The 136,122-nt window shown below is 36.8% G+C and overlaps 1 protein-coding gene and 1 pseudogene across 1 annotated transcript; one reads left to right on the forward strand and one right to left on the reverse strand.

Annotated features, from left to right (window-relative positions):
- Positions 1–2,061: 2,061 nt before the first annotated feature.
- Positions 2,062–3,267, reverse strand: LOC145688598 (small subunit ribosomal RNA; annotated as a pseudogene).
- Positions 3,268–12,755: 9,488 nt separating this feature from the next.
- On the forward strand, positions 12,756–102,088 carry LOC145688549 (uncharacterized). Its single transcript, XM_081762945.1, has 4 exons — positions 12,756–12,967; positions 74,271–74,417; positions 78,421–78,694; positions 101,962–102,088. Exons 1-3 carry the CDS (start codon positions 12,908–12,910, stop codon positions 78,613–78,615), a joined length of 402 nt encoding a protein of 133 aa, XP_081619071.1. The 5' UTR covers positions 12,756–12,907; the 3' UTR covers positions 78,616–78,694; positions 101,962–102,088.
- The last annotated feature ends 34,034 nt before the right edge of the window (positions 102,089–136,122 follow it).

A 136,122-nucleotide genomic window follows, 5' to 3' on the forward strand; every position in this document is an offset into this window, starting at 1 on the left:
GTTCAAATAAATGAAATGATAGTTTCTAGTGACCACCATGCAGAGGTTTGTACGTATTCTTCCGAGAATAATCGCTTTTCCGACATATCATTTTGCAGTATATCATAAATCTGTATTCAATTATTGTGAACCATTGTACAAAAAACAAAAGATTTTGATTGAATTATAATAGGAAAATTCTGTGCTTAAGCCTTCTGAAAGTTAAACTGCGAGGGCACGGTTGCTCAGTGGTAGAGCACTTACCTCTGGTGCGTGGGGTCCCTGATACGATTTCCGATCCAGTAAGTTTGTGGTGGATAACATCGTGTTCATGGAGTTGTAGGGTACTCTCGCTTTCTCTCACATTCCCATCCCATTAATTCTTCTAACATCAGTCACTTGCCTTAACCATTGTCTCCCTTAGCCTAAATGGCATAAACGTGGGACGTTATACAGAAAGTTACGCTGCGCTAAGGAATACGATGTCGTATATAATTTGCAGAAGAACTATGGAATATTCTTTACACATTATGTTTACACTACTTTGTTTACAAGCATACCCACCTTTACTAACGCGCCTGGTCCCTATAGACACCTTGAGTTTCCACTACTTTGGAACTGCTCTGACTTTGTTAAATACTTCCTTGTTTTTTGTGGCCATCCAGCAAAGATTTGATTTTTTTACACTACTCGTTTACTCCTCAACTCACTACGGATCCAATCGTTCATGGACCCACCAGGTTCTCCGTTTCCCATCAGACACATTTCTTGTTTTTAATGGACATCTAACCGGGGTTGTTTGGTGTTTGTTCCACTATAGCTTTTATGGCATATTTCTATGTACTGTACTTTTACTCATAACGTTTGGGTCCAAATAAGGGAATCGGCACCCATGCCTCCATAAATGCAACTCATTTCTTAAAAACAATTTATACAATATTTGTAGTTAATTTTGTGGAGAATGAAATACAAAATAAGTTGTGTATGGTCCCCTGAAATTGGTCAGTACGTATAAATATTGGATGATCTGAAAAATTTTGCTACCATTTAACAGAACTTAGCCTATGTATTTTCAATTCAAATTTTACAACTATTAATATCTACGTTTTATTGTCTTTTCCAACTTATATTTAGGAGAAAGAAAGAAATATATGTTTATGATGATCAAGAAACAATTATTTGTAACATACATTACAAATTCATGAAACAGAAAAAATATTGTTTCCTTATTAGATAGTTTGCTTTAATTCAGCATGTCACAGAATATAACTTGTGTCACAGATTAGTACTTTAATATTTCTCCAACGCAGAGGGAAAAAAGGGAATTTTGAAACAGCGTTACCATCTTGTACAACACAAAATTCTCAGCTTTTACAGAGTACCGAATATCTTGGTAAGTACTTGACTTATCGATCTCAAATAAACGTGACAATGCTCCTTATGACATACTGATTTCCTCTACGCATTTAAAACCATACTGTACTAGGGACCTTTTCCAAGTTATTGCACTATTTCCAAACTCAATTTTTCTCTCTTCTGTTGTGGCAACACTGTTTAATTGATCCTTCTGAACTTGAAGTCATTTTAAAGAGTTCTTCCCAGTATTTCATTTAATGTGCACAAATAGTTACTACTTCATCCCTTGTGTGTATTAAAGGCGTTTAAATTTGGCATATATTTTACAATATTTCTCAAAAAGTATGCAACACTGATCTGCGAATGTCATCTCTTTCTTCTTTGTTTTCATTGCTGATTCGAATTATGGTATTAAATTTAGGTCATTCCATTTAAAAAATCATAACTTTATATTGGGTTGGCAACACTGTTCACCTAGTGATGTTACCCAATACATGGATAGATGTCCCCCTTCCTGTAGTTGCTTTGTACAAAGTTTCGCTTCTCTATCTCTCTTAGTTCCTCTGTTATAAAGGTGGGACATTATAAATGGTGCACCCGGTATATATATATATATATATATATATATATATATATATATATATATATATATATATATATATATATATATATATATGTAATGTTTTATATTTGTTTAATAAAGGTAAATGGGGTTAGGGGTTCGAAGAATGATCTATAAATAACTACCCTTAAGGGGAATGCTATTTGCTTTGAGATTCATCTTTGAACCATACTTCCCCCCGAACCCAAAAGCTTTGGTTTCCCGGAAACCGCCCGCCGAGTCATTGGATCAACTTCAGCGGATTGCTGGCTGGCATCGTTTATGGTTAGAACTAGGGCGGTATCTGATCGCCTTCGAACCTCTAACTTTCGTTCTTGATTAATGAAAACATTCTTGGCAAATGCTTTCGCATCGGTTAGTCTTGCGACCATCCAAGAATTTCACCTCTAACGTCGCAATACTAATGCCCCCGTCTGTCCCTATTAATCATTACCTCGAGTTCCGAAAACCAACAAAATAGAACCGAGGTCCTATTCCATTATTCCATGCACCGAACATTCAGGCGATACGGCCTGCTTTGAGCACTCTAATTTGTTCAAAGTAAACGTGCCGGCCAATCAAGACACTCAATGAAGAGCACCGAGAAAGGAAAAACCGGCAGGACGTCCGGAACGATCAGTTAAACGCCGGGCGGCGAACCGATCGTCCGAGACCCAGATCCAACTACGAGCTTCTTAACCGCAACTACTTTAATATACGCTATCGGAGCTGGAATTACCGCGACGGCTGGCACCAGACTTGCCCTCCAATAGATTCTCATTAAAGGATTTAAAGTGTATTCATTCCGATTACGGGGCCTCGGATGAGTCCCGTATCGTTATTTTTCGTCACTACCTCCCCGTGCCGGGAGTGGGTAATTTGCGCGCCTGCTGCCTTCCTTAGATGTGGTAGCCGTTTCTCAGGCTCCCTCTCCAGAATCGAACCCTGATTCCCCGTTACCCGTAACAACCATGGTAGGCGCAGAACCTACCATCGACAGTTGATAAGGCAGACATTTGAAAGATGCGTCGCCGGTACAGAGACCGTGCGATCAGCCCAAAGTTATTCAGAGTCACCTAGGTTTCGGACGGACGAACCGACCGATTGGTTTTAATCTAATAAAAGCATCCCTTCCATTGCTGGGCGGGATTCTAGTTGCATGTATTAGCTCTAGCATTACCACAGTTATCCAAGTAGGATAGGTACGATCTAAGGAACCATAACTGATTTAATGAGGCATTCGCGGTTTCACCTTGTTTTGGCTTGAACTGAGACTTGCATGGCTTAATCTTTGAGACAAGCATATGACTACTGGCAGGATCAACCAGGGAATTGACCGACTAAAAAGCCGGAAAGTGTTGGACACAACCAACACAGCGTTCTAACAAAGGATAGGAAAGCTACACCCGACCAAGCATTTTAGACTTCTGTTCCGCTGGAATAAGCCTACTCTTGCGGTGACTAGCTCCCGTTAATACTGGCCGTGTGACAGCCGCCAAGAGCATATTAGACTCCCAATCCAATGGAACAAGCCTACTTGTGTCCTTGGGTTACAACAGCTTCCTTCCACACGTTGCCGGTACATCCGACAGAGCAATTTTAAAGACTCCTTCTCCACAGAATTTAGCCTACTTTCGTGGGGCCTGGCTCCCGTTAGAAATGGCCGTAAGGTTGCCCACAAAAGCACATTTAGACTCCTGCTCCAGTGAAATATAAGTCTACTAGTGTCCTTGGATGACAGTGGCTTCCGTTCGACAAGTGGTTACACGCTCAAAGTGGCGATGAATCTATACCGTCCTTAACTTAAGGAAAATCGGTACTTAAAAGCCACATGGAGAATAAAAAGTCACTTACGAAAAACAATGCTCCGCATAAGCCTTTGTAAGCTAGAAAGAACATGCTATCTGGCCTCATTCTCAAGAAGGAGAAGTAAGCTCCCGTCAACTGGCCCAAACTCTTAAGCGAGGACAGCCCGTTCTAAGTTAATGGGCATCCCTCCTTAAGAGTACAAAACGGCTCTCTTCTTAACCACACTGGCTCTTGCTCCTTCAAGTGAAATTTGGCTCCCTTCACTCTGGCATTATCTTTACACTTAAATCAGACTCCTCCGATTTAACAGGTGAACCTAATCCGGGAACTAGGGAAACTGGGGAAAAAAAGACTCAGAGGCCCAATTACCTTTTTCGCCAGCCAGCCTTGCGCCGGCCCAGACTACAGAACTGCATGGACACGAGAAACTCTCTGGACTCTTCTTTGTGGCTCCTCCCGGAATTAAGGAAACTCCGAAATGCAACACTCAGAGGCCCAATTTTCTTGTTCGCCAGCCAGCCTTGCGCCGGCCCAGGCTAGGGAATCACATTGACACGAGAAAGATCTCGTCAGCGGTTTGTAGCGTGCAGAAACTGCTCCCGTTTGAACTGACAATCCCGACAGAGCAATATTAAAGACGTCTGGTCCATTGAAATAAAGCCTACTTTTGCGAGCCCTGCTCCCGTTAGGACTGGCCGTATGGCTGTGCACAAAAGCATATTAGACTCCTGCCTCAATGGAATTAGTCTACTCATGTCCTTAAAGGGAGGACAGTTCTTCAAGCATAGCATGCTACCTTCCGCAACTTACAGGCGCGGAAATGCTGTGGAAACGAGGAGACAAGTCCTCTGAAAGTTTCATAGCCGGTCACCCGACACAGCAAATTTTAAAGACTCCTTCTCCACCGGAATAAGCCTACTCTTGTGGGGCCTGGCTCTCGTTAGAACTGGCCGTAATGTTGCCCACAAAAGCACATTTAGACTCCTGCTCCAGTGAAATAAGTCTACTCGTGTCCCACGGATGACTGGTTTCCGTTCACCCGACACTGCAAATATTAAAAGACTTCTCATCCACCAGAATAAGACTACTCTCGTGGGGCCTCGCACACGTTAGAACTGGCCGTATGGCTACCCACTAAAGCACATTTAGACTCCTGCACCAGTGGAATAAGTCTTACTCGTGTCCTCTGTGTGTGACAGTAGCTTCCGTTCAAGTATTCTTCGCATTCAGCAACCGCAAAAAGCGGCATCGGCCAAAAGTCAATTGTCCGAAGGCGTGATCGACAGGCTAGGCCTCGGGTTAAGAAGGATTGTCTCCTTCCCGTAAACGACAGGTACTTCCGTATGAGAGCCTACCTCACACATTCCCCATCGCCACGTGCCCTCTTAGAAACAGCCGTCCGACCAAGGTTTCTGACATTCTTTGTCAAAAATACGAGGAAGTTTTCCGACAACATTAGGCGTGCTGGCAAACCTGCACTGCATGCCCTTTCATAGGTCCGCCCATGGACGCACATTTTTATGAAGCATTCCTCCCAGGCAGCAACAAGGTTTGCAACCTCCTCTACTCCTCAGCCGGCTAGGACGCCCGTGAATAGCATCCCAGGGTTCTAGCCTGCGGCCGATAAAATTCCATCCGCCGATATTAGTCCGCCTTCAAAATTAACCAACATCAACAGCGATAGTGCGTTTAGACTCCCATAAAGGAACCAACCAGCCTGTCGCTTCCCTTCCCAATTTAGCCATTTCCGCCTCCTGCGAAGACTAGCTTTCTGTCTGTGGTCAGAAGTCAAGATTTCTCAACAGACTAGGCCGCGGAGAGAAAAAGGTAAGCCTCATTTAGAAAGCAATACCATTAGCGGTCTCTCCAACCTCTGTGAACAATTTAAAGGAAATGTTTATATAGAAGGCTTGTTCACTACCCTACCTCCTATAGTGTAGAGATTCCTCTCGATACTACACCTGTCTTGAAATTGCCGGCGTTGCGCAGCCTCTTTTTGACCATGACGGCGAATGCAGCCACGGTTGCCGTATACATCCCACGCAAGGGTGGGAAAACGTGATTTGACATCCAGTATATATATAAACCGTTACAGAGTATGGCACACAAAACTTAACTTTTACACTCAACTAACTTCTGTGAACAATTTGAAAGTACAAGCCAGCCTACCCTAACCTAAGTATATAACAGGATTGCTGACTAGCATACCTTCTATAGTGATGAGATTCCTCTCGATCGGACACCAGTCACGAAAATCACGGAATCTTTAAAATGACGGCAAACGAAGCCACAGTTGCCGCCATATTCAAAGGTTAAAGGTTATGCTGGGTAAAAACTTTTATGCGAAATCGGCTGCTTTTCGCGATTGGGATTCAAAATTAATGTAAAGAACAATCCAAAAACATGAATTAGGTCAAACTCGTGTTATTACAACGTCCTTAAACAATTTCAAGCGAGGACTTAACAAAGTGTAAACGGGGCTTCTTCCTTACCCAAACCCCTATAATGTAGCGATTCCTCTCGATTGCACACCAGTCACGAAAAATCACAGAATGTCAAAAATGACGGCAAACGAAGCCACGGATGCCGTCATATTCTAAGGTTATGCTGGGTGAAAAGTCGCCAACAACAATGTTCACAGTTCCCATCAGATTGCCCACTGTTCCCGAAATGTGGTTCATAGATACCGTCAAAATGCTCAGATAAGCCCTCAGAGCGTTCACAGTTGCACACACAATGCTTAATAGTTGCACTCAAATAGCTCACAGTTGCCGTCAGAATCCTCACAGTAGACGTCAAATTGCTCACACTTGCCGTCAGAATGCCCATAGTTGCCGACTTTTCATTCATAGTTGCCGACTTTTCATTCATAGTTTCCGACTTTTCATTCATAGTTTCCGACTTTTCATTCATAGTTGCCGACTTTTCATTCATAATCGCCGACATAAAAGTTTATAGTTACCGGCAATTATCTCACAGTTGCCGTCAGAATCGTCACAAAAGGCGATACAATGCTCACATTTGCCGTCAAAGTGCTCATAGTTGCCGACTTTTCGTTCATAATTGCGGACATAGAGCTCATACTTGAAAACATAATTGCTCATAGTTGCCGACCTTTTGTTCATAATTGCCGACCCAAGGCTCACAGTTGTCGTCACAACGCTCATAGTTGCCAACTTTTCGTTCATAATTGCGAATATAAGGCTCAAAATTGAAAACATAATTTTTCATGTTTATCTTCAAAATTCTCCCTGTTGGCTTCACAATGATCACACGTACTTTCAAAGTGATCACAATCGCTTTCATGATGCTCATAGTTGCCGACCGTATGTTCATAATTGCTGACCAAGGCCTCACAGTTGCCGTCAAAACGCTCATAGTTGCCGACTTATCGTTTATAATTGCGGACAAAGGGCTCATAGTTGCCTACATACTGGTTCGTGTTCATCTTCAAAATACTCACAGTTGCCTTCAGAATGTTCACACGTACTTTCAAAATGCTCACACTCGCTTCCACGATGCTCATAGTTGCCGACTTTTCATCGTTATCAGACTTAAGTCTAACAAGCAGATTGTCGATGAGGAGTTGCAGAAATCGGGTAGAAGTATTATCAATTTCCACGACAGAGTGCGAACGAGGATTTCCCCTTATGAATTTACAGATGACTGATATTAGAAATAGACTAAGTGCTCAAACATCGTCTAACTTTTTGTTCATCAATGTTAATGGCCCACCACTAGACAAGCTCAAAGTAGACGAGCTAGTTATTTCTTGGCTGAAGGATGGATATCATTCCGCTGCGGATGATTTACCACGAAAAAGTTACCAACAGGAAATAAACCCCATTTCAGATTTATTTTAAGGTGGAAAATTACGAGTTATGAAAATGTATACTTGTATTACTAATGGCTTATAAGTGTTATTCAATTTGTGCCTAATTTTTATTAAGTCTCTTCTTTGCTTCTTTGCACGGTAAATATTCATAATAATTGCAATTATGCATATTTGTAACTTAAATTTAACGTGGTGTTTTAGTGATTACACAAATTACAATTATGAGCATACTTTATGGAGATGCTCTTGCATGGGGTACTCAAGCACCTTTATACACTATGAAAAACTGATTTTTCAAGTCTTTTGTGAGAAAAATACTGTGAACTGGGAAACCATAACCTTTTCCATATTGTACAGAGGTATTTTCCTGCGAATAGAAGTTTCTTTTGGAATGCGTTCAGAAATTAACACTTGCAAGAATACTCTCTTAGTACAAGTATATTTTAGGCACACACTATTTCCCCCCACCTCGGACTTTTTCAATGTCCTCACTGACAAACACTTTACCATATTATGTCGTAAAGGTCAGATCTACCGTTATTGTAACAGAGTGGTGCTTGAGCGATTGACTAGAAATTCAAACTCCGATTAGTAACAATTTCACAGTCTTGTTTTATTACAAGTGTAAACTCTTTAGTCAGTACAGAAGAGGCCGTGGATCGTGTTCAGAGTTGATGACGATGGATTTTGGTGAGTCAGAGTAGGTTACAGTGGATAAGATTGGTTCATGGTGGGTGGTGGGTCAGAGTGGGTCACGGTAGGTGATGGGTCAGTGGTTCATGGGTCACGGTGGGTGCTGGGTCAATGGGTTGCGGGTCAAGTTTTCATTGACCCACGCCAACTCTGCCCAGAACACACAAGACAAGAAATGTCACGTAGCTAAAAAAGTACACCGTGAAGCATTCATCTCTGATGCGTGTGGTAGTTGGTTCGATCTCGGTTAGTGCCATGTGAGCTTTGTGGTGAAAAAACGAGTGTGTCTGTTCTCTAGGAGTTGCCTCGTATCCTACCACTTTCTTCATTCTACTAATTTTCCCATCATTATCCATTCAACGTGAGCCAGAGTTGCCTAAACTTAAAAATAAATTCAAAAAAGCTCACAAGGCAAGGACAAATAGTTTACAAGATAATATTTCTCTGCTGTTAGTTGTCTGATTCTCCTCGACCTTGACTTCTTCTTCTTTTTTTTTTTTGTTACATTCTGAAACATTGAAATTGTTTTCACTAGTTTCAATACACGAATATACAGTAAATTGCTCATAGGTACATCGAAGACGAAGACACTTGATTTCATATATTCCAGAAAGATATACCTAGGTATATACTTTGATTTCATATATTCCAGCCTTTAGGTTTTGCAGTGTTAACCTAGACCGATCCAAAGACTACTTTCCAATTTAGCATGTTTAGATTTGTTGCAATTATTAAACAAAAAAAAAAAGCTTGGAACAAAATAATTTTATTGAGTAATAAAAGTAGGATCAGTATTAACAGAGGAAAATCACATTCACGAAGAAATTAAATGTCGACTAAAAGCAGGGAATTCGTGTTACTATTCGGTTCAAAATCTCTTGTCGTGAATTCTGTCCAGGAATCTGAAGCTTAAAATATACAAAACGATAATCATGCCTGTTGTTCTGTATGGTTGCGAAACATCGTCGCTTAGTCTGAGGGAAGAACATAGACTGAAAGTATTTGAGAACAAGATCCTTAGACGAATATTCGGACCCAAGAAGAACGGGAATGGGGAATGGCGGTAACTTCATAACGAGGAACTACATAATTTATACGGTTTATTCAACATTGTTACGGTCGTCAAGTCTAGGAGGCTTAGGTGGGCAGGTCATGTAGCTTGAATGGAAGAAAGTAGAAACACTTTCAAAGTTTTGACTGGAAGACAAAACGACCATTAGGAAGACCTATGTGCAGATGGGATGACAATATTAAGATTGATCTCGCAGAGATAGGAATACAAAGTAGAAACTGGATGCAATTAGCTAAGGATAGAAGTCAGTGGAGAGCTTTTGTGAACGCGGCATTGAACGTCCAGGTTCCATAGGCCATAGAGTTAGTTAGTTTTTAATAAAAGTATTTAATTCAAATTTTATAGGTTACTGCACAATAAGCTCTATTTAAAATGCCATAGTACTGGAAGCTGAATGTCACATCGGAGGAAAGAATGCTTGGGGGACATTCTACACCCCCATTTTACAAATCTGTTCCCATACCCGCGGGGTCTGTGCCCCTATATGGTGTTCGCCCCGTTTGTGTAACATACTCATGGCGGTACACCCAGATTAGCTAGTGGTGTAAAGAAATATTTTTGGGTGGCCATTTTCGATTAATGATGGCGACTTTTTTTAAACATTTTCTTATATCGTCGTGATCTATTCATGATCGTACAACGTTCACCTTCATACCAAGCCGAGCGGTCTCCGGCGATATACCATAGGCTCGAAGACCCCGGGTTGAGTCCCGGAAGAGTAATGTGTATGGATTTTAACAGCACTTGTCTTTTCGTATCAGTGTCAGGGTGCGAAATCGTGCGGGACAAGAGAATTTCAGTCTGAAAAATTTGGGGAAAATATGGTTTGGTATCCTATTTCTTTTTTGTTAATTATGTTCTTCAGTATTCGAATTTTGCCCGTTCTCATGATATTTTCTGCTTTCAACGGAGTTCCATGAGTATTATACCAAATGTCCTTTACACTTATCAAGTTCGAAAGGTTATATGTGCCTGTAGGAAACCGTTTCTAAAGATAATTCAAGTTCTAATTAATATTATTCACTAGGAAAGGGAAGTATTCTCCTCCTCTCAACATGGAAGCAGAGGGTAATTTCGCACTCTGGTCAGATGCAGCATTTCCGCGGAACAAAATAAAGACCCCCTGTAAAACCTCTTCACCTTTAGTGTTATCGCTAGTATCATAAATTTACTGAATGCAAACAACAATTTGAAGGGTTCGTCGACAATATTTTGGCTTTCTTTGTCCTTCGCCCGGCTTCCAAACGAAGAGCTGAATTTTACAACACGACTGCTGTATATTGTAGATGCCTCTAGGCTAGCGATTGGTAAAATGGTAAAAGTATGTGTGTATGTGTGTGTGTGTGCACGCGCGCGCGCGAGAGAGAGAGAGAGGAGAAAAATTTTAGTTACAATATGACGTGCTTCAATTGCCGTTTTCGGTGCATTTAGCAAAACAGAATAAAGACCACTGTGAAGAGTGTACCCAGTTTTCAAATTGAATGGATGGTGGTGGTAGTTCGGTTTCTTGTTTTGTTTTAATCATTCCAGCCAGAAATAAAAAAAAAATAGAGAATTCCTCAGTTTACAGCAAGGGGAATTTGGGACAAGACATTAAGGATGAAATTTTTGGAAGATCATGTATCACGATTGTTTCATTCAATAGACAGAGGACACTTTTCTATGAAGGCCTTTCAAAATCTTTTCTCACAAAAGGGATTTTCCTTTTGCAATCTATATGACCACTGGCAACTTCAATCTTGACCTTTCCCGCCAGCGTTTGCATTTTCGAGACAAGTAGTCTCTCCCGTCTCGTGTTTCGTCAAAAAGGGTTCCGTCACGTCTCGTGGCAACACTAAGTGGCCACGCGTAGCGTAGTCGCTAACGCTATCGCCTTCGGTGCGAGAGTTGCCGAGTTCAATTCCCGGTCGGGGCACTCGGTCGAAAATTTGTAAAGCGCTATTTCAGGCCAGCCACCCTGAAAGATTTTCCTGAGTTTTGGTCATTCACACGAGGCAAATGCCGGGGTGGTACTTAACTTATTGGTTCCAGGCCGCTTTCTTCCTTCCTTCACTTTCCCCGGATTGTGTGCTCGCCGAGGGAGGTCATCCGTCAAACGTGAAGGGCTAAATTGCCTTAGATGCGGGAAGCCCAGAAATCTAAATCCTAACCTAACCATTGCCAAAAATCCAGAATTTTTATTGATTTTCCGGGTAAAAATCGAATTTCCGGGAAAATGTCATACCAATTATTGATCTACTTGTCAATACGAATATAATGGTTTCCATCTCTTGTCTGTCGACAACTGGTCCCCATTGCCCAAAATCCCGAAATTTTAATTATTTCTCGGGTAAAAATTGATTTTTCGGGAAAGTGACATACCAATTTTTGATCGACTTATCAATATGAATCGAATGATACCCATCCCGTCCGTGTCAACAACTGATCCCCATTGCCCCAAATTCCGAGTTTTTATTAATTTCCCGGGAAAAAGTTAAATTTTTGTGAAAATGGCATACTACTTATACACTACTTATTCTACTTGTTAATACAAATCGAATGATTCCCATGTCTTCCTTTACAACAACTGGTATCCATTGCTCAAAATTCCGAAATTTTATTAATTTCCCGTGTAAAAATTGAATTTTCGGGAAAATGGCATTGTTGATCTACTGTGAATACGTATCGAATGATACCATAGCTATGATGATAACCATCTCGTCCCTGTCGACAACTGAAGGGTAAGGGGAAAAACAAGGAATGTCACAAAACTGCATTTTGGAGAAAACGGCGTTTTAATATTAAAAACCGCGTAAAAAGAATAGGGTTAGTTAAAGTTTTTGCCCCTTTTTACATGGATACTTTTTACATCTACGCATACATGGCATATACAGTCAAATAGTAGCTGGAGTCAGCAACAGATAGAAAAAAGCAGCCGAGAAAGCACATACATGGACATTCCTTATTTTTACCCCTTATTGCACTACGTAGAAAATTTATGGTATTTTATGTAGAAGTGGTAATAGAATACAGAAGAAAAGCAGATCATGGCGTTCTCATGTATACTATTACCATAAATTTTGTACGTAGTGCAATAGTAATAAGTATCCATGTGCACAAGACATACGATATGCGTTAAATTCCCACACCCACACATAGTCATAGATAAAGTAGATCCTTTCTACTTTCTACCAGATCCTTCCAACTGGTCTCCATTGCCCAAGTTGTCCCGTTACAGTGACTAATAACGTAATTAAATAGGTGCAGAAATTGGTTACAAAACTGTAAAACGAATTTTAAATATTGCACATTTCGTTATGTTATTTACTATTGATAGATCTAAAATCATTATACTAGAAGTGGCAACGCTGAAATTACGAATCAAGCCAAGACGAAGTCACGTGCTTCTATTTTGCGCCTTCTCTCGCTGTCTTATGCTGCCATCTGTATTAGATAGATCGACATTACAGCTGATAGTGGTGTGGTAGTGTGAATTTTGCAAACGAAGGAGAAGAAAATTTGTGACCGATGAAATTTATTATATAATATTTAGCTTCTTGTTTTGTGTGTGGGAACTGATAATATGTGCTTAGATTGCGTCTTACGTGTGGTGTTGGATTCAGCGTGTTGTTGGCCAAGTTTGGTAAGTACGTTTCTTTTCAGTTTTCATTCTTAGGGTTTCACTTGCTTACAACGAACACCGGACATGAGAGTTCAATTCAAAACTGTAATATTAACCCTGTAACCGTAGTATAACTCCCGAAACGTTAATTGTCATACACAGTCTGTGAGACATACATTGATTTTTATTTACAAACCATACTTTTTTCTTTTTTTTTTTACAATTTAAGCGAGAAAAAAGAACACAAAATCTTTACGTTATTCTTTACGTATACGGTAATAATATACATGAGAACGCCGTGATCTGCGTTTCTTCTGTGTTCTGTTACCACTTCTACATGAAATACCTCCCTAGTACATATCTTATTTAAATATTGGATATAGTATACGTAAAGCCGCGTCAGTTCCCGAAGGAGCTGGACGCTCATACTTTTAGGGATTATTCATTGAGTATCTACGAACTTACCAAGGGGGTAACAAAGCGACTTTGATTTACTTATCGACTGATACGAAAATAAAAAAGAACGTACCTGTACTTTATATCTGCATGTGTAGTGCCCTTGTACTTTATCTATGACTATGTGTGTGTGAAGGGGGGGGGGAATTTAACGCATATCGTATGTCTTGTGCACATGGATACTTCTTACTATTGCACTACGTAGAAAATTTATGGTAATAGTATACATGAGAACGCCATGATCTGCTTTTCTTCTGTGTTCTATTACCACTTCTACATAAAATACTATAAATTTTCTACGTAGTGCAATAGTAAGAAGTATCCATGTGCACAAGACATGCGATATGCGTTAAATTCCCCCTCCCCCTTCACACACACACATAGTCATAGGTGTAGTGCAAGGGCACTACACATGCAGATATAAAGTACAGGTACGTTCTTTTTTCGGGAACTGACGCGGCTTTACGTATACTATAACCATTATAACTTGCAGGTATTTGACGAAAGTATACACAAAAAAAAAATTCATATATGTTTTAACACCTATAAAAACAGATGTTCATTATAACGTAAAAGTACACATCCGGTCATTTTGACCGTGTATGCATTTTTAACCTTTAACTTACCGCGTGACACGATTGTGCCAAAAGAATATATTCGTTGGTTACCGTGTGTCACATTGTGACACGCGCGGTGGGATCTTGTGTTTCATGGTACATTGCGTTATAACTCCTATTTGAGCTTTTTCGTCCGTTTTTTTTTTTTTTTTTCAAGTCCAGAGGCATTGTAGAAGACGTTACGTATGGTTTCACATCTTCCTGCGTCGAGACATAGGTGGTGATGACCAGTGGCGAAGGGTGATAGTTTCAACAGGATAGGCCCAATGTTATAATAATAATAATAGTGTTTATTTCTGTGCCATGAACAGCCTAACGGTAAAAATACAGCACTTTATCAGACAAGATAAACAAATATTACATACAATGTAAGCTGCATATTAAAACAATAAAGCATAATGATAAAGTAAAATAATATTGGATTAATAGTTCCTTGTCAAATTAACACCGAATATTTTTTAGTCTCATAATAGTAGTCATAAATACGAAAAATAATAATTGTGAAGCTCTAAAATTCATGCTTTTATACTGATAAATAATAAATTTAACTAAATTAAAAGAATAATTCTTTTAATTATTATTAATAATTTAATAATTGTTAATAATTTAATTCTTTTAATTATTAGTCGATCATCTTAAAATTACAAATTTCGGATTCAAAGGAACTAATGTTGATCTGTTTCTTGTATTATACTTGGTAGCCTTATACCTATATTGTGCAAGCAATATTCACTATGATAGCTATTGTCTAGTAGTTGCTCAATAAAATCTCTTTCAATAAGTTTCCTCTTGTCGCTCAATGCCTGCAATCCCCAAAATTGACACCAGTATTCATAACCACGTGTGTAGTAATCTCGATTCATTTTGTGGCAGAGTAACCTAATAAAACATTTTTGTACTGACTCAATTTTGTTTGCCAATGTTATACCTATTAGACCCATAGGAAAACGACCAATAGGAAGACTTAGACGCAGATGGGAGGACAATATTAAGATGGATCTCGCAGAGATAGGAATACAAAGTAGAAACTGGATGCAATTAGCTAAGGATAGAAGTCAGTGGAGAGCTTTTGTGAACGCGGCACTGAACCTCCGGGTTCCATAGGCCATAGAGTTTGTTAGTTAGTTTTTTAATGTTATACCTATACTATTCCGAATAATAATAATAAACCAAACCAAACTCTATTACTTTAATAATAATAATAATAATAATAATAATCGTAAAAGATAACTGTCAGTTCATTCCGCAGCTGATTACCGTCGAAAGTGGGACACAGTTTAAGAAGATTCTCTAGTTTCTTTCGAAGAAAATAACTATTGTAATCCTGAAACTGTTCACAGTCAAGTAGTTCCGAAGATTCCAGAGAGAATAAATCACATCCACCCGAGCTTCAAGGGTGCCTTCCATTTCAACTCAGGCAAGAAAAAAAAATGTACAATCACCATTTCAGATATTGAAACTTTTTTATAGCAACTAGACATGTTTTTAAGAGACCCATATTTTTTTTTTGTTTTGTCGAAAAAAAAATTCTCGCCAAGTAATGGGCCATCAAAGACGGGGAGTACAATTTATGAATTGTAAAAGACATGGAAAATGGTCAACTTCGGAGCCCCACCATTCAGCTATGGAGACAGAGTTATAATTCTTGTTGTCGTATTTAAATAGGGATATAAATAAACTATATTTTATTATAGTTTGGTTTGCGTATGCGTATCTTTTTGTACATAAATTAACAAATGAACGTTAATTTATCTGAAAAATCGAAGTTTGCGAATTTTTTTCGAGCACCGTCTCCTTTAGCCTAACCGGCATAATCGTGGGGCGTAAAACTCAGATTTCATTTCATTTTTTTTTTTCGAGCACTTCCGGTTCGAATTTTAAAATTGTTTTCACGGTTGGTAAGACCTAGTTACCCGCTTTCCGAAAAAAAAAATTGCATCGCTTCTGTGTGCAACCGTTTTGTCGCAAAAAATTCGAGAAATTGTAAAATTTTCAAAAATCGACATTTTTGGGCGCCATTTTCTCGAAAACACAATCTGTTAAAATTCTGAAATTTTGTCAGATGGTTTAACTTTACATGGATAATAAAGACACCAAATACCATTCTCGACCAATGCTTCACGAATTAACTACAGCCTTTTGAAGTTAGCTAAGTTTTGTTAACTTTGATATCACAGTTAGCAACACTGGAAACAATAAAAATGCAATGATTTGATGATGTTTGTGGTTCACATTAATTAAATGAAGAATAAAAGGTTTTCCTGGCTGGTTTTTTTTTTTATTATTTTTATCAAAAAAGCGCTCTGAAATAGTAAAATGGCCTCCCCATTTCTCCTCCGTTTTTTCAAAAACGAAGTAATCTGAGATGGAAATTACGATTACGAAACACACAAATTTTAAGTTCCCTTACTTAAAATGGTCTTCGGAAGCAAAATTTCACTGATTTTTTTTTCACATGGACCAATCATTTGCTTGCTTGGTGTCTTCTTAGCTAATAGCAGTAGTACACTCACAACTCGTCCAGAGGTGGATCCAAGGAGTCGATCGCCCTCCCAGATGAAACTTTCTTATCTTATATATAAATAAATCCGATTCCAGAGTTTGGAGCTCTTAAAAGTAGTTCTAAGTAGCAGTATTACACCCCCCAGAAGTCCGTCCTGGATCCGCCCCTGCGTAGCACATTGTCGATAATCACAAAACACTTATTTTCACTTCTCTTATGCTCTTCTGAAAACCTGTACCCTGCTAAAACTCCATGTGAAAGCATAAACAGCACTTCAACTGTACGTAATTCATGATTTGTTCATAATTCTGCTACGCACCACTGGTTATCATAAGTATTATGCAAGGGCGCCGATCCTGGGGGGGACCGGACCCCCAAAGCAGAAAAGCAGATGTGGGCCTCCTATTGTATTTATAGAATATACAATATTTGGCATAATTTGAATGCAATTTGTCTTAAAATCCTCATACATATACCTTCTGCAACCTGACCCCCCCCCCAATCTACAGAGAAATTGGCGCCTTTGCGCATATGTATGTAACAAAAGTTTGGTAATAGTTAAGGAGCCGTACTTCCCTTTAGGGAAGGACGAGAAACGCCATACTTTCAGGAATTATTCATTGACTATCTAGGATGTTAAAAGTAGGTAATAGACTGAGTTCTTGCCCTTGTACTTAGGGTGTTTAGGTAGTGCAACAGTAAGATGTATCCTCGTGCACGGGAGATGAGAAGTAGCTGTTCTTAACTATTACCAAAGTTTCTTTTTGCAGACTCTTAAACCTACACTTTGAATTGCAGAAGCTCGATTTTGGGGGACGCATGAGGTTAGTTCATGGTGACCCGTTACTGCAATAAAAAATTCACCATTTCCGAACGCCAAAGGTGACTTCGTTGAATACCAGTTACCGGTCGCATACTTTCCCATTCTTACTTTTTCTTTCTTTCTTTTTTTTTCCGGAAGTTGTCCAATTCAGTTCCAGGCAACAAAACTAGAGTAATATCCGGATTTAGTACTTGCACTATACTCACGAATTCTTCTGCGGTTTTATACTGTGTATCTGTTTTTGCCTAAAGTTATGCGCGTTGACACATTCTTTACAACCCCCCCCCCCCAAATACTGTCGCAGAGACCCTAGCATGGCCGGTTTCACTGCAGAACCACTGTTTTATCGGACCTGTGTGCATCTCGAACATCTGAAAGCATTTTTAAAGTGGATGCAGCACCATCATAAATCACACACGGTTTGGGAAATTGTAGACACTTATTTCCACGTATTCGAACCTTCTTCTATAAAATATATTTTCGCTTTTCTTCGAGTATTTTTAGAATCTTGTATATGGCTACGAATACATGAGCCGAATCGTGTGTTTTTCGTCGCTTATTACAACAAACTGTCAGTTGTTCCATATTCCGGTGATAACTGTGAATTTTACTTTGCAGAATAACAGTCCAGTTTCAACGAAGTCCACATGAAGTAAAATAGAATTTGTATCTTGAAATTTTATACGATGCTTTTCGGTAGCAATTAATTCTCTTTGGAGTTTCTTGATGAAGTCATGAATTACAATTCTTACAGTTAAACCAGCAACGTACGATACGAACACGGAAAGTGGCAGTTGTTTTTTTTTTTTTTTTTTTTTTTTTAACGAGATCATTGTTTTCCCATATGGCGTACGTAACACTTACATTTTCAGCAGGATCAAAGACCCCACACTTATTCCTTTCATTGCAGGACATTCACCACATTCTTGAATAAGACAGCTGTCATTTTCAGCGGATCATACTACTAAAGGAAATAGGTCACTCATGACAGCTTCAATACAGGTTGCACCTTTGATTTGTTGCAACGCAGTAGCAGATAACTTAAAATTTGCACAATACCCACACATACACTTCCCTCGCAGGTTGCGGACTGACCCACTTTAGTCGAATACTATAAAAGTCCGAGTGACCCATTCTTATACTGAGATTGTTCTGTTAAAAGTCCGTAAATTTCTTTGATGGAAGGCGTAATAAAATGTTTCAATTTTTTTTTTTTTTTTAACTTTTTGTCCGTTTTCGATCACTGTAATGACATCGCACTTAATTGAGAATTTGTCTGGATCATTCCAAGTCATTACTGAGATAATAGTTCAGGCTTTTTATAGATCAGAATTTATTGGATGGCCATTTTAAGTAAACTTAAAATTTGTGTGTTTCGTATCCTAATTTCCATTTCAGATTACTTCGGTTTAAGAAAACGGACGAGTAAGAGGGAGGCTCATTTTACTATTCCAGAGAGCTTTTTTGATCAAAATAATTTAAAAAAATCAGGAAAACCTTTTATTCTTCATTTAATGAATGTGAACCACAAACATCATCAAATCATTGCACTTTTATTGTTTCCAGTGTTGCTAACTGTGACATCAAAGTTAACGAAACTTCGCTAACTTCAAAAGGCTGTAGTTAATTCGTGAAGCATTGGTCGAGATGGTATTTGGTGTGTCTATTATTCATGTAAAGCTAAACCATCTGAAAAAATTCAGAATTTTAAAAGATTGTGTTTCGAGAAATGGCGCCCAAAAATGACGATTTTTGAGAATTTTACAATTTCTCGAATTTTTGCGACAAAACGGTTGCACACAGAATATTTTTTCGGAAAGCGGGTAACTAGGTCTTACCAACCGTGAAAAACAGAATTTTAAAATTCGAACCGGAAGTGCTTGAAAAGTTTCGCAAACTTCGACTTTTCAGATAAATTAACGTTCATTTGTTATCTATGTATGATCTGTCAGGAAAGTAAATGTACACCTATTTTCGAGTCTGGCATTCCTGCGCTCCATCCGTGGAGAGTATGAGAATTAAATCAATCTGTTTACTGAGGGGCAAAAAGAAAAGCTTAATCTGAATAAGACATTGCAGAGGGGCACAAGCTGTGAATACGAATAGTGCATTGTGTAAATAAAGGACGACACCGAAAGAGAAAGCCAGAAACAGCTGTTAAACTTACAAAAAAGAGTAAAAATTGTCAAAGTGGGAACATAAAACACAAATACAACAAATACAACGACAACTAAACGATCACAATGCCATGATCTTGGTGTAGTGGTTTAAGGTGCTGGCTTACAAATGCAAAGGTCGCCAGTTCGAATCTTAAGCGAGGACATTTTAAAATTTTTTGTTAATAATACATACAACTCATGAGAGATGGTAAAAAAGGTCGTATTTAGTTTTTCGTAGCAATTATTATTGGTAATGTTTAGTACTGATAATACTTTTTGTCTTTGCGTATTGCTTTTGTTCTTGTCTTCATTTCGAAAGAGAAGAATATCCGAACAAATGCCACCAAAATTCCTCATATTTTGAATGTAAACGCCATTTGCAATTAGTGAAGAATAAAAATTGAACGTTCCGAAGTAGCTGCAAAAAGTAAAAGGAAAAACATGGAAGTCGACCATACTCATGGTTACTAAAAATACAATTTCTACATGCCTTACACCTCCCGACCACGTTTCTACGTTAGCAAGTAAGAGGTTTGTGTTTAGGTTCGGTTGGTCAATACGTTTTGCAAAGGGGCCCGGTTTAGCTCTGACGCACCACAGGTGCGAGAAGGGAGAAAAACACTTTTTCTCTCTCCCTCTGTGTGTCTACTTATCTATCTATTTGTATATATATAACGCTATTTGTGAATGCCATAACCACCCTAATTTTCAGCGGATTGAGACGAAACTTGGCACAAACATTAATTGTTGAAATATCTTTGAGTTCGTTAACCAGATTAATCAGATGAAAATGTTCAAAATGGTGGCCCTTCAAACTCTTAAAAAGTTCCAAGGGAACCAAATTTAGCCCATAAATAGGTATTCAGAAAGTTTGAATAAATTTTCCTCTTTTACTGAAATATTTGTGTGCAGAAACTTATTGAAATATTGGACCCGATTAATCGCCTAAAGAAGGTTCACGCCCTTTCGCTACGGTCAGGTTTTTTTTTTCCAGGAGAGGGTTATTTTCCTATCGGAACAAGATGATTGTTAGTGATGATATGAAATTACACATTGAAAGTGAAGTAACTTGTGAAACGTGTTATTTGAAAGAATAATATAATAAATGTGCATTCCTCTAACACAGAGAACTGTAAATTATGTATTTCGATTTCGGGAGCCTGAATGGCGAGGAGTGTTATTTGATTTGCTTTTTAGTAACACATTGCATTACAAATAAAGGTAGGCAACATTAGTGGTAAGTAAAATAATAATAATAATAATAATAGGTGTTGTTTGTGCCAAGGTAATATCTTAATCAATTCTTCTTCAAACGTAATGATTGTAACGCCATATCTCCCTTACAAACAAAATATTAGCAATTTATATCGAGAGAACGGGAAACTGTAGAGCGATGGGACCAACGTTGGACAGTATGCACTCATAGTACTCAGAAAAGTAAGCGATTTCAATGCAAAAGGAACGGAGAGTCATTGTCATGGGTACTCATGGGGCCATGACAGAGCGCTCTTTAGGCAAAGTGTCAATAACTTATATCGAAAGGTGATACTGGGATGGGACCAACTTTGGACACCGTGGACCCATAAAGCGCATCGAAAAAAATAGGGGGGGGGGGCGCCAGCCAGCCTTACTTATTTCGACATAATAATATAAAATTATGTTGTCGAAATACACACACGAGTTAGCTACTAATATTTCATATTATTATTATTATCGACAGCGTCTTTTCATTACGTGTGCGTGTTTGACATGAAGCCAAAGGGAAGATCCATCATTCGTAGAAAGAATAATAGTCAGTTACTTTAACTGTGAACGACAGCGAAAAATACGAAAAGAGTGGACTACCTGTAGCGTAAAGAAGCAATATTTTCTCTCAAATGGATAAAAAATCAAGCCGAGATTGATTCGAACTCGCATGGACGGCGCGAAAAGTTAGTGCTTTGTCCACTATTTTTAACTGACTCACTGAACGTGTTTCAGTAACTTACTTATTGCTAATTTTACTTGCTTCACTCGTTTAACTTGCTTTTTCTAATAACTTATAACGACAGGGACACGAACACAGAAACATCGAGAACAGTTAAAAATCATAGATGCTCTCCCGCCGGGAATCGAACCCGGAACTCCATACACCAAAGGCGCACGTGCTAGCGACTAGAACAGCGGGAAGGGCACCACTCTTTCCCTGTGTCGTTAGGGATTTCGACCACTGTCTTGCCAGGTATCACTTCTGTGGGTTGTATACTATGATCACATGTTTCTTCTCTGCTGGAAGAGTAAAACCTACATTATATGTAATACATGAGGTATTTAGACCTACATGCTCTTCATATAATGTAATAAAAGGGTCATGCTGGGAATAAGAAAAAGAACATGCCTTGCACAAAACGGAAACTATTGGCATCAGAAATATTTATCTACGAGGCAAGCGCAGTAGTATATTTCAGAAGAGTTACTGTTTTGTTCAGTAAACGAAGAAAGGGGTACAAAAATGCAAATATGTCGCGGCAACGAGATCGACCAGATTTGACAGGGGCGGAAGCAGATGTATAGTAATAAAACTACTTCGCTCAGTTGATACGAGCCGAGCCGGTTGATATCACTACCCGAGTTGGTCTTCTGCTTGGGCTCAAGAATTCGACCGTGCAGGTCTCAGCCTTAATTTTAAGAACTACAGTATAATTTTAAGTACTACAAGAAAAATACATTTGACTCGACTCCTGCTCATCCCTATTCGTATTTGTATTTTGTTTCCACTTCAACAATTTCTACTCTTTTTTTTTCTTCGTTTACCTATTGTTTCTGGATTTCTCTGTCGGTGTCGTCCTTTATTAACACCATGCATTATTCTTATTCCCAGCTTGTGACCCGCTTCAATGTCTTATTCAGTTTGGGCTTTTCTCCTTACATTGACTTGACATGTGATTGATTTAATTCTCACTTTCCGCGCACGACCGATGAAAATGTTTTATTATTATTATTATTATTATTATTATTATTATTATACTATTGAACTTGCACGGCGAAATTACTGTATAATACGATATCATTTCAGTAATTTTATTCCATTGTATGTTATTTAATTTATTAATGGGCACTAAATTGTCTCCAGATCAACGAATAAATTAACTACGGCATGCACTTTGGTGGAAATATCATTACATGAACATGCTTGGAACGAACCAATAATCTTATTGCAATGATATTTCCACCAAAGTGCATACCGTAGTTAATTTATTCGTTGATCTGGAGACAATTTAGTGCCCATTAATAAATTAAATAACATACAATGGAGTAAAATTACAGAAATGATATCGTATTATACAGTAATTTCGCCGTGCAAGTTCACTAGTATAATAATAATAATAATAATAATAATAATAATAATAATAATAATAATAATAAACATTTTCATCGGTCGTGCGCGGAAAGTGAGAATTAAATCAATCACATGTGAAGTCAATGCAAGAAGAAAAGCCTAAACTGAATAAGACATTGAAGCGGGTCACAAGCTGGGAATAAGAATAGTGCACGGTGTAAATAAAGGACGACCCCGAAAGAGAAATCCAGAAACAGCAGGTAAAATGAGAAAAAAGAGTAGACATTGTTGAAGTGGAAATATAAAATACAAACACGAATAGGGATGAGCACAAGTCGAGCCAAAATTCAATTCAACTCGAGTACAATTTGAGTCGAGTCAAAGGTAATTTTCTTGAATTGAGTTCCGAGCCAAGTCGCTGTTTTCGAGGTCTAGTTTCGAGTTGAGTTGAGTTTGATAATGGCTCTCTCGCTCGTTCAGCTCGTTTTAACTCGTTTTGAAATATTGGCCTGATCAGACTGGAAAGCAAAAGCCATGAGAAATGTAAGCAGTAATGTGGAATACTTTTAGTGTTGCTCACGACAGAGGTGCGTCTCATCTCGTAATTTTAGTGCATCTCGTGGGGCAATTTTAGTGTATCTCGTCTCGTCTAGATAACGAGAAGACAAGAGTTTATTATTATTATTACGAGACAGCCTCAAATGTCGTAATCACCAATATAAGTATATACTGTAGTTCTTAAAATCAAGGCTGAGATCTGCACGGTCGAATTCTTGAGCCCAAGCAGAAGACCAACTCGGGTAGTGATATCAACCGGCTCGGCTCGTATCAACTGAGCGAACAGCTCGAGTCGGCTCGGTTGGGATGAGCCGATGACCCGAGCCGGCTTAGTTGGAACAAGCCATCGACTCAGCTCAATTGAGCCGATGGCTCGAGCTTTCTCGGTTGGGATGGGTCACCTACTCGGCTCATGTGAACCGGTTCGAGCCAGCTAAGTTGAAACTAGTTCATCAGCACGTTTCGACTCAGCTCAACTAAGCCGATGGCTCAAATCGGCTCGGTGTGGTGAGCTGTTGGCTCGGCTCCTCGATTCGGTTCGATATTGAATGAGCTGTAAGCCGAGCCGCTCGAGCCGTTGAGAAACCCAAACCCGGTCCCAGCTGTTTTGAATATGTTTGGATGAAGCCTATAACTTTCAACAATTTTTTGCTCGAGCCCGAATACTTGCCCCTTCGGAACTCAAACCCAGAACGTGAACGATGTCCTTCCCTCCTGAAGACTTCCAGACGACCGAGATCGACAGTCAATTAGCTTTTACTATTCAGATACAAACCGTATATCTTTTAAAGATTATACATGGAGTTGATATAATAATAATAATAATAATAATAATAATAATAATAATAGTTTTAAACTTGCCCTGAAATTTGGCAAAACTTACTTAAAAGTAGAGATTTCGGGGAAAGGGTTCCGTACCTTCAAGACACACCTCTGCAACTACCAACATTTTAAACTAGAACCTTTTATTGAAGTTTCATGTAGAAAGTATGTTTTGAGGAAAATAACTGTAATAAATATAACTGAATATCACGCGACAGTAAGGCATATAATAAACTAATTTTTAGAATATGCAGAGGTAAATATAAAAGCTTTGCTACAAAAATACCTACACAGAGCATAATTCAATGAGCTCTGAAATACAATGTAACGAAATAGCCTATGAGATTCAGTCTACAGAGCAATTGTTACTTAAAGAATGGACATACACTATTTCGAGAATCGAGACAAGACGGGAAATGTTTACGATACTTTTCGTCTCGTCTCGATTCTCATCTCCAAAGAGAGACGAAAATTTTGATTTAGCCCTGACCCGTCTCGAATGTAAAATGTTAATTCTCATGTTATTTTATTTGTTTTAGAAACGAGAGAAACTCCTCTTCTCGTGAGCAACATTAAACCAAACCGAAATATTCTTTCCAAATGTCACGTTTCTCCTTGTAATGGTATGACCTGAGCGATAATTTAGCTTCTAGCTTTCAATCTTCTACGAGATAATAATAATTATTATTATTACTATTATTATTCCTGAAGATTTGATAGTTCAAGTATTGAAACATCCGAGTATTCAAATATCTGAATATAATAAAACGTATGTTATCGCTGATCAATCGCCATCAAAAATTCTAAAGTAAGAAAAAATTGCAACGTGCATTCGCAGAAGCACCTTGACCACTGAACCGCGATCGCTTCGCGGTAAACGATCCGTCTTTAGTCTGGTTACGTTAGGTTTCTTTGTCTCCGCTTGCAAACTTGTATGTTATATTTTTCGATTCAAAATGTCTTTCGTATTTCTTTTATGAAGTCGGCAAAGTTTATATTAATAACTTGAGTTTTTCTTAAACCACTGGTTCACAAGTTCGTTCTTTCTCCACACGAAACTACAAATATGACAGATTGAATTCTCATACTCCCCATTTCTTTCAAAGCAGTCGCCATTACCTGGTCAAAGACTTATTGCCGCCACGATTCATATTAACCAAAATAAATTCATTTTTCGGAAGAAGAACTTTCACTTTCCGGATTTCGCAAAATTATGGAATTCAGTTATACTCCGGAATTCAGAAGAATTTCGGAACTCGGAAAGAATCCGGAATTTAGAAAATTCCGGAATTGAGAAAAACTCCGACTTTCGAAAAAATCCGGATTTTCCGAATTCCGGAATGTTAACGAAATCAGAAATTTCTAAGTTCCGGATTTTTCCGAATTCCGAAATTATTACAAAATTGGAATTTTCCGAATTCCGAAATTTGTCCGGCTTTACTTTCGGGAGTCCGAAAACTAATAATTCCGGAACGGGCTATCCCTAGTTTATACACAACCTTTCAGAACACTAAGCTAGTAGCTGTCTACAAACAAACAAGTAATGCAAAATATGTTGTATACTGCAATACGTCATGTATTAAAATCCGACACCATGACCCTTTTATTACATTATATGAAGAGCATGTAGGTCTAAATACCTCATGTATTACATATAATGTAGGTTTTACTCTTCCAGCAAAGAAGAAACTTGTGATCATAGTATACAACCCACAGAAGTGATAGCTGGCAATACAGTGGTCGTAATCCCTAACGACACAGGAAGTGAGCGTTGCCATCGCCGTTGGTCTAGAGGCTAGCACGTGAGCCTTGGGTGTATGGAGTCTCGGGTTCGATTCTCGGCGGGAGAGCATCTCTCATTTTTAACTGTTCTCGATGTTTCTGTGTTCGTGTCCCTGTCGTTATAAGTTATTAGAAAAAGCAAGTTAAACGAGTGAAGCAAGTAAAATTAGCAATAAGTAAGTTACTGAAACGCGTTCGGTGAGTCAGTTAAAAAAATTAGTGGACAAAGCACTAACTTTTCGCGCCGTCCATGCGAGTTCGAATCAATCTCGGCTTGATATTTTATCCATTTGAGAGAAAGTATTGTTTTTTTTCGCTACAGGATGGATTTTCTCTTTGGTTTCATGTCAAACATGCTCACGTAATGAAAAGACGCTGTAGATGATAATAATAATAATAATAATAATAATAATAATAATAATAACAATAATAATAATAATATGAAATATTAGTAGCTAACTCGTGTGTGTATTTCGACAATATAATTTTATATTATGTGGAAATAAGTAAGGCTGGCTGGCGCCCGCCTCCCTAATTTTTTTCGATGCGCCTTATGGGTCCACGGTGTCCAACGTTGGTCCCATCCCAGTATCACCTCCTGTTTTCTCGATATAAGCTATCGACATTTTGCCTAAAGAGGGTCTGCCGTGGCCCCATGAGTACCCATGACAATGACTCTTCGTTCATTTTGCATTGAAATCGCTTACTTTTCTGAGTACTATGAGTGCATACTGTCCAACGTTGGTCCCATCGCTCTACAGTTTCCCGTTCTCTCGATATAAATTGCTAATATTTTGTTTGTAAGGGAGATATGGCGTTACAATCATTACGTTTGAAGAAGAACTGAGGAAGATATTGCCTTCCCACAAACAACACCTATTATTATTATTATTATTATTATTATTATTATTATTATTATTATTATTATTATTATTATTATTATTGTTTTACTTACCACTAATGTTGCCTACCTTTATTTGCAATGCAATGTGTTACTAAAAAGCAAATCAAATAACACTCCTCGCCATTCAGGCTCCCGAAATCGAAATACATGAGTTCTCTGTGTTAGAGGAATGCACATTTATTATATTATTCTTTCAAATAACACGTTACACAAGTTACTTCACTTTCAATGTGTAATTTCATATCATCACTAACAATCATCTTGTTCCAATAGGAAAAGAACCCCCTCCTGCAAAAAAAAAAAAAAACCCTGACCGTAGCGAAAGGGCGTGAACCTTCTTTAGGCGATTAATCGGGTCCAATATTTCAATAAGTTTCTGCACACAAATATTTCAGTAATAGAGGAAAATTTATTCAAACTTTCTGAATACCTATTTATGGGCTAAATTTGGTTCCCTTGGAACTTTTTGAGAGTTTGAAGGGCCACCATTTTGAACATTTTCATCTGATTATTCTGGTTAACGAACTCAAGATATTTCAACAATTAATGTTTGTGCCAAGTTTCGTTTCAATCCGCTGACAATTAGGGTGGTTATGGCATTCGCAAATAGCGTTATATATATATACAAATAGATAGATAAGTAGACACACAGAGGGAGAGAGAAAAAGTGTTTTTCTCCCTTTTCGCTCCTGTGGTGCGTCAGAGCTAAACCGGGCCCCTTTGCAAAACGTATTGACGAGCCTAACCTAAACACAAACCTCTTACTTGCTAACGTAGAAACGTGGTCGGGAGGTGTAAGGCATGTAGAAATTGTATTTTTAGTAACCATGAGTATGGTCGACTTCCATGTTTTTCCTTTTACTTTTTGCAGCTACTTCGGAACGTTCAATTTTTATTCTTCACTAATTGCAAATGGCGTTTACATTCAAAATATGAGGAATTTTGGTGGCATTTGTTCGGATATTCTTCTCTTTCGAAATGAAGACAAGAACAAAAGCAATACGCAAAGACAAAAAGTATTATCAGTACTAAACATTACCAATAATAATTGCTACGAAAAACTAAATACGACCTCTTTTACCATCTCTCATGAGTTGTATGTATAATTAACAAAAATTTTTAAAAATGTCCTTGCCGAGGATTCGAACTTGCGTCCTTTGCATTTGTAAGCCAGCACCTTAACCACTACACCAAGATCATGGCATGGTTACCGTTTAGTTGTCGTTGTATTTGTTGTATTTGTGTTTTATGTTCCCACTTTGACAATTTTTACTTTTTTTTGTAAGTTTAACAGCTGTATCTGGCTTTCTCTTTCGGTGTCGTCCTTTATTTACACAATGCACTATTCGTATTCACAGCTTGTGCCCCTCTGCAATGTCTTATTCAGATTAAGCTTTTCTTTTTGCCCCTCAGTAAACATTTGATTGATTTAATTCTCATACTCTTCACGGATGGAGCGCAGGAATGCCAGACTCGAAAAATAGGTGTACATTTACTTTCCTGACAGATCATACAACAAGATACGCATACGCAAACCAAACTATAATAAAATATAGTTTATTTATATCCCTATTTACATACCACAACAAGAATTATAACTCTGTCTCCATAGCTGAATGGTCGGGCTCCGAAGTTGACCATTTACCATGTCTTTTACAATTCATAAATTGTACTCCCCGTCTTTGATGGCTCATTACTTGGCGGGAATTTTTTTTCGATAAAACAAAAAAAAATATGGGTCTCTTAAAAACATGTCTAGTTGCTATAAAAAAAAGTTTAAACAATATCTGAGATGGTGATGGCCTGAATTGAGATGCAAGGCACCCAAGTATATCCAGTATTTCGTAGGAAAGTAGATTTTAAGCTTTGCTTTTCCTTATCACCGAACTGCAACGAACTAATATTTTAACAAATCATGTACAGTTTCTTGTGAACGCACTCAATGTTTGCATCACTCCTTTGTAGCTACGCGTGACATACTGGAAGTATATTTTCTTTTGCTATCTATGAAACAGATTATCGATAGACATAAAGGGCCTTATGCAGAGCCGTTTTGACGCGTGATTAGTATCATATTAAAGAGTTCGACTAACATATTTTTTGCAGTAGTCAGGCCTTTAGTATGACGCTAATCAAACGTCAAAACAACTCTGCATAAGGCGGAAAACAAATATTTTACTAGAGAAACACAAGACAAATTCACATGAATTTAACATAATTGTAGACCATCGACAGCACCTATTCGATCCGAATCTCAATTTTCGTAATGAAATTCACGTATGTGACTCATAGCTGATCTTAATTCTCCGTAATGCAATTTAATTGTTTCAGTTGGGTGTGATCGAGTGGGGAAGATGGGCTATCCCGTTACCTGAGATTCACAAGAAACATATGCCATTTCGTATACTTGTACTGAAACATACTCTGCTTGTAAAATTTCGTCTTTAATTATGTTGTTCAAAACACATGACAACAAATTCAATCAAATCATTTTGTATGCCACTTACAATATCTCAGAAACACACACTCTAGTCAATTCTAATAAATACGAGTTTGGTATAGAATGGGTATGCGTCAACGTAACGGAACAAACGAGAATTAGTTTGTGATAATACGCGTAGCACCTTTACAATCGGTTGTAACAGCTTTTGCGTTGCGTTAGAGTCCGCAAACTTAACCAAAGTTGGTACGGAATGGGGCCCACATTCTCTTGCTCTTTATTTGTTTGACATATCGAATCGAAATCGAAGGTCTCGAGAGAAATGCTTTATGCACAAACGAATGTCTATAAGCGCTGAGGCCGGTCTCTTTCGCAGCTTAATACCAACACGTTCTGTCGCGGGATTTTCTGACTAGCTTGTCAGTCGTTCTACTGTCGCTTGAACAATGCCATCTGTCCAGGTGACATTGGCTTGAGACACTGGTCGCTGAGCCTCCCAGCAGTGGTGCTAACCATAATTTCTTTATCGAACAAAATTATCCCCAAATTTCTCAAGTTTGAAAATTATTATACATTCTATGTAAGGAAAATGTGTTAATTATAAATCACAATTTCTGAAAGTAAATGGCTAGGCTGGGCCTCAGAGCCTCTTACCACCTTTCGCCACTGGTGATGACGTCATAACTTTAAACAATATATTTTCTTTTGTTAGACCTATGTTCGTTATTTTTTGGCGGGCTCATTTTTGCACGTAGATTGAAATTTTGCACAATCATTCAGTCCACCGAGTAGTATTTAGCAGATTTTTTTCAGATTTCTACGTCCAGGGGGGCAAAAGGTAAAAAAAAAAAAGAATATTTTTTTATACCAAAAAATCCCTTTTAACTACTTTTACGCTTCAGATACATGATGCAAACACGTAAATGGTACAGTCCGCGGCATAAAATTTGTTACAAAAATTTTAAGTCCAAATTAATAACAAACTCTTGCCCAGTTTTCTTATGCATTCCCGCAATACATGTATCAATCGATTAGTTGCTTCTAGTATTTATTCCAACTCCTCCCCGTCCTCCACCTCTCCTTGTCTAACGCAGTGTGTGTGACGTAGTACACTCTTTCCATTCAGCTGAAAAAGAAACAGGAATCAAGTGTACAACGTTATAGCTTTAAAACAGTCTTTTCCATTCGTTTGTTTTGAAATATTTTTAAGAGCCTAAATTAAAGGAAAGTCACACAATCTTCCCAGAGCTTCATAAATATCTATAGTTTCATTCTTTTCTTTCTTTAAAGAGCGCAAGCTAGTAAGATGCTCCCTAAGAAATCTATGGAAATTGCCAAGAGCTCTAAAATATCTACGGACAGAAACGAGTTTTATTCAATGATTCATTGAATTTCTATTCAGTAAGTGCAAGCAAATGTTTGAGGGGCGTCATTTGGGCAGGACACGAGGGTGTAATTCCCTCTCTCTTGAGCTTCATAAATACGTATTTTTTGATCAAATGTATAGTAATACGCTAATAAAAAGTGAAAATCTTATCAAGTTTTATTTTTTTTTAATTGTCCTACTTTATTTTATAATTATTTTCCATTTCTTAATTACAACATAGTTTCTATTTATATTGTATTCTGTGTTACACGTTTATTATTTATATTTTATGTCTTACCTTTGAAGAGGAGCTTTTGAGAATTCAGAGCAGCAGGGACATACACAGGATGCAGGCCTTTGCAATCAAGAGCTTTTGCCCCCACGAAATCACTACTTTTTTTTGTAAATTATATCTAATTTGAGAGATGATAGCAGGGGCGGATTCAGGGGAGTGCGTTCGGGTGATCACATCCCCCAGATCATATCCGAAGTATTTTTCATCTTTGTATTATAAACTTAAATTAAAACCGAAAGTTGATAGGCCTTACTTTCTTAAGAAAGTTAATTCTGCAGAAGAGCTACTTCTCCTTTTCTAAATTTGTGTTTTTCTTTTCATTTCTTTCTTTCTTTTTTTTTTTTTTTTTGCAATCCGCTCTTACCTTGATTTGACTTCGAACGACCGCCCCTCCCAAACAATCATCCTGGATCCGCCCATAGACATTTTAGTAAAGTATGCCCTCAATCGCTGAAATAAATGCCTGTCACGCTTTCGATCGCTGAAATAAATTTCTGACTACGGCCCTGCAAAACAATGACGATTTTAGGGAGTGATCAGTCAGTAATGCCTCCCTGGAGCAACGACACTTCCCCAGAAGTCATATCCCGATAATTCAGAATGTGATTTGTGCATTATCACTTTTCACTCTGTGTCTTGAAATGCACCAAAAAGGAACTGTTCTGAAGTATTTACTGGTTCTCCCTATGACCTCATTTCAATATGGCCAACCTTGGACATATACACATCTGAAATATCACCTTTTATGTCAGTGATCCCGAAAACTATCCATTCGACACAAATATAGTATATTTTCGATTCTTTATTCCTGTCACCCTCCCATTGTCAACTCGAAGCCAACCAAGGCTTTTTTGGATTTACGCAGCATCCACAGTGTCACTTTTCATCTTTGCATATGAATTCGACACTAATTTCGTTCGTATTTGACTTCTTTTACATGTCACCATCACCTCTTGGTAGGGATTTTTTCAATATCTCGCCCCCGCAACTATGGAGAAATTTCAACCAACTAAGTATAATTATAAATTATCATCTGAAACACAACAGTACGGGTGATCTTTTTCGCAGAGGAATTCGTTAACTACTGTTTCAATATCAATGTATTGTTTTTTTTCTGTCCATGCTGAAGATTGCCAAAGGGCTAAACTTCATCTGCACTATTGTGCAATGAATATAGGTTTTAGTGGTTTAATTTACTGAATACTCGCTTAGATACTGCTCGCGTCACAGAAAAAGTGACATACAGTTATAAAAGAAAAATGAAATGAAATATCTAAGTTTTACGTCCCACGATTATGCCGACTATGCTAATGGAGAGAGTAATGGTGAGAAATAAATGAAATTGTTTAATGAAAAAAGTGGGAGGAAACGGGATAAACCCGAGGACACTCATGCACACGGTGTTTGTCCATAATAAAGTTCATTCGGCGTGAGCTGGGATCGAACCAAGGACCCCATGCACCATAGGTAAAAATATAAAAGAATAGGCGTCTAAACAAATACGGAACACTACTATCAATGAAAGTTATATAAGATTAGATTTTTAGTTATTTCATTCTAAGTTAAAATTTCAATCAATCTTGTTCTTCAGTACTGTTCGAAAACTTAAATTAGTTGCTGCAAGGACGTGATAAATCTTTTCAGTAGACTCCGCAGTCTATAGCTCCTTCACAACTTCCTTTTCGTCTAAGGCTAAGTAGTTACATTTTAGACATTGAGAAAAACGTGTGGAATTAATTAAAACCCTTCAAAGTGGAGTTACGAATCCTCAATGGACCCCATTTTGCTGTTGGTCTCGCTCAACGCACGCCCGTCACTGTTCAGGGTGCACGATGGAGTTTCTCCCTTTTAGGAATACTTTCTAAGACAGTACTAGGTTTTTTTTTTTTTTTTTTTTTTTTTTACAGCTGTTTCAATTGAGTTGTATTTGCTAGAATCGTCGGTTAAAGGAAACAAAAGATCCTATTCTCAAACACAAATCATCTCTAGAAGCTCTAATGGAAAACGAAATGAATCGTCGTAAACATGTTACGTTCTTGAAGAGGAAAACAGCAAAACATTGATTGCACAAACGTATAATGGTATCATTTGCTTGCAAATTTAAAACTTATAGAAGTTGATGGCATGTTAGGTGAGGGGTTAGTGAACAGGATTTTTGTACTGGTGGTCCAGGGTTCGAATCTCGTTCGTTCTTACATTTTTGTTCTTTAAGCTACACTGAGTTTGTTTATTGCAATTCTTTAAGCTTGAATTAAATCTAATACCAGTTAGTGAATTAAAAGTAGGTAACATTATTTTCAAATACGAGACGCTATTACATGCTTGTCACTAGCTCACAATACTCAACTTTGATACAAACTCTTGAAGCCTTCACTTAACTCATTTCTTGACGTGTTTTGTTACAAAACTCATGAATCGTGGCGAACAAAATTGCTTTACCAGATAATGGTGACTGCTTTGAAACCAAATGACAAGTATGAGAATTAAACGTATCATATCTGTAGTTTGGTGTGGAGAAGAAACCAAATAGCGAACGAAAGGTTTAAGAACAACCGCGTTATTAATATAAACTATGCCAAAGATTATTGACTTATATGATTTAAAAAAAAATATCGAAAAAAATTTTGAAAGAACGAAAAATACTAACTTCGAATTTTGTAACTGGAGGCAACGAAATCTAATTTAAACATACTAAAACATACCATTTAGCGCATATAGAGCGTGGATCTGTGCTCAAGGCGCTAGCTAATAATCTGGAGGTTCTCAAGTCGGAACCATGTGTGAATATTTTGTTTAAATTTAGAATTTTTGGTGATCATTAGTCGGCGATGATACACGTTTGTCTTAAGGTATTTGAATATTTTGATCTTTCAATATGTGAATGATCAAATCTTTAATAATAATAATAATAATAGCAAAGTAATTCAATAACACTTTAATATCTTTAATTATTTCTCGATAACTACTCGAACTTAAGACGTCCTCGAATCGCACCTCGATTTCGCTGGCTAAATTAAAGAAAAATAGTAATATGTTATGGTTTTACTATTACTAAAGCACTCTTTGATATTGGTCATTTTCGATGATTTTATGTATTCCTCTCCCCTCTCCATGGTGGGGGCACGGTATGACAAAAATTATCCGAGGCCCGAATGTCATGTACGTTGAAGATTTGATCGAAATCTGTTGGATGGTTCAAGAGTTGTTCTATTTATTTTTATATATTAATCTCCCCTTCTCTTATCCTCTCCTATGTTCTACCGTCAAAGTGAAAATATTAAAACAAAAGTTTTTAGGCCCGAACGTCGTCTATGTTGAAAATTAGATCGAGATCGGTCAGGTGGTTCAAGAGTTGTTAAGTTTTATTCATTTTCATAGATATCTCCCCTCTCCTCCTCCTACCCTACGTTCTACCATCAAAGGGGTATGATAAAAACCACCCCAGGTTCAAACCTCATCTATGTTGATAATTTGATTAAGATCAGTGGTTTAAGCGTGATGAAGTCACCAAGACAGCATTTTTATTTTTATTTTTTTTACATAGTCCCCCCTTCCCCTCCCCTACATTGTGCCGTCAAGGCAAAAAATGAAAACATCCCAGGTCTGAACCTTATCTATATTGAATGTTTGATTGATTGGGATCAGTCGGATTGTTCAGGAGTTATTAAGTTTTATTCATTTTCATATATTTACCCTCCCCTCCTCTTCCGAAAGTTCTAATATCAAAATGAAATAACAAAAAGCTTCCCAGGTTCGAATTTCATCTATGTTCAAAATGTGATTGAGAACGATCGGGTAGTTCAAGAGTTATTCACCACCGAACATTGTCACTTTTATTTTTATATTTAAAGCTGTTATGTATCTTCCCCCTCCTCTCCATCCTCTACGTTATTCCGTCAAAGTGAAATGGTAATAGCCATCCCTCGCGTTAGTCGAGACGGGGACATATAGCCTCATTGCTGACGTCCCCATTAATCCCCCTACTCATACCCTTTAGTGTGTTTAAGTTTTTTTTTTTTGTCTTCAGTTGCAAATTTATGTTATTTTTCTTTGTTTCAAAATTCTCGCATTTCTTGTATGATAATACAAGCTAATAATCTTTGACTTGTTTTATATTAATAATCTGAGTTGTTTTTAAACCTTTGGTTTCCAATTTTGGTTTGTCTTTACACCAAACTATAGATATGACAAATTGAATTATCATACTTTACATTTGATTTCAAAGCGGTCTCCATGACCTGCTTAAAAGCAATATTTCCGTCACGAAACACCCAGCAGAGGGCGTACGATATCGTCTACAGCAATGAGAGGAAACTCCGCCTTGTTACGTGACGTCACATGAAGCACGTTCCATTCAAACACCTAAGCAAAGCTATCATTTTGCTTCTGGTGTGAAAATGGCTCACTACGAAGCTTCTGTTAAAAGCAGCGTGATTGCTTTAATTGAGCATGCGGGCATGAACTATAGCGAGGCAGGCGCGAGATATGGCGTTAACCGTGCTACAGCACGGAGGCGGTGGAGGAGATATGAGGAAACTTGAGATGTAAGACGTAAAAGAGGAAGTGGGCGACAAAGAGTTTCCTCTGCCGAAGAAGACCAGAGTTTAATTGCCCAATGCTGTGAGCACCCTTTCATGTCTGCCCGACAGTTACGAGAGGACACCAATTTCCCAGGCGATGTTACGACTGTCCGTCGTAGACTCAAATCCTTTGGTTTGAGATCATACAGGGCAGCTGTTAAGGAGCGACTAACAGAAGACCACATGGTTGACCGTCTGGCGTTTGCACAGTTAAATATTGCACGTGTGTGGGACGAGGTCGTTTTCACAGACGAAAAAATATTTTCCAGTGCAAACTTCGGGCCAAGGCGTGTTTACCGCCCCCCTGGAAAAAGGTATGCCTCTGAATACGTTTCCCGTTCTGGTCGAATGGGACATGTAATTGTCCACTGTTGGGCATGGATATGCAAGGCTGCAAATTTCGGAGGAATCTACAGGATTCCTGGTCGCCTAAACGCCCACAAGTATGTGCAACATCTGGATGAAACGCTTCCGGAAATAAAAGCTCATGTAGGTGACGGCATATTATATTTGCAACAGGACAATAGCTCGGTGCATAATTCAAATGTGGTTCAGACATTGTTGCAGAGGCAACCTGATGTCGAAATAGTTCACTGGGTTCCTCATGGAGCAGATCTGAACCCTATTGAAAATATGTGGGACTCTGTTGCAAGAACATTGCGGGAAACCTGGTCGGACAATCCTCCACGAACATCTAATGATCTTTGGGAGCGTGTTGAAGATGCGTGGTCGATCTGTTGCACCCAACGCTATATCTCTCGCCTGGTGGATTCAATGCCACGGCGTATGACAGCTGTAATCGAGTCCCAAGGGGACTATACACACTATTAATAAATGCTCGCCCACAACACCATCAGCCCTCTCGAAGGCTACCTAATTCGACCCACTTATTAACAAAATTTTATGAAATACATTACGCGACATCAGCGAATGTAACTGTCTCAGTATGTTCTGCATTAATAAAGAGGCTAACGTGCGAGACTTGGTGGCCGAGTGGTGTTATGCTTCCTATGTAAACCAAAACCGCCTGTAACAGTGGTTCGAATCTAGTGAAGAAGACCCCAACTTTTTATCACCAGGGATATTTGCAATACGCCTTCTGCTATGTCCGCCTTCGTACGGTCTATTATATGACACATAATGTGGACCGCCATAAGTTTTTACTTAGTAAACAATTTATAAATATATGAACAAATACCTAGGTATATTAGAGGAACAATGGAATATAGTACTTTCGTCCGACTGACGTCGCTCTGCAAATGTTCATTGTATTACACCGGAGGATGAATTAAATAAAGACTGGAAAAATTGATATAACAATTGATACGTAATAAGTTAAAGACAAAATATGTAATTATAATCTCATATTTGCAACTAATTTCGACTACAATTAATTCTCTACCTGTTTCCTAAATAATCCAAACCAAACTTCGAGGTTTGGAATGCACAAACTAAGTGTAGCTAAGAGAAAAAAGTAACAAGAAGAGCAGAGATTCGAACCCAGGACCACCAGCGTAAGAATTCATTTTACTAACCTTTCATCTATCAAAACATGACATGAACATGACTTTTGTAAGTTATAAATTTGTATCCAAGAAACACCATTAAGCGTATGTGCAACTACTGCTTTGCTCTTTTTCTCTTCAAAAGCGTAACATGTTTAGGACGATTCGTTTCGTTTTCCATGAGAGTTTCGAAAGAGATTATTTGCGTTTGAGTGTAGGATCTTTAGTTTCCTTTAACCGACACTTCTAGCAAATACAACTTAATTCACACAGCAGTTAAAAAAACTCGTACTGCCTTAGAAAGTATTCCTAAGAGCAGAAGCTGCATCATGCATCCTGAACAGTGACGTAACTAACGGCAGTGCGTTGAGGGAGCCCAGAGTAAAAGGGGGCCCATTGAAAATTCGTAATTCCACTATTTTTCCTCGATGTCTAACATGAGACTACTTTAGCCTTACATGAAAAAGAAGCTGTGGAGAGGACTGCGAAGTCTACTGAAAAGATTTATCACGTCCTTGCAGCAACAACTTTAAGTTTTTGAACAGTAATGAAGAACAAGATTGATTGAAATTTTAACTTAGAATGAAATAACTAAAAATCTAATCTTATATAACTCTCATTGATAGTAGTGTTCCGTATTTGTTTAGACGCCTATTCTTTTATAATTTTACCTATGGTGCATGGGGTCCTTTGTTCGATCCCAGCTCACGCCGAATGAACTTTATTATGGACAAACACCGTGTGCATGAGTGTCCTCGGGTTTCTCCCGTTTCCTCCCACTTTTTTCATTAAACAATTTCATTTATTTCTCACCATTACTCTCTCCATTAGCATAGTCGGCATAATCGTGGGACGTAAAACTTAGATATTTCATTTCATTTTTCTTTTATAACTGTATATCACTTTTTCTGTGACGAGAGCAGTATCTAAGCGAGTATTCAGTAAATTAAACCACTAAAACCTATATTCATTGCACAATAGTGCAGATGAAGTTTAGCCCTTTGGCAATCTTCAGCATGGACAGAAAAAAAACAATACATTGATATTGAAACAGTAGTTAACGAATTCCTCTGCGAAAAAGATCACCCGTACTGTTGTGTTTCAGATGATAATTTATAATTATACTTAGTTGGTTGAAATTTCTCCATAGTTGCGGGGGCGAGATATTGAAAAAATCCCTACCAAGAGGTGATGGTGACATGTAAAAGAAGTCAAATACGAACGAAATTAGTGTCGAATTCATATGCAAAGATGAAAAGTGACACTGTGGATGCTGCGTAAGTCCAAAAAAGCCTTGGTTGGCTTCGAGTTGACAATGGGAGGGTGACAGGAATAAATAATCGAAAATATACTATATTTGTGTCGAATGGATAGTTTTCGGGATCACTGACATAAAAGGTGATATTTCAGATGTGTATATGTCCAAGGTTGGCCATATTGAAATGAGGTCATAGGGAGAACCAGTAAATACTTCAGAACAGTTCCTTTTTGGTGCATTTCAAGACACAGAGTGAAAAGTGATAATGCACAAATCACATTCTGAATTATCGGGATATGACTTCTGGGGAAGTGTCGTTGCTCCAGGGAGGCATTACTGACTGATCACTCCCTAAAATCGTCATTGTTTTGCAGGGCCGTAGACAGAAATTTATTTCAGCGATCGAAAGCTTGACAGGCATTTATTTCAGCGATTGAGGGCATACTTTACTAAAATGTCTATCATCCAGGGGCGGATCCAGGATGATTGTTTGGGAGGGGCGGTCGTTCGAAGTCAAATCAAGGTAAGAGCGGATTGCAAAAAAAAAAAAAAAAAAAAAAAAAGAAAGAAAGAAATGAAAAGAAAAACACAAATTTAGAAAAGGAGAAGTAGCTCTTCTGCAGAATTAACTTTCTTAAGAAAGTAAGGCCTATCTACTTTCGGTTTTAATTTAAGTTTATAATACAAAGATGAAAAATACTTCGGATAGGTTTTATTTTTAAAATACAAAGTATAAAAGTTCCCTATTCTGGGGGATGTGATCGCCCGAACGCACTCCCCTGAATCCGCCCCTGCTATCATCTCTAAAATTAGATATAATTTACAAAAAAAGTAGTGATTTCGTGGGGGCAAAAGCTCTTGATTGCAAAGGCCTGCATCCTGTGTATGTCCCTGCTGCTCTGAATTCTCAAAAGCTCCTCTTGCAAAGGTAAGACATAACATATAAATAATAAACGTGTAACAGAATACAATATAAATAGAAAATATGTTATAATTAAGAAATAGAAAATAATTATAAAATAAAGTTGGACAATTAAAAAAAAATAAAACTTGAAAGTAAAATATACTTTTAAAACAATTTTGCATTTATGCAGGGCTACAAACAGTGAGGAGTGCCATGTAAATTTAGTAACAAATATAATATTGGAAAATTATTTCGAATTAAACTAGCTGTGACTACTTTACTTCAAAATTGAAGTTGTGGAATATACAGTATGAGCGTAGCTCAAATAAAATAATCAATAAGAATGGTCTTGATTGGAAGCTCGGACCATCCACGTAGGAGTAACTTACATTAACCATTCACCTAACAGACAATGACGCACAGGGCTTGGCACTACTTTATCAGATGGTTCTATCAAATGTAACTTAATTAAAAGAATAGTAAGAAATTTTAAAGCTTTAAAAAGTGTCCTGAAGAAGAAGTAGTTCATTTTGCACATTGTAACTAAGTTACAAGAGGTTTACGTCCTATCTGAACGGCGCATCCACCGAGTCAACTTTTGGAATATCCCCTTAAGGTAGCTTTCAACGCAGCTAAGGGAAACGTATGTGAACCAGTAATAGAATTCTCCGTAGCAGAATGGATAAAGTCATGGTTCGATAACCACAAGGTTAGTGGTTCGAAACCCGTCGCCGAAATCAGATTTTTTAAAATCTTAATTCCTCAGTACTGAAGATCTTTCTCTCCTTTCGTAATCATCTGATGCTCTAAAAAGAGTTCTCCACATTAATTCGACAACTGCCTAATGTGATCCTCGCAGTTCGAAAACTTCCCTTATCTTTCACAAAATCAGAATTTTCGTCATAATACGAATGCTGTCCGATCATTTTTCCCCAATTCTAAATCTGTGTATACAAATCATCTCTCTGTGTCTCCATACTTGATTCCCCCCCCCCCCTCTCTCTCAATGTCACCCAGGAAGTCATATGGCTTGAGATCAAACCTTCGACTCTTGAAACCAAATGTAAGCTCTTTAGCAATGTGCTATCGTAGCTCTATAGGTTTGTTGTTAAAACCAGTGTCTTTTAGACTTTATTCGGGGGGGGGGGGGGGAGGAAGAGATTCTCCGGCGACATAAGATTTTCACTTTTTATTAGTTTATTACTATACATTTGATCAAAAAATACATATTTATGAAGCTCAAGAGAGGGGGAATTACACCCTCGTGTCCTGCCCAAATGACGCCCCTCAAACATTTGCTTGCACTTACTGAATAGAAATTCAATGAATCATTGAATAAAACTCGTTTCTGTCCGTAGATATTTTAGAGCTCTTGGCAATTTCCATAGATTTCTTAGGGAGCATCTTACTAGCTTGCACTCTTTAAAGAAAGAAAAGAATGAAACTATAGATATTTATGAAGCTCTGGGAAGATTGTGTGACTTTCCTTTAATTTAGGCTCTTAAAAATATTTCAAAACAAACGAATGGAAAAGACTGTTTTAAAGCTATAACGTTGTACACTTGATTCCTGTTTCTTTTTCAGCTGAATGGAAAGAGTGTACTACGTCACACACACTGCGTTAGACAAGGAGAGGTGGAGGACGGGGAGGAGTTGGAATAAATACTAGAAGCAACTAATCGATTGATACATGTATTGCGGAAATGCATAAGAAAACTGGGCAAGAGTTTGTTATTCATTTGGACTTAGAATTTTTGTAACAAATTTTATGCCGCGGACTGTACAAAATCAAAATTTTCTTTGATGCATGTATTCCCGGATAAATTACAGTGTAGTTTCGAGTTAAACCATTCTTTTTCGTAAACAATAATTTGATATTGAGGCGCTAGTTTATTTTGAAATTTTTTCACATCATCAATAGTACATCCATTATCGATTTCAATGTCAACTTTAGCACTGACACACAAATGCTTTGCTTGTTTTATCAATCGTTCAGGATGATTTTTCAATTCATATACGTAGTTATAACGATGATCAGCCTTACCGATTCCAAGAATAATACTCTTGGGAAGACAATACACATCCTTTTCTATTGGGATAGTACACTGTTGCATGTGTATTATAAGATCAACAAATTTTGATGAACCCCTATTTCGTCCCCTACCTTTACGTGGATCAGCAATATGAATTTTGAAATTTACTTTATCACCTAATAATTTTCATTACTATTTAAAACATTTTCAATATTACGAAATAAAATGTCGGCGCTTAAATCTGACTTTTGACACCACGAAATGTATATTGGTTTATTAATCGTGGAAGCAGAACTTTCTATTATTATACCAACATACATCATATTGTCGGCATCATTTAAAACATGGTCCTTTACAAATTCAAATAATAACTGAATATATTTTTCAGGATCATCTATTCCGCTAGTTTGCATACGTTTAATTGTAACTTCCTTTCCTGTAAGTCCAAAATAAGTATAATGTTTGGTTGTACTATTAATAATACGAAAATATTCATTTGCTTTACCACTCTCATACATGTTAGGTTGTGATACAGAATTAGTATTAGGACTTGGAAAGTTTATAAAATTTTCCATGAACACGCTAAAGTCATCTGTAGTTAAACTATTAGTTTTTACTTCAGACACAAGTTCCATAAACTTTTCACGAGCTAAATTCTTTAAATTATCTTAGCGAAAGAAGCCTACATGATATAAATCAATAATATCTTTTGCAGACTTACATTTTTTCAAAACAACATAAGGATCACAACCAAAATGCATAAACAACGCTTGCAATAGCTTGGAATAAGCTTCGCTGCTTACCCTTGCACCCGTAGCATGACATTGTGTTAACACTTCCCACGTAAATAAAACTTCATTTGGATTTTCATATCCACGCGCTTCTTGTGCTGACAACATGGTACAGATAACAGACTGTCCTTCCATTGTATTACTGATGCACAAAATATGTAATTGCAGTTTGAATTATTGTATCTTAAACAGTAAATATTTTACGCAGTGATGTATTATAAATAATTAATGCTATTTACTGTACACGCAGAACTTTGATAATTGTTTTCGTAGTTTTGAAATGAGAAGCTTTCGTAGGTAGACTTTTATCATATGATTCACAATGTGTTGACCAAAGATACACTTTTTAAGAATTCTTTTACACTTACCAGTAACTATAATAATAATAATAATAATAATAAAATTTCCCCGAACTTGTTTCAGTTCACAGCAGATTTAGTTCTATGTTTACCGACAGTACACTTGAAAGCTTGTCGGCAATTGCACTAATACTTGCCGTTAACTATAATAATAAAACTTCCCGTAACTTTTTTCAGTTTAGTATCGATGCACTAACACTTGCCACTCACTAACTATATTTTTAGTTTACCGAAGATATACTTTTAAGTTTATCGGTTAATCCTTCACTACTTTCCGCTATTAACAGTTTACAGTTTCCCGTAATAAAATTCTCTTTATGCTAATTGTACCACTCAGTGTATACTAGAAACGTGCTTACTTTTTCATTGATTGTTTTTTATCAACACTGATAATTGGAAATTCCAAGAACTTCACACGAAGATTTCCGAAGATTGCCGAAGTTGTCCGAACATTGCCGAACTTAACCGAAGATGAACATAAGAGTTTATCGACAATTCCTGTATACGTTTAGTAAATGTAACTTCCAAAAGACTTGTAACTTAAAAGATAACCAAAGGTATACTTGAAAGTTTATTATTAAATGTACACCTTGTCTCAAAAAGGTTGAGCGCATTCTTTATTACTGTTTCGAGGCAAAAATTTTCTAAGTCCAACTTCGGGTATCTTCGGGAAAAAGTAAACCAGGTTCGAACCTCGAAGCCAACCTTTGCAATCGGGAAAAATCTTGCAGATGTGTTTTTCTTCTTTTAAATATAAGACTTGTTACCAATTATATATAAAAAAGCAACATTCATTGAAATACTTAATGATACAATATTTCGAAACTGTATTAATGCCAGCACATGCTTGTTTGTCATTTTGCTCTCCATACTTAATGGAATATTTAGATACGTAAACAAATCTTTCCATATGTAAAAGAATGGTGAAAGTTAAGACATAGAACATAATTCTCTCCTGAGTACTAAAATAAAAGTCAAAGTAGAACAAAAACAGCGTTTGCAGTGGATATGAATGTAATTATTATCTTAAATACCGCTATATATCGCTAGAAGTAATTATTCGAGGAGCGCTTGTGTTAGCTCAGTGGTACGCCGTTGGATTTCAAATCCTAAGGTCGAGGGTTCGGTTCACATCTGAGTCAATGCTTTTTTTTTGAAATTTTATTTTCCGCAATGCATGAAAAATTATATAAAATAATTACATTATAATACTCAGTTGTATATATATAACATACAATCATTGTAGAACATAGTGATTATTATGTTTAAAATATAACAGGTGTTCACAGTACGTTGGTATTCTATGATATATGTGAATGTTAAATACAAATTAAGAAAATAATATCATCGCAATGAATAAATTATGTAGTGTATTTATTTGGAGCTATTTGTCATCGGAAGTTACTTCTGAATTTTCTCATTACAGCAAGTGATTTACGCTTTCTGAAAGGTAAAGAGACTATTCGTGTATAAACAGAAATTATTATACAAACTCCAATCTTCGTTACAGACAAAAAACTCCCGATCCCCAAAACTATGTAAACAGGAAATTTACGAACACGAAGTCATGTCTGAGACTTATTTATACTCGAGAAAGAAGGCAGAATAGAATTTCTTTCCAAAGGATTTCAGTTCAATAATCTGCAATGCTTTTGTATATGGATGTGGTCCCTTTCTCTCCGCCAATATATATAAAGTAAAAGCGATCGATATTAGTGTCGAATCCATAGTTCTCGTTGTTGCAGAAATTAATAATTACAACTCCGATAGCGTTAAACTCCAAATTTAACTCTCATCGTATAGCTCCTTTGTGGTTAAGCGTATAGCGTACACGCTTTCGGCGTGGGAGACCCAGATTCGGCCCCCAGCGAGATCTCATGTAGTTCGCGTTAATTAGTAAGTCTACGTCTCATATAGCCTCACTGCTGACGGGACGTTAAACTCAAAATCAATTCAATTGATTCAAAACCCATTATTATGGCGGGCGATAAAGGATGAAAAATAAAATGTCTCAATTGACTGAGATTAGTGTCAAATCCATAGTTTGAGTTCGTGACACTGTTACAAACACAATGTCATTTAATGCCACGTTTTGGTATGAGCGACTATGCCTCCTGGATTTTGAATTTACAGGAGCAACATCAAAAGCATTGCTCACACAGCTCTAAATGTTTTGATGTATGTATACGTGTATATTCCAGCGAAACTCCGGAATGTCTGGAGCAACTTTTACCTAACATGGGAGACATATTACTTTCAATCTAAGGAAAAAAATATTGTGGAATTCAGATACCTCAAGGGATTCAAGTTGGGAAGAGTGGCATGTAAAAATAGTGTAAAATGACTGATTGTAGAGTGTTATCCATTGTTTTCTCGGTCGTTGAGATGAGTAGTAAGGCACTCAATGGCGTTATATCCAAATTCATCCCCATCTTTACAGGATGAGGGGCTTGGAGATATGATTAATAAAATGTAAAAACTTACTTAAATATTTGTCGAAGTATTAGTTTTCTGGGGTCGCGAAAGCGTTTCTAATACCTTTGGAATGTAGTTTGTAACCACTTCAAGATGGGCTCTTTAATCATATCAATTTCTCACCTTAAGAAGAAATTACCATCTCAACTAGTATATGTATCAAACTAGCCTTCGCAATCGAGAAAAAATTGTGTAGATGTATGTTTCGTCTTCTAAATGATATACTAAATGTAAAATCAGAGATTGAGTTGGTCGGTGGGTCAAATGGGTCAAGATTTATGAGTGGGTCAGAGGATCGTAGGTCAGCAAGGCGTGACCCACTGCGAAACATAATTACTGTGACTCACACTGACCCATTGACCCACCATCCCATTCTGCTCAGTGCCTTCTAGATAGCATTTTCTAAACACTGGCAACTTTGTCTACGTTTTACTGTGAAGACCTCCATTTTTCTTCTTTTTTTCATTTGGTTGTAATGAAGAAAGAAGTTCAGGCTCTTTTGGATTTTGATATTTCCAGTTGTAAAAATGGCAATAGGACTTACTGCTTGGCTTTTGAGATGCAGGCTATGAGTTTTTAGAGGAGCTAACTACTGGAAAAAATTGGTTTATTACAAATATAACCTCTTAAGTCAGTAGAGAGAATGGCGTAAATAATGGATCAAACTTAATGACGATGTATTTTAGTGGGTCGGAGTTGGTCACAATGGTTCAGAGTTGTTTATAGCTAGTGGTAGGTCAGAGTGGGTCATGGTGGGTGAATCGGTCACGTTGGCTGTTCAGTCATTGTGGGTCACGATGTGTAGTGGGTCAGTATTTTGTGGATCAAGGTTTCATTGACCCACACCATCTCTTGTCAACATTGCACTAAAGAGGAGAGTTTCCGAAGGTGCGCGTCGGCGATTTTCTCAAATTTTGCACATAGATAGTACCCCACCAGAAAGCAATAAATCTCGAAACGGTTCACAGTACCATCTCACAGAACTCGAGATAGAGGGATTTGTTTGATTGGCTAAATTAAGACCTCAATAATTTATTCTTCTACAAGCGAGATTTTCTTCATCGTTTCCGTGGCGAAGTCAGAAGAATATGCGGCAAGTAAACTTAAAGTTGAAGGTTCGCGCCCACCTTGGGATACTTGCTTTTTTCCCCTAGTGTTTTTTATACTCACCTGAATATAAACAAATCAAGCATATGGGCGATTTAACATATTTTGGGGGAGAAATTTTGTGGTTCGTTGGCGTTTCGTTGAGTCTCTGCCGCTGGTGGTATAATTTTCAAAACCGAAGTGGGGCCACCACGGATCGTAGCTGCGGGATCACCAACTTTTGGCGAAATGTCGCCAGTTGCGCATCGGTGGTCCACTGACGCTTACGACATGGGGGCTTGTATCTGAAAACTAAGAGAATGAAGAAGCATGGTATCCATGAAGCCCGTTGATACTAATAAAAGTCTGAAACGATGAAACAGATGTCAACACCGGAAAACATGTATTTTATAATTTCAAAGGTACCCCGTGTCGAGCAAAAAAGATTTGCCCCAAGGTTCCCCGGTGGGTTTCAGGAGGGGTGCAACTCAAAATTTGAAAATGGTAAGGGGAATCAAGTAGTATGTCATTTAAAAGTATTACTAAAATTTAAAAAAAAATGGTAAGAATTTCGAGTCTTTATGCTAACTTGTGCAAAATAGCGAGCGTTCAAGATGGTAATAAATTCTTCATTGAAAACTCCTTGACCACCTCTACAAATGTGAAACTGTGAAACTACCCAGAAGAGGTAAACACTTGTCTTACCATTGCAAAAGTATAATGCACCAAGGTAAAACAAGAAGCGACCCATTATGGGTTTATTACATCACTAATATTAAATTCTACGTTCCACGATTGTGTCTTTAAGCTAAAGGACAGGGTGATTGCGAATTATGAAATTAATGGTAGAATACAGAATTGACCCACAAACAACTATGAACCACTCTGAACCATTGTGACCAACTCCGACCCACCAACGTAATCAACTCTGACCCATGATCCACGTCCTTCTCTCCTTTGACTAAAGAGGTTACACTTGAAATAAAACAAGACTGTGAAATTTTCACTTATCGGAGTTTGAATTCCTAGCGTCAATCGCTCAAGCACCGCTCTGTTACAATACCGGTGGATCTGACCTTTACGATATACAATGGTAAAGTGTTTCTAACCTTACAAATTAAGATGAATTTAAATTTATCATATATAATTATTTCTTTCTTGGCTTACATATACATTTCAGTAGAAAACAGGATGAAATTTGAAAGTATCAAATCAAGATAAAGTAGACCAACGTTAGAAGAAAAGAAAGAAATACTAATTTTCCATATAATTAAGCATGCCGTACTAATTTAAAATGCTCATGAAATTAAGCATGGAATAAAAATGTCTATTTTTCTCACAACTTTATGGTTTTATTGCCTTATGCTCTGAACGATCCATATATTAAACACCAGCTTCAGCAATTATTATATTAGAAAGCAGTGGGTATAAAATGCTAAAGACTGTAGTTTTCATTCCTCAATTAGTTTCTCAACTAATATCAATCGTTTTTGATAATTTTTACAAATCAACCCACTACCAATTTCCAATATATAGAAAATCCTCCCCCCCCGCGCTCATAAAACACATTTTTAAAAATGCCAGGACACGTTCTGTTTATTTTTAGTAAAGAGTTATATACTGAATTTAAGCTCTCTAAGTTGAACGGCTTGTAAGATACTCAGTTTTTCGCAAAAATTCGGACACCTACTCCCCACTAAGGATATGTGTTATAATGAAAGTGATATGCGTATGATAACTTCCCAGTTGGGATTGGGGCCTGATTATATACCAAATGTCATTTCATTTGACTTTGCAATTTGACCGTGATAATCACGCAGACTTAGCTACTTTCAGTTTTTTGTACTAGGTATAATAATTCATATATTGCAGGTGATTGTTTTTTTTTCAGCAGTTAGCTCCTCTAAAAGCTCACAAGCTGTATCTCAAAATTGAACTCCTATTGCTATTGCCACTCTTACAATTGCAAATATCAAAATCCAAAAATGCCTGAGCTTTTTTCATTAGAAATGGAGATTCAGAAGAAGAAAAATGGAGATATTGAAAGTAAAACGTAGACAAGCTCACCAGTGTTCAAAAGATGCTGTCTACGATGCGCAGAACAGAATGGGACGGTGGGTAGTTGGGGGTCGTTTCGTCCAAAGGATTTTCGTCCAGAGACATTTAGCCCAAACACATTTGGTTCAAAGGGCAATTTCTCCAAAGAACATTTCGTCCAAAAGCCAATTGGTCCAAAGGACATTTCGTCCAAAAGCCAATTGGTCCAAAGAACATTTCGTTGAAAGGATTTTCGTCCAGAGACATTTAGTCCAAACACATTTGGTCCAGGGACATTTCGTCCAAAACACAATTGGTGCAAAAGACAATTGGTCCAAACGACATTTCGTCCAAAACACAATTGGTCCAAAAGATATTTCGTCCAAAACACAATTGGTCCAAAAGATATTTGGTCCAAAGGGCATTTCGTCCAAAAGACAATTGGTCCAAGGGACATTTCGTCCAAAACACAATTGGTCCAAAAGATATTTCGTCCAAAACACAATTGGTCCAAAAGATATTTGGTCCAAAGGGCATTTCGTCCAAAAGACAATTGGTCCAAGGGACATTTCGTCCAGGGATGTTTAGTTCAAAGCACATTTCGTCCAAAGAACATTTGGTCCTGTAACGCTTGGGGGTCAAGGGTTTGCTTCTATTAGAAGAGTAAAAGTGATGCATATAACATTATGACTCACAAGTAATACCTCCCAAGTGTAACACTCCGATTTTGAAAAAATAGGCAGGTAGATACTACACACAAAATAAACGAATACGTGTTTTTCTGCGGAAAGTGGTTTTAGGGGGGGGCAAAAGCCCCTACTCAAAATTTTGAAAGTTGACGCCCGAAAGGCAAGAAGAAGTGGACCGAAGCGAACGAAATTGTGCACAGATATTGCAGACATAAAATGAGGGAATACGTGTTTCGCATTTTCCTGGAAAAAATGGTTACGTGGGGCACAGACCCGTCCAAACCTTTGATCACGAAATATCAAAAGTACTAATAACAGTATGTCAGATGTGTGTAAAGAACATGAAGAATTGCAACGAAACTTTGAGTAGGGACAATACGCAAAAAATAAATAAATACGTTTTTTTTTTATTTTCTGCGAAAGAACGGTTTTAGGGGGCAAAAGCCCCCATCCAAAAGTTTGAAACTTGAGGCCCGAAAGGTCACAAGAAATGAACCAAAGTGAATGAAATTGTGCAGAGATATTGTAGATATAAAATGAGGGAATACTCGTTTCATATTTTCCTGAAAAAAAGAAAAAGGTTTGGGTGGGACACAGACCCCTACAAAACTTTGATCGTGAAACATCAAAATTGCGAATAACAGTATGTCAGAAGTGCTTAAAGGACATGAAGAATTGGAACGACACATTGTGTAGGGCCAATACACAAAAAATAAACGAATGCGAGTTTATTTTCTGAGGAAAAACGGTTTTAAGGGACGAAATCCCCCACCAAAAATTTTGAAATTTGAGGCCTAAAAGACAAGAAGTGTACAGAATTGAATGAAACTGTGCACAGATATTGTAGGCGTAAATTGAGGTAATTGGGTTTCGTATTTTCCTTTAAAAAAGCGGTTGCGTATATCACGGACCTTTTAAACTGTTGATTACGAAGTGTCAAAAGTGCAAATAATTATACGTCAGAGGTTCTTAAAGAGTATGGAGAATTGCAACGAAACCTCGTATAAAGACAATTCGCAAAACAATAAACGAAACGTGTTTTAATTTGTGCGGAAAACAGTGTTGGGGCCTAGGCCTCCTCCGAAAAAAAAAGTAAACATTATCGTAATAGCGCAGGAAGTAGTGGACCAAAGCAAATGAAATTGTGGGTAGACATTTTAGAGACCCTATGTAAAATAAGGTCTTTCGTGTTTCTGAAGTATCTCTATCCGTTTTGCTTCAAATTTGGCACATCAACAGCAAACAGGAAATTAATCGACACGTGTTTTTGTTTATGCGGAAAAACATTGTAAGGGTTAAAGGTGCCTCCTGAAATGCTATAAAATACACTATACTGTTTGTGCTTGTTGTTGATCTGCCAAATTTGAAGAAATCAGATGGAGACACTTGTGAAACACGAAAGGCCTTATTTTACGTATCCAATATCTACATAAAATTTCATTCACTTCGGTCCACTTCTTCTTGCCTTTCGGGCGACAACTTTCAAAATTTTGGGTGCGGGCTTTTGCCCCCTAAAACCGTTTTTCCGCAGAAAATAAAAAAACCCGTATTTACTTACTTTATGTGTAGTATCTGCCTGCCAAATTTTTATCAAAATTGGAGTGTTACACTTGGGAAGTGTTACTTGTGTAGCTTCTTATTTCTAAAGGAAATTTTGAAATAGAGTTATTCCGCAATTTTCTTTTCGATAAAACAAATATATGTTGAGATATTCAGAAAAAAACGTAAACGCCTGAAAACTAAATGGCCACCTTTCTTTGCTTTCATTAATAATTTTACAAAAATACAGTTTTAGCTTTGCAGAAATACAGTTGTATCTTCGTTGGTTAAGGAATTCACCTCCCAAAATGATATCAACCCTTTGAAGAGCATACTCCCTCTTCATTTGCGGACAACATTGCCTCCGCATGGTCATGTGAATCTTGTATTTGGTTTGAGACTTTGCAATGGATATCTTAAATGTACTGTGCTGTACCGAGAAAATTAATATGAAAGCAAAAGTATATACTATATTTGCATAAGGAGTAACACTGAAATAAAAATACAAGACAAGTTAACAATTCTGGTTTGTCATACAACTCACTAATTATGTAGAAACGTCTGCCGAAGTTACACACTATCAATAGTTTACAAAGAGAAACCAGACTTGTGGTTAACCTGAAAAGATACGTATATTCTACACGAAATGTTCCAACTTTCATCGTATATTTGTCAATCACTTTTCACAATGTTGCAGCCAAGAATGTGACTGTTTAAGAGTATTATCTTTGAACACTTAAGAATATATTTCACACATGTGTATTTTTCTATTCTCAGTATTTCTTGAAAGATACTTGACACATAATTTTTCACTTTTCTAACACAATGGTTTGAATACCTAATATTTAACTTACTCAAATTTAAACTCCATTAATTTTAGTTACCGGTACTTATTTTAGAACTATTTCATTCACAACATGAAAATTTTAGATGTCATGTTAGCAGTTATTATAGCAACATACTTCACACTACAACCTTTCCCGTTGTTCGGCCATGTTTTCAGGCGTTTACGTTTTTCTGAATATCTCAGCATTATTTGTTCTATCTAAATGAAAATTGCGGAATAAATCTGTTTCAAATTTCCTTTAGAAATAAGAAGCTACTGAGTCATAATGTTATATGAATCACTTTTACTCTTCTAATAGATACAAACCCTTGACCCCCAAACGTTACCGGACCAAATGTTCTTTCGACGAAATGTGCTTTGAACTAAACATCCCTGGACGAAATGTACTTTGAACCAATTCTCCTTTGGACGAAATGTCCTTTGGACCAATTGTATTTTGGACGAAATATAATTTGGACGAATTGTCCTTTGGACCAAATGTCTTTGGATTAAATGTCTCTGGACGAAATGTTCTTTGGACGAAATATCTTTGGACTAAAAGGGTGGCCACCGGGTGGGCCAGTGTGAGTCACGGTGAGTGGTGTTTCGCAGTAGGTCACGTCCTTTTGACCCACGATCCACTGATCCACTCACAAATCTTGACCCATTTCACCCACTTACCAACCGACCCACTCCATCTTTGATTTTAACATGTCTTGTTTCATTTAAAAGACGAAACATACATTTACATAATTTTTTCATCGATTGCGAAGGTTGGCTTAATATCATAATTGTAATGGTAATTTCTTCTTAAGGTGAGACATTGATATGATTAAAAAGCTCATCTTGACGTGGGTACAAATTACCTTCCAAAGTTATTAGAAACGCTTTCTCACCCCGAAAACTATGAATTCGACAAATATTTAAGTAATTTTTGAGATTTTATTTTTAGCTGTCCCAGGCCATCATCCTGTGAAGATGGGGATGAATTTGGATGTAACCTTCATTGGGGGCATCACTATCCATCTCAACGACCGAGAAAATTATGGATAAAACACTAAGATCAGTCGTTTTACATTATTTTTACATGTCACACCTCCCAACTTCCATAACTTCATACTACTACAATATTTTCTTCTTAGATTGAAAGTAATATGTCCCCCAAGTTTGGTAAAGGTTGCCCCAGACATTCCAGAACTACGCTCTCCTTATTAGATGTGCTGAGGGATCTTACTCGTACTGGAAGTTGAACTTAAACTTAAAGGTCATCAGAACTGCTGCCAATGAACTTGGCGACCACGAAAGATATGGGTTGTCTACTAACATTGGTTATTTTCAATTATTTCTACATGTCACAAATTTCACAGACTCCTTCAATGTGTTAATGAGAGCTTAACTTACATGGCATCTGAAGTTCCAATCTTTACCTAAGAGATCCCCAAAATTATAGATTCGACACTAATGTAGGTCTTTTTTTATAATTTTGATGTCAGTCCCTTTGATTCCTCCTAGGACAGCAAACGGATACTGCCACTGGTAGGACTAAATTTGGTCTTAAATGGCATTAAAACTTCTACCGATTAATTTAGCGAACAGTGCTGCATTTAGAAGCTCGGCGTCCCTACGCACTTTTGCTCTCGGCGTCCCCAATAACTACACATTTCTCCGTCCCTTGATCCCTAACTTTCAAATAAAACTTAATTCGAATATGCTTAATTAGTGAATTTATTGCAGTTAAATAGCACTCACTAGCTGCTACAGCTACAATTACGTAACAAAAAATAAATGGGAAATGTTCTTAATTATTTTCAGATTTCTTACGCTATTATTAAATATATTAGAATAGTAAAAGAGGATTGCTCATGAAATAGTATATTTGCTCTCGATTTTTTAAACTTTTTCATACGAAAAAAAAATAAAATTTTAAACTTTGCGCTCTTCAAATATGTTGCCCTCTAGGCACGGGCCTAGTTGGACTAATGGGAAATGCGGCACTGAAAACTTACGTTTCGACTCTAATATTGGTTGATTTCGATATTTTTTTGTCGCTACGTAACCACCCTGGGTGCTAATGGGAGCTTAATTGGACTTGAATTGAAAGTAGAACTGTTTACCTAAGCGACTACGAAACTATGGATTCGATACTAATATCGATCCTTTTCTAGCATTTTTTATATATATCCCGACAGTACTCTTTTCCAGATTGTAAGAAATATGGTTAAAATTGCTCTAGACATATCAGAATTATGTCGAAACACACACATACATCCACTTTCATATATATAAATACAGAGTAAGCGAGCGAGAAAGTGAGAGAGAGCGACCAAAAGCATCACCACTTCCACATTGCAAAAGCATGTATCAGGTATTGAATTGAAAATCTATGTAAAGACCTTCTGCTGTGGCATGCTTCATAAGGACAATTCCAGTTTGCTCACGTGACCTTTGGGGTTCATGAATTTTTTGCGAGCGTTCCGACTTTGGATTCTCTGTTTATACCCTCTTTTTATGCCTCGGATAATTTTTCAAGAATATCAATGACATGCTGTAATACGAATGTTCAGAAGTAACCCCTATATGACAAATAGCTGCAAATAAATACACTACATAATTTATTTATTGCGATGATATCATTTTCTTAATTTGTATTTAACATTCACATATATCATAGAATCCCAACGTACTGTGAACACCTGTTATATTTTAAACATAATAATCACTATGTTCTGCAATGATTGTATGTTATATATATACAACTGACGTATTTTAATGTAATTATTTTATATAATTTTTCATGCATTGCGGAAAATAGAATTTCAAAAAAAGCATTGACTCAGATGTGAACCGAACCCTCGACCTTAGGATTTGAAATCCAACGGCGTACCACTGAGCTTACACAAGCGCTCCTCGAATAATACTTCTAGCGATATATAGCGGTATTTAAGATAATAATTACATTCATATCCACTGCAAACGCTGTTTTTGTTCTACTTTGACTTTTATTTTAGTACTCAGGAGAGAATTATGTTCTATGTCTTAACTTTCACCATTCTTTTACATATGGAAAGATTCGTTTACGTATCTAAATATTCCATTAAGTATGGAGAGCAAAATGACAAACAAGCATGTGCTGGCATTAATACAGTTTCGAAATATTGTATCATTAAGTATTTCAATGAATGTTGCTTTTTTATATATAGTTGGTAACAAGTCTTATTATATTTAAAAGAAGAAAAACACATCTGCAAGATTTTTCCCGATTGCAAAGGTTGGCTTCGAGATTCGAACCTGGTTTACTTTTTCCCGAAGATACCCGAAGTTGGACTTAGAAAATTTTTGCCTCGAAACAGCAATAAAGAATGCGCTCAACCTTTTTGAGACAAGGTGTACATGTACTTTGGAATAATTGTAATTTTATAACGAAATTATTTTTTTAAATTAATTGCAGTAACAACACAGCATATAACGATAAACAGCTTTACTTTAACACTACTAATTGTATAGTGCGCTGCGCGGCTTGCTGCGCTGGATTTATACTTTCAAAATTTAATCTCGTACCCAAATGCATTTAGTTTGTAGTCTCACACGCAGGTGTTTCAAAATACAAACAATATTTTAAATTAGTAACAATAATATTACGAAATGTGTCATAATTTACTCGAACAATCTGTAATTGTAGTATTAAAGTTTTTAACACTTGAAACAGTTTTAGTTGGTTTGTATCATTTAATCTTTCGCTTCCAAAGAAGTTCATAAAGAGAAACTGCGTTTTGAGAATACTAAACTGTGATCATATTAAAATTGCTGTCACCCTAGAAATAATCCTAAAAATAGTAAAACTGCAAACTGGTAAATAATTAGAAATATTAAAATTGACAAGTTGAAACATAAGAAAATTTTTTTTTCTTAACATTAGTTCAGTGTGAACATATTAAAAATCCTTAGGAATCTGAACAATCTATGATTGTGAACCTACAAATAATTCCAATAGAAACTCAAAGTAGCATAGTTGCAAATTGTAAAATAATTTGTAGTACTAATTAGGAAACAAGTTGAAACATAAGAAAATTATTTTTCTTAACATTTTTTTAATGTCAACATATTAAAATTCTTGTGATATTATAAATAATTCTTTTTTACGAACTGATTATTTTTCGGTTAGTTTGCTGTGCAAACTCGATTATTTATTGGTTCGTTTGTTACACAAACTCGTTGTTAAATTTGATTGCGAAAATATTAAAAGCTGTGTGAACCTATAAATAATTTCGATAGACATAGTTGCAAACTGTAAAAAATTTGAAATACTATTTGAAACTTGAACATATGAAAGTTATTTTTAACACAACACACGTCGGTTAAACTTAAAATTTATTACATGAAACTCTGGAAAAGTAAAATTTTAGTCAGTGTTGCAATCCAAAATACAAAAAAGGAAAATAAAAATGCACAAAGGAAAAATAAAAAAATGTAGAACTGAAAATAAAAATACAGAAAGAAAATTCAAAACAATGTTGCAATCCAAATTGCAAAAAAGAAAAATTAAAAGTACAAGTTAAAAAATTGAAACATGCAAAGCGGAGACAATGAAATAGCGACTAAATCATCTACTTTCATTTCAGAAGATAAGTGCTGGTGTGAAAACTGTCAGAAGATGAAGTCTCAGAAGATAAGAATTCAAATGCCGGTGTCACAGGTATTTTTTACCCCCTAAGAAATTTTACCCCCTGGAAATCTTTACCCCTTTGTCGGTTTCTGGTAACTTCAAAGGAAAAGTCAAAAGTCACATTAAAATTCACATCATTGAATGTTATCTCTCAGTGTATGCATTCACTTTGGGCAAGATGGCTTTAAATCCGAAGATTTTGTAGGGGGTAAAAATTTCCTAGGAAATTATTACCCCCCCTGTCGGTTATTGGTTACTTCATAGACAAACTCAAATGTTACTACAGAGTGGTATCAGTTTATAATGTATCTCTTAACAGACACAGTCACTTTCGGCAAGATGGCTTTAAATCCGAAGATTTGGTAGGGGGTAAAAATTTCCTAGGAAATTATTACCCCCTGTCGGTTATTGGTTACTTCAAAGATAATGTTAAATGATACATTATAAATTGATACCACTCCGTAGTATCTCTTAACAGACAGAGTTACTAGAACGGTTCGTTTACCAAATTATTTGTTGAGCCCATTAAAACACACTGTTTTATCTTTTAATATACTTATTTTAATAAATATAATGGAGAAATGTACATTGTACTTTTACACAAATTTCTAATATGTCTGCTTAACTGACTCTATATTTCTATTTTGTTTTAGTTGTCATGACGACATCGAGATTTTTTAAATTACATAGATTACATAAAACATTTGAATAATCTTTGTATTAACATCATAACTATATTATTTCTTTTTCTTTCTCTTTTTCTAATAGTAGAATCAGCCTAGTACATATTTAAAATACCTTACGGCCCAAAATTACAAGTTACAAGTAAAGAAAATATACAACGTACTGTTGTATTACTTTGGACAAGATGGCTTTAAATCCGAAGATTAGTTAAGGAGGTAATAATTTCCTAGGAAAATGTTACCCCCTTGTCGGTTTTTGGTTACTTCAAAGACGCTCAAATGTTAGATTTTAAATTGCTACTAGAAATACCAAATTAGATGACTGGAGTTTAATAGTCCGAAAATGTACACGTTTTTATAATGTAATTTTCACCGGTATCCTTCGCTTCTACTTCGAAATTCCAAAAATCGTTTCTTTTTGGTATCTTACGTCTCAGATCCTATTTACTAACTAAGCATAATTTTCCAACTGGTAGGACTTGAGAATCTTCTTTTTACAAGCCTTGTACGTTGTTCTGGTGGCTAGCTCGCGCTAGCTAGCTACGCCATTTTGAACAGTGTTGACAACTTCAACAATATTTATTATATCTCCGGTACGGTTTGAGATATCGAAGTGCTGTAAACGGTAAGATTTTTAAAAAATAAAGACTCAAAAAATTCAAAAATTTTAACCCCTGTAACTTCGTTTCTATTCATTCGAAAAACTTGTCTTACCATGACCATGGTATTCAGCGCTAAAGTTCTTTCGATGTACATTATCCTGTGTATCTCTGTTGTGCTGTGTCTGCGTTAGAGTCTTCCAAACTTCGGATGTTTGTGATACCATAATATCTTTAGCTTGCAACACTGATTAATAAAAGTAATATTTTAAGTTTACATTTGACATGTTGGTTTGAAATATGCAATAAACTGACGTAGTGCCATTTGAAAAAAATATAAACTTATATTTGGTTGGCAACACTATTGTGAATTTCTGTCTAAATCCGTTATAGCGGATGATCATGATAATTTGTCTACCATCTGTATATAAGGAGAGAGAGAGAGAGAGAGAGAGAGGAATAAATTGCAATAACGTTGTTTTTAATTGAAAGATGTGTTTTACGTTTTCAATCATTTGTTATAAAATGTGTAATAACAGTTATCAATATTATAAGGCAACTAATATCTAATATTTCACACTACAAACTACGTAATATTTTGGAATCAAATTCTGCTTTCTCAGTTGCAAATAACATGCTTTAAAATTAGATTTACTTACTTTTGTTTCAAAAGATTGTTTATTCTCAATATATTTCTCTTCCGACGGGTTCCACACTGTGAAAAGAGTCAAATCGAGTTTCAAAATCAATACATTCCTTTCAACGCTACTGAATCCTTAAATCTCGACTACTAGTCAAGAGCTGCTTTCAGGAACGAAATTATGAAATATTTTTTTAACATTGCAGTGTTTCGGAGGAAAGTTTCTTCCTCCTTTTATACTAGGCCGCTAAAATATAAAATTTGAATTGTTCCTCTTGAAGAGCAGCTTATACAAATTCCATTGATATAATAAAACAATTAATACAAAATAAGTTTGACACTGCAACCATCTTAAGATACCTGGGGGACGCGGTGGCTCAATGGTAGAGCGTTCACCTCCGGTGCTTGCGGTCATGGTTCGATCCCAGCTCGTGTCGTGTGGAATTTCTGGTGGACAAACACCGTGCTCGTGGGTTTTCTCGGGATTCTGTCGTTTCCTCCCACTTTCTTCATTCCACCATTTCATTCATTTCTCATAATCACCGTCTAATTTAGCCTAACTGACATAAGCGTGGGGCGTAAAACTAAAAGATTTCATTTCATTTTTTTTCTTAAGACACCCTCGGCAGACAGCAAATCACGTGCAAAACTGGAAAAGCAATTATTTCTTAGGAAAACATAACCAACTATCAAATTTTGGGTTATGAAGCCAAAATTTCGCACATAAAGCAATGTTGCCCAAAGTGGTTGCGTCTGTTAAGAAATAACACGGAGTAGCATCAATTTACAATATAACAATTGATATTGTCTTTGAAGTAACCAATAACCGGAAGGGGGGATAATAATTTCCTAGGAAATTTTTACCTCCTACCAAATCTTCGGATTTAAAACCATCTTGCCCAAAGTGACTGTGTCTGTTAAGAGATACTACAGAGTTAAGAGATCAATTTATAATGTAACATTTGAGTTTTGAAGTAACCAATAACTGACAGGGGGTAATAATTTCCTAGGAAATTTTTATCCCCCCTACCAAATCTTCGGATTTAAAGCCATCTTGTCCAAAGTGAGTGCATACACTGAGAGATCACATTTAATAATATGAATTTTTAATGTAATTTCTGACTTTTCCTTTGAAATTACCAGAAACCGACAAGGGGGTAAAGATTTCCAGGGGGTAAAAGTTTCCAGGAGTAAAAACTCCCTGTGGCACCGGTACTACTGTGGAAACAGTGACTGGATAACGATCTTCTGAAACTTCATCTTGAGACAAAGGTTGTGAAAAGGCAGACATATTTCTGGCAGTAGGTCTAGACCCCTTTCAGCCGCAATTGAAAACGTACCCGAATAAAAATGTCCGCCGGTTCCGATCTGAGTGGTATGGACAATTTAGTTGGTTAGAATATAGCGTTTCTCGAGATAGTGCTTTTTGCTTTTATTGTTGCGCATTCTCCGAAAATTATTCCGAAATCTGAAGACACCTTTACTGTGCTGGGAAAAATAATTGATTGTGTGAAGACTGCAGGTATATATTGTTACACAGTTATGCCTCGAAGTCCTAAGCCGGACTCAAATTATGGGGCGAGACGCCCGCGCTTTTCAAATTGTGTGTGCAGCAAGGAAAAGAGAGAAAGGGAGAACGGAGTCAGTTGAGGCTCTGATTGTATTAGCAACCTGATGCCTCATTGACACCAACCCACACGCATGTAATAGTGGTATGACCCTGGCTTTGATTTACTCAGATCACAGCGCCGGGTCGCGGATGCAAATGTAGTTAATACCACGCAAGCGATAAGTACATGAAAAACATTATGTATTTGGAGCTATGCGTGAAATAAAAATGTAAAAGTAAATGTAAAATAGATATTTCAACCCCGGCGTGATGGGGAAAAATCATAGAAAAACTAGACGTCTTAGCCACTATTGAGCATGCGCGTGAAGAAGCTCTCCAAGCTCGTCGAGGCTCGTGACGTAGCTTTCGAGCGACGTCAGAACTGGCAGAAATGCGTGGGACGAAGTGCCTTTATAAGCGAGGCCTGTCGCCCAGCTCGGTGATTCTCCGCTCGACAGTCAACTAGTGTGTGTTGCCCATCGTCCCGGACGCTCTTGTAAAAATCAGTTATGTGATTATTTTCTCTAAGTCCCCCCTCGACTCGGGATGAGCACCTTGAGATTGTTTAGTGACAAATATGAAGTTTATTTCAAACACGAGACCAAATTCCCTCTTCAAGAATTAACACTTTCCCTTTTGGGCCAATGCAAGTTGCGAGTACGAATTATCAAATTCACTATTTTCAATAAATCGCGGTTTAGCATAAAAACCTTCTAGCACCCATTTGGTTAAAAAGGGGTTGTGCCCATAAATGTGATGTAGTAATAATTTCAAGTTGTAATTCCAAGTAACCGATTTGTGAGATTCATCTGTATCCTCATTTTTATTTTTTTTATTCTTATAAATAAAATGTACAATGGAATGGTCTCTTTAGTTTAGTCAAGCTATCCCTCCCTATCTAGATTCAGCTCACAGTCTTCATATGTTACCTGGGTTTCGACTTCCAGTACCAGCTCTACCACTGAAATACGAGTCTCCCCCCATTATTGAGACTTTTAGTGCACTTTCTCATCATCTTCGAACCAGTGAGCCAAAGACGTTTCAATACTGAGGTTTAAAGGGAGTTGGCCTCAGAACCAACTCTGTCATACTGGGTGAAGTGTGAAGGAGTGATCTCAATTACGATTTCACCAAAAAGAAAGTGTATACAAATATAAACGACAATCTCAGAACAACAACAGCATAACGATATAGTGTCATCATAGAGGGAACTCAAGATTTCAAGCAACATGAACAAGTATCGATTATTTTGCGATACTGTGATGAAACATTAAACGTTCATAAAAGTTTTATCGAGTTTTACAAGACAGAAAAAACACGGCGAAAGTTTGCCCAAACTGTTTACAAATGTATAATATCATCAGAGGGTCTGAGCGTAGATAACATCCGAGGACAATGTTACGATGGTGCAGCCGCTATGCGTGGTCAGTACTTTGGCGTTGCAAAGACAGAGTTGCCATAATTTTTTGATCCAAAATACGGATAAGCTTTAAAATGACGACCCATCAAAGATACGGTGCCCAAAGAATAAATATTTTAAAATTTCTTAACTAAATTCACCTTTTTATGTTAAGGGTATCACACAATTGTTTACTGTAATACTTAAAACTCTATTGGAAACTAATGGAAACTTAAAACACTATTGGAATAAACTGGCGCCCCCCATAATTTTTTCGATGCGCCTTATGGGTCCACGGTGTCAGACGTTGGTCCATCCCACTTAGGGATGGGCACGAGTCGAGCTGAAACTCGACTCGAATTCGAGTCGAGTTTCGAGCCGAGTCAAAGGTAGTTTTCTCGAGTCGAGTTCCGAGCAGAGTTAGTTTTTTTGAGATCGAGTTTCGAGTCGAGTCGAGTTTGATACATGGCTTGCTCGTTTAGCTCGTTTTGAAATCATGGCCTGATTAAACTGGAAAGCGAAAACCATGAGAAATGTAAGCCGTAATATGGAATACTTTGTGTTGCTCACGAGAGGGGACGCTACTTGCATCTCATCTCGTCTCGATAACGAGACTCTTTATTAGTGTGTTTGCAGATGAGATTAGGAGTAATTTTGCGTTGCTTTCTAGACAGAAAAATTGATGTTTGATGTGGAAACTGTTTACGTTGCTGATTGTGTTTAAGTGAAAATGTGTGTGCATTTGTGTGCGTTTTTGAAAGATTGCGTCCTACTTGTGCTCATCGGCAGTCATTGAATGTGTCAGTTCCTCATTCCAATGGTGCGGCAAGTTTGTTGAGGTCTTGCGTTGACAAAAGTGTCTAACTGTTCAAAATTGTTTTCGGTGAATAAACTATCAAGTGTCCGTAAAGATGTCACCTAAAAAGAAGCCACGTTTGAATGTAATTAACTTTGTGCATAATGTCATTGAATCCCCTGTGAAATTCACTTTTAATCAGCTTCCAACAATCGCTGGTGTGAAGCAATTCTTATGGGAAAGAGAGAACACGAAATGGGAAGCAGCATCTCAGAATGACCACTCTGCTAAGGTGCTAGCTCATTCAGTGGCAATGAAAGTAATTCAAATTTGGGAAAATGCATCAATCAGCGGTCCCGCTATTTTGAGCGAGCAACGGGTTATAGCGTTGATTTTACATTGTCAGAAAAGGTCCATAAGCTGCAAAAGTTCAAGGACAAACCCGTTCTTTTTTTGCTTCCAAAGTTGCAGAATTCCAGGAGTTTGCCAGCAAAACTTTGTTTGATATCGCTTCTTGCAAATGCATTGATCCGGTTGCTTGCACATCTGCGAGAGAGAAGAAATTGCCTAAATTGAAGGTTTAATTTTTCATTGACCAGAGAATCACCCGACAGATGAGTATGGTAGGACTTTATAGAAAGGAGACACAGAAACGTGTCAAACATTTATTGCGAATAAATCGAGGTCAGAAAAAACAATCAAACCCCAATGAAATTAGTAGTTCCAGAAGACAAAACGATAGTGTCCCTTTACAAAATGAATCGTAAGAAGAGTCAGTTTCCACTGTCGAGTTTCTTCCTGCGCTTAAAAGAAAGAAGACTAGCTCTTCTAAACAAATGATAGTTAGATTGCCGACATTCTCCAATGCAGTATATAGATGTAATATATCAGACTGCAAGGCAGCAATTATCGCTTCGTCGCTTTTGGCAGATATCGGACTGGTTACCCCAGTTCACAAGCAGAAGGTGATCGACAAAAGCAAGATTCGGAGAGAGAAGAAATCTTTAGGAAACGCCATTGTTGAAGAGGCGAGTGCATCGCTTAAATCGACCAAAGTAAAAGCGTTATACTTCGACGGAAGAAAGAATCACACTCTCACCCTTGAGACTAAAGACAGCATCAACCACCGAATAATGAAAAAAGAGCACTACGTACTGCTACAGGAGCCAGGATCGAACTATCTTGGCCACGTCTCTCCATCTGGAAGAGGAGAGAGCATACGGGCTGCCATCACGAAGTTCTTTGTTCATCAAAATATCCCCCTGTCCGATCTGGTTTTTTGGGTTGCGACGGTACTGCTACCAACACTGGTCGGAAGAATGGTGCGATGGCATATATTGAAGTCTTCCTGAACGAACTCCTTCAGAGAATCGTCTGTATGATACACACGAATGAGCTCCCATTTCGACATTTGATTGTATTTATAGACGGTAAGTCGACTGGACCAAATACATTTAGAGAACCAATAGGATCAGCACTTCCAACGTGCGAAAAGTTGCCACTCCAGAATTTTCAGCCCGTTCCAGTAGACTGGGACCTCAACTTCATTGAGGATGCATTAAGCACAGATCAAAAATATTTGCTGAATATCTCCCAAGCGTTTTCTTCAGGAGAATGCCCCGTTGGGTTAGCTCACATGAAGCCTAGTAAAATTCATCAAGCCAGATGGCTAGCTACAGCAAATAGTCTTACGTTTGTACGTAGGAACAAAAGAACCCACAAATGAACTTAAAACCATCGTCCAGTACATCATGATGGTCTACGCGCCACTCTGGTTTGCAGTGATCCATAATCCATCGTGTGCAGAAGGAGCTCGTCATTTGTGGCACCTTATCACGACTTCTCGTTACATGAAAGCGAAATACAGGAAAATTCATCCAGTGATCCGTAGAAACGCATCGTACGGCCATCCTCAGAACCTACTTGTATCAATGTTGACTGACCAAGATGCTAAAGTACGAGATGTCTGTGAACCTGGCCCCACCCACATGGGCACTAATTTTAAAACATGTTCCAAAAATTAGTGCCCAATTAGGGCTGACGACCTGTAACGTTAAAAAAATTTGTGCCGTTACACAGACTTTAAAAAACAAAAGATATTCTGAGTGGGGCTAGGTTCACGCTAGCCCCACCCACTCAACCGATTGAGATGAAACCTATACCAAAAGTTAGTGTTAAATTAGTGCTGTCGATACCGCATAAAAAGCAAATTAGTGCCATTATCAGTAGGCCAAAATATATTCGAAAATCTAATATGGCGGCATCATCAAAGAAAACAATCGATCCTCATTTTTATCATACTATACATAGCACTATTTTTTTCTATGCGGTATCGTCAGCACTAATTTAGCACTAATTTTTGGCATAGTTTTCAAAATTAGTGCTGTTACACAAACGACAAAAACGGCACTAATATTTTCGTTATTTCTGCCAAGTTAATGCTGTTTTCAAAGATTTTGTATTTACTTGTAGCACCTACATTAATAAATTAGGAACGGTAGGTTGTTGTGCATTAAGAAGCACTAGCGATGCACTAACAATTGCGCTAGAAGGGATCATCAGTGCTTTTGATTTTGGTGGAAATTTAACGCAATGAAAACTTCCCCATGAATTTCCTATGGAGTTTGGTGACATGTAATTAGCCATATCTACATCAATAGTTAAGCATTTACGAAACTGTGTGTGTTTTCTAGAAGCACAAACGATGCATGAACGAATGAAACTTTCCGTTAGTGCTTAAAATGGGAGCCAAATTCACGATGGTCCCAAATGTTTTTCTACTTGTAGAGCATACACTAATGGAGCGCTAACGTTAGTTGTCGGTACACTAGGAAACACTAACGAATGACACTAAATTTTTCATTAGTACTTGATATTTCAGGTGCAGCGTCAACTTAGCGCCACAAAAGGTTTTTATTTGTAGCTCCTATAGTAATAAAGCATTAACGATAGGCGTTAATGCACTAAGAATCATTAACGATGCACTAGCGATTGACACTAAATTTATCGTGAGTGCGTGATGTGGAGGTTATGTTCAGGGACGTCGTTAATTCTTCTTAATGAAGGTGTTAGAAGGAAAACCCTTTCGTGGGACAATTTCTCGCTGCTACAGATACTTCAACCACTAACGAAAAAATTAGAGCCATGCGTTAGTGCATCTTAATGCACCAAGACGTAACGTTACTGCTTCATTAGTATAGATGCAACAAGTACAATACTTTGGGAAATAGTATGAACTTAGGCCCTACTATAAGCACTTAGGAGAAAATTAGTGCGATTCGTTAGTGCATCGTTAGTGCTTCTAGAAAAAGTTTCGTTAGTGTTTATAAGAAATTTATGAGGAATTCCTCAGTATATCAAAGTACCACCACATTTAAAAGCACTCATGACCTCTTCTAGTGCAATCGTTAGTGCAGTGTTAGTGCTTGTTAGAGTACCAACCCCTAACGTTAGTGCTTCATTAGTGTAGGTGCTAAAAGTAAAATATATTTGGAAGTTGGCTTGAACTTTCCCCACTTCAAGAACTAACGAGAAAGTTAGTGTCATTCATTACTTCTAGACACTGGCGGATCCACGGAAGGGGCGGAGGGGGCGACCGCCCCCCCAAAGGTCTTTCTTTTTTTATATTTCTAGCATTTATCATTGGCAAATATAAATATTGCCTTTTCACGACCGATCCAACTTGTGTAACAAGCCTAGGAGAGTCTAATCAAAATGTGTGGTATTAGTAATACTTAATACAGACATATTTTAATTATGAATACTTTTGTCCCTAGTTCCTTAGGCAGACACCGTAAGCCCCAAAAGAGCGAATATATGATTCATTCGTTGGACGAACAGTTGTAGGAAGGAGGGTAAGACAGCTCACCCTTTGAATTAAAGACGTATATTTTAAAATTGTGTCCTAGGAAAAGGATATGAAAATGAAGTTCTGGTCCCGAAACTTCAATTACCTTTACCTGAATAAAGAGAAATGTAGGAAAAGAGCTGGGGTGGTTCACTAAAATGCCTTACGAGGTGTTTGAATTTTGTGACAGAGTTTTAGCTCAATTCAATTCTATATGAATGATACAGAAGGAAGAACGCTAAATATTGAACCATAGTAACACGTATGAGCATTTGCTATATTGGGCGAGCCCGTATTCCAAGCAAATTGGGGGTCTTGAGGCGAAGCCTCACCCTAGGCGAAGGCTAGTATAATATAATTTCATTGTTGTTATAGGAATAAATATAATTATACTATGTTTCGAAAAGCTACATTTAACAAATTACTTAATAGAGTCAATTTCTAACCTTATGTTCTTAGTCTTGTCTATTGCTTTTTTTCTTTACATACTCAACTATACCACTGCAAAAGCGATGAACTTGGACAAAATACCCTATACGGTGCTCATGGTCCCGGTTCGATTCCCGGTTGGAGTACAATTGAACAAAAATGGTTCGGATTCTACTATAATCAGTAAGTGAACGTCTCCTTTAGCCGCCATGTCGTTACCGCTCAAGCAACAAACCAAAATACGCTTTGCATACACTTTTGTAACAGTGTCCTATGTTTGTCTACTCGCTCTCTTCTGTTTAAGTGAAAAATTCCTGAACGTACCAGCAATTGAATTCCTGATACATTCATCTTTAAATACATCAGTTGAATACAGTTGAAAGTTTTTTTCTTGAGAAATGAACAATTCTATGGATACATAATGCCAAGGTTTATCAGTAACTTCCAACATCTCGTGAATCCTGGGTTCTATACCGATCATAGAAAAGTTTTCCTCATCTTTGATACATCAGAAGATTTTGGTACGATTTATGGAGCCGCAATCCGAACACACATTTAAGAAAACCTCAACAACGTTGAAAAATTGAAGTCGTGGTGAAATATTGAGTTTCACAAAACGAAACGCATCGAAAATCCAATAACATTTTGCCCATCAGGAAATGTTCTTCGCATAACGCTATAGTTCAAAGATTATGTCCCTCTCAGAGAGAACAATGAAAAAATATAATGGATAGGAGTCGACGATCGGAACATACCCTTGCATTCTATTGGATAGTGAAATCGATAGATTTAGGTCAAGCTTCATGTTTTCCTGCGATCACTTTAGTGCAACAAAGGAAAGCTATATTTATCTACACAGAGGAGAAATGGGAGGGGCTTAATGGCAGATAACAGATGACAAGATAACTTTTAACGGTATGACCCTACTCTGTTACATTTACAGCGATAAAATATTTTTTGCGTGACTGTAATTTTAACATATTTCAAATTCAACCTGTTATATATTAATTTACGGTGGTTCTGTTAGTGTGCGTGTTTGTGTTGAAGATGAGTAAGAAACTGAAAAACGTGACTCTGTTGTCATTTTTGGTGAAGCGACCGAGACTGGAGAAGGCAGTCTAAACATGTAAAAATTCCGTAATGAGAAATTCATGTAATTCGGGGAGGCACATGAAAACAGGGTGTATGTGTGGCTTTCAATTAATTCGAAATACATGCTTTGTTTATCATACTTCGGTTAAAATCACGGACTCGGATCAAACCGAAAGAAGTAAGAGCTTTACAGGCTTATACCACAACTCACCATGACACCCCTCCCAAATATCAATATCAACAAAATATGAAGAAAGCTTGTTCCTTTTAGCACCGATGCTGTATGAAACGTACATCTGCAGTTTTAGGTGAATCCGAATCACTGTAATGCGCCCAGAGAACAAACGATAATGCCACTAGCAGAAAGTACCTACTCTTGAATAAATTTCTAATTGCTATTTTAATACTGATTTGAGGACCCTGAATCCAATTGAACTATTTTAACGCATATCCGTTCATGGAGTCACGAGAATGGAGTATGCATATCCATCCATTGATGTCATTTTTCTCGTCGCTTCATACACAAATGTGTTAAAACATCCTTCCATTGGCCTCAGTGTCCTCAAATTAGTATAAAAAAGAGCAATTCGAAACGTATTCGACCATCGAACTTTTACCATTGGCATAAATGGAAGTTCAAAAATTCCAGTTTTGAGGTTATTTGGCTAGTGACCCCATGAACGGATTTGTTTAAAAATAGATGCATTGGAATTAGCGATTTAAAAAAAAATCAAAAATTTTCCAAGCGAGGGCACTTTTTACTGGTGCTATTGGCGTTAGTTAGTCCTTTCAAGACTGTAACACCAGGGCCTCATGAATGAAGAAAACGGAGTAAGTTATACATGTCTTATACCTCGTGATAGGCACGTACGTTGGACTATTTCGGGAGGGAGTCAAAATTTAAAATGAGAATAAATTATATTCAAATTTGTAAAATCATCACCAAAATTAGACGAAATTTACAGAAAAATCGAGATTTTGTGGAAAGGATCCGGACTCCCTGGATCCATCCCCTGCGTACGTCCCTGCCTTGTGATGTGATACTTCAACATCTCTCCCTGTCTCTCTCTCTCTCGATCATTTTTGTAAAGGAATATTTACGAAGTGCAAGAAACATTTTTATAGAGTTTTAGATGGATCTTTTAATAGACTGAGAAAAAGAATACAAAGAATAATCTTATGCAAGCAAATTATGAAAGTAATTACTTAATTGGTACAGAGCAAAGAGATGGTGCACTTGCGTTCTTTTGTTACTGCGGCAGTGAATCTACGGGTTCATTAAGCCGTAAGAAAGAACATACTTTCATTTAAAAAAAAAAATCGGGTCCCAAAATGGAATCTGGGAATCAGGTTTAAACCCCCCTCCATACCCCGGATTGGTATGCGTCCCATACTTGCCAACTAAAATTTTAGTCACCTTGAAGTTACGCTTATCTTCCAGGAAGCGAACCGCCCCCTCCAAACGATCCTTCTGGATCCGCTAGTGCTTCTAGAAGACACTAACAGCTTGTATACAATTTGATATTTCTGTAGTTTGTCCTCACCGAAAGCCTTGAAGAAATACCAAAATATGGTAGCAATGACGTTAGTGCTTAGTGCGTTTAAGTGATCTACTATCGATGCACTAACGATTGCCGTTAACTCCATGTTTCTACGTCAATTTGTATAGATTTGGATATTTCTGAAGTTGCCCCCACCAAAAATCTCCAGTAACTCGTAAACGCTGATAGCACTAACTTTAGTGCTTAGTGCGTTTAAGTGCACTTTCCATGCACTAACGATGGGCGACGTTTGGTATAATTTGGGAGAGGTGGGGGGGGCAAATTCAAGCACGTGTATACATAGCAATATTTTTATTTCTATGCGACGTGTTTGAAGTTGCCCTCTCCCTACCTCTACCAAATTACAACAAAGGTCGTACATCGTTAGTGCATCGTTAGTACACGCTAGTGCAATCACAATTTACGAGATATTGAAGATTTTTGGTAGGGGCTAACTTCATATGTAGTTATTCTCCCCACTAAAGATGGATTAGTGATTGCCGTTAACACCATGTTTCTACGTCCATTTGTACGGATTTTGATATTCCTGAAGCAGCCCCGCCACCAAAAGTATTCAATAAATCACAAAATATGATGGCACTAACGTTAGTGCTTAGTGCGTTTAAGTGCACTAACGATGCACTAACGACTGCCGTTAACTCCATGTTTCTACATAAATTTGTATGGAATCTGATATTTCTGAAGTTCGCTCCTCACCAAAAATCTTCAATTACTCGTAAACTCAAATAGCACTACCCTTTGTCCCTAGTGCGTTTAAGTGCACTAACAACGCACTAACGATGTGTGACGTTTGGTGTAATTTCGAAGAGATGGGAGCCAACTACGTACAAGCACGTTTATACATAGCACTAATATTCTTTCTATGTGACGTGTCTGAAGTTTGTCTCCCACCTTCCAAATTACAACAAACGTCGCAATTGTTAGTGCATCATTAGTCCACTAAACGCACTAAGCACTAACGTTAGTGATATCGGAGTTTACGAGTTATTGAAGATTTTTGGTGGGGGCCAACTTCAAAAATATCAAATTCCATATAAATTGACGTAGAAATTTGGGGATAATGGCAATCCTTAGTGCATCCTTAATGCGCGTAAACGCATTAAGCACTAACGTTAGTGGTATCAGAGTTTACGAGTTATTGGAGATTTTTGGTTGGGTGACAACTCCAGAAATATCCATATCTATACAAATTGATGTAGAAACATGGGGTTAACGTCAATCGTTATAGCATTGTTAGTGCATTTAAACGTACTAAGCATTAACGTTAGTGCTACCATATATTGTGATTTATTGAAGATTTTTATTGAAGGGACAACTTCAGAAACATCAAATTCCATACAAGCTGTTAGAGCTTAATGGAAGCACTATCGATATACTAATGAATATCACTAATTTTTTCGGGGAGGGGGAGTTTAAGCAAACCTCGAAAGATATTTTACTTTTAGCACCTACACGAATGAAGCACTAGCGTTAGTGGTTGCTGCAATAAGAAGTACTAATGATGCACTTACGATTGCACTAGAAGAGATCATTAGTGCTTTTGAATTTGGCGGAAATTTGACGGAATGAAAAATTCAACATACATTTCTTATCTGTGTTTTCTGACAAGTAATTGGACATAAATACACTAACAGTGAAGCACTAACGAAATTGTTAGTGTTTCATACAACCACTAAAGATGCACTAAGGAATGGTACTAATATTTTCGTTAGTACTTGAAGTGGGGGCGCCAAGTTGACGCACGGCCAATACTAACGAAACACTAACATTAGGTGTTGGTACACAAAGAAGAACTAAAAATGCATTAACGATTTCCTTAGAAGAGATTATTAATGCATATGAATTTGGCGGGAATCAATGCAATGAAAAATTCCCCATACATTTGTTATGTGAATTTCGTGACATGTAATTGGCCATAACTAAACTAATAATCCAACATTATTGCAACTGTTAGTTTTTTGAAGCACTAACAATGTACTAACGAATGCCACTCATTTTTAGTTAGAACTTGAAGTGGAACAACTAACTTCACCCTAACGTTCAAACCTATTTTATTTGTAGCACCTATACTAATAAAGCATTAACTTCAGTTGTTGGTGCACTACGAAGCACTTACGAATCACTAACAATTGCACTATTAGAGGTAATTAGTGCTTTCGAATGTGATAGGATTTGGAACAATAAAATATCCCCATGTATTTCATATGGGAGATTCATGACATATAACTCAGCACCTCCAGATAAGCAATAAAGGAAACATTAGTGCGGTTTTAGCAGTTAGTGTAATAGCACTGATTTTGTAAACTGTGCCAAAAATTAGTGCTGACGATACCGCATAGAAAGAAAATTAGTGCTATGTATTTGGTCTAGGAATTAATTCGTGCGGGTGGACAAGGGATGGCGCAACGAACGGAGCGTCCCACAGTTCCGTGTATCCACACATGTGTTGCAAACCCCTGTCATCGCGTATCGTTCGTAGTATAGGGCAGTGGATTAAAGCGTCAACAACACCAGTTTGTAGTTAAGTGAACATGGCGCAATTTGTGCCTGATAAAGTGTTTTTGCGGGGTGTCCTGCTGCATTACTTTAACATGCAGAAAAGTGCGACTGAAAGTCATCGTATTTTGGTGGAAGTGTATGGTGACCATGCTCTAGCTGAGCGAACGTGTCAGAAGTGGTTTGCACGGTTTAGAAGTGGTGATTTCGGCTTGGCAGACCAAGAGCGAGCTGGACAGCCAAAAAAATTTCAAGACGAAGAATTGACAGCATTAGGCGTTGATCAAACAACAGTCTCCAAACGCTTGAAAGCCATGGGAATGATTCAAAAGATGTCACATTGGGTTCCACATGAATTGAAAGACAGAGACGTTGAAAGACGAAAAACCATTTGCGAATTGCTGCTTCAACGACAGAGCAGAAAGGGGTTTCTGCATCGAATTATTACGGGTGATGAGAAGTGGATCCATTACGAGAACCCTAAACGAAAAAAGGCCTGGGTGAAACCAGGTGAACCAGGTCCATCACAACCAAAACGAGATATTCACTGTGCAAAGGTTATGCTGTGCATATGGTGGGATATGAAAGGTGTGGTGTACTATGAGCTGCTGCAACCGGGTGAAACTATGAATGGAGAACGTTATCGACGACAATTAATGCGTTTGAAGCAAGCTCTGGCCAGAACACGACCAGAATGGGAGAACAGACATGATAAACTTATTGTTCAACATGATAACGCTCGCCCACATGTCGCAAAACCGGTCAAAACCTATTTAGAAAATGTCGGATAGGAAGTTTTACCCCACCCGCCGTATTCACCAGACGTTGCTCCTTCGGACTACTACTTGTTCGATTGCATGAACAACGATTTGATTGGACAGCGGTTTACTTCTTCAGAAGATATCGAAACATGGGTCTCTGACTGGATCGCTTCCAAGGATGATGACTTCTTTCGCCACGGAATCCGTACATTGCCTGACAGATGGGCGAAAGTGGTGGCTAGCGATGGACAATATTTTTCTTAACGTATTTATGTATTTTGTGTTTGTACTACAGCTTCAATGTGTGCGTACCAACCGCACGAATTAATTCCTAGACCAAATATAATATGATAAAAATGAGGATCGATTGTTTTCTTTGATGATGCCGCCATATTAGATTTTCGAATATATTTGGCCTACTGATAATGGCACTAATTTTCTTTTTATGCGGCATCGGCAGCACTAATTTAACACTAACATTGTGCATAGGTTTCATCTCGTTCGGTTGAGTGGGTGGGGCTAGCGTGAACCTAGCCCCACCCAAAATCTTTTTTGTTTTTTGAAGTCTCTGTAACAGCACAAATTTTTTTAACGTTACATGTCGTCAGCACTAATTGGGCACTAATTTTTGGCATATGTTTTAAAATTAGTGCCGATGTGGGTGGGGCCAGGTTCATGGACATAAGTACGAGAACTTGGCTGGAGGAGAGTTCTAAAAGTAAGCCAAACGACCCAATCTGGTGATCGCGTACCGGAACGAGAATTCGTCGTCCCTGAAATCAACTTAGAAGCGACAAACTATGTTCATATGATTAATTGGTCAACATGCACGCTGATGGAGCCACCACTGACAAAACACTTGAGCCTGCATAAGCTAAGAGAATATGTAAAGTCGGCTCCAATGGTTGATGAATCTATTACATCCTTACCCTGTCACAATCGAGCTGTAGAAAGAATGGTGAAGTTGGTGACAAGCGGTATCAGCGGTATGTGGGCAAGAAGCACGACATAGATTTGTCTTAGCAACACTACAATCAAGAAAAAAAACATACCAGAATTTAATACAAAAACAATTTGAAGTAAAAGAGTAACGATATGAACTTGCACTACCATATGCAACATTAGTACGAGCATATACAGGTGGGCACGTGGGTGGACCTCAAACTGCAGCCACCTCCTCGTGGTGAGTTCTGGGTTATTTCCAACATTAATGTTTGGAAATAAGCAAAGAGCTGCAGATGTAAAACAAAATATTTCTTATCTAATTAACGATCCAGATGAATCACAAACCATGCAATAAGAAATGAAAAAAGTAGGGACACAATTGTCCATATTTTAAGCCATTGGTGGCACCTGAATTACTTGATTCATCAAGCTGAAATTTTTTTCACGTAAAATATAGACTTTTTACAGAAACAAAACCACATAGGATAACCATATTTTATAAAAGTACATATTTTACATTTTTAAAAATAACATTTATTTTTTAACAAAATTTAAAAATTTTCGGCCGTTGGTGGCACCTAAAGATATTCACCAATCGACTTGCAATTTTTTACATGTTATATGGAGCCCATTTCGCAAAAAGATATCACTAAGGTTAAGCTGATTTCAAAAAAAGTGGAAATTCGATGCACTCTAATGGTCATATCTTGGATCCGCCTCTGTATATATAATGAACAGTGGTGCAGTGAAGAAATACTTAGTGACAAAATGGATTAGTGAAGCAAAAAAATCAATTGATTATCGGGAAGGTTTCTTTTTCATACGTTGTGATATAAGGAAATAATTATACATGGTTCCGAAAGATCTAAAATATGATTAAATTTAAATAATTTTTGTTTTGTGTTCAGAGTGATTGTGAAGTATGTTGTGTTACTTAAAACTTTCAAGACTGTTGCGGACTATAGACTGAAATATTCGAAATAGAAATAAGAATATTTTTTTTCTTTTTCTCTTTTTATAGTTGTTATACATGCAAAGTATAATTCTTAACCTAACCATGCTGTTTATATTATTTATAAATATATTCTAGTACTGTATTAACCCTTTGACTACCAACGGGATACATGAGTCCCATGCAAATAATTCAAACATCGTTGGAAATTTGTTTTTTAGAAAATTCTTAAAAAAATGCGTGTTCTCCCATCGGGTCAGATGTGGCTAGAAGACTGTGTTTAGTTTCCACAACTGTGTACAGGTGTCAGGAATATCCCTCATTAAAGGAGGCGTGTATATAAAAGAATGTTCACATTAAAAAAATTGGTATTCAAAGGGTTAAATCTTATAATAATGTGCCTTATGCAGAGTCTCTGGGATGCGTGATTAGTGCCATGCTAAAGAGTTCGACTGACATATGTTTCTTGCAGTAGTCAGGCCTTTAATATGGCGCTAATCATGATAAAACGACTCTGCATAAGGCGGAGTATGTTTAATTTTAACCTATTTTTCTAGGCCTGGAACATATTTATATACATTGTATAATGGTGTTAAGTTATGGTTATCATATTTATCATGTAAGTTACTGTATATATTAAATTGTAATCCCATCTTAAGTATTTTCAAACCATATACGTTAGTTAGATTCATAACTTATTTCGCTTGTTTTTTGAATCTTTTTAGGAGCCAGTTGTGAGGCAATCGAATGGAATACAGTTTGTTAGTCCACCTACTCCTACTGTCTCTTCACCTAACTGCTGGCGTGGAATGGTTGTGCTTCGAAGGGATCTTTTTTTAATTTTTTTTCTGGAGGTGAAAACGTACAAAAAGGCAAGCTTCTCTATTGTTTGTCCCTGTGTATTACGAGAGTCCTAAGCAGTCAAGGTCTCGATTGTATCGGCCAGGCTCTACAATGCAGAAAGTGAACTGCGTTGTAGAAATCTTTCTTTAACTTAGTTACTGTTTGTAATTCGGATCAGAGGTCTGATACAATAGTTTTCCCACTGAAGTAAACTTCAGCTGTTAGATAGAAAAAATGCAGATAGAAATATTGGGATGTTTATATCTGGTGTAGTAAAAAGTAATCCATTATTTTGCCAATAGATGACTTCAGTGATCTGCATCTCGCGTTGTATAAGTCTGATCGGGTTCAACAAGGTGGCGTTCAAACGATGAGATTGCGTACTACAAACACTGTTCAGATAGTTGTGATGAGTTGACTCAGTGTTATGTGAGCGCGAGTCAAAATGGACACTAGCAAAGAGAAAATACGCAGAATTTTACAGTTTTTCTTCCATAAAGGCGAAAACGCAAGCCAAGCGGCTGCAAATGTGAATAGTGTTTATGGTTCTGATACTGTAACAGCCAATCACGCGCAATTTTGGTTTCGTCGATTCCGTTCCGGTAATTCTGGCGTTAAAGATGCACCACGCACTAGAAGGCCAAGTGTCGAAAATGTCGATAAAATCATGGACATTGTCGCATCCGACCGTCATGTAAGTACTGTGTCGATTGCCCAAGAGCTAAACATTTCACAAAAAACCGTGTGGAACCATTTGCATAAGGCTGGATACAAAAAGAAGCTTGATGCATGGGTGCCACACGAGTTAACGCAAAAAACCTCATGGACCGAATTTCCATCTGCGAATCACTGCTGAATCGCAACAAAATCGACCCGGCGATGAAAAGTGGATAACTTACGACAATGTCACGCGAAAACGGTCGTGGTCGAAGTGCGGTGAGCCGGCGCAAACGGGGCCCAAGCCAGAATTGACGGCCAGGTAGGTTTTGCTGTGTGTTTGGTGGGATCGGCAGGGAATCTACTATGAGCTGCTCCCTTACGGCCAAATCCTTAACTCGGAACTGTACTGTCAACAATTGGACCGTCTGAAGGCAGCAATCGCCCAAAAGTCGCCAGCTTTGGCCAATAGGAGAGGCATTGTGTTCCACCAGGAGAACGCCAGGACACACACATCGATAGTGACTCGCCAGAAGCTCCGGAAGCTTGGTTGTGAGGTTCTTATGCATCCACCTTATAGTCCGGACCTGGCACTGAGTGATTACCATCTGTTTCTGTCCATAGCGAACACGTTTGATGGTGAAAAAGTTGCTTCAAGAGAGGCATGTGAAAATCGACTGTCTCAATTTCTTGCCACTAGGGACAAGGGCTTCTATGAGAGAGGCATCACGATATTACCTTCCAAATGGCAACACGTTATCGAACAAAACGGCGCATATGTGACCTAAATCGGACCATTCTAACTATGGTAAGTCAAGCCTTAAATGTCATGCCAAAATAATGGATTACTTTTTACTACACCAGATATTTAGTTTATAATCCTACATCTAAACGAAGACTAGTGGATTAATTGTTGTTCTTAGAAGAGATAGTATGTAAGCGGTCTCATGGGGTCTGCCTCGAGAATGAGCGAGCTCGGCAGGCTTAGGGAACTAAATCTCTCCGAATACTGGAGGATCTTTCTGTAATGAATACAGTTGCGATTGGGTTCGATTCCCTATTAAGACGATACCAGCATATATAGCTGCTGTTTATCTAGTATTTTTTTTTTTCATTGCGAGTTTCGTGTCCGAAAGTATAAGGGAGACCTTTGCCTACTAACTCATCCTTGAGTGCAAGGAAACTAGGAGTCTCGGCCAGGAAAGATGGCTGATTAACCTAACCAGATCTAAACCTATCTTTACAATTTAGGTTCCTTTAGGGAAGACTTTGTGTTCAGAATCTCCAACCAGGTGTAGGGCAGACTGCGCCTTGAGTCGGGGTTCAGTCTTTGAAAGTAAGGAATACGGAGCAGAGTAGAGTAAGTACTGCAATCCATATTATCCACAGAATCCAAGATCAGCTAGAGGAAGTCATGAACTTTTTACACAAGTACTAGCTGAACCTGCGCTCTGTACACAGCGCATCATTCGCATATGAGCATAAATCTCCTTATCATTCCTTACAATATCTGTACATGTCCCTTTACTGACAAAAGTGAATGACGTATTGATTAAAAAAAAAGCCAAGGGGTATCATAAAGGGGAGACTTTTTTGGGTTATTTTTTCTTAATATCTCGCGCCGTTTGCAAGATTTGAGCCTGCTTCCGGTTGGAGTTTCTAATTCATATATGACCAGTGTTTTATTTCTTCTTGCATGCAGTATCTAATAAGCAAATACATTACATACAGAATTCATTATAATGTCAGTTATATATGGTGTTCATTGGGCAAAACACTCCCCCCCCCCAAAAAAAAAGGTTCATCTTAGACTGGAGAAATGGTAACCCTTCCTTTTTCCATTGTTATTTGACCATGAAACAAACGCCTGAGACATATACAACCCCTATATATAACAGTGTAGTGTTGGAATGTATAATACTTCGGATTTGATGCTTTTGTTTTTGTGTTTTAATTTCAACACTTCCAATGTACCCGTAAAAATGTAATAAAGAAATAGTGCCCATGTTTTTTAAATATTCAATTAGAACTGGACAATCTACATAAAATTTTCAATCGATCGGTGAAAACGTCATCTTTCTAGAGCCTGTAGTTTCCGAGATCTCATTGTCGAAAGGATTGGCCATAAACATATAAACGTAGTTTAAAAGAGCTCCAAAGATGGCAGCACAATTCATTTGCATTTATTTCGGAGAAGGCTTATTAAAAGGCAAAGGCCTTTGAACAATAATTTAAAAGGATAAACTTTGTGAAAAATATTTCTTTAAGTAATTTATTTAAAGTACACTCTTTTAAAAATATTTGTCTTTGTTATAAACGTGAAATCACAAATAACCGTAAATCTAAGGTTTGAAAGCTAAGGTTATATGTTAGAGCTCGGTCGCTCCTAATTGGTACTGTAGCATTTTAATAGATAGATTATAGAGAATTATCACCTCCTTACCCTCTCCATTAGTTATTGGGGAAGGTGAGGAAGATCATTACGAATATCAAGTTCGGAAGTGGCGTCTTATAATAAGCCAAGCACTTAAACTCCTTGTTAGAGTATTATTAATAGCAATGAAGTTAATCTCCATTTAAATCCTTATTTTTTCTTAATTTCTCTGAGATATGAACTTTCGCTAGAGAAATTTGCTAGCATATATTCGGACGTTAATGTGGTTTTACTAAGGATTGAGGTTTCTTCCTACTAATTTCTGATGGAAGTTAAATTAATACTTGTTATGTAAGAGCTAATTGAATTCATCGAAGAAAGGATAAATAAACGAGTTCATAGTGATATACATCAATCATTACATTGATTATACTATAGAATATTAAGATATAAAATTCATATACAACATTGATCTACAATAATTTTTAACTTCCACTATTGACATTTTATTTTATGTTTGCTTTCTTGGAAGTTTGATTGTGAACATTCTTGTTCTAATTCTTCTGACCTCTGGTGCTTGGGGTCCCGGGTTCGATCCCAGTCCCCGCCAAGTGAACTTTGTGGTGGACAAACACCGTGTGCGTGGGTTTTTTCGGGGTTCTCCCGTTTCCTTCCACTTTCTTCATTCCACCATTTCATTCATTTCTCATAATCACAGTCTCCTTTAGCCTAGCCGGCATAATCGTGGGACGTAAAACTCAAAGATTTCATTTCATTTCTAATTCTTTTGGTGTTTTTAGAGTTTATAGCTATTTTTATTTGCTTTTGTATGCATAGGTATACATATTCTATATATTGTTTTTATAAATTTATTATATACATAATGTATTATCGACCTAAATGTGTACTGGTACTAGGAAGTACGGACAGGTCTGTAAGGTGAAAATGACATTATCGGTCACATGAAAGATGCACTACTTACTGAAACATCTTTTTTCCAGGTGCTTCCTGAAATGGATACATCTAAGTCCTTGACGAATGATTCAGTATCGGTTATCTTGCAAGAAGATACAGCTAGTGATAGAAGTATATCGTCGGAGAGCAGTTCAGATGGAGATGGCCCTGTTTTCGCTGGGCTTCTTGAGACTTCGGGAAGACTGAGTGGTTATATTTACAAGTTTGAAGCTAAAGCGTGAGATGCTAATAACACAAAAGACAAATTTGGTCTGGGTAGATGCATTGTGGACAAAATAACACACACTTGAGAGTACATAAGTATGTTGTAATGATGAATATCTTCTTTACATTAATTTAAGTGTTTGAACATCTAATGTTTAATAATATTTCTTCTCTCTCTGCCTGTGGAAGGAATTCGTTCCGAAATTGCAGGAAGAGAACCATATGGAAAGGGTTTAATTTGATTATCGCACGTGCAGTACCAAGAAAAGAAAAGGCAGAAGCTCATGTAGTTCGGATCCCGCGTTATGCTGTAGGTCCATGTCTCATAACTTGGCTGCTGAAAGAGACGTTAAACTCAAAATAAAATCAAAACCAATGAAAAAAATATAAATTTAAAAATTTACAGTGACGGATAATTCGACCTATTCGTTTAAAGGAGTTATTCTACATCTAATTTGGAACAATTTCTACCTATGAACCGGAGGCCAGAGTTGGTTTAGAAGCAATTTGCAAACAGGGTTGATGCGTTTAAAAGAAGTGTTTAAAAACATGTTTAAAACGAGGGCTGTTGTTTTATTCAGTTCGTTTTAAACGTTCTAAACAAATTGTTTTAAACGTTTTTTTTTTTTTCGATGGTGGTTGGACATGTTTAAAACAACTAAAATATCAGATTGATGAAGCAAATTTAATTTTCTAACAACCCATCCTCCGCAGAATTTGTACATTGAGTGAATTACAAGCTGAGTTATATTCTTATTATAACAGCAATTACTGAACGAAATTCTGAACATTAATGTGCGTATAACTAAACCAACAGAAATTGAAGTCATTTGAATATTTCTTAATTTCCAAGAATACCGGAGGTTAAACACACTATACACTATTCTAAGATCCAAATTCACAAATTCAAAATTTGAGTATTTTTTGGTCACTATCATTTCCATAATAATGAACAGTTCTTACATCATAAGCTAGAAGAAATACTCTGACAAATACAATACAATTCATAGGAAAGAGCAGTGACTAGCCTACAAGAAGCAAATGACGCATTTTAACTAAACAGTTTTCAAGATACATCTCTATCTGCAACATGAATAGCTAACAATGATTAGTGTCTACAGCATAACACAATTAACCTTTAGACGCCCGCCAGGGATTTTAACATAATGGCAGACACTAACGTTCGGAGCTCTGGTGATCCCCTAATTATCACAGAGTCATGATTTATACACAGTTGGAAAGCTTGTAGACCACAGATTCCAACGAGGTAACACTCGTGAAATTTCCGCCGCATTCGTAGAAAAAGAACAGACATAAAAAATCATTTAAAAATATTAAAATATTCACTTTGCGGGGCCCTGGCAACCCTTGGAGTCACCGTATGCTGACAAAATGATGCTAATGTGTAGGCCATATACTTGTGACAATAATATAAGAAGGGGGGCGCGGTGGCTCAGTGGTAGACCATTCACCTCCGGTGCTTGGGGTTTCTGGTTCGATCCCAGCTCGCGCCGTGTGAACTTTGTGGTGGACAAACACCGTGTGGGTGGGTTTTCTCGGGGTATCCCGTTTCCTCCCACTTTCTTCATTTCACTCACTTCTCATAATCAGTCTCCTTTAGCCAAACCGGCATAACCGTGGGACGTTAAACTTACATTTTATTTTCATTTTCAATAATATAAGAAGTAGTAACCATTGCTGCCATTGCGTAATGAATTCGTTTTATGTAGAAAACATTAAAAAAAAACATATGTGCCGAAAAACATTCATTGAATTAGTCATTCTTTCCCCTCCCCCACCATAGTACCACGTCCATATGCGAGTCATTTTTGCTGCACACATCATGTATACGAACAAGAATTATGCTTCTAGACCACTTCAGTGAAATATATATATATATATATATATATATATATATATATATATATATATATATATATATATATATATATATATCTTATATGGAATCGCCCTGAAAATAAATGTAAATTAGCTCTATAAACAAGTACACATACAGGTTACTATCATGTAGGGGACTACTTCATTGCTTCACATACCAATTTTTATGGATGTACCACAAAGGGCGGAGGAATGGCCCCAAAAGTCTGATGAAAAAAAATGATGAAAAATTTAAAAAAACTAACTTCATACTCACTCTCTCGGCCGTACATATGTACCCCCTACATACGTACATAAAATACATACGGGCGGAAAGCTTCATCCCTCAGGAATACTTTGGCACCAAATCTCTTTCTAGCTTAATTAGGGACTGAGCTTTTAATGTTTGTTGTAAAAATAAATTTAATTCACGTCAAAAAACAAACTTCAAAAATTGGCTAACTTTGCCCCCTCCCTGCTACCCCATATAAGCAAGAAGCACAAATACACGATATTAAAATGTAGTGGTCTATTTTATTGCTTCACGTACCAATTTTAATGAATCTATCCCCCAAGAGGGGGGATGGCCCCCAAAAAACTGTTGAAAAAACAAAAAAAATACTCTATATTCAGCCTCCCACCACTAGATGGTACCCCCACATACATAAAATGCACACTGCCGGAAAGCTCCATCCTTCAGGAATAAATTGGTACCAAAACTATCTTCCAGCCTTAATTTGAGGTTTAAGACTGAGCCATTGAGGTTTAAAGCCCTGACACAGCAATTGCGTCAATGGGCGTTGGAGATTAAGAATGCAGACGACCAGTAGAACGTAACACAAAGAAACTAAACTACATATTCCGTGAACGGAGATAGGAAAAATCCCGGTTTTTTTCTCCGGAATTGAACACTTGGACGGATCGAGATTAGGGCAGTTCCCGAAATTTGATCTAGCGGTTGAATATAGATGGCAAGCAATAACTGTGAGCGTGTAAAAATGTAATATATATGCCTATTTAGATTATTGTTTTAAACAAAATAAACATTTTAAACGTTCTTTTTTTGTTTGAAACAAAGTACTTTGTTTTAAACGTTATAAACTTTTAAAAGAAACATGCTTTAAACATAAGAAAACATTCTTTTTTTAAAACGTGTTTTTTCAACCCTGTTTGCAAATTTGTTTTTTTTTATCTTCTTTAAATTTTGCGACTTACAAGCAAAAACGGCAGATTGTGAACAAACTAATCCACTCTGACCACTAAATAGATATGCTTCTAATAGTTGACAAAGGAAGTGTACTGTTAAAAAAAAATCACGAGAAAGTTAAACATGACTGGATCAGGAATCGCAAATTGTGGTATTTATAATAATAATTAAAAAAAAAAAACTTTCTTTATATCAATACGACTTATTCAAAAAATGTTAAGACACTGGCGTATAAACTGCTAAACTGTCTACCTGATTTCAATTTCATAAGCTTTCCATAAATATAAAAATGTTTTGAAGTTTCGATAGAGTTAGACAAGAAAACAACGCACTGTAGCACTAATTCGAATTTTATTCGTAAATCCACATGGGCGTGAGAAAGTTGTCAATGTAGAGAAATTAATGGGGAAAATTTGCAAAGTACTGGTAATAAAGTTTAATGAAACAAATCGAAAATATGTTTGGAAATTATAAAACTTGTTCGGATTGGCTCCCTTGGTTGGATAATCAAACACGACGTACGACGTACTTCAGTCACGTTGAGAGCATCTTTTATGTGCTGGGCAACTGTTAAAATTCCTTCTCTGAATTGTTCTGCTGATATTACCGATGTGCGGTATGCGACATCGTTCATGTGACCCCAAATGTAGGAGTCACTATAACAAGTGAGATACTGGGTTCGTTCCTCGTTCGGACGGGATTTTATAAAAGTATCGGGTTCGATCCATTTACGCCCTTGTGCGCCGAGGCAATCATTACCTGTTACTTTGTCTCTGTTAGGAAACGACATTCTATAACAACTCGGGTTTACGCCTTTCGGGCAAACCGCTTTCATCATCAAGTGACCTCCGCAGGGTCTGCCTAGTTCCTCACTCCAGACAATACAGCCTTGCACTGTAATGCCTGCGAATTTGGAACGTACACGTACAAAAATTCGGGAGATCTTAGGTTGAAAAAAACTAGAGCACCACACAATATGACGTCACTAAATGTGATAGTAAGTTGAGCAGTGTTTGCAACTGATTTGGTGTCAACTTATTAATTTTATACTAGAGTAACAGACCGGTAAAGAAAATATGTGTAAAAATGATTATCTGTTAATGAAGTAATATACTTAGAGATATTTGTATATTTGTATGAAAACATAGCATCTCCACACGCGAAATTTGATGTGCTCCGGGAAAGACTTGTTGCCACAAAAAAATTGGAGATCCACAATATATAATAGACATAAAAATTAATGATAGGTCTACATCATATTAGTATGTGACAGGCCCGTATCCATGGGGTCTAGGGGGCGGGCCCCCTCTAAATTTTTACTGGGCCCCTAAAATTTTCACAGCACGCGTGCAAATGAACTATAACAGGGTGCAAAATTTCAAAGTCAGACGCACTCGCCAATTCAAAAATAATAGTCGCCAGTATCTCTCACGTACAAATTGAGATGGCCCGCCCTCCCCCCAAACGGCCTTTCGTTTGACAAAGAGAGACTTCACATTCCGTGTTTTCTCTCACTCAGTGACAATTATTTTCTTACAAAAAAGAAAATGGGCTGCCCTGTGAGTTCAGCAGAAACCATTCCTACTGAACACTGGTCGCCAGGTTTAAATTTCTAGTCGCCAATGGGGACTTGGCGACCGGAAAATTTGTGCGTTGAGCTATAATATGATGATTAAGTATAATACATTTGGATTGGGACCCCCTCCCAAACTTCTACCGGGCTTCCCTAGATTTTTTGGGCTGGCTACCAGCCAAGTATGTGATAAGTGACAGGGCCGTAACTTGAGGAGGGAGGGGGCAAATGCTTCAACAAAGAAGCTCTCCGCCGTTCGAGGGGACCCATTTTAAGACAAAATTTTCTTACTCCGTATACGATACGAACATGAAATTATAAATGAAGCATCGAATATGTCCACTATATTACATAAACAAAACAACACATAAAAGGTAAATAAAACAAAAATGAGTCGTGGGCCCTTTTCAATAAAAAAAAGTTTACTATTAGGGGCCCTAGAAATAATGTTTATTCGTATGGCTTTGATATTTGTCAATATTGTCCCCTTAATTTATTTGTCATATTTGTAACGGGCCCAAAGGTGTAACTAACGACCCGGGCCCATAAAGAGTAAGAGAAAGAGGGAGCCCATGAATTAGAGAAACAACTTTTTTCTAAGAACATCAAATACGCGTATTAATGCTTACCCCCCTCCCAAGAAAAAAAATTTAAGTTACGGCGCTGGATAAATGGATGCAGGTGTAGAATACATAAACATAAAAACAGTTACTTATGATTAAAATGAATGCGTGTGAAAGAGGACTGTACTACTAATTGTTTTAAAAAAATATATAACGTTTACTGTATGTAGAAAACGATGGTGCTGTCCTATTTTATAAGTTTGAATTTGCAAAATTTACGAAAGAATTATGTAATATATTTCTCGGGTTCTGTAGGATTACGGGGGATCAAAACTACGTAAAAACACAATGTTTATAGAGAGAATGAGTTCATGTTGCGGAAAAATAATTGATATTGATATGTGAGTAATTTGTGAACTGAGTAGACTGGAAATGCCGTGTGCGGAATGGAAAATTTTACAATTACTATTTGCTATTAATTATAATGGACGAATACAACGTGCATTGCGGCGTTCTAACCCGACTTCGCTTGCTAGCGCTCGCTCGTCAATATTTATTTATTTATTGATACAAGTCATGGCCATTACCGGCATCTATGGCCTTAAGCACGTCACGTTGGAGGGATAACATCCTCGGCGAGCACACAATCACGGTACGGGGGAGGGATATAAGGAACGGATAAGGAAAGAAGCGGCCTGAGGCCTGTAAATTAGATACCATCCCGGCATTTACCTGGTGTGAATGAGGAAATCACAGGAAAACCCTCATTTAGGATAGCTAGCCTGAAAAACTTGTTACACCTTTTAGACCGACTGACCCTGCCGGAAATTGAGCCCGCTGTCCGGAAAACTGATTTTTTTCAGTGTGGAGTTCATAAGCAAGGGCGCCCATGTTGTGGTTTCCAAGGGGGGGCAAGTAGACTATAAGCGACGTTTTGAAAATAGTTTCAAATTTTCTGTAAGTAATGTAAAAATTCTATTGGGTTTTCAATATTCCCAAGTACAATTTCCTCTTAGGAGGGCGAGCGCCCCACCTTGCCCCCCTGATGGGCGCCCTTGTTCATAAGTAATGCAGTTATGTGGGTGCTGAACCTGTGGGTTCAGTATTTCTTGATAAACCCATTAAATGTTGTGCGTGTAATCCACAACGCACACAGATATAGGCGGGAATTCATGTCACTTAATGACCTTCCCATTTTAACCTTTTCAGGACGGGCAGGGATTTCAAGAAAATCGTAGACCTTTCCTTTGGCGGTCCTAGCATCCCTCCTAATTCTTCCATGGGTATGAATTATACCTTGTTGGAAAGCTTATGAAACAAAGATTTTAGTAAGATAACCTTTGAGGCTACCGTACCCAACCCGTAGAAGAAAAAGGAAAAAAAGTGAAAGATCTTTTCCGAAATTTGTGAGTCTGGCAACACTGTTTCTAGTCCTACGCTAGAAAAAATATTCTGACCTGTAGGCCAGACATTGATAATAATTATACCAAAAAATGAAGGGTAAAGGTACAATAGCTAGGTAAAAAAAAAATCGGAAGGTAGAATCTAGGTGAATCATCCTGTTCCTATTTTCCCGAGAAATTTTCGTCTACCCTTACGTTGGCAGGCTTGGCGACGCCCCTAAATGTCACACATAAACATACCATACCTCGTTAGAAACCTTATAGAACGGACATTTTAGCAAAGTAACTTTCGTGTCTCTCGACCAAACTAGTAAAAGAAGAAGACGAAAATCATTTTTTTTTTCAAAAATACATTTCTTCAGATTTTTTTAGACTGTTGCAACGCTGTTATATACCGTACGCAAGCAAAAAAATCTCAGATTTACGCCATACACTGGAGACAATGATATCAAAAAATGAAGGGTTTAGATTTAATAGGAATGGAGGGGAAAATTCTGAACACCGAACCTACGCGAATCATCCTGTATTTTTTCGATAGATTATGGTAAACGCTAACATTGGCAAGTCTGGTGATGCCCCTAATTGTCACAAACATATCAGCTATACCTCGTTGGAAACTTTGAGACACCCATTTCAACAGGGTAACTTTCGTGTCTCTCGGGCCAAACTAGTAAAAGAAGAAGAAGACGAAAATCAAAATTTTTGCGGAAAAATTATTTTTTCCAAATTTGTCCAACTATGGCAACACTGGTATTTGTCGTACGCAAGGAAAAAATTCTCACATTTACGCCAGCCATTGGGAACAATGATATAAAAAATGACGGGTTTAGGTACAATAGGAATGGAGAAAAAAATTCGGAACATCCAATCAACGTGAATCATCCTGTATTTTGCTCGAGAGATTGTGGTATAGGCTAACATTGCCAGGCTTGGCCACGCTCCTAATTGTCACAAACATATCAGCGATGCCTCGTTGGAAAGCTTATGGAACAAACATTCCAACAAGGTAACTTTCGTGTCTGTCGTGCCAAACTAGTAAAAGAAAAAGAAGACGAAAATGAAATTTTTTGGGGGGGAAATAAAGTTTTTCGAAATTTGTCGGACTATGGCAACCTGTTGTTTGTCGTATGCAAGAAAAATAATTCTCACATTTATCCCCGTCATTGTGAACAATTGTGCAAAAAATAAACCGTGTAAGTGCAGTAGGAATGCAGAAAAATCTTACTAACGGCAGAGAATAAACTCGTATTGGTTCACCTAACACTGTTCGTCGAAAGATCATTGCTTTTCTTTCGTTTGGTTCGGCAGGAAGATTTTGGAGTTGAAAGAAATGTATTGCATATTTACGACCCTTAGGTTCAACTGATAACTATAGCTGACCTTGACTAGGCTAAAAATAGAACGGTGCGTTCTGAGGTGATAACTGTTTTCCTTTCGCTCTCTCTCTCTCTCTCTCTCTCTCTCTCTCTCTCTCTCTCTCTCTCTCTCTCTCTCTCTGTGTGTGTGTGTGTGTGTGTGTTTCTTTGTTTGTTCAATGGAGTTACCTTGTTGGAATATCTGTTCTATAAGCTTTCCAATGAGGCATAGCTGATATGTTTTTGACAATTAGGAGCGTGTCCAAGTCTGCCAATGTTAGCTTATACCACAATCTCTCGAAAACATACAGGATGATTCACGTAGGGTCAGCGTTACGAATTTTTTTCTTCACTCGTATTCCACCTAAACCCTTCATTTTTCTACATAGTTGTTCCCAATGTCTGGCGTAAATGTGAGATTTTTTCCTTGCGTACGACAAATAACAGAGTTGCCATAGTCAGACAAATTTCGAAAAATTTGATTTTCCAACCAAAATTTTTACTTTCGTAGTCTTCTTCTTTTACTTGTTTGGCCCAAGACACACAAAGTTACATTGTTGGAATGACTGGTCTATAAGGTTTTCAACGAGGTATGGTTTGTAGGGATGCGCTCGAGTCGAGACACACGTTGTAAAATTCGAGACGAGTCGAGACAAACGTATTTCTCTACTCGATTTTTCTAGTCGAGTCGAGACTGCTCGTGAAAATCTCGACTCGACTCGAATGTCTCGAAAACCTTTTTATAATTTTTAATATTATTTTGAAGAAAGTATTCACTCAGAAACAGCCTTGAAACCAATTGCAGCATTTATTACTTTAGACAATTATAGAACGCATAAACTTAATAGTTAATCGTTCGAGATCAAGATTTAATTTTACAGCTCAATTAAGTTAATTAAAACTAATGTCGTGATATTGATTGTATTTCAAATAAAATAATAATAATCGATTATCTACTTTGTATAAAACTATATTATCCGTAGCCTATATGTATTTTGTATAAAACTATTGCGATAAAGAGAACTTCATAAATTCTCTGAATGAACAATTGGCAGTCTATAGTAATTTAGCATAGTTATAATTATTGTTTTCGTTCCCATGAACGCAATAGGACTACATAACTTCTGGATTATTCGCTTTCCTAACTATTTTGAGGCTTTAATGTGTTGCAGCGTATCACGAGTTACGAACAATATATTATTATTATTATTATTATTATTATTATTATTATTATTATTATTATTATTATTAGGTATTCTGCCTTTCGGCAGGTCCTGGGACTAATGAGGATTTTTTTTACTCAATTTTAGATTTTGGCCTAGAAATGTTTCTTCCACTTTTCTCGATCTTCAGCTTCCTCTTTTAACTCCCAATATTTTCTCCTATCTTTCAAATCTTGGAGCAGCTGTGTTCTTCTTCTTCCTATTCCTCGCTTCCTTTCCATCTTTCCTTCAATGGCGGTATTAAGAAGACAATTTCTTCGCAAGATGTGTCCAATCCAATTGGCCTTTCTACGAAGAATGGTGTCTGGAAGTGTCCTCCTCTCTCCTATCCGTTTTAAAACATCTCCGTTTGTTGCTCTCTCTGTCCATTTTATCTTCTCCATCTTCCTCCAACAACACATCTCGAAGCTCTCCAATATTTCTTTTCTAACTTCCGTAATGTCCATAATATATAATGTAAAATTTGTTGTACATCACATATTATGATACGAGTAGTAGAGATAGGTACCTTTCACTTCTATAGATAGGTATTTTTTAAAAGGATTTTTGTAAACACTAAATCATAAAACAATAAAGTACATACAGTAGTTACGGTTTTGGTTCCCAACATAAAAGAAACTTGGATTGTCCATGAGATATTGAACTTCAACTTTCACTCCTGGAAAATTTCAATTTTGGAGTTAGGCCACTTGGCATCAAAGCAGTTCACTGTAAGATAAATACACTCCTCACTTTACTGTACTAACATAGTTGTTCAGGAGCCTGGGATTTCCATCTCAAATGACAGCTGAACGATTCCTTGATACATTGGAGTAATAGTGTATTAAGTTTTCGAGCTTTGGTGCGTCTCCGTATTTATACACTGATATAACTTTTAATATGAATTTATTTAGCTTTCTTTTGTTATTGACTTAACACCGACTTCTCTCTGTTATCGTGGAGGTGTTCATTCGCTAGACATTGATTCTACGCACTGCTGAAGGAGAAATGAGTTTAGTAATTTTTATTTTCCGAAATTCACGTCTGAAATGTATTTCACTTACTTACTAATCTTTTTGCAACGCTATTTGCTTTTTCTTTCTCTCTTTTCATGACAATTCCAAATAGTTTTGTTTGGTGCTGGAAGTATATTTTATATTCACCTAATAAAATTACGGTTTCATTTTGTAATCAGTTTTAAATTTACAAGTTCACAATCAAATCGCGCTAATTGTTTAATGCATTTCGAAGGCTTTTGTTTTTATGCAGATCATTAAGGGAAATCTATTTCATAATAGTAACATTCATTACATTAAACACTAAGAAACTATAAAGGCGACTCGACCTAGCCCCGGGGCCGCTGTGACTCAGTGGCACAGCTTTCACCCTTGGTGTGTGAAGACTCTAATTCGATCCCAGCTGGTATCAAGTGGGCTTTGTGGCATAGAAACACCGTGTGTGTGTGGACTTTCTTGTGGTTCTTTAGTTCCCTTCCACTTACTTCATTCCACCATTTCATTCATTCTCAACATCGCCGTTTTCTTTAGCTTACAAAAGACTGTGTACTTGCCCACTGGTTTTATTATTGTGAACTGAAACTCAAGTGCGCAGTTATCTTGGATATTTATGTCTCTTTTTACTTTACAACTTGAGGTGGGACGAGGGTCAGGATAGATCTAGTGATATACCACTGAAAGAAATGCTTCAGTACAGTGTCGGAAGCGGTATGTATTGTTTATGTTACTTCCCTATAAAATTAAATTCACCCTTTCAACCCTTCCCTTATTCGAATACAGTGAACCGACTCTTTTGCTGAAGAAAGATGCGAAGAGAAAAGAACTATTTGTGTCTTAAAATTTTCTTTGAAGTGCAGTCTTTCGTGTTTGTAAGGTTTTGCGAACATGTTTTCACATCAATATGAATCAAATGTTTAACCATGGACTCCTGCTGCGAACTGACCGTGACTAAACACCCGATCTTGCTCTGCTCATTTTCTCTCGCACATGTGAAATGGGTTTGTTGTTTGCAAAACAAATGGAAAGACAGTTATCTGGTGCTTTTGGGTATTTTCCCCGCACACAGGCATCATTGCTATGTTTTAATGATCAGAAAAAATATCAAAACCATCCGATACACATGATACGAAAGAGCGAACAGAGGGAGGCAAATATTATAATAGACCAAGTTTTCCGCGTGGTACCGCGTGGTAACAATACTTCATAGTTTTATCATTTGGTGTACATCTCTATGAAGTTGTTTTCGACATAAGTATAGCTTACTTCTTTTCGAAGTAGCTCCTTCGTGTCACAGCTGTGTTTAGTTTTGTTTCGTGCTAGGATGAAAGGGAGAAATGCAACATTTGCTTCTCGGTGAACTTATATATATATTATTAAGATGAGCGGTAATAAGTGAGGTTTAACAAAGAGTGGCTTTCGGATCTACAATTTAACGTGTAGTTGCAGTCCGTGTTGAGAATCGAACCAAATCTATGTAAGACCTGTTAACATTGAGCTCTGTTGTGGTAAAAGTGAACTTCAGAAACACACAAAAGACTTGAAACATCAAGCTAATGTAAAGGAATTGCAAAATGTACTGCATCTTTTCTGTACCAAGGAACGTGCAGTTCACAGCAACAAAAGAATCGTGTTAAGGCCAATATTTTTTTTTTCTTCTTGCAGAACTTAATATCCCCTTCCACACCATAAAAGAAAATATAATGTTTGTTAAAAGAAAGTGCACCTAATATTTTTAAATTTTGTTTGTGATCTTATCATGCATAATTATATATAATGCCTTTCATACACCGAAAATGAATTCAACTGTACGTCATAGCACCTCTAAAGCGATATTTTTCAAACTTATTTATTGCTAGATATTGTAAATTTACGGTATCTATCTTATTGGGTGGAAAATTTTGCGTCTAATCGGAAAATTTCAAGACTTCGGACAGGAATTCGCAGTTACGAAATTTGCATCACTGTCTTCTGAAAGGATGTCTAGAAAAATATACTACTGAAAATACAAGATGGATTTGATTGCCAAATTTACGTCATCTTTGTGCGTCATCATTTTTCTTTAAATACTTGCATTTAGTATTCGATTAGAGTTTAGTATACGTTTTAGCATCGAGGGTATATGAGACGTGAACTTACAAATTAACGTGGGATCAGAACCACAGGAGTTCCCACCAGAAATCAAACCTGGGTCTCCCGCAATAAAGACGCGTACGCTAACAATATGGACACAAGAGGGTTCAATATTTGGTAATGTGTACATAAAGTTGTGGAATTGAGCTTGTATAATGTTAGTAGTTCTACCTAGGTACTAACATAAGTTTTCACAATACTCAGCTTAATAAAGTATCTCTAGAAAGAAAATGTCACTCTTTATGTTTCTGTTCCTGGTTTGACTGAAGTATGGTACAAATTCCAATGACCTTTTTTGGGATCCTACTTTATGCAGTAGATCCATCATAAACTGGGTGTTTGATACGGATAAAGTAAAAACTTACAAATATCAATTTAAGTCACATTCAAATATCTTTAAACTAAAATTGAATGTATACATATGATGTGCCATTTACTAATTCATTTTTATCGTTTGTATAAGAGTCATGTTAGTTCTCTAATACAAGTACATGACTACAGTTAACTCCTCTTAATGAAAGTAAGTGGTGGCTGCTCTTTAAAATTAGTGAGGAAACATAAGTAAAGAATCTGGCATAATTTAGAAAAATCTATCGTAATTCAGGCGCGTGTTTGGTATCATTGATTGTCTCAAGTGTAACAACCCTGACTTAAAGGTTTTGCTTCGAGAAAGATGGATTCTTTGTTATATATCAGATATATAGTCTCAAGTTGAAGCAGTATTCTTTGACAAGCTTTGAAACAGGCAGTATATCTGTTGAAATAAGTTATTTCTGAGTGTGTGACTGGAATTAAGAACTGTTTTGAGTCAGTTCGACTTGTTTCTAGTTAAGGCTAGGTAAATCAATCCCCAGATAGAGAAATAGATTACTCTTATGTTATTTCTTAGCAGGGTGGGAAAAAATCATGTTTTTTTAAATAAATCATTTTTGTTGATTTTTTTTATTTAAATCTATTTTTTTGATTTAAATCAAATCTTTCTCCTCGTATAATACAAGTCGCGAACTGAAGAAAAAGCATTAGGAATTAGTATTAAATGCTAATTACGCCATTTAAGTGAAAGTATTGAGGTTGAATTTTGAATTATCCCCAATCGTTAATCTATATGAATCCCAAACAATATTTTTTTAACCCTTTTAAATTATGGATCTTCTTAAAGGTAAATTATAGACTTTCAGTCAAGCAGCTACAGCATCATCCCTATTTATCCTAGGATCATGGTACATACATCACTCTCTTTAGAATAGAACAGCTTTTGAAACTGTAATATTCACATTTCCCTATCATGTCCCTGAAGCGCGAAATTTTGAGAGTAATCGGATTTTTTTTTAATTGATCCCCTCTGGACTCTCCTGTGTTAATGCACAGATCTCAAAATCAACTGGGAAATACTAAGGAGTGTACTAAATGTGTGTACAAAATTTCAAGCTTCTATCTTGAGTAGTAAGGGTGAGGAAACTATTTAACAATGAGCTAAGAACATTCCCACAATGCCCCAGATGACCCAGATGTAATATAAAAATTTCATCAGACATCCCTATTTATCCTAGGATCATGATTTGTGCATTATTTTTTTCAGAATAAAACAAATTTTCAAACGGTACCCTTCACATGTCTCCATCATGTATCTGGAGCGGGTAAATCACGAAAAAAGGAATTTTCTGTTAGAAATACCTTTTTTTTTAAATTTTTACCTCTGTGGATCCCTCCCCCTGTTTTAAGGCAGAGATCTGAAACAAATCTGAAAAATACTGAGGAGTGCACTGAATAAATGTGCAAAATTTCAATCTTGTAGGTGCAAAAGTAAGCCCGCGAAAATCAATATTCCCCAAATACCCCAGATTTCCGTATAAAACAGGATCTCAGGTAACAGTTTCCTGAGACATCCCTATTTATCCTAAAAGCATAGTATGTGCATTTTCTTCAGAATGGAACAGCTTTTCAAATGGTACCATTCATATGTCTCCATATGAGGCGGGAAAATCACACACAAAAAAGCTATTTTTGTTAAAAATATCCTTCTTTTTTAAACATTTTTGCCCTCTGGACCTCGCTGTTTCCACGCAGAGATGTGAAAATATCTGAAAATTATTAAGGGGTGCACTGAACGAGTGTCCAAAATTTCAGTCTTCTGAATGCAAAATGTAACCCGCCAAATAATAATAATAATAATAGGGGAAAGTTGTACAAAATGGGGACCCTTATATATTTTAGTACATAAAACCAAAACTATCAATGATAAAATTGCTAGATGTAAATCAAAACATTCAGTGGAATGTTGGCTACCATGAAACAGGCCTTTTTGTATCATAAGAACGTTTATTTTAACAAAAAATAAGGGAAACTGAAAATGGGTGAAAGTCCCCGTTTTATACTACTAGTCGGGTAAAATGGGGTCGCCTTTAAAAACTTATCAAATACTTTCAAAACTTACAAATATCTTTCTTAAAACTTTTTACATCTTGTTTACAACTTATTTATATCTTATACACGTATCTAGTTTACAAATATCTTGTTTATAATTAATCAGAAAAGAAATAAAAATGAGATTGTCGTGCTAAAGAAAATTGATTAGAAACAAAATACATTTGTCTAAGTAAGCAACAATGTGTCACAAACAGATATATCATCCTTTTCGTCCACGTTAGAACAGGCATCGTATGCCCACCCATTGCAGCCACAACACCTAATCCATCCTTCTTTTGCTTTTGAATGACTATAGAGTCCGTTGCAAAAAACACAAGCCACATGAGAATTATCTTCCTCTTCTGACTACGAAAATAGTATTGTTTCCGTCTTGAGTATGACTTTCTTTGATTTCGGATCTCTAAGAGTATAACCCTTATCAGACAAGATCTCACTTTTCATTCCAATACGCTTGCTCACTTTTCGTTCTTTACTAGTAGATCCTAGGATTAGCCTTATTTAGCAAACTTTCTGTAGATTTTTCTTACTTTCTTCCTTTCGTTTTTCTTCTGCTTGTAATTCAACTTTGTATGGTGAGGAAGTGAGAACTACTGCCTTACCCCTTCTTTTATTATATTTATGTTTCTTAACTTTGTTCAGCTCTTTAGGTGAAGGTATGAGCAATTTTGATGAAATGTGAAAACTTGAAAAACTTTTCACCGGATCCCAATTAATTCCAGATATTGAAGGTTGAGAAGGTTTAACATTTTTATGTCGGAGAAGTGGCAGCTGCATACGTGGAGTGTTGAGATAATTCTGCAGCTGGTAGCAGGACACAAATAGGCACAGAGGTAGAAAGTTGAGAAATCTCAGCAGTTCTTGTCGATCCGCATGGTCTTTCGGTCTTCTCAGATAGAGTGAATAAGTTATCAGTAAATGCATCTCTGTTTGAGGGGTATATTGCAGTTTCTTTAAAGCAATTTACTGCCATTTGCAGTGAAGCTGCTTTACAAAAGCTACATTGAAGTTTTCCCGACTTGATAAATGGTTACTTTCCGGCCAGGATGATTTATCAACCATTTCCTTACTTCTCCAGAATAGTAGGTACTTACAGGTGCCATGAAACTAACATCCAGAGGTTGTAATCTGTGGGATGTGTAGTGGAAAGCAGAACAAAATTACATTCCTTTTCTTTCCTAGATTTGATTAGTTATAAGCTCTTGACATGTTAATTGTGACCGTCTAATAGAAGTAGCACAGGTTTCTCAGAAGTAGGATTTGCGAACTCTAAATATTTATTAAACCAAACAAAAAATTTTCCTTATTTATCCGACTACTCTCGTGATACACAACAAATAAACCAAGAGGTGCATCATCCATCAACATATGATTTTCCCTTTTCCTGGGGAAAACAAATATAGCAGGCACAAAATTACCAGTCGCGTTTATACTGTACATATTTTTGTAGTCATTAAAGCCCCTTTCTCAGATGATGTCAAAGCATTTACTTGTTTTTTTTTTTTTTTTTTTTTCTTTTTAACAAAGAGTGCAAGCACTTTAGACGGCTTATTGGGTACCATCATGATGCCTGCCTCGTTAACATTATAAATATCATTCGGGGAGAAATGATATTGATGAAAGGACTCCAATAGATCAAAAACTTTTTGAGTCTCGCGATTAAATCCCTTTGCCCTTACCATAGATGTCTTCTTAGGATCACGCGAAGAAAGGTTAGGGTGCCTCAGAGAAAACCGTAAGCCAGCGTTTTCCAGCAATCTTCTTGTCCCTGTTAAACGAGTGAGAAATACGTTCGCTTCAGTTAACTCGAACGCAAGAGAACGTAAATCGGTTAGTGTCAGGGCAAAAAGACTTTCTTCTAGTGTTAGTATGTGCTGGACTGTAATACGCAGCCTCAAGCGGACTGTAATCAGTTGAAACCTAGAATAGGTTTATTTCTTTCCGAAGGCTTCGAAAACCTTACATTTTCTCTTAAGTTTAACTTTGTTATTAAAAGTCAGTTCACTGTTTCCATTAATGAAGTCTCGAATTTCCTACAATGTCAGTCCACACCCTCATCCAATAGTTTCTCGATAATTGGCGCCACTTTATTAACCACTGCACTTTTATTAGTTTTCTTAGACTCGGTAGTTGTGCTATCTGATTTCTGAGAATATTTATTGGACTTCAGAAGATAGTGCTCAAGACAGGCCTTATGATAATAGAGATCTGCACCGAAAACAGGTAATTCATCCTCCAAGTCACAAGTTCTCGTAAATCCGTCATCTTGAAAGAGCATGGTTGAGGATAAAAATGTACTTGCACGATTTGATTCACATATTCTGTACTTTTAATTCCGTTGTGTTTCTCTTTCATACATACTACACATAAAACATTTCTTGCTTTCTTATTTGAAGGTGGTGATTGTCGAACTGGAATAACTACTCTCATTTTCTTTGCCATTGGCTCAGATTGAGATTTTTTTAACGTTGATCCAGCTCCTCAGTTTCACTACGTTCTCTTTTCTTTTTCTTCCGTAACAACACATTCTTGTTTGAAAATAACATATAGAATGCGTCATTACAATGATACACAAATTCTGCACCTCGCTGAAGATCCGACCGCAGTTATAACATCTTCTCTCCCTCGGAAAGACGACATTGTTTAATTTGAAGATTCGTCACGATTCTGGCAAATGATGCAGGAATTTCGGTCTAACACAGATGCACAAGAAGAGATGTCTCGGGATAGGGAGATGCCAAACAGGTTTTCTATAGTCATTGTCTAGGATATTGGTGTCAACTATGGATTTTTATTATTCCACTGTCCACATTAGTGTCTGCAACATTAGCTACATATTATATGAATAAACATGTTAATAATAATATTTGACAAATGCAATAACATTATTATTTCACTTCCTACGACACAGCAACCTATTACCTTTAATTTATCGATAAAATGAATGGACTATTTTAATTTGTTGAAAAGTAATAGCTTTAAAAGTTTTGCGCGTAGTGAGTGCTTTTCCGGTAATTTATTACACAGTCCAAAAAACTCTACACCCTGCGACACTTAAATTTAAATAGCTCCGTCATTTTTTAAGATCTACTAAAGATATTGGTAACGATAGAAAGCTAAGGTTATGTTCCTTTAATTAGTTTGGACTACGTTTTCATATTTTTAATAACTTCATAGTTATTTGTCATGAAATGAAAAAAGAGAAACGAGAAATACTATTTTTTGGCCCAAATAACCGTTATTTTTAAATATAGCGGCAACATGTAAACAATATATCCAGTTTTCTTACTTCTAGTATCAATTAACTTTAATTTGGTACAAAAACGAAGTTTCTAGGTTGTTTCTGTGAGAAGGTATTTCAGTTCAAATATAATTTTGTACTTGCGCGCGGGCGCCATTTTGAATATTGAATTTCACAATGAAGGCCCCGGTTGCGGAAGTGTTACCTTCGATTTTTTTCATTAATTGATCACCCTCTAACAGGTCCTGAAGAGATCTGCTGTCATCCTCGACTTTTCTACAGCTCTTATGGACAGAGCCTAGACTAAAGTTAGGTATTACGAATATACAGCTGATCACTAGTTCATCTAATAATTAAATATGAAATACACGTTGATTACATATGAATTACAGGAATTACTTTGGAAGTTTCTGACATTATGTCAGTGTATTATCCCCCCAGCAAGGATTTAGTGATTGAATTTTGTCCAAAATTATTCAGTGGGGGGAATTCCCCTGTTCCCCAAGGATTTCGCACCCTGTTTTTCACAATAAATTTCACTATTTCAATTCGATAATAAATAATGACTTTTATGTAGATCAATTTCATATTATAATATGCAGGGTTGGCTGGTTTAAACCAAGGTGTTTTTTTCAAAAAAAAACAACTGGTTTAAACCAAAAAACAAAAAATGTTCGCAAAAGTGTAAGTGTTTGTAAAATCTTGATGAACACACATTTGTGGGTTATCACGTTTCACTCCCGTATATTATTCGTATTATATTCAGACCTAAATTCCCCATTCATTACTCAAAAAGATTATACTACAAAAGCAACTTTTTTTAAAAAAAAAAAGTTTATAAATGTTTATTTTGTGATTTTTTGTAGTTGTTATTATTATGTAATTGCAATCGAAGAAAAATTCTAAATATTGTTTCGTTTCAATGTTTACTATTGATAAAATACATCTAAAATGTCGTACTTTGTGTGTGTGTGTGGCGGGGGGATCATACAGACCCCACGAGAGGCATTTAGTGAAATAAGTATCTTTGGTATCTATTTATATATAAATGAGTCTGAGCCAAAGTGGACTCAAATAATTCGTATCTTTATTCACTTTTCTTATTGATATGCAGATTAAGTCGGTGTATTTCTTTAATTTGGACCAATAAAAGTCGTTGTTAACTAACTTGAACTAAATTAGTTCTTCTGTACTTCGTAGTACTTTGAAATTGTTCATATGTAATTCTGTGTAATGGTTTCACTTGTGCAACTGTTTATCTTTTTGTCCTTCTGAAATGACTCTTGACAGTTATATTAAGAAGCATGTAAAGATCAGTGCAACGTATTTTTATCAGGATTCCTTCGTGAGTGAGTGGGCAGACGTATCGCATTTGTGGCCAATTAGTCCTGGTTCCGAGTTCAAATGGAGGACAATTTCTCTCGAATGTAACTCGAGAAGCGGTTTTTATTCCGCTTTAAGCTTATGTGACCCCTTCCAGCATAACCCGGTTGTTGCATAATAACATCAAGGCAAAACAAACTTATTTCTGTCCATATATGATACGAATATATAGAGCAAATTATTTAAACCATAAAAACCTGGTTTAAACCAAAAAAAAAAGTTTTTTTTTAAATAAAAACCATGGTTTTTGCCAACCCTGATAATATGTATTATAGGGCATTTTCCTCTTCTCTAACTACATACGTTATTCATTTTGGTAGAAAATCATTCTACAAAGACAGTCTCTCAGGCTTTCTCCTACTTCTCTGCCAGAGCCTTTTTCCGCACTTTACCCAACAAGATCCGGCGTTTTACCAAACGTCCTTAAAATATGAAGTAGATGCTAAGGAGGTATTTGTATGCAGATTAGCCTGGTCTCTCACTGAACCCCTCAATTGAATGTTTATGTAAATTATAGGCACAAGCAGTAAATATAGCTTACCTTATTCTACGTTTTTTAATGCATTTCTACAACAGATTATAGCTTTAGAGGTTCTTGTGAGGATTGGGTGACGTGGATTATCTAACCTAGCCATAAGTTGTCAAATTAGCAATTGTGCATCGTGCATGGTGATAATGATCCTGAGTTGAGGTGTAAAATTGCACTCGAAAGCGGAACAAGGGCATTTCGTATTCGTATCTCAGACGAGGCATGGAATGGGACGAATATGAAAATAAGGTTGCTGTAATAAATTTCCACAGGGTTGGTAAAAGTGAGACCAAGATTTTCGAAACACTTTTCATTTTTTTTAATAAGACTTGGCAGTTTTTAAAATCAAGACTTGGAAATGTCAAGTTTCACCCCCCCCCCCCCCCCGCAAATCTTGTAATGCTCGCTACACCGCTGATGGTATCTCTTCCTTATACCGATCGGAAAGTATCATGGTACACTTTTTTTGTGACAGCAGATTACACCATTTACTGCGATACTAAATTAATTTGTAAATACATTATATTTTTATATGATCTGTCTAGTGTTTTATAAAACATTTTTTATCATATGGTAAATTTGGTGAAAAACAAAGATTTATCCAATTTTTCAGTTTGGATTTCATTCGCTTATTTAAAATGCTACTTGGTGTAAAACAGGAAGTAAGATGTAGCTGTTAATAAAATAATTGTTTGTTTAGTCATGAATACTAAATAAATATTTTTGTTAGAAAATCTTAAAGAAATTAAGTACAATTTCAAGGAAAATCAATCTTATGCAGATAGGTTCTGTGTACAAAGGCTTAAACTGAAATAGTTACCCACAAAGGGGCCGCGGTGGCTCAGTGGTAGAGCGTTCACCTCTGGTGTTTGGGGTCCCGCGTTCGATCCCAGGCCCCGCCAAGTGAACTATGTGGTGGACAAACACCGTGTGTGTGGGTTTTCTCGGGGTTCTCCCGTTTCCTCCCACTTTCTTCATTCCACCATTTCATTCATTACTCATCATCACCGTCTCCTTTAGCCTAACTGGCATAAGCGTGGGACGTAAAACTCAGTTACCCACAAAGGTATAACATTTGGTCCGGGACAGTAGTTCTGGGTTGAATATGATAAAAACTATCTGGAATATAATTTATGGAGAAAGATAATAATAATAATAATAATAATAAGCTTTAAAAGCAGTGGTTTTAGTTTTCCGGAAGAAAACCAAAATTTTACTTTTTTTTTTTCAGGCGTCAAAATCAGTAGCTGCAACACATTTTTGGCTTGGCCCCCCTTCAAAAACGACGGGCCCCTCCTACATGAACGTGCTGGCTACACCCTTGTGTTGCAGTACTTTACAGCTTGGACTCCTTTTCATTATATCATAGTTTGAGCTAGTTATTAATGGTAAATTGAAATCATCTACAGTGAATATATTACCATAATAAAGACTCCAAAATCTTCAAATATGTAAATAAACTGATATTAAGATTTGACGATGGAGTAAAATATACACAAGCAAACCAATAAGTTTTTCCATTAATCGTTAATTTTATTCCTAACTGATCAAAAAGACATTTTTCTGCCTGTTTTGACATTTTCACTTACCGTAATAATAACTCTGCCCCCTCTTTTCATACCCGGTCTGTCACAGCGATGTACTTCATATTGTGGAATAAACAATTCGGAATCAAGTACACCTTCCTTTAGCCATGTTTCTGTTAATATGATGGCATCATATTCGTATTTGATTTACAAATTATGCAGTAGTACCCAGAAATGTCTCATTCGGATTTTTTCTTAATAATCTATGCCACGCATCTATATGATCTCCTTTTTACTTCAGCGTGAAGTGTCTCTTCAAGATTTTTTACAATTGCACTCATATTTTCATACAGTTTATCACGGATACCATAAATTTCAAGCGTATTTCTGCACCCATACGGATTCAGATCGAGTTGCAGCTGAGTATCTTTCAATTGTTTTTCCAGTTGCTGCACTTTTGCATTCAAACACACTACTTTTACAGTACACTCATTCATTACTTCTGCTTGGTGTCTTATTAATCTAGAATTCCCACCCACTTTTGAATGAGCAAGGTTTAGTGATTCCTAAGTCACGTTCAGTTTCAACACCTTTTTTCTTTATTTCAGAAATTTCAAAATGTTAAACTTCGAAAACATCTAATGTAGTAGATAAACCTTCCTCCATATCTGCATTACTCATACTTACGATATTACTACGCCTAGATTTTTACATCTTATTAATTTAACAAAATTTGACAGTTTAACTTTTTTTTTTCTTTTTTTTATACTTAAAACAAGTAAGAGAAGGACGCTACTCACCACGAAGGGGTGCCTGCACTTGGTGTTCCACTACCCAACCAGCCATCCAATGATTATTTACAATTCTATTTACAAATTTATAATTTCACATAATTCGTCCTGTACAAATTTCCATTTTCCCCTTGATTTTTGTCCATTACTAATTACTTTAAATTCTGATTTATGCGGGGGCACAGTGGTGGAGCGTAAAGACCCCATGCACCAGAAGTGAACATTTTATCACTGAGCACTTGTATAAATCAGAGTTTAAAATTATTAGTAATGGACAAAAATAAAGGGGAAAATGGAAATTTGTAGGGGACGAATTATGTAAAATTATAAACTTGTTAATACAATAGTAAATAATCATTGAATGGCTGGAAGTGCAGTTACCTCCTCGTGGTGAGTAGCGTCCTTAATTTACTTGTGTTAAGAAAATAATAATCATAATATAAAGATGTTAAACTCTCAAATTTCTTCTAAATTCGCAAATTTTGCAAATTTTTGACAGCGATGAGCGACCAGAAGATATAATTTATTTATTTTAATGTTGTTTTTATATATTTGAAGAAACTTTTAGGCCTTATAGGGTCCTCGTCCTATATTCTTTAGTCGTTTTTTTTTTAAAAAAAATATTGAAAAGTTGTTGTTTTTACCGGATTTTTCAAATTTCAACGGCGATGCGAGACCGAAAGATACGTAAATATTTTTTTTTCTTTCTTTTTTTTTTTTTCGTTATCTATACCAATGGCAACTCTTGCACACTATAGCGTTCCGGAAATAGAAAAATGATTTTTTTCCGAACCATCCTAGTCCCGACATCTAACCTTAGTGGACATATCTTGTCTCGAGACACTTTTCATCTATTTCCCATAATTGATAGTTTTAGTTTCTATGTGCAGCAGGAGTTTTAATACATTTTTATTTATTTACTGGCAACACTTCTAGAATAATTTCGATACAAGTGTATTTAAAAACCTACTTCAAATTTGGACAACAATATATACCGATAGTTATGAATTTCATTTTTGTTATCTGGTGGGTAAAAGCAAAAGCTACCTGTATTTCTAGAAAATTTTCATGCTAACGTTTTTCTAGTAAATAATTTACGTGCTGTTTGTAAAAGAAGCTAACTTGTGATTTATACATTTTAGATTCGTGATTGGCCAACACGTAACAATATGAATAGAATGGGAATGAAGAAGAATATACATCAGCAGAAAGAAATATAATTCAGGAAGTCTTCCATGACGTAACCGTTCCGTATTTGTGTATGGTAAGAGTGTTTTTTTTTTTTTTTTTTTTTTTTTTTCACGCACTACGTTCAAATAGTAGGAATAATGTGTACAATTAACTACAAAGAATGTAGATTTAACATCATTTCCATTAATTTTTGACACTGACTAAAGTATTTTATCTTTCAGCATATTTTATCATTTACATTATTCCCGAGTTTTCAAATACTATTTAATTTTACAAAGTACTTGTTTCAACGACTGCCCTTGGTAACAGTTTCGGTTTTATTTCGAGAAAGTTACTGTGATCCTACCTTTTTTAATTTAAGTAGGAATGAATTTCTTCTTGATTTTGCCTTGGCTAAGTACTATGTGAAGAAACTTATGAAATCCTTTCTTTCCTTCCAACATTGTCTCGTTCTTTTCTTGTGTTGCTCTCTCTTTTTTTCTTTACCTTTCTTCTTGAAACCCTTAAATGTTTAAGCCAGGAGCGTCATTTCAGATTTTGCTTTTAGGGGCAAGACCCCTTGATATAAGTAAAATTTCGCGTTTTTCACTGATTTACTACTATTCTATTGATAATATATATATCAAACTCAGGAGGGGCAATTGCCCCTCCCTGCGCTCCCTAAATGACGCCGCTGGTTTAAGCTTCCTTCATGAAACCTTTTTGCTATTTTTCTTCCGCGTTTATCTCTATTTCCATTATATAGGGTTCTTACAAATCTCGAAATGTCAGGGGAAACGAAATTGTATGAAAAAAAGAGAGGAAATGGTCAGGAAAAAGGTAAACCTGAAATCAGAGAAAATTGGGACTTCGCTTAGGAGATGAAAAATTTTTCGATTTTGCTTATATGTTCAGATAAGCCCGTAATTCAAGCACAGAAGACCAATGGAGCTCAATGAAGCAAGTTAATCAAATATGAAGCAGTCAATTTAAGGAATTTTTCTACTTAGCAGTATCATCTAACGCTTTTAAAACATTTTAATAATTTGCACAACGGGAGGCCCAAAAGTAGGTATACTGTCCAGTACTGATCAGCTCACTGTATTTCATATGATTTCTTATTGTTATTCATCAATTTCTTTATTATTTGTTCTTAAATCCTTTATACTTAAACCTTAATCTCAGAAAGCCAAAGCAAATAAACCCATAAGCTAGAATTTTACACTTGATCAATGCAAGGGTGTATACCTACTTTTAGGGCAACCCTATATTTTTATTTATTTATTTTTTACATTTAAGAAATTTGTACAGAAATTATTATTGCAGTAGATAAGTACTGTTTTTACTGTTAGTAGCTATCATATAGCGCTACTTAGCTGTTATATACATGCTGTTCCTTAAACAATGACCGCACTCTTTATTGCTGTTTTGAGGCAAAATTTTTCTAATTCCAACTTCGGGTATCTTCGGAAAAAGTAAACCAGGTTCGAATCTTCAAGCCAACCTTTGCAATCGGAAAAAATGTGTAGATGTGTTTTTCTTCTTGTAAATATAATAAGACTTGTTACCAAGTGTAGAAAAAAAGCAACATTGATTGAAATACTTAATGATATAATATTTCGAAACTTTGTATTAATGTCAGCACATGCTTGTTTGTCATTTAGCTTTCCATACGTTAAAGAATATTTAGATATGTAAAGGAATATTTCCATGTGTAAAAGCAGAATGGAAGAAAGAAATCGAATATAATTCTCGCTTGCGTAGTAAAATAAAAGACAAAGTAGAACAAAAACAGCGTTTGCAGTGGATATAAAGGTAATTGTCTTGAAATTTTTATATTTCGTTACATTATGGTAGCATAGAGTCGTCATGTTAGCTCAGTGGTAAATTGTTAGATCTCAAATCATAAGGTCGTGGGTTCGATTCCCATCTTGGTAAATTCTCGTTTTTTTTTTTCTAGTATGAAATATTTTCTGCAATGCATAAAAAATTGTATAAAATAATTACATTCAAATACATCAGTTTTATATATATTCATATAATCATTACATAACATAAGTAATTATTGTTTTTGAAATATAACGTTTGGGAAAGGTGTTATACGTCGGTATTATATATGTGAATGTTAAAGACAACTTAAGAAAATTGTATAATAGTAACACATAAGTTATGTAGTGTATTTATTTGTAACTATTTGTCATATAGATGTTACTTCTCAACATCCGTATTACAGCATACCATTTATGGTCTTGAAAAATTATCCGAGGCATAAAGAGAGGATATAAACAGAGAATCCAAAGTCGGAACGCTTGCAAGAAATTCATGAACCCCAAAGGTCACGTGAGCAGACTGGAATTGTCTTTATGAAGCATGCCAGAAGGGAAAGTCTTCACATAGATGCTTTTGTAATATGGAAGTGATGATGCCTTGGGTCTCTCTCTCTCTCTCTCTCTCTCTCTCTCTCTCTATCTCTATCTCTCTCTCTCTCTCTCTATCTATCTATCTATCTATCTCTGTCTCGCTCGCTCAGAGCAATTTAAACCATATTTCTTAGTCTGGAAAAGAGTACTGTCGGGATATATATTAAAAATGCTAGAAAAGGATCGATATTAGTATCGAATCCATAGTTTCGTGGTCGCTTAGGTAAATAGTTCTACTTTCAATTCCGCTTAAGTCCAACTAAGCTCCCATTAGCACCCAGGGTGGGTACGTAGAGTCGTAAAAATATCAAAATCAACCAATATTAGAGTCGAATCGTAAGTTTTCAGCGCCGCTAACAGTGCCGCGTTTCCCATTAATCCAACTAGGCCCGTGCCTAAAAGGCAACATATTTTAAGAGCGCAAAGTTTAAAAATTAAATAATATTTCATTTTTTTTTTGGTATGAAAAAGTTTTTAAAAAAATCAAGAGCAAATATACGATTTCATGAACAATCGTCTTTTACTTTCTAACATGTTTAATGATAGCGTAAGAAATCTAAAAACAATTCGGAACATGTTTCCCATTTGTTATTTTTTGTTATGTAGTTGTAGCTGTAGCATCTAGTGAGTGGTATTTAGCTGCAATAAATTGTTAGTTCACTAATTAAGCATAATTGAATTAAGTTTTAAGTTAGGGATGAAGGGGTGGAGAAATGAGATTATTGGTGGCCCCGAGAGCAAAAGTGCCTAGGAATGCCGAGCTTTTGAATGCAGCACTGGTCGCTAAATTAATTGGTAGAAGTTTTAATGCCATTTAAGACCAAATTCAGTCCTAGCGGTGGCAATATCCGTTTGCTCTCATAGAAGCAACGAAAGGGGCTGACATCAAAATTTAAAAAAAATATAGTGTGGAAACCATAATTTTGGGGGTCGCTTAGATAAAGAGTGGCACTCCAGATGCCATGTAAGTTAGGCCCCCATTAGCTCCCTGAAGGAGTTTGTGAAATTGTGAATTGTAAAAGTAATTGAAAATGACCAATGTTAGTGTCGAATCTGTATCTTTCGGGGTCCCCAAGTTCATTGGGAGCAGTTCTGATGACCTTTAAGTTCAACTTCCAGTAGGGGTAAGATCCCCTAGCACATCTAATAAGGAGAGTCGAAGGGAGTAACATATACAATGATACAAAACTGCTGACATTAATATAGACTCCATAGTTTCGTTATCACCGAGATAAATAGCTACATTTGTGAACGAACAAGTCAGCTGGATTTTCTATTTACAGGGGCAGCATCGAAGGCTTTGCTCGCACAGATCTAAACATTTTAATGTTCCTGTATAAACGTATATTCCAGCGTAACTCCGTAATGTCTGGGGCAACCTTTACCAAACGTGGGAGATACATTATTTTCAATCTAAGAAAAAAAATTTTGTGGTAGTATGATACTCCAAGTTATAATGTAAAACGACTGATCTTAGTGTGTTATCCATAATTTTCTTGGTTGTTGAGATGGATAGTGATGCTCCTAATGGCGTTTACATCAAAATTCATCCCCATCTTCACAGAATGAAGGCCTGGTAGAGTTGAAAAATAAAAGCTCAAACGTTACTGAAATATTTGTCGAATTAATAGTTTTCGGGTTCCCGAAAGCGTTTCTAATAACTTTGGAGGTAATTTGTACCCACTTCAAGATGGGTTTTTCAATCGTATTAATTTCTCACCGTGAAAAGAAATGGCCATTTCAACTAGTATATGTATCAAGACAACCTTCGCAATCGAGAAAAAAATTGTGTGGATGTATGTTTCGTCTTTTAAATGAAATAAGACATGTTAGACTTAGAGATGGAGTGGGTCAATGGGTCGGTTGATCAGTAGGTGAAATGGTCAAGATTTGAGTGTGGGTGAGTGGATCGTGGGTCAAAAGGATGTGACCTACTGCGAAACACCAGTCACCGTGATTCACATTGCCCCACCGACCCATTCTGTTCAGGTCATTGTAGACAGCATTTTCTGAACACTGGTGAGGTTATCTACGTTGTACTTTCAAGAATTCCATTTTTCTTTTTTAATTTGTTTCTAATGAAAAAAGTTCATGCACTTCGGGATTTTGATATTTGCAAGTGTAATAGTTGGAATAGGAATAGGAGTTGGATTTTGAGATTCAGCCTGTGAGCTTTTAGAGGAGATAACTGGTGGAAAAAAAATATTTTTGAATCACCTGTAATATATGAATTATTATATTAAAAAAATTGAAAGTAACTATGTCTGCGTGATCATCACAGTCAAGTTGCAAAGTCAAATGAGATGACGTTTGGTATATAATCAGGTCCCAATCCCAACTGGGAAGTTCTTATAAGCATATCACTTTCATTATAATACATATCCTTAGGGGGAGTGGGGGTCCGAATTTTTGCAGGAAATTGAGTATCTCACAAGCCGTTGAACTTAGAGAGCTGAAATTCAGTACATAACTCTCTAAAAATAAAAACCGAACATGTCCTGGTATTTTTTAAATTTTCTTTTATGAGGGGGGCGAGGGGAAATTTTCTATATATTGTAAATTGGTAGTGGGTTGATTTGTAAAAATAATCGAGAACGATTGATATTAGTTGAGAAACAAAAACTAGAGTTCTTTTCATTTTATACCCACTGCTTTCTATTAGAATAATTACTGAAGCTTGTGTTTAACATATGGAGCGTTCAGAGCATAAGGCAATCAAGCCATAAAGTTGAGAAAATTGGCGATAAAATTTGTACTCTAAACTTAATTAGATGGGCATTTTAAATTAGTACGACATGCTTAATTTGCATTAGTGCGGCTTTCCATAATTATTACTATGGAAAACACGGTTTTTTATCTTTTCTTTACGTTGGTCTACTTTACCTTGATTTGAGAGTTTCAAATTTCACCCTGTTTTCTACTGAAATGTATTTGTAAACCAACAAAGAAATAATTATATCTGATAAATTTAAATTCATCTTTATTTGCAAGATAAGAAAGACTTTACCATTGTATATCGTAAAGGTCAGATCCACCGGTGTTGCAACAGAGCGGTGCTTGAGCGATTAACGGTAGGAATTCAAACTCCGATAAGTGAAAATTTCACAGTCTTGTTTTATTACAAGTGTAACCTCTTTAGTCAATGGAGAGGAGGACGTGGATAATGGGTCAGAGTTGATGACGATGGGTTTTGGTGGGTGTTGCGTAATGACATACACATATATAATTCCATGTATCCGTCAATCCCCAGTTCTAGCTGTTTTACCCACTAGGAATGTAAATAGCATTAAATTCCTTTACTGCAAAATAATTTCCGAAAAATAAAACCACCAGTACTGACAATTAACGTCTACACATCGAGTGAGCGCGATAGTTACCATAGAAGGGTAGAATAGGTTATCATCTGTTCCAAATCACTGCAAATCCCAATTTCAAATAACAACTAACAAACTTTATTTTGAGTAATTTCGTAACAAATAACATGTACGAAATTTAATAACGAAAGTTCTCCTGTGAAGTAAATCAATACTTAAATATAACATCCAATGTGCAAAGTAACACTCATTACTTTTTTTTTCCCAAGGATTTGTTTAACACTCGAATCTTTAGATATAAAATCCCCACTTTAAAAGCAATAAAGCATTCTTATCGAAACATTAAATAATATAGGAATTCTCTACCCAATATGAATGACCAAGGTTAGCTACTGAAATTTAAATTTATAGTTAAAAGCAGACAACATCAAAAGGGTTTCATTCAGATAGTCCAACCAAGGCATTTAATGGTTACGTAAGATGACCAATTCAAAGTTTTTTTTTCTTTATTTTTTTCTTTTTTCATACGAGACAATAAGGAAAGTGAAATGGAAGTTACTAATTCTAATATAACAAATTACTATACATACCAGAAACTATTTCATTCATTTTCTTTCCCTTCTTATTTTTTTCCCTTTCTTTAGTCTCCAAACTAGGGATGGCCAAAATTTTCCGGAATCCGGATTCCGGAAATTTTGTTTTCCGGAATCGGAAAATTTACTTTCCGGAATTCGGAAAAAAATCCGGATTTCGGAAAAAATGCAGAATTCAGATAAAATCCGGAATTCGGAAAAAAATCCGACATTCGGAAAAAATCCGGAATTTTTCCGAAATCCGGATTTTTTTCCGATTTTACTTTCCGGATTCCGGAAAGTAAAAATTCTGGAATTGGCCATCCCTAGCTAGTAGCTATTAAAAGAGAAACATAATAATGAATATATATACTGTGTTAGTTTCTTGTAGTTGGATATGTCTTTATCACTTACGTAGACAATTGCTACTGCAGTTATTTACTGCTTTATGAGGAAGATCTTATTTTCACACACAAAAAAGTCGCCGGTATGTCTCAAACATTATCGCGTTCCCACCTGCAACTGCTCCAAAGCACTGCAAACTACTTTTTAACCAGTGTTGCGGAGAACCACAACATACATAATTCAGTGCAACATGCAAACCTATACCTCGGTAGACCAACCCTAGCTCCTACCTTCAAAACTTTTTTTTTTCTTTTTCAAAGGAGGAACCACTGGACAACTCCACCGAAATACAAGTTTACTTTTGCACTACGGGTAATGGAGTAAATTCTACTTTCCAAAAATATAACTTTAATTCCTTTATCTTATTTCTAAAAATGCTTTTTTTTTCTGAATACCAAATCAGTGGGGTAAGGATCTAATCTACTTCTTGAAATCGTGAATTCCCAAAAATTTCAAAGTAGTGAACAATTTATTGTAACAAATAAGTATAGAAAACAACAATAATAATATATATATATATATATATATATATATATATATATATATATATATAACGATTTAAGTTCCGTATTTGATAATTGTTAACTTTTGAGAACTTTTAATAGAACAAACAAATCCAGCCTTGAACTGGGAACGAATACTTATTTCAATCAAATCAAACGGTAGTTTTAATACAAAATCTTACTTTTTTTTCCCACAAAAGTTATTTAACAACTCCTTTCCCTTCTGTTTTATGAAATCCTCCTTCAAGGTTCCGGTTAAGGAGAGGGCAAGTATGAATTCTTAAAAACACTCTGACTTTTTTGAAACTCACATGAAGCTTACTTTGAGAGAAACAGTGAACAGAGCCAGTGACTGAATCCTCTATAATTTTAGAATAAAAATAAAAGTGCCAAAAAAGATTAACCTAGAGGATCCTTTCACTAACTCTCCCACCTCCTCTGTAAGTCACACATAATAAATCGAATTATGAAACTTCCAAAGATATCAATGACTTACTTGCAATGGTTTGAACAAAACTTATTATATTAAATTTTCACTATTTTCACCTTTCATTTGCCATATTTCAATCTTCCAAAGCAATAGTTTCAAACAGAAGTAATTATAACTATTAAGTCACTATAATTTACGTATCACGTTCCCATTCTTATAAATTTACAGAACCCATTTCGAACTACATTACCCTACCGTGTTTAGCAGTCAACAGGAAGCAGCCTCGCGTTTTGCACGTAGAGGAAGCCTTCCCGATGACGTCAGCTACTCAATCGCGCAGCCGGACTCGGGAGAGAGCCATTACGCAGTAGCTTGACAAAGCAGGGTTGCCAGTCTACTTTGACGGAAATATTGAAAGGGGGTTTCATTTACAATTTGATAATAACACAATGATAATAATTAATCGTAACACCAGGCGAAAGGCAGTGAAGGAAAAGAAATCTCAACAAATATTCTAATAACATTCGCTTATTGTCAACATACCTACAGTGAGCGCAGAAAGTGTTCGTACACCGTGCATACTTTATATTGAAAACAGCTAGCATGAGAACGGGAGGTGGAAAATATATATATATAACCAGAATTAAGACTACACATTCATACATTTTATTTCTATATACAAGAGAAGGGTCAAACAAACACAATCACTGTTTTGTTCAGAAGAAAAGAGAGAATTCCTTTTTTGTAAACGCAATAAGTCACTGTACACTTATGCTTGAATTAATGATTAAAAAGTATATTACGTTATTTAATATTTTGTGGGATTACCCTCTGCGTTAATGATTGCCTGTAGTCTTCGTGGCATTGATTTCACCTGTAGTAGTTCGTAGTTCTGTGGCTTCGGGACTGATTATGTCCCATTCTTCTTGAATAGCTTTTCTCAGGCCTTCTTTAGTAGAGAAGCTGTTCCTTCTGATTCTTGTCTCCAGAACAGACCATAGATGTTCTATGGGGTTCATGTCTGGGGATTGAGGAGATGTGCGAAGCTGTTTCAAGGTATTATAGAGTAGCCACAATCGAGTATTTTCCGCTGTATGTTTGGAGTCGTTGTCTTGCTGAACAGTGGCGTAGGGAATGGGGGGCGGAGGCCCCCCCCAAAGAGGTCCGACGGCCCCTCCCCAAAGAGGTCCGACAATGTACTTTGGTACTTTGGTGTTTGTAATTTTTTTTATATATTTTTATGTTTATATATTTTTTGTTTGTAATTTTTCTATATGTACCTATAACAGCACTTGTCCCCCCCAAACACACATCCTGGCTACGCTACTGTTGCTGAACAATAAATTGTTTTCAAGAACCATCTTCTGCGCACTAGTATGGAGATTTTCCTTTAATATGTTAATATACACTTTGTGGATCATCACTCCATCGATAAAGTGGAGACAACCCACTCCTGAGGCACTCATACAACCCCAGACGAGCACGGACCCTCCTCCGTGTCTTACCTTAGGGACGAGATTTTGAGGATTCATCTCTGTATTCACCTTGCACCATACCATACGCCTCCCATTGGACTCGATAAGATTAAATTTACTTTCGTCCGAAAATATGACCCTATTCCAGAAGGAAGCCTGATCCCTTATCTTTATACTCTTTTCTCAAACTTTAGTCTCTTTATACGATTTGTCTTGTTCACCCAGAACATTTTCCTGGCTATCCGACCATGATACCCTGCAAATATTCCGCACTGTACTGGCTGATACTTTAACACCGCGTGTTTCCAGATCCGTTGCCAATTGCACAGCACTACTTTTCGGAACCTTTTTTCTTTCCCTAATAATGTAACGTTTATCTTGTTCACTCAACACTCTTGGTCTTTCAGTGTTTTTTGTTTTGTTTGGCACAGTGATAGAAACATTATTGATCGCAATTATTATTTGTACTGTTGAACGAGGCCTGTCTGCAAGGTTTCCTATCTTTCTCAAAGACTTACCCTTCTTATGCAATTTAATAATTACTTTTCTTGTCTTCTCATTTGTTTCTGTTCGGTTGCTTCCCATTTTGACAGCCCACCGTGCAGTTTTTTCACTCCTATTCACAACTAAACTCATTCTGTTACTCGTCATGCTATACAGAGGTGTATACTCAGATTAATACTAGTGAACCCCAGTTGTGGTATCTTTGTTTCGTATTCGTACGTCAGGTGTACGATCACTTTTTGCGTCTACTCAATACACTTTCTACGGAATTTATTTACTTTCTGACCATTAAACATGTCTTTGTGCTTCTTTATTGATACATTCATAAAACTTAGTTTTCATTATTCATATTGTGTGTGTTATTACACTTCTTAAATTTTCTGTTTCTTTTTCGCAGGCATTCTCGTTTCAATAGCATAGGTGTACGAACACTTTCTGCGCTCAATGTATGTACAGTAAATACAAATTTATAATTTTTTGACTTTACGAAGTATACAACGTAATTGTTCAATAATTAACATAAGCAGGCATTCATTAATTTATATTAATATAATAATTAATAAAACTAATAAGCGGGTGATTGATGACTCAATGGTAGAGTTTTCATCTATGGTATTCTAACCCAGGACATGTGGGTTTTCGATGGCTAATTTTGTGTTCGAAAATTTTCCCGGTGGTAGGCCTACTCTTGGTTCCCTTTCTTATATTTGTTCCATCATCACTCATTAATGAATTTAGTTTATCAAAACTCTATAGCCATATATTCATTCTGTCCGTCAGTGAAACAAACAGTCTCAAGAACTATCTGATGGATTACCATCAATTTTGGCCATGATGTACAGAGTCAATAGTTAAGAATCGAGTTCCCTGATGAATGTAATATTCAAACCGGAAGCGGTACAAATCAACCATTTCCGGCTTTAACGTTAATCATTATATAGTAAATATAATAATAGATAGCGAGAAGCGGTTTCCAGTAATCGACATAGGCTCATGTAGATAGAATGTTACCCAATTTGTGCATCTGCTGAAAATAATGAGCGTAGGTATTTAGAGAGCATTTTCCGCTTTAGAAAATGTGTGCTTGGCAAAGAATGTAGAGAATTAGCTGAGTCAGGCACGTAGCTAGAATATGGTAATAGGAAGGGGGGGGGGTCTGTCACGAAATACTGTGGTTATTTACCAGGGGCTCAATCATTCTAAACTATTTTATTGGCAACATATATTGGTTCGTTTAGCCAAGATTTCTAATGGGGGGATGATATGAAATACTGTGGTTACACACCAGAGGCTCGATCAATCTAAATATTTTACTGACAACATACCCATATTGATTGGTTAGGACAATAAAATGAGGATATATTAGTATTTTAATAAGAAGCTATGAAGAAATCTCGAGTAAAAGAATATAAAAAAGTATTGAAAAAGATATAGTCTTCCGAGGTCATTCGAACTGTGTCGAGAATTTTGCGTCTGGGAAATTTGCGCCCTACCTCAAGAACAGGGAAAACTGCGCCTGCGATGTACCTCCACCGGGAAGTTTGAGCCCTGCGAAATAAAAGAATCTATTGGAGCTTACGCATTTGCTCGGAGGGGCTGACATTACAGCATAAACAATCCTCCCCCCACAACCATGCCATTTGTGATTTATTTTCATTGTGGCTATATAAGGAGAGAATAAACTTCAATATAATCCAAAAGAACACAACGGATCAACGCAATCACTGCTTCTTCCAGAGATGATTTTGGGGGAACACTGGCCTCCCCAGAGCTCTCACAGTGCCCCCTCGGAGGAGACCAAAATAATACGTGTACGTCTATAATATAATAATAAATAGAATAGTACCAGCAGTGACCCCCCCTCCGGAATACTAAGTGTGTTCCCCCGGAACATTTTTTCTGAAAGAACGACTGAACGCAATTGTGTGTTTGAAGTGTAATTCCAGCAAGTAAACACGCTGTTCTTGATAATATTACTGAACTGATTTTACGTTCACTTTACATTTTCTTTTCTATATTTTGTGTCCTGAAAAGCCAAACAACTCGCAAGGATTGTGAACAGAGATATCTCGGTAGAGCCAAACAGCCTTTTGTAGATTAAATTATACTCTTTGATTATATAATTAAATAATTATATATCAGTCATTTATGCTTTTATTGTAAATTTTGTAGTATAATGAAAAATCGTATTTGTATGGATTGCCCTTTAGTGAACTAAAATTGTATTTTTTCATTTGTTCGGAATATTATAACGGATGGAGTAACTCACTGAGACGATGAGAGGCAAGCCTAGTTCAAGTGTGAGTGGAAGTTACTTTACACAATACAAAAATAAGTTGAATTGTAAGGCGTTAACATCCCAGTGCAAATTTATAGCCGGCGCATTTTCCCCTCTTTTTGGGGTAGGGCGCAAACATCCCAGTGCAAATATATTGCGAGCGCATTTTTTCCTATTTTTGTGGTAGGGCGCAAATTTTTCGGGCGCAAAATTCTCGCATTCAAGGAAAATATAATGTCCGTGAAGTTGACAAGCCACTTATGTCAGACCCCAATGTCGACTTTAAACGTCGCTAGTGCTACGTTAGTGTTCGATAGTGACGCAAATCGTTAGTACTCCACAGATAACGTGTGCTTTTTAAATAATGGATGTAAGTCTTCTAACTGCATGCCAACACCCCCACTTCTAAGAATCATCTCAAAAATGAGGTTAACCTTTAGAGCAAGTAAGTGCTCATTAGTGCCATTAACATTAACGTTAATGCCTCCATCGTACGGCCCTTTGAGTAATAATAACACGACGCTCTTTGCTAGTCTCAATGCGTCCCTATATTCTCGCGAACATTCTGACGTGCCCAAGTTAGTTACTTTTTTTTTTTGCAACTATTGTTTATCTGTTATTGTTTATTGTTTATTGCTAGTCTGCAGAGTAGTCCTCACATTAATATGCCATTGCCCTTGATAATCATTGCGTATTTAGAAGCAGTTTGTTATTACTGTTAGAAGATATCAAAAAACAGATAAAATCTACTACTTAACAGTTCATATTTTTACAGTACATAAAAGATTAATAATAATAATAATAATAATAATAATAATAATAATAATAATAATAATAAGACTATTCCAGCATAAAAGTTATCAATTGCATCACACTGGCAACAAGCGACGCATATTTTAACTTCATAAAAATTCGTTTCTCACGATTTTCTGGAAAACTACGTATGATAACATCTTCATTATGTCAAGTTGTTTAACTCAGTGTGACATATGTCTTACCTCTGGACAATATCACAGTAAAACAAAAATTAAGTATTAGGAGTACATCGTACTTTTGGACTACATCTCATTAACCATGGGAAGATTGAGTAGTGTATACTTTAGGATGTAAGTTTCAGCTTAACTTGCATCATACATTCTTAGGATTACAAAAAGGAAATTTGTTCGTTTGCATTTGAACAAAATTCTTAGGATTGCAACAAGAAAAAAAATATTTTTTTCTGAATTCCGGATTTTTTCTGAATTCCGGATTTTTTCTGAATTCCGGATTTTTTCTGAATTCCGGATTTTTTCTGAATTCCGGATTTTTTCTGAATTCCGGATTTTTTTCTGAATTCCGGATTTTTTTCCGAATTCCGGAATTTTCCGATTTTACTTTCCGGATTCCGGAAACTAAAAATTCCGGAATTGGCCATCCCTACTCCAAACCTGTTTTTCTTCCTGAGCATTTTAGTGGCCAGAATCCTGCTTCACTCTCCTTACAGCCATAATCCAATGGTTTCCTGTCTTCGTAATTTAAATATCACCACCTCCATTTCACAGTTCCCATGATCATGTTTCGAACTCTACTCCTTCAGTACCTAGGTGAAAATAGGCCATCCGCTGGCTGCGCAGCAAGCAGCTGGCTGCAGCGACAACTACCGACACACAGCAGAATGCTCGCGCAATTCCACCATAGGTATTGCCAAGGTCACCCGGTTACGAGTACGTATCTCACGCACCTATTGCTATTTTAAAACGGAGAATTTATTAACAAACATTTTACATATTTTTATTTTTCGACTAAACGCAACATGGATCGGAGTTAGTTACAAATGAACTGAAATCTTTGAGTTTTACGTCCCACGCTTATGCCGGTTAGGCTAAAGGAGACGGTGATGATGAGTAATAAATGAAATGGTGGAATGAAGAAAGTGGGAGGAAACGGGAGTACCCCGAGAAAACCCACGCACACGGTGTTTGTCCACCACAAAGTTCACTTGGCGGGGGCTGGGATCGAACCCGGGACCCCAAGCACCAGAGGTGAACGCTCTACCACTGAGCCACCGCGGCCCCTGGAGTTAGTTACAATGGTTCAGAGTGGGTCAATAGGTCACTTGAGCGGTGGGTCACGGCGGGTCGTGGATCAAGCTTTCATTCACTTACAGCATCTCTGGTTAAAATTGTACTAAAGAGAAGAGTTCCAAAGATGCACATCGGCGATTATGTTCAAATTTTGCGCATATATAGTACCCCATCAGAAAGCAATAAATCTGAAACGGCTCACGGTACCACCACCTAGAACTCGAGATATAGGGGTTTGTCTGATTGGCTAAATTAAGATCTCAACGATTTATCTTTCAACAAGCGAGCATTTTATCGTCGTTTCCGTGGCGAAGTAAGAACACGTGCCTCGTAATCGTAACGGTGACAGTTCGCGCCTACCCCGTTTTTTAGTGTTGTTTGAGTCATCTAAATTTAAACAAATCACTCACATAGGCGATTTAACGTATTTTGGGGAAGTAGTTTCGTGGTTCGTTGGCCTTTCGTCGTGCGTCTGCCGCTGGTATAATTTTCAAACGGACGTTTACGACATGGTATCCGTGAAGTCCGTTGTTACCCGTAAAAGTCTCAACGGTGAAATAGATATCAAAACCGGCAAACACGTATTTAATCTTTTCAAAGGTACCCCGTCTCGAGGTAAAAACATTTGCCCAAGGGCCCCTGGAGGGTCCCAACTCAAATCAAGGGAAGGGAAATCAAGTAGAAAGATCTATATCATTTAAAAGTATTGCTGAAAGAAAGAAGATTTTAAGAGCCTCTAGTTTCTATGCTAAACTTGTGCGAGCGTTCAAGATGGAAATTAATCCTTTATTGAAAACTCCGTGGCCACCTCTAGAAATGAGAAACAGATATCAGAAGATGTAAACACTTGTCTTATTACAAAGTATAATACACCAACGTAGAGCAAAATGTGCCCCATTGTAAGTTTATTACATAAGTAATGTTACATTCTACGTTCCACGGTCGTGTCCTTCAAGCTAAAGGACAGGTGATTATGAATTATGAAAATAATGGTAGAATATAGAAATGGCAGTTATGCTGAGCAAGATGAGTTTCATGTACCAGTAGAATTGACAGTTCGGCATAAACTTTGACATTATTCACAGTTTGTTTTCTTTGTTTTGCTTTTACCTTTTTCAGGCACTTGGCGACGTAAGGGCTAGCCCCAGCATTCCTTCCATTTCTGTATTCTATCATTAATTTCATAAATCACAATGACCCTGTTTTTTTAGCCTAAAGAGACAACCGTGGAACGTAGAATTTAATATTAGTGATGTAATAAACCCACAATGAGTCACTTGTTGTTTTACCTTGGTGCATTATACTTTTGCAATGGTAAGACAAGTGTTTACCTCTTCTGATATCGGTTTCAGTTTCACATTTCTAGAGGTGGCCACGGAGTTTTCAAAGGAGGATTTATTACCATCTGGAACGCTCGCGCAAGTTTAGTATAGAGACTCGAGACTTACAATCTTTTTTTAATTTTAGTAATACCTTTAAATGATACACTACTTGATTCCCCTTGCCATTTTTAAATTTCGAGTTGCACCCCTCGTGGGACCCTCCGGGGGACCTTGGGGCAAATGTATTTACCTCGGTACCTTTGGAATTATGAAATACGTGTTTTCCGGTTTTGACATCTGTTTCATCGTTTTTTTAGGGGTGCCAACGAGCTTCATGGATACCATGCTCCTTTATTCTCTTAGTTTTCAGATACAACTTCCTCCCATGCCGTAAGCGTCAGTGGACCACCGATGGGCAACTATCGACCTATCTCCAAAATTACTCCCCCAAAATCACCAATATGCGTGATTTGTTTATATTCAGGGGAGTCTAAAAGACACTAGAAAAAGAAAGCAAGTATCCCGAGCTGGGCGCAAACCTTCAGCCTTAAGTTTACTAGCTGTGTATTCCTCCGACTTCGCCATGGAAACGACTAAGGAAGCCTCGCTTGTAGGAGGATGAATTGCTGAGGTCTTAATTTAGCCAATCAAACAAATTTCCTTATCTCGAATTCTATGAGGTGGTACCATGAACCGTTTCGCATTTATTGCTTTCTGGTGGGGTACTATCTATGTGCAAAATTACCGACGCACACCTTCGCACCTACTCTTTAGTACAAGGTTAACCAGAGATGGAATGGTTCAATGAAAACTCGATCTACAACACACGACCCAGCGTGACTCAGAGTGACTCACCACACAACGTGACCCATTGACCTAGCACCAACTATAAACTACTCTGAACCATTGTGGCCAACTCCGACCTAACCCATCGTCATTAACTCTGACCCATGATTTCAGACCATCGTCTCTACTGACTAAAGAGGTTATACTTGTAATAAACCATTTTTTTCCAGTAGTTAACTCCTTTAAAAACTCACAGACTGCATCTCAAAAGCCAAGTAGTAAGTCCTATTGCTATTGTTACAATTGGAAATATCAAAATCTAAAAGAGTCTGAACTTCTTTTTTCACTAAAACCAAATGAAAAAAGATGAAAAATGGAGGTCTTGAAAGTAAAACCTAGATTAACCAACCGACCCACCCTTCTCAGTGCATTGTACACAGCATCTTCTGAACATTGGTGAGTTTGAGTAGATCATGGTGGGTTGGTGGGTAAGAGTGGGTCACGGTAAATGGTGGTACACGAGTAAATGCTTATTTCTTTTATCGATTCTGTTAACCCGGAGATATGGTTAAACGGGACTGTAGTGCAATCTGTTTAATTAATATTCTTACTTTTATGAGCTATTGAAACAAAGTTGAAATAAGCAAAATAAATAAATAATTCATTCTTCTTAATAATTTAAAGTGATGTATATTTAGTATTTTAAAACACATTTAAGAATAAATTTATGACATTTCCATTAAATTAAAGTGAATATTACACAATTTCTTGTTGTGGACGGAAAAAACGATAAAAATACAGAGTACTCTGAAATATTAAAATATTGGTGTGGTAGTATACGTTAAAATCTCTCATTTCTATTTATTTACTTGAAGTAACACCAAACACGCATCAATCTTTCATTAGCAAGGGGGAAAACGGAAAGTGACAACTTAAAACCACATCTGTAAGTCATAAATCAGTGTGACGGCGACCAAAACTATGGATACGTCTTTGGACACACACCAAGTTACAATGTCATTAGTAAGGTGATACTACTGCTCGGAGAGTTCCGATTACCACCCACTAAGAGCTGTCTTGTTATTGCGAATAGTCTATCAAGGCTTCCAATATATTCGAGTATATACACTCTTTAATTATATATATATATATATATATATATATATATATATATATATATATATGTGTGTGTGTGTGTGTTCGTTCGTTCGTTCCTGCTTTTGAGAAAAAATTGGTTATTGTTATTTATATATTCTGTTAGTAAAGAACTGTCTATTGCCCGAAATTTTACGGGTTTTAACATTTCACAGAACAGTAGTTTAGATCCTTTCTCACCATTTGGTCTATACAATTGTGGCGTTTACTCCATAGGATGGTAATCCAAGTGGAGCAAACATCACAGTAGACAGTCATTAATTGAATTTTTCTTCCGAGCGTTGACGAAGAAACAAGTTATCACAAAACGATAGATTCTTTCACCGCTAACTACACATAGGTGAAAATTCAAGTAATAACATTAGACATACAAATAAGACAAAATTTCAGCATCATTTAACATGAAAATTAATTAAACACTAAAAATTCACTTGTATCAATATATTGCACCATGCACAATAAGGCGAGAGCACATGCAAGGATCAACCCCAAGTCACATTAACGCCATATATACCCACAAATTTGGAAATTACGTTTAACATATACTTAATAGTATATTACTTACATTCCTTATCAACACAGGTAATATTTTTGACAATACTATGTATCGATGTTGATATATATATATATATAATATGGATGCAGTGAGTTTATATTACTAGCACATTTTTTCTATTGCAGAGATGTTCGAAAAGGTTCCTAGTGCTTTTTCTTTCCGGCGCCGAATGCTGCCTGCCTCCCGTGGTTTCTCTCTTGTTTTCGCTGTGAGCTCCGCCTACCGGGGTGACGTAATCACAGGTAGGGCTGTGATTGGCTGCCGTTGGTTGCCAAGGCCGTCGTTTACATCGTCTGCTGGATGTTGCCATCCGTGCGAGAATGTATAGCGCTCGTGTAAATATAGCGGTCTTTTTAAAATAAAAGGGAACTAAATTGTCTGAACTGGATACACCAAAAATAATGCACAAATGAGTTTATCACACAATTTGCTGAAAAAAATAAATATTAGCTTCAAGGTTTGTGTATTAATTGAATGGAAATTTTAAATAATTTGAGGAGAGTATCTGTTGACTACATTACACGACGTGTGAAACTAAAATTTTGGTTCGGTGGAATTAGTCAGGTGGTACTTTTTTCATTTTATAAAATTATTTTTCTAAAAGCAAGAAGGAATTAAGACTCTTTTACCTGGATGCGGGTTTGCATGTCACACAGAATTATGTATGTTGTGGTTTCACGCAACAGTGTCCCATTCTGTAAGTTCGATACATGTATTGCGGATCCTATAGTTTCCTAGCAGGCGAATTAGTCGTGGGTCATTATTTGTCGAAAAAAAAAGCTTGTCGGCTGGGAGTATTATGCAGTCCTAGTTACGATGAATATTTCCCTCAGAAAATACTAGTGGGTCATTTCTTTAGTAATCTGTCAGTTGCTTCTTCCGTAGGGATATATAGCCCATAAGGCCAGCATCTTCGAGACGTCGTCGATCAGTACAAAAGGACCGCGGCAAACCGTATGCTACCACTAGCTGTCGGAAAGTAATGAAAAGACTTCGACGGCTGAGGTTAATTAAGGCCTGATTTTGATCATGGGTAAAAATGTTTTGAAGACGGTAGTTATACATATAAATAAATGATGATAGCACAAAACAGTGTATGTCGTAAAACACTTACTTGTGTGTGGATTAATGGGAGGTATTAAATGCCACCCGAGTGAACTAGGGTAGAATATGATAGAGGTTAATTAGGTTAGGTAAGGTAAGTTTGGAACCATTTTACGAAATGTAATAATTTGTTTTCCTTATAATTTTCTTACGTATTCTTGACCAGCCCCAACAGTTTTTAGTGCTCAAATTGATTTTACAGTTATTACTGGGTCAACTTGCACCCACATGCGCAAAAAAAAAAAAAAATAAATAAATAAATAAATAAATAAAAAAAAATAAAATAAAAAAATAAAAAAACGCGTAAACTGTAACTTAAAATTTTTCGCATTTATTCCATTTTCCCTACGTTTATGAGTAAAATTCAGTTATTAGTATGGGAAGATGATAGAAAGCTATCCATGTAAAGAGGTGTTTCCAAAAAATATAATAAAATAATAAAAATATAAGCAAAAAACAAAATTACGCTCGGTTTTGCGTATTGGCAATCATGCTTTTGAGGGAGTTTTAGTAGCAGAGCACGATTGCGAAGGGAAATTGACAATAGGCAGTGGACGAAGATCGATAGGCGAAGGAAGGAACTGGAAAGTGGAGTAAAATATTGAATTTATTGGTTTAAACCTAGTGTCCAGATGGTTTGCCAAATATAAATTAGCTTCTGTAACTAAGACGTCGTACGAAAATATAGAATTAAACAGAAAAAAACTCTTATCTTAAGGTTCGAAGCGATACGCACCATGGTTATGAGCACTATTTGTTAAGAAAAGAGAACAACCAAAACGTAGTCTCCGTGGTTAGGTGGATAGAGTGGCGGACTAGCAGTTACTTTATTATTTTGACACGAGATCGAATCCCATCCCATCCCATATATATACATACATATATATATATACAAAACATCATAGGAAGTGTATAATTTTGATGTTAATAAGAACCGAAACAACAACAGACACTAAACGATGCGAAAGAAACGACCCCGAAATTCGATAGTGGCGGAACAGTGAGCCATTTAACTCCCACTTTAAAGACCCGTTTAACTCACTTCGGGTGATGCAGACGACGAGAAATAGATGCTTTTTTTTTTTTTTTTTTTAAGGTACTAAGCGATGCGAAAGAAACGATCTAGAAAATGACCTACTGTTCCGACACTATCGAATTTCGTCACACCTTGGAGGCTAATCTTGACACTTCTGCTGACGCACAACACGTGGAAATGGGGCACAAAACAGGCATTAGTCAATGCGAAAGAAGGACCTCAAAATTCGGTAGTAGTGGAGCAGTGAGTCATTTAACTTCCACTTTGAAGGCTCGTTTAACTCACTTCCGGTGACTCACAAGACGAGGAAGTAGGCACAGAAAACTTTTTAAAAAATAGTCACTAAACGATGCGAAAGAAACGACCTAGAAATTCGATAGTGGCGGAACAGTGGGTCATTTTCGCCCCACCGTCGAGGCCCATTTTGACCCTCTTCCAGTGACGCACAAAACGTCGAAATAGGCGTACAAAAGGGTATTCGATGTGAAATTAACCTCCTCTTAATTCGATAGTGTCGGAACTCTTGGTCATTTTCGTCCCATCTTGGAAGCCCATTTTGACCCACTGCCGGTGACGTACAAAACGTGGATATAGGGGCACGAAAAGGCACGAAAATTCACTAGTCGATGCGAAAGGAAGGACCTCGAAATTCAGTAGTGGCGAAGCAGTTGGTCATTTTCGTTTTACCTTCGAGACCCATTTCGACCCTCTTCCAGTGACGCACAAAACGTCGAAATAGGCGTACAAAAGGGTACGCGATGTGAAATTAACGACCTCGAAATTCGATAGTGTCGGAACTCTTGGTCATTTTCGTCCCATCTTGGAAGCCTATTTTGACCCATTTCCGCTGACGCACAAAACGTGAAAATACGCGCTCAAAACGGCAAGAAACTGGCACTAAACGATGCGAAAGAAGCGATCTCGAAATTCGTTGGTGACGGAACAGTGATTCATTTTTGTCCCACCTTGGGGACTCATTTTAACCCACTTCCCATGATGCACAAAAAACGTGGAAGTAGACACACAAAACGGTAGAAAACGATGTGAAGGCAACGACCTTGAAAATTCGTTGGTGGCGGAACAAGTTAAAGACGCCGTGAGCACCAATATAAGTATATACTGTAGTTCTTACCATCAAGGCTGAGAACTGCACGGTCTAATAATTTTAGCTAAAGTAGAAGCCCAACCGGGATATTGATGTCAACCGGCTCGGCTCGGTTCAACTGAGCGAACAGCTTGAGCTGCCTTGGTTGGGATGACCCATCGACTGGGCTCAATTGAGCCGATGGTTTGAGCCGGTTCGGTTGGGACGAGTCATCGACTCGGCTCGCCAATGGCTTGAACCAGCTCCGTTGAAACGAGTCCATAGTCTGGGTTCGAGTCAGCTCAACTGAGCCGATGGCTCGAACCGGCTCTGTTGGGGTAAGCAATCAGCTCGGTTCGGTTTAGCTCATGTGAGCCACCGGCTCAAGCTAGCTCGGTTGGATGAGCTGTGAGAGAGCCGCTTGAGTCGTTAACAACCCTAACCCGAGTCGAGCAGTTTTGAACATGTTTGGCTGAAGTCCTATAACTTTTAACAATTTTTGGCTCGAGCCCGAATACCTGTTCCTTTTGAACTCAAACCTAGAACCTCGTGACCGATGTCCTTGAATTCTGAAGATTTCTTGACGACCGAGATCGACAGTCAACTAATTTTTAGTATTCAGATACAAACCGCCTATATTCCATGTTTATACACGGTGTTATAATAATAATTAGTTATAGTAGTAGTAGTAGTAGTAGTATCATGGATAATTATATTGTCTATGTGGGATACTTGAAGAGATTAGTACTTGAACTACACAAAGGATTTAGCTCGAATTGTCTAGTTTTGGCTCGACTCAAGTGGAAACTCGATCCGAGTTGAGTCGAGTTGGGGGGAAAGTTTTCGAGTCGAGCTCAAAGATGTCTGCTTCGAGTCGAGTCGAGTTTTAAAGAAAATTCGCTCGAACTCGCTCGTGCCCATCCCTATTGTATGCATGACGGGCATATAGAGTTCTTTCGAGGGGGATAGAATCATAAACATAATATATTTAAAAAATGCTTAGTTTCACGGCTTTCTTCCCAGGGGGGCGAAGTGATGGTAGTTATCCAGCGTTTCTTATAAGTACCTTTTTTGAAATATGTAAAACAGTAACAAGTGGACAACACAATATACACATATCTTCTTATCTTCAGTTTTAATTGCTGATTTCAATTGCAATTAACAATTACAAGTTTCAGTTGTCAATTGCAGTTAACAGTTAAATGGTTTCCATTGCACTCTTTGCGATTGACAATTAACAATTAAAAGTTTCAATTGCCTGGTGACCAATTAACAATTGACGAAAAATTAATTGCAGATTTTATGATTGAATTCAATTGAAATTGATTTTCAGAGCAATTACTTTCAATTGATTGACCAATTGCAATTGATTACAATTGATTTAGCCCAACACTGCTCTCTCTATATATATATATAAAAAAAAAAAAGTCCTGACTGACTGATTGATCAACGCCCAACAGGACATTTAAAAAGAAAAAAAATGGAAATCCGAAGGGGGAAGGAAGAAAGAGAAGTGGAAATTATTTCTTAAAATTTCCATATATTGGAATCTTTGAATGTTTAAAAACATCAAGTTTGGTATATAAACTTCTCATTTAAAATAATTATACACATTTTTTAGCGTTTTGTTATATTTGTCCTAGACTGAAAGAAAAAGAAGTGAGAATGAGAACGGGATGGGAATTACAATTAGTGTAATAAGATGTCCATATCTCGGAAACTCAAGCTTAGAGACATGGAATTTAGTATTTGGACTTCTCATTTAAAATAATTAGGTATGTATGTAAGCGTTTTTTGATATTTGCCTTAGAAGGGAGCAAACCAGCGTAAAGTTACAATTGTTATAATCAGAAAGCCATATCTCGAAATCCTTTCAAGTTATTGCCGTGAAAATTTGTATGTATGTTTTAATTTGAAATAATTAAATTTAAAACAAAGACATGTTTCTGCGTTTTTTAATGTTTCCTTAGAAAAAAGAAAAAAGGGGTTGGAATTGTAATTGGTAAAATGAAATGGCCATATCCCGAAATCCCTTAAGAGTAGAAACATCTTATTTAATTATGTATTTCAACGTTTTTTAAAAATATTACCGTTAAAAGGGAAAAGAAAGAGGAAGAAAAATTCTGGTTGCAATTTTTATAATAAGATAGCCATATCTCAAAATCCCTTAAGATTAGAGAACTTAAGGCTATAAGAAGTGAAAGGCCGTGGGAAAAGCAAATGCAGGGGTCTAGATGCGAAGTTCCCGGCCAACCAAAGGGTAGTTATTCAATAAATAATCTGCATGAGCTAGACTTTACATACCGATTTCTGGGTATTGGTTTTTGAAATCCTAAGTTAATCACGTAACTTTAATTCATTAGAATGAAAATTTATATTTAGATTAATATGATTTTTCATAATTTATGTCAACTTTAGGTTCTTTATCAGGGTCATAGAAGATAATTTATTTGCATATTTTCATAGCTGTGGCTTTTGTTATGCAATAATTTCATTCTTAAGCAACTCCCTTTAATATGCTACATGTTTAATCATTTTTAATAATCTTATTATTTCTAAAATTATTTTAGATCAAACAGGGAAAAAGGAAGAAATATACTCCATTCTTTTCCGTTTATTTCAGCTGTTATTTTTTCCTTTCATTTTGACGAAGAATTAAATTACAACAGTATACAGGAAATATTGCTCTTGAGAAGGAAATTAAATTAAGATAGTTTAGAAAACAGTTTTTCTTATATCAGAGGCATGGGTTCAAGCAACGACCATCCGGAGTCCCTAGGATTTAAGTACAGACAAAGAGGATATATAATGCGTAGAATTCTGCCTTTTTATTTATCCACGGTAAAAAGAAAATGTCAGTTTATTGAAGAATCTTGTACGCAGTAGGAAACCGTAAGATCTGCATTAGTTGAAGGTATATAATGATTAGGATTCGCATCACTTTGCCGTGCGAAAAACAGATGAGTTTTTCTTTATCCTTTTACAAACAGCTACTTCTGATTATCTTTTCAAATCAGATAATGGTTTTTAGTGACGTTAAGTGTTACACAGAAGTACCGTTAGCTAGTTTCGGCATGTCGGTATCGTTTGATATTTTTAATATTTCGGTATCATTCGATGATTTAGATATCATTCGAGATTTCTGTTTTTCGGTAGCGTTCGGTATTCAAAAATACCAAAAGTCGGTATTTATATATCAGTGCCAAACACTTCTGGAAATAAATGCTATTTTCATATAAGTTCGTGCAGAAAATTTCTTATCTGGAAAATGTCACGGGACAACGTCCAGTATAATGTAACAAGTTTAATCCCAATTTATGGACTGTATATTTTTCTCATTGCCTACTCTCATTATATCCGGTTGTATTTCCGGATTAGCTAACAAAATTCGAGCCTTTCATTACAGTGATTGATTCGTTGTTTTGAAAGAATTATCCTGGAACTTTCCTCACTATATGGCATGGCTTTTAGTTGTTGAGAACTTTTGAATACATGCGTGAATGCGATCTTTTTTTTCTTTCTTTAAATTAGGCATGAAAAGTGAATTTCTCAGTATCTGAGTATAGTACCAACTTTCTTTCGTTATTTCTTTGTTTCACCTTTCATCATTCAACTGTTTTCGTTCTGTTTCCACGAAACAACACGGATGTCACATCATCTTCGTCATCCAACAAATAGCTTTGTTCGTTGAAAAAAATTGCAATGTTATTTACATAATATTTTTTATTAGAATCATAAATTATTTTGTCGTTCCCTGGTACTAGTCTCTGCAAAATCTGTAGACCGTAATGCACCAAGGTATGCGTAAACAGCTTTTATGTAAAAGTATTTGCGGAGCATAGATGATTGCAAAAGCAAAATATTGCGTCAGTAGTAACATATCGCAGAATCTCTCTATTTGCGATTTCAAATATTGTCAACTTCAAAGCAAATATTGCATGGAATTCACGCAAACTGATGTGGATTGAGAATTCCTATGTGACTTTGTGAGCATATAATGCATAATTGTAATTAGGAAATTTTACAAAGACATACTCCAAGGGTGAAATTTTGTTGAAATTAGAAATGTGGTGGCCACTTTTGGAAATATGTTTTCATCAACTTCTCGGCCGAAATAATATCCTAATGCACCCTGGATTCTAATTTCTTGGCGCATGTGAAATTGGGTATAAATTGAAAATACACTGACACTAAAATGGCATAGAAACGTTTCGACATTATATAGGTATCATCTCACAGTATGAATCTAAGTTCCAAACTATGCAAATTCAGTACTTAAACTAGGAGTAGTGCATCTATGACAGCTGATTGCAGTAGAGTAATAATATCAAAGACAGAACTTGCTCCTCAGACTCTGAATACATATATAAAAAGGTATATACAGTGAAACCTGTCTTTAACGGAATCGAGCGGGACTCGCAAAAATTTCCGTTAAAGTCAGGTTTCCGCTTAATAGATGTAGACCTTTCCGTTTAAAAAAATGCATGCTTATAACGGACATACTGAGAAAATATATTGTTGTACGTATCTTATTCTATTACAGTACTTCTTTCTTCTAGTAATTAAAGCAAAAACAAAAACATAATAATAATAATAATAATAATAATAATAATAATAATAATAATAAACTCAAAATATGCTATGCATACATTTTCTTTATTTTTTTTTTTCAAAAGTCAAGCAGGATTTTCTGTATACATTGCTGCTTGGCTGGTCGACTTTCCGCCCACACTGTAGCCTGAGAAATTACACTAAGTAAATCAGTAATCTTTCCATAAGGCAAATTGTCCAGAAATATTTAACAAAAGAACGAAGAATTTATCGCAGACAGTGTAATGTATATGTTTGCCCCTGATAGTATATATAAAAACTTGCTAAACGTTGTAGTCCGGAACACAGAATTTTCCGTTAAGAGTCGGCGGGACTCAAGTGACCTTGACAAATCGAAGATTTCAGCCTTCCTCGCAGTGCAAAGTGTTTCCTTATTTTGGCAACAGATGGGGTTGTTGCTGAAATGCCGTCAAAGCAAATGGCACCCCCTCCTTTTCCTTCGTTTTCCCCTGCATGTGGTCAAAGTTGGACAGCGCAAGAGGGGGATGGTTACGGCTGTAAATGGGACAGAAGAGTGAAATCCCGTTCTTTTGGCTAAAAGAGAAACAGAACTGAAGAAAAAATAAATAAGAGAGACCAACATGATATCAGCCGTCAACTCCGTGTCTAGAGATCCACTCAAATATCTAAATGTTACAACGGTCACATACATACAATAGAGAACTAAAGCACTTGTCGCCTGTCTCTTTCTCACGGATTCTACCTATGGTAAATAACAGAATAGTGTGGGAAGAGTCTGATATAAAATGAACAACCATGCCAGTATTTAAAATAAAAAACACGGGAGAGTCGATTTCTAATTTATTTAGGGCCTTCGTGGTTTTTTAAAAAAACTTGGAATTGAAAGGCAGAAAACCCAGACCAAGATCTGAAATGTATTGACAATGTAACTCTTTTTTAGTGGAATCAATTTCCTTATTTTCTTTTCAAAATATGACCACCAGATTTACCCTCTCTCGCCTTAACATTCGAATGGTCCTGGGTTCGATACCAGTGGCTGACCATCCTGAGTTTTTCGTATTACAACAGGAAAGGGCCGCAATGTTACATTCAGCCTTGGGGACGGGCTTAAAAGGACAGGAGGGAGCATATGCCCTGCTTGATGTTGGTTTTTATTTGGGGAAATAGACCACTTCATTAACAATAGAATTAAAAGATGTCACCTTTTTCAGATGTGTCACTCATGTCCAAAATTATTGTCGCATGTCTATAAATATGTTGTTGTAGGAATATAATTTGATAACGAATTCGCCCAATGTTTCTTATAATGTTAGTATGTGTACAATCGACAAAGACATGTGTGTGGCAAATTTCATGACAAAAGAGCAGTAAATAAGAACAATAAAACGAAAATAAAACTTTCGTGTCCATTTAGCAACATTGTGTTTTACTCATTCTAATTTTCGTATTTATAATTAGTTTCCTATGAAATTTACCACATATACATTTCCCGATTGTATACATAGTATCAGTATTAAAAGTACCCAGCGAAATCATTATTACATTATATTCTTACAAGAAGACAGTTATAAATATGCGACAATCATTTTGGACATGAGTGTACAAGGACGTAACAGGTGTTTGTTTCAAGAATTAAATAAGTGTTCGTATAAATTGAACTTATTTCCTGACGTCATAGAACTAAGAACTGTTGCAGAGCGACGTAAGTCCGGTGACAATACAATATTCCATTGTTACTTTCATACTTTGCAATATATCTATTTATTTTAAAAGAAAATTTTAATATGTTTTAATTTCAACTTCCTTATCCTAAAATAAATACTAGCCTTTAACCAGCCCTGGTTTCCCTGGTTGCATATCACTTTAGGATTTGAAAATGTGTCCAACGAATAAAAAAAATGATAAAACACCTTTTAAAGACATTCTTTTGTTAATCAATTCCCACTAAAAAGTTAAAAATAATTTTGTTTATGCAAGACTAAATAAAAAGAATGGGGCGCGTCATTTTAAGAATTTATAAAGTAATTGTAAGCCTATATTAGAGCGCGTCCCATTTTTTTTATTCATGCATCAACAATTTTTTTTTTTTTTAACTTTTAAGTGCGACTTGATTAATGAAAGAATGTCTTTAAAATGTTTATTATCTTTTTTATTATTGTTAATGTTTGCGTCCTTGGCATAGTGTGTTTATTTTGGTAAGGTACCATATGGTGCGTTTCTATACTACTAGGGTATATTAAAATTTAGTTTCCTATGCGTTACTGCATACATTAAACAGCACTTAAAAAAAAAAAAAAAAAAAAAAAAAATACTACCGAATTTAGTGTTTCTCTGCTAATGGGAGGGAGACAGATTGAGGGTACCAAACACCCCTACCGTTGATTGAGAAATATTTAGGTGTCGACACTGACAAGCAACATCTACATTTGAATTTAAATGTTTTATGGGCTTTAGACAATTGATTCAGACCGGGAAACATGGGGGACAGAATGTTGGAAACAAGTAGTCCAGTCTCTAGATTGATTGCCTGGAATGAGTAAGGACTTTTCCCCCCTTGGTAAAACCTGCCAAAATTGGAAACAATATCAAAGAAACACTGCTTCGAAAAGAGAGGGAGCAAACATGCATAAATAGATAGAGTCGGATTTAGGTTTCGTGGGGCCCCAAGCTGTTTAAGGTAATGCGGCCCTTTATGTGTCCAGATGAACATAGGCACCCTACATACAGCAATGAAGACACTAGAGATAATTTAGGAAGCAGACTAGCAGAAGGAGCTCCATTAATTACATGAACGTAGGCTACACAGCAGTAAGCACTGTTGCTACGTATATATAAATTTTATTTTTTTAAATTTTCTTATATTTTAGAAATGTATACCCAGTTTATCTTTAGATTTTGGGGCCCCCAAGAGAGCGGAACCCTAAGCTATAGCTTGTTTAGCTTATACGTAAATCCGGCACTGTAAATAGTATACATATACAGTCGCGGATGCAAGGATGGCTATAGATGCTATAGTGTCCCCCCTTGACGCTCAGGTATACACTGGATGAAATGGGCTTCAATCCTGTTTACTCTGGATAAAGATGCAAACTATGGTTTAGCTCCTCCCTTGATCGTATCCTGGATCCGCCACTGTGTATATATATATGTATGTATGTATATAATTTGTGTGTCTCTAGTATGTTGTACGATGGAAGCTGATGAAAGAGCCTTATACCATATTATTCTTGATTTTTTGACAGGTAAACAAAGAATATTTCGGGGATTAATCTATGCTAAAGATTATAATAATGTAGCTTATTTTTTCTCTTGCATGTATATTCTCAGTCCTGCAGGAAGTTTTCATTCCTTTCTTGGAATAGATAAACGAAGACTTTGGTTCGACTTCTTCACAAATCTTTGTCGAAAGGTTGACTTTATCGCTACAAACACAAATTAATTCTTCTCATAGAAACCATCTACAAATACACTGTACTGCTGAAACAGAAACCATCAACCAAAGAGGTCATAAATTTTGCCATTCCTCGTGTTTGAAGTTCCCGTTCTTCACAATGATTTCCTTCCCCCCGCCCCTACTTGCGAAGTTGAAAATAGGTTTTCAAAAGGACTGGCTCCCGCTGAGAAGGAAAGTGGGATGAGGAATGACTATAGTGCCATCTAGCAGTTAGACGGCCAAGTACGTGAACACGAAAAAAATCTGATTTATGATTTCTGTAGGTTCAATGATGAAGAATATAATTTCTCATCGATTGTGTAATGGATGTCTTTGGAAATAGCGAAAAAATAGTACAGTAGCGCACAAATACAAAGATAGTACTCCATTCTGAAAAAAGTCCGAAGTTTTAAGCTCTTTTCCTTACTGTAAAAAAACAGAAGACCCTCTAAATTTGATCATTTTCTTATGGAAATTTGGATTATAATTATCTGTATTTATAAGAAGAAAATATCACGCACAGCGTTCAAATTGCACCTTTATAATGAGGTGCATCATATTGAGTGAGCTATTGAGACATTTTTGCGAAAGAACGAAATGAAACAATGATTTGCCTAAAAAATGGTTGAGATCCCATGTTAAATTGAACACCAATTATTCCGGCCGCTGTGGCGCACTCCTTCTCCCTCTTAAATGTTTATTTTCCATTCCGTTGTCCGCGTAACACAATTTCCGCTTAATGAAGGAATTTTTACGTTTTTTACTCCAAAATTAATGGGAGCGTGAAATATTTCCATTTAAGACAGTTTCTCGTTTAATAAAGGATCCGTTGAAAACATGTTTTACTGTATTACTCGCTCTCCCTTACTGCTTTTGTTTTATGGCGTTAAAGCGTGTAAGCAAAATAGTTTATTTCAACAACTTGTAGTTTGAATAGAGGGCTAGAGGAGGAAATAGAACCTATTCTTCGGACAGTGAATGAGTTACAACAACCCGCTTCTTGGTATCTCTTACCGTTTATTCTCTACGGAAATCAGTATTGAACGGAGATAATAGTAAATTTAACCGTTTTCGGATTTGGTAGTGTTATGATAGTCATGTGTTGTCATGAGACAAAGAATCGTGTGTAGAAAAAAAAAAAGCTTTCTTCGCTATCTAATACTGTTTTTTTTTTTTTTATGTATCAAGAAACGTTTAAACCAGCAGAGGATAGTTTTTACCACTTTCGTTTTGAATAAAACTTCAACGGAGGGGATGTAACCTTTGGGATGCTGAATCCATTGCAAAAAAGACCATATCTTGATATCATTTACCAGTTTTACTTTACAGAAATCAGTATTGCAACTAGAAGTAATAGTAAATCTGTACCACTTCCGGTTTCGGTATTGTTGTAGGTAGTTATACGTTGCCTTGAGACGTTGAATTGGCAAAAAAAAAAAAAAAAAAAAAAAAAAAAAATTCTTGCTACCCGTTACCCTTTTAGTTTTGTAGGGATTGACAATGATACCAGTACTGAAACTCTAAGTAATAGTAAATTTCAACTTCTTCCCGTTTTGGTTGTGTGTTGTAGTCATGTTACCTTGTGTTTGAGACGCTGAATCGTTTGGAAAGAAACGTTTGTTTCTACCTGTTATCGTTTTATTTCCATGTCGTAGAAGTTGAAACCGAAAATTCTTTATCTTAACTACTTCCGGTCTGAATAGTGAGCGAAGGAGATGGTACCTATTCTTGGGACGCAGACTTGATTACGAGAAAAACGCCCCTTGGTAGCATTTATCGGTTTTGCTCTGCGGAAATCAGAATATTGTAACCGGAAGTAATAGTAAATTTTTTACCATTTCGGGTTTCGGTAGTATTATAAGTAGTCGTGATGTGTTGCCTTGAGACGGTGAATTGTTTACAAAAAATCGCTTCTTGCTAACTTTTATCGTATTCTTTCTATGACGATAAACGTTGAAACGCGGAAACGACTAATACGAATCGCTTCTTGTCTGAGTAGAGAATTAATTTAGTAGAACGAATCTACCCTTGGAACATTGGATCCATTGCAGAAAACCACATCTGGATATCTCTTACCGTTATTGCTTTGATAACTGCCGACATACAATTGGCGGACAAAACAGTTCTAAAAGGCGTCCGGCACTTATCATTAGCATAGTGCTAACATCTAGAAAACGCGAACCAACTTGTGCTAGGTGGTGCGGACAAATACAAATTGCCTACATCTTTTCAAGCCATGGCGAAGTCAGTGAACTCACGCAATAACGCGACCGATGCATCTGTACATAAGACGTGTGAGCGCCGGTGGGAAGGTGAGGTTAGAAAGTGGACTAGGTTAGGTTAGGGTAAAAGATCAGTATTACTTGGGTTTGGTTAGCAGCGCAGATTAAGTTAGTAGAGTAGGTTTGCTTATTAAAGTAGAGTAGGGTACGCTTTTGTGAATGTGGGTGGCATTTTCAGAAATCTTAAAGTAGACCTTACAGAGATAAGAGTTCCTATAGCACCTGTATTGTTTTTTCATTCGTAACATTCCACCCGTAAACTTAAAATAAAAGTTTGCTGTAGACTGTGCAAAAAGTAATGTAAAATACAATATTCTGTCATATGTTCTAACTCACTTTAAATATCGTATAGGAACTGTTAAGGTTCAGACTAGCAACCGTAAACTTATAAACATTGCATGGTGGTGGCGTCGTCTTGGCGCACCACATTTTCGAAGATTTACAAGTGAAATTCAATACTATGCATGAAAAAACATGTTTGTATGGAGTAAATTTCTGCAGGCGACAGAATTAAACAGAAAGTAATACCGGTACACCTGCATTATAGATCTACAAGTATAGGGTTAAAAATGTATCTGCATATGAAAGATGTCTATTAGGTGCTAGTTTCCAGCGGCGGTATATTTCTGTACAATGTGCAGAACCTGTATTGTAGGTTTACATGTGTAGCGTTAATTGAGTGAAATCATGACAAGTGATATTGATACTTGTATCATTTTCAAAACCCACGTCTTCTCACTGAGTGTAGGACAAAATCCAAGAGAACAAAATTCAAACGGACAAAATCCAAGGAACAGTATCATGTGCGTAGCTGTGGTATGAGCCTGTGAACACCCTAATTAAATTGTGTGTTTGTTTTTTTCTTCAATTGTCATGCATTCTAAAGTTTTATCTGTAATTCTTCAATTTATTGAAATAACATTTCATTTACTTTTAAAGAACTGAAAATCCAATAAAATATGAAAGATTGACACAGTAAGAGTGCAGATGCAGATTATTCATAAAATATTCTGGCTACTGCTAGGACATTCCCAGGTGGATCCAATTTAGGGTGACCAGAAATATTTTGACTGAAAAGAGTATATTCACATAAATAACCAGAAAATAAAAGCACTGACTTGCTAAATCAGAGATAACAAATAACAGCAAAGCAGCCCAGTCTTAAAAAGAGTACACTTACGTAATTCTATTCTATTCATTGAGAATTAAAGTAGAAATAAATTTCACACACATTTAATTCACACACATTATTACATTATTAAAAATACACACTTCAATAGCATTCAAACGTAATAAATGGTGGATGGCAACGAGTTTAAAAAAAAAAAAAAAAAAACAGCATTCTACCATTACCATATTCACATTTTGATCTTGATAGATACATCTATATTTCACTTATTTAGAATATATAGGCGAAACACGAGAATACAAAAAGTAAAACTCAGCATTCTACAACTACCGTACATATTTCACATATTGATCATTTCTGACGAAAATTTGATCAGTATATCAAAATTATTTGTTTCAAAACACTGTGTATAATACTTTTACATGAATGTGATAAGTAATTAAAGCTCATCTGCACTCTTACTGTGACAATCTTACATGTTTTATTGGATTTTCAGTTCTTTAAAAGTAAATGAGATGTTATTTCAATAAATTGAAGAATTACAGATAAAACTTTAGAATGCATGACAATTGAAGAAAGAAAGAAACATACAATTCAATTAGTGTTCACAGGCACATACCACAGCTACGCACATTATACTGTTCCTTGGATTTTGTCCGCCTTGCTAGAATTTAGCTTGGATTTTGTCCGCGCCCCCTTCTCACTACCCTTGCTTACGCACATATCCACAATCGCTGACACCTGCTCCTTTCAAACGCACCTCGCGGTACATCGCGGGACCACCAGCTTGGCCCTACCTTGATTCGGTTACATAGCATGGCATATGTCGGCCTTACGGGCTTGGGGGGAAACATTCTTCACAAATATATATAATGTTTTAAATATTGCTTTATTTTTGTTAGTTAAGGTTTGCCATTTCAATGTAGTGCGGATGTATGGCATAAAAACTATAATGCATGAAACACGAAACGACTTGCTCTAGGTGGCCAATAAAAAGCACCAATGACATGTAACAGTCAGGGCAGGAGCACTGCTGGGAGACGCGAGCGTTGGCGAGGAGGTGTGCCCGTAAGGAGCAGGCGCGTCTGCGAGTATAAAGGAGGCACTATTTATGACGTAAAATGCATGACCCTTCTATTTAAATATGACCTAACTTTCGTTAGGTTAGTTCTGTTATTTCAGTGTAATTTTTGTCTGTACTTACCTTCACGATTCGTATAAATTCGCTGCATCTTCCGAGTATCTGAAGATATATTCCGCCAAACATACTTCCATATGTTCCATTCTCTTTCCAAATACCGGAATAGAGTACTTCGCACAACTCCACCTACTGTGAGTTGATTGCGTGTCCATCGATAGCGTTATCACATTTCAGTGATCTTTTTTTCCTTTCAAACAACTCACCAGTCTCGCGTACTACTACTTCACTCAACAGGTCGTCTTTACATTGCACTATGATCACATTTCTCACACCATTAAGCCTTCCATACCATTAACTGATTTCTCCCGTAAATATTTGGGTGTTTAGCTAGTCCCCCACCCCTTTTTCCGACATAACCCCAAAAATCATAAACCAGTATGTGCTTAGGTGACAACTGAAATAACAGAAATGCTATCTAACCGAGTCAGCAGGGTAAAAGCTGGTGGGCTCGCGCGATACCGCCAGGGTAGTTGGTGAGAATGGTAACTTGTCGCTGCGAACATAATCAA

This window comes from Thermobia domestica, chromosome 6 (assembly GCF_964235325.1).
Source record: "Thermobia domestica chromosome 6, izTheDome1.hap1.1, whole genome shotgun sequence".
Taxonomy (NCBI): Eukaryota; Metazoa; Arthropoda; class Insecta; order Zygentoma; family Lepismatidae; genus Thermobia; species Thermobia domestica.

Excerpts from the sequence above, each read along its gene's own strand:
- LOC145688549 (XM_081762945.1), top strand. The coding sequence starts at position 12,908 with ATGTGCTTAGATTGCGTCTTACGTGTGGTGTTGGATTCAGCGTGTTGT. Across the intron at positions 12,968-74,270 it reads CGTGTTGTTGGCCAAGTTTG|GAGCCAGTTGTGAGGCAATC; the intron begins GTAAGTACGTTT and ends GAATCTTTTTAG. Across the intron at positions 74,418-78,420 it reads AGGTGAAAACGTACAAAAAG|GTGCTTCCTGAAATGGATAC; the intron begins GCAAGCTTCTCT and ends TCTTTTTTCCAG.